The 144,179-nt window shown below is 37.3% G+C and overlaps 5 protein-coding genes and 1 long non-coding RNA gene across 6 annotated transcripts in view; 2 read left to right on the plus strand and 4 right to left on the minus strand.

The window, feature by feature from the left end:
* The window catches only part of aox5 (aldehyde oxidase 5), a 50,978-nt gene extending 34,029 nt beyond the window's left edge, over window positions 1-16,949 (minus strand). Inside the window, exons 1-17 of the mRNA XM_082139657.1 lie at window positions 16,849-16,949; window positions 16,031-16,088; window positions 15,810-15,906; window positions 15,510-15,618; window positions 15,271-15,397; window positions 15,130-15,191; window positions 14,910-14,990; window positions 14,673-14,753; window positions 14,441-14,582; window positions 14,213-14,305; window positions 13,959-14,110; window positions 13,779-13,872; window positions 13,498-13,607; window positions 13,125-13,309; window positions 12,782-12,944; window positions 12,618-12,707; window positions 12,361-12,530 (exon numbers count right to left, since the gene is read on the minus strand). Of these exons, the coding sequence (XP_081995783.1) occupies window positions 12,361-12,530; window positions 12,618-12,707; window positions 12,782-12,944; window positions 13,125-13,309; window positions 13,498-13,607; window positions 13,779-13,872; window positions 13,959-14,110; window positions 14,213-14,305; window positions 14,441-14,582; window positions 14,673-14,753; window positions 14,910-14,990; window positions 15,130-15,191; window positions 15,271-15,397; window positions 15,510-15,618; window positions 15,810-15,906; window positions 16,031-16,088; window positions 16,849-16,902 (1,868 nt within the window). The 5' untranslated portion in view covers window positions 16,903-16,949. The remainder of the gene's footprint in view (window positions 1-12,360; window positions 12,531-12,617; window positions 12,708-12,781; window positions 12,945-13,124; window positions 13,310-13,497; window positions 13,608-13,778; window positions 13,873-13,958; window positions 14,111-14,212; window positions 14,306-14,440; window positions 14,583-14,672; window positions 14,754-14,909; window positions 14,991-15,129; window positions 15,192-15,270; window positions 15,398-15,509; window positions 15,619-15,809; window positions 15,907-16,030; window positions 16,089-16,848) is intronic.
* LOC309476588 (hatching enzyme 1.2-like) lies at window positions 10,816-12,329 on the plus strand. Its single transcript, XM_082139679.1, has 5 exons — window positions 10,816-10,957; window positions 11,049-11,124; window positions 11,251-11,391; window positions 11,473-11,590; window positions 11,709-12,329. Exons 1-5 carry the CDS (start codon window positions 10,889-10,891, stop codon window positions 12,103-12,105), a joined length of 801 nt encoding a protein of 266 aa, XP_081995805.1. The 5' UTR covers window positions 10,816-10,888; the 3' UTR covers window positions 12,106-12,329.
* A 9,635-nt stretch (window positions 16,950-26,584) lies between the features above and the next one.
* On the plus strand, window positions 26,585-34,164 carry bzw1a (basic leucine zipper and W2 domains 1a). Its single transcript, XM_082138001.1, has 12 exons — window positions 26,585-26,712; window positions 27,428-27,500; window positions 29,077-29,253; window positions 29,338-29,432; window positions 29,575-29,640; window positions 29,757-29,892; window positions 29,975-30,084; window positions 32,359-32,529; window positions 32,718-32,864; window positions 32,974-33,112; window positions 33,266-33,388; window positions 33,473-34,164. Exons 2-12 carry the CDS (start codon window positions 27,437-27,439, stop codon window positions 33,502-33,504), a joined length of 1,260 nt encoding a protein of 419 aa, XP_081994127.1. The 5' UTR covers window positions 26,585-26,712; window positions 27,428-27,436; the 3' UTR covers window positions 33,505-34,164.
* Window positions 34,165-35,867: 1,703 nt separating this feature from the next.
* Window positions 35,868-39,422, minus strand: LOC309475283 (transcription factor 15). Its single transcript, XM_082138002.1, has 2 exons — window positions 37,924-39,422; window positions 35,868-37,625 (listed from the first exon to the last, which is right to left on the minus strand). The coding sequence occupies exons 1-2, from the start codon at window positions 38,473-38,475 to the stop codon at window positions 37,593-37,595; spliced, it is 585 nt and encodes a 194-aa protein (XP_081994128.1). The 5' UTR covers window positions 38,476-39,422; the 3' UTR covers window positions 35,868-37,592.
* A 7,551-nt stretch (window positions 39,423-46,973) lies between these two features.
* LOC309475430 (von Willebrand factor D and EGF domain-containing protein) lies at window positions 46,974-115,033 on the minus strand. Its single transcript, XM_082138206.1, has 32 exons — window positions 114,743-115,033; window positions 107,186-107,370; window positions 106,887-107,115; window positions 105,345-105,410; window positions 105,018-105,250; window positions 102,194-102,283; window positions 101,882-102,023; window positions 101,419-101,636; window positions 100,131-100,204; window positions 98,460-98,736; window positions 97,262-97,464; window positions 95,644-96,596; window positions 89,198-89,334; window positions 85,873-86,034; window positions 84,462-84,563; window positions 78,849-78,963; window positions 73,728-73,978; window positions 70,909-71,128; window positions 68,042-68,179; window positions 63,932-64,129; window positions 59,882-60,049; window positions 57,642-58,463; window positions 54,527-54,622; window positions 54,323-54,418; window positions 53,814-53,909; window positions 53,599-53,694; window positions 51,936-52,031; window positions 51,333-51,428; window positions 50,234-50,329; window positions 49,377-49,472; window positions 47,548-47,645; window positions 46,974-47,209 (listed from the first exon to the last, which is right to left on the minus strand). The coding sequence occupies exons 1-32, from the start codon at window positions 114,825-114,827 to the stop codon at window positions 47,189-47,191; spliced, it is 5,955 nt and encodes a 1,984-aa protein (XP_081994332.1). The 5' UTR covers window positions 114,828-115,033; the 3' UTR covers window positions 46,974-47,188.
* Window positions 115,034-131,438: 16,405 nt separating this feature from the next.
* Window positions 131,439-132,043, minus strand: LOC309474857. Its single transcript, XR_014197447.1, has 3 exons — window positions 131,964-132,043; window positions 131,709-131,773; window positions 131,439-131,616 (listed from the first exon to the last, which is right to left on the minus strand). It is a non-coding gene; the product is annotated as an uncharacterized lncRNA (long non-coding RNA).
* Window positions 132,044-144,179: the final 12,136 nt, after the last annotated feature.

The raw sequence follows: 144,179 nt of genomic DNA on the forward strand, positions 1-144,179 counted from the left end.
TGAACAAGCAGCTTAATGATACCATACACGATGTTATTGTTTGCTGGGGGATAACAAGATTATAAGAGCGGGACTTTTGAACATGTACGTTACACGACAGACGGGAACGCTCTGGCATTGTAGATGAACAAAATCACTCAATGTAAGAGCAGTTACCAGAAAACATTTTTCCCCCAGAATCTGTACGTAAATGAGATTCAGAACTTCTTGTCTGTGATGTTAAGATCAAAATAAAATTAGAACAATTTTTCTTCTGTATTGCAAAAACTGATTATAACATCTGGACTACAAAATAAAATACACAACTTCTGTAAAATCGAATTAGAAACTTTTTTGATCAAAACTTTAAATCTCAAAGAGTTGAAATGTGACTTCTCTTTAACTAGAAGTGGTGTACAGTTTAATGTGTAAAATGCAGTAGCATTGTTATGCATAGTTAAATGATTAAACTACTTTACTAATCAGCGAGGTGGTTTTGACACTGTTTGAAATCATTTTGCTTTTCAGTAACAAAACAATTATGTCAATTAAGAAGCGCTGTAGTGCTATGAAATACTACATTTCTCCTGAAAATATTTTAGCAATTCACAGTAACTGTCCTATTTTCCCTGTTAAATCAAAAGCTTTCGGTTTAGCTATAAGCAAATTCTTTTCTATTAAATAACTATTTGTCCATCTTGCTAATATTTTTGGGGTCGTTTACTAATCTCTATAGTAAATTCAGATGTTTTCACATATAAGGATTTATTTGTAATCAACCTACAGAGCACATTTAAGGTATTGTGGACCATCCCTGTACACCACTGTCTTAGGGCACGTGGTAAAGTCCAAAAGCTACAGCGTGTCCATTTTAGTGAATTAGTTAAACAAACTGAAGTATATTTTATGATTATGTCAAGTTTTGGACCAACAGGCGAGGTCAGAGTTTCCTCCCTGTAGGCACACACTTTAGACTCTGGACACTAAGACCCTACGCATAATCCTCCAGTAGACCCACCTACTCGGGTGAATATAAAGTCCAGACAGAACAGCTCACAGGCATCATATCTCAGCACAGGAGCATCCTGAACATCTCCACACACTGAGGCAACATGGACACAAGAGCCTCCCTCTCCATTCTGCTGCTGCTTTTTGGCGTCGCCCAGGCGTCTCCTCTCATGGTAAGGTCCTTTCTAGTCTCTCCCTTAAACGGTTAACAGTCCTCAAATGAGTCGTTTTAAACATCTCTGTTTCTACCACCAGGAGCAGATGTTTGATGGTGTGTTTGTATCAGAGCCTGAACCTGTGGACATCACTACAAGGATTTTAGAAACCAACAATGGTGAAGCATCTTGTAGATAAAGCCAGCAATGGTTCACATTTCTAAAAAGTGATCGGGATTTATGATTATGTTGCATTATGTCATCAATGTATTGCTCTTCAAATACAGGATCTTCTGAGCTCTTGATCGAAGGAGATATGCTGTTTCCCAAAACCAGAAATGCTCTCTACTGCCTCAACAACAACTGTTTCTGGAAGAAAAACTCGAACAACATAGTGGAGATCCCTTACATAGTGAGCGGTGAATTCTGTACGTGAATCTCCTTCATTCATTGAACATATCTATGATTCATTTAGATGCCATTTTAAACCTGTGGACCCTTTTTGCAGCCAATTCGGACAAATCAGTGATTGCGAGCGCCATGTCGGTCTTTCACGCCAAAACCTGCATCCGCTTTGTGGCCAAATCATCTCAGACCGACTACATCAGTATTGAGAACAAAGATGGGTGAGAACAATCATACTGTACCAACAAGAAACATTTAACAGACCTTCAACAGATCAATATTTAACCCCTTTATTTTCTCTCTCCTCTCAGGTGCTACTCTTCTCTAGGTAGAACTGGTGGCAAACAGGTGGTCTCCCTCAATAGGAACGGCTGTATTTACAATGGCATCGTACAACATGAGCTCAATCATGCCATGGGCTTTTACCACGAGCAAACCAGGAGTGATCGTGACAAGTATGTCAGAATCAACTTTAAGAACATCTCTCCTGATATGGCCTACAACTTCGAGAAACAGAACACCAACAACCAAAACACTCCATACGACTACGGCTCCATCATGCACTATGGAAGAACTGCCTTCGCCATTCAGCCCTGGCTGGAAACCATCACTCCCATTCCTGATACGACTGTGGAAATCGGACAGAGGCAGGGATTGTCCAAAATTGACGTTCTGAGGATTCAGAAGCTGTATGGATGCTGATGATGAGGCTTGCACACATAATTTTATATAGTTCATGTGTCTGTAGATGAATAATGTAATGAGATTATGTTTCTGTATTTTAATGGTGTTGGATTTCTGAAATGTGTGATTGTGTTGGGTTGGGAAAAATAAAGCTACACTGCAAGACAAACTCATACTTTATTTGTGATTCAATGTCAAGTTTAAGAAAGTGCTTGATGGTAGCATTAAAGGTGTCATAGTATTAAGCTTCTCCTGCAGTCTAATTCAAGCCACCTGGTTTAACCTTAGGAGAACTGGAGGACTGGGCACAGTGTATGATTTATACATTTCAACTAAATAACTATTTTTTTTTTTTTTTTTTGTGGCAAAATGCTATAATGTAGATTTTGGAAAGATTTTTGAGATTTAGTTCTGGTGTAATCATATGTTCACAGCTGAAAAGGGAGTTTTCCCGTTTGATACCTCAATTTCAAAGACCTTTATTGTGCCGAGACCCTCTTCTGGAGTCAGTCGCTCTTGCATCCTCGAGTAAAATAAATTCAACTTTCAAAGTTGCCAAAGATTGAGAAAGTCCCAAGCCGACATAAATCCGATCAACTGAAGCACAAAGTCAGCCAAAGATGCAGTTCTAGACATGGCGTGAAGTTTTGGTGCAAATAAGGGCTGCGTTCACAATGAACTTTGGTTCCAGAAAATTGTCGGGAGCATTCTATGTGAATACAAGCCAGAGCCAGAATGCTGGAAAATTCGGCACTCATACAAGACTCTAGTAATATTACTGGGATAAATCATGGAAAATATCAGTGTGAAAACAGCCAGAGCCGATGCTGTGTCGGGTGTGTGTTGCAGTGATGATGTTAGTTTTCGTGGAACTATTTGACTGGAGGAAGAACAGTTAAAAAATTGCATATTGACAAAGATACAAGAAAATAACAATCGCTACCAAACAAGAATGTTATCAAGGTCAGGGATCTACTTCCTATCCATGGAGGTGACAAATGAACAAGCAGCTTAATGATACCATACACGATGTTATTGTTTGCTGGGGGATAACAAGATTATAAGAGCGGGACTTTTGAACATGTACGTTACACGACAGACGGGAACGCTCTGGCATTGTAGATGAACAAAATCACTCAATGTAAGAGCAGTTACCAGAAAACATTTTTCCCCCAGAATCTGTACGTAAATGAGATTCAGAACTTCTTGTCTGTGATGTTAAGATCAAAATAAAATTAGAACAATTTTTCTTCTGTATTGCAAAAACTGATTATAACATCTGGACTACAAAATAAAATACACAACTTCTGTAAAATCGAATTAGAAACTTTTTTGATCAAAACTTTAAATCTCAAAGAGTTGAAATGTGACTTCTCTTTAACTAGAAGTGGTGTACAGTTTAATGTGTAAAATGCAGTAGCATTGTTATGCATAGTTAAATGATTAAACTACTTTACTAATCAGCGAGGTGGTTTTGACACTGTTTGAAATCATTTTGCTTTTCAGTAACAAAACAATTATGTCAATTAAGAAGCGCTGTAGTGCTATGAAATACTACATTTCTCCTGAAAATATTTTAGCAATTCACAGTAACTGTCCTATTTTCCCTGTTAAATCAAAAGCTTTCGGTTTAGCTATAAGCAAATTCTTTTCTATTAAATAACTATTTGTCCATCTTGCTAATATTTTTGGGGTCGTTTACTAATCTCTATAGTAAATTCAGATGTTTTCACATATAAGGATTTATTTGTAATCAACCTACAGAGCACATTTAAGGTATTGTGGACCATCCCTGTACACCACTGTCTTAGGGCACGTGGTAAAGTCCAAAAGCTACAGCGTGTCCATTTTAGTGAATTAGTTAAACAAACTGAAGTATATTTTATGATTATGTCAAGTTTTGGACCAACAGGCGAGGTCAGAGTTTCCTCCCTGTAGGCACACACTTTAGACTCTGGACACTAAGACCCTACGCATAATCCTCCAGTAGACCCACCTACTCGGGTGAATATAAAGTCCAGACAGAACAGCTCACAGGCATCATATCTCAGCACAGGAGCATCCTGAACATCTCCACACACTGAGGCAACATGGACACAAGAGCCTCCCTCTCCATTCTGCTGCTGCTTTTTGGCGTCGCCCAGGCGTCTCCTCTCATGGTAAGGTCCTTTCTAGTCTCTCCCTTAAACGGTTAACAGTCCTCAAATGAGTCGTTTTAAACATCTCTGTTTCTACCACCAGGAGCAGATGTTTGATGGTGTGTTTGTATCAGAGCCTGAACCTGTGGACATCACTACAAGGATTTTAGAAACCAACAATGGTGAAGCATCTTGTAGATAAAGCCAGCAATGGGTCACATTTCTAAAAAGTGATCGGGATTTATGATTATGTTGCATTATGTCATCAATGTATTGCTCTTCAAATACAGGATCTTCTGAGCTCTTGATCGAAGGAGATATGCTGTTTCCCAAAACCAGAAATGCTCTCTACTGCCTCAACAACAACTGTTTCTGGAAGAAAAACTCGAACAACATAGTGGAGATCCCTTACATAGTGAGCGGTGAATTCTGTACGTGAATCTCCTTCATTCATTGAACATATCTATGATTCATTTAGATGCCATTTTAAACCTGTGGACCCTTTTTGCAGCCAATTCGGACAAATCAGTGATTGCGAGCGCCATGTCGGTCTTTCACGCCAAAACCTGCATCCGCTTTGTGGCCAAATCATCTCAGACCGACTACATCAGTATTGAGAACAAAGATGGGTGAGAACAATCATACTGTACCAACAAGAAACATTTAACAGACCTTCAACAGATCAATATTTAACCCCTTTATTTTCTCTCTCCTCTCAGGTGCTACTCTTCTCTAGGTAGAACTGGTGGCAAACAGGTGGTCTCCCTCAATAGGAACGGCTGTATTTACAATGGCATCGTACAACATGAGCTCAATCATGCCATGGGCTTTTACCACGAGCAAACCAGGAGTGATCGTGACAAGTATGTCAGAATCAACTTTAAGAACATCTCTCCTGATATGGCCTACAACTTCGAGAAACAGAACACCAACAACCAAAACACTCCATACGACTACGGCTCCATCATGCACTATGGAAGAACTGCCTTCGCCATTCAGCCCTGGCTGGAAACCATCACTCCCATTCCTGATACGACTGTGGAAATCGGACAGAGGCAGGGATTGTCCAAAATTGACGTTCTGAGGATTCAGAAGCTGTATGGATGCTGATGATGAGGCTTGCACACATAATTTTATATAGTTCATGTGTCTGTAGATGAATAATGTAATGAGATTATGTTTCTGTATTTTAATGGTGTTGGATTTCTGAAATGTGTGATTGTGTTGGGTTGGGAAAAATAAAGCTACACTGCAAGACAAACTCATACTTTATTTGTGATTCAATGTCAAGTTTAAGAAAGTGCTTGATGGTAGCATTAAAGGTGTCATAGTATTAAGCTTCTCCTGCAGTCTAATTCAAGCCACCTGGTTTAACCTTAGGAGAACTGGAGGACTGGGCACAGTGTATGATTTATACATTTCAACTAAATAACTATTTTTTTTTTTTTTTTTTGTGGCAAAATGCTATAATGTAGATTTTGGAAAGATTTTTGAGATTTAGTTCTGGTGTAATCATATGTTCACAGCTGAAAAGGGAGTTTTCCCGTTTGATACCTCAATTTCAAAGACCTTTATTGTGCCGAGACCCTCTTCTGGAGTCAGTCGCTCTTGCATCCTCGAGTAAAATAAATTCAACTTTCAAAGTTGCCAAAGATTGAGAAAGTCCCAAGCCGACATAAATCCGATCAACTGAAGCACAAAGTCAGCCAAAGATGCAGTTCTAGACATGGCGTGAAGTTTTGGTGCAAATAAGGGCTGCGTTCACAATGAACTTTGGTTCCAGAAAATTGTCGGGAGCATTCTATGTGAATACAAGCCAGAGCCAGAATGCTGGAAAATTCGGCACTCATACAAGACTCTAGTAATATTACTGGGATAAATCATGGAAAATATCAGTGTGAAAACAGCCAGAGCCGATGCTGTGTCGGGTGTGTGTTGCAGTGATGATGTTAGTTTTCGTGGAACTATTTGACTGGAGGAAGAACAGTTAAAAAATTGCATATTGACAAAGATACAAGAAAATAACAATCGCTACCAAACAAGAATGTTATCAAGGTCAGGGATCTACTTCCTATCCATGGAGGTGACAAATGAACAAGCAGCTTAATGATACCATACACGATGTTATTGTTTGCTGGGGGATAACAAGATTATAAGAGCGGGACTTTTGAACATGTACGTTACACGACAGACGGGAACGCTCTGGCATTGTAGATGAACAAAATCACTCAATGTAAGAGCAGTTACCAGAAAACATTTTTCCCCCAGAATCTGTACGTAAATGAGATTCAGAACTTCTTGTCTGTGATGTTAAGATCAAAATAAAATTAGAACAATTTTTCTTCTGTATTGCAAAAACTGATTATAACATCTGGACTACAAAATAAAATACACAACTTCTGTAAAATCGAATTAGAAACTTTTTTGATCAAAACTTTAAATCTCAAAGAGTTGAAATGTGACTTCTCTTTAACTAGAAGTGGTGTACAGTTTAATGTGTAAAATGCAGTAGCATTGTTATGCATAGTTAAATGATTAAACTACTTTACTAATCAGCGAGGTGGTTTTGACACTGTTTGAAATCATTTTGCTTTTCAGTAACAAAACAATTATGTCAATTAAGAAGCGCTGTAGTGCTATGAAATACTACATTTCTCCTGAAAATATTTTAGCAATTCACAGTAACTGTCCTATTTTCCCTGTTAAATCAAAAGCTTTCGGTTTAGCTATAAGCAAATTCTTTTCTATTAAATAACTATTTGTCCATCTTGCTAATATTTTTGGGGTCGTTTACTAATCTCTATAGTAAATTCAGATGTTTTCACATATAAGGATTTATTTGTAATCAACCTACAGAGCACATTTAAGGTATTGTGGACCATCCCTGTACACCACTGTCTTAGGGCACGTGGTAAAGTCCAAAAGCTACAGCGTGTCCATTTTAGTGAATTAGTTAAACAAACTGAAGTATATTTTATGATTATGTCAAGTTTTGGACCAACAGGCGAGGTCAGAGTTTCCTCCCTGTAGGCACACACTTTAGACTCTGGACACTAAGACCCTACGCATAATCCTCCAGTAGACCCACCTACTCGGGTGAATATAAAGTCCAGACAGAACAGCTCACAGGCATCATATCTCAGCACAGGAGCATCCTGAACATCTCCACACACTGAGGCAACATGGACACAAGAGCCTCCCTCTCCATTCTGCTGCTGCTTTTTGGCGTCGCCCAGGCGTCTCCTCTCATGGTAAGGTCCTTTCTAGTCTCTCCCTTAAACGGTTAACAGTCCTCAAATGAGTCGTTTTAAACATCTCTGTTTCTACCACCAGGAGCAGATGTTTGATGGTGTGTTTGTATCAGAGCCTGAACCTGTGGACATCACTACAAGGATTTTAGAAACCAACAATGGTGAAGCATCTTGTAGATAAAGCCAGCAATGGGTCACATTTCTAAAAAGTGATCGGGATTTATGATTATGTTGCATTATGTCATCAATGTATTGCTCTTCAAATACAGGATCTTCTGAGCTCTTGATCGAAGGAGATATGCTGTTTCCCAAAACCAGAAATGCTCTCTACTGCCTCAACAACAACTGTTTCTGGAAGAAAAACTCGAACAACATAGTGGAGATCCCTTACATAGTGAGCGGTGAATTCTGTACGTGAATCTCCTTCATTCATTGAACATATCTATGATTCATTTAGATGCCATTTTAAACCTGTGGACCCTTTTTGCAGCCAATTCGGACAAATCAGTGATTGCGAGCGCCATGTCGGTCTTTCACGCCAAAACCTGCATCCGCTTTGTGGCCAAATCATCTCAGACCGACTACATCAGTATTGAGAACAAAGATGGGTGAGAACAATCATACTGTACCAACAAGAAACATTTAACAGACCTTCAACAGATCAATATTTAACCCCTTTATTTTCTCTCTCCTCTCAGGTGCTACTCTTCTCTAGGTAGAACTGGTGGCAAACAGGTGGTCTCCCTCAATAGGAACGGCTGTATTTACAATGGCATCGTACAACATGAGCTCAATCATGCCATGGGCTTTTACCACGAGCAAACCAGGAGTGATCGTGACAAGTATGTCAGAATCAACTTTAAGAACATCTCTCCTGATATGGCCTACAACTTCGAGAAACAGAACACCAACAACCAAAACACTCCATACGACTACGGCTCCATCATGCACTATGGAAGAACTGCCTTCGCCATTCAGCCCTGGCTGGAAACCATCACTCCCATTCCTGATACGACTGTGGAAATCGGACAGAGGCAGGGATTGTCCAAAATTGACGTTCTGAGGATTCAGAAGCTGTATGGATGCTGATGATGAGGCTTGCACACATAATTTTATATAGTTCATGTGTCTGTAGATGAATAATGTAATGAGATTATGTTTCTGTATTTTAATGGTGTTGGATTTCTGAAATGTGTGATTGTGTTGGGTTGGGAAAAATAAAGCTACACTGCAAGACAAACTCATACTTTATTTGTGATTCAATGTCAAGTTTAAGAAAGTGCTTGATGGTAGCATTAAAGGTGTCATAGTATTAAGCTTCTCCTGCAGTCTAATTCAAGCCACCTGGTTTAACCTTAGGAGAACTGGGCACAGTATATGATGTACACATTTCAACAAAATATCTTTTTGTTTTTCTTGGCAAAATGCTATAATGTAGATTTTGAAAGATTTTTGAGATTTAGTTCTGGTGTAATCATATGTTCACAGCTGAAAAGAAAGGTTTCTTGTCTGATACCTCAATTTTAAAGACCTTTATTGGGCCAAGACCCTCTTCTGGAGTCAGTCGCTCTTTAGACACCAACAATGGTGAGGCATCTTGTAGATAAAAGCCCTATTCGGATGGGATTCGTTTTATATGGAGAGGTGAGGTAAATAAATTATTACCAGAGTTTCTTAGTGATATTAGTCCCGTCCGAATGTGCCATCTCATCTCAGTAATTATTACAGACAATGTCCGTAAAGATTACGGCAATTTTTACCTTCTGTAAAAAGGTCCAGAAAAATTACCTCAGGTAATTCCAATAGACCAGCTGTAAATATGTGCGTAAATATTTCCGTAGTTTTTCGCGTATGGAGGCTCTTGAAGAAGCAATCAGTTGCATTCTAGGTGGTGAAACAAGTCTGTGGCAAACCTCAAGTGTTTTCCGCATATTCCATTCAGATCAAAAAAGAAGGTCGAAAGCACTTTTTAGAGGCACAGAACTTCTTTTAGCTTTAGCTTAAGTGCCTATTACCAACAGAATCCAATTAGAATTATATATATATATAAATGTTATATATATATATATGTGTGTGTGTGTGTGTGTGTGTGTGTGTGTGTGTGTGTGTGTGTGTGTGTGTGTGTGTGTGTGTGTGTGTGTGTGTGTGTCAGATAATCTAATGTATACGTTCCCGTTAATGAATAATGGGGTGATGCTCTTTTTCTTTTAATTGAGTTGAATTTCTGTAATGTGTGGCTGAGTAGGGGGAAAAATCCAGATAATAAAAATTCTGAACAAACAGTAAAATGTGGATGTTTTTAACTTTAAAATAAAATAATTTCTTAAATTCTCAAAAGATACCATTTTTCTTAGACTTTCCTAAGTCCCATAACATAGTTTGGATGCAATGACACATGTTAGGCTGAAAAAGTGTACGTTGATTGACATAACAAAGGCCAAGCTTATGACAGACGCACATTTAAGCTCCAGGGAAGAGCAAATCCTCGCCTACTCTTGGTCAACACCCAAATGCTGTTATTTTGTCACAAATAACAAGTGCAACTGCATTCCACTAAATCAGATATATCTTCATTTTAACGGTATGCAGTTTTTAAAATATAATTCTTGGAGTGGGCTGACTTTGTCACTCTCTGCATGTACTGATGAGCAAGACACGGTCTCTAGACTTAAAATGCCCATCATACTCATGCATATTTCAGCTTGTAGGTGTTTGTACATAAATAGGAAAGTAGTGATTGTTACTATTTTGCAAAAGTAACTTTGATACTATAGTGGAAATTTACCAAGAATTCAGCTACTGTACTCCTTGCCTGGAAAATACATTAAAGTGGTTAGGACTAAAGGAATATTTGGTACAGTTGGTCCTGTGAAATGAAATGCACTTAAATGAATTATAAAGAAAATTCTAAATCATGATGAGCTTGACTATGACCTCTGCTCCACAATTTATGTTGACACAAATGTTTTCTGTCTTAAGAAACCATTTAAAGTGTTTGGGACACTCCCTGTATAATACAGTTTTGGGGCTCTTAATACAATCCAATAATTAAAATAAATTATTTCAGTGGATTAGCAAAACAATCTGTAAATTATCTGGTTGTGCAAGGTTTTGGATTAACAGATGAGTTAGTTACCTCCCTTTGGGCACTAAGGCTCAACCCCTGGTTGACCCACCTGCACAGGTTAATATAAAGTTAAGGTTCAACAGCTTGCAGACACCAAATTGCAGTCCAGGAGCATCCTAAACATCTCTACACTGAGACAACATGGACCCAAGAGCCTCCCTCTCTATTCTGCTGATTCTCTTTGGCATCTCCCAGATGTCTCCTGTCAGGGTAAGACTTTTTCTAGTCTCTCAATGCACTCAGATGATGAACTTTCCTAACAAGAGTAATATTTAACTTTTCTTTTTTTCATAATCAGAAGCCTGACCATCACAATGGGTTCTCACCCATACCTGGAAATGTGGACATCACAATAAAGATTTTGGAGTCCAACAATGGTCAGGCATCTTGTAGATTCCTGTTAAGCCAGCAATGGGTTTCATAAAATAGGGAAATATATCTAAAATGTGGTTGAATTTACACATTCTGAGTAATGTCATATTTTTTTATTTATTTAAATACAGCATCATCTGAACACCTGATTGAAGGAGATATGGTGTTTCCCAAAACCAAAAATGCTCTCTCCTGCTACAGTAACAACTGTTTCTGGAAGAAAAACTCTAGCAACCTAGTGGAGGTCCCTTACATAGTGAGCAGTGAATACTGTAAGTGAATCATCTTCATTCATTTAGCATATATATGTGTGTAAATCGTATTTAAAAACCTGTGGCACTTTTTCTTTGCAGCCTCTAGTGACATCTCAGTTATTCAGAAGGCCATGTCCACCTTTCACAACAAAACCTGCATCCGCTTTGTGCGCAGATCATCTCAAACCGACTACATCAGTATTGAGAACAAAGATGGGTGAGGATACTCATACAATACAAATGAAAAACATTTAACTGGCCTTAGCAGAAACTCTTTTACAATGAGTACGATTTTTAACACAGATTGATAATATAAAATTCTCTTTTTCTCTCAGTTGTTACTCTTATCTTGGTAGAATTGGTGGCAAACAGGTGGTCTCCCTCAAAAGAACTGGTTGTGTGTATCATGGCATCGTACAACATGAGCTCAATCATGCCCTGGGCTTCTACCACGAGCAAACCAGGAGCGATCGTGATAAGTATGTCCGAATCAATTGGGAGTACATCCCTACCGATAAGGCCTCCAACTTCCAAATACAGAAAACTAACAACCAAAACACCACATATGACTACGGCTCCATCATGCATTATGGAAGAACGGCCTTCACTAACCAGACCGGGAAGGAAACCATCACTCCCATTTCTAATGCGATGGTGGAAATCGGACAGAGGCAGGATATGTCTAACATCGACATCCTGAGGATCAACAAGCTATACGGATGTGTTGTTTGATCATTTAATATGGTTTATCCATACACAGATGAATAATATAATGAGGTGATGGTCTTTGTCTTTTGATGGTTTTAAATTGTCAAAATGTTTGATCTTATGTGGGAAAATAAAGCTAATTACGAGGTGCTATTTTGTCTTGTGGTGGTGTTCAATTTCTGAAATGTGTGATTGTGCCAGAAAAAAATAAATTAATCTAACTGATCAAAATTTCGTTTTTAAATGTATTATTTCATAAATGAATTTCCTTCCACTTACATGATCTTTGCATGAGCCCTGGTGCTGGTTACCATGGAAACGAAGAGTTCTCCTTTAACAGATGGGATGTCATCATAATACACAGCTTCTCCTGTAGCCTGTTGAAGGGCGGCCTGGTGTACATTGGGGCGTCCCACTGGGTCACTAGAAGACTGAGTCTCTGGTACAAGCTGTAATTTAATTGTAATGTAATGAGAACGTTTTTGTTATCAGACAGACTTGATATGACAACTCAAGCTTGACTCGGGTCTGCTCACCTGAAAAGAGTGGTTTCCTTGTGGTACCTCATTTTTGAAGGGTTTTAGAGCACTGAGATACTCCAATGGTAAATCATTCACAGAAACCTCCTTTAGGGAAAAAAAATAAGCATGAATTAAGTAAATTGTCCCACTTTTAAAAGTAATAATTAGCATCATCATACCCTTTGTTGGAGTTCCAGCAGGACTTGCATGTAAAACTTGAAAAAGAAGCTGAGTACTAGAGCCTTGCGATACTCCTCCCGTCCACCAGGGGCAGTAGGGGGCACAGATATTTCTTCTTCTAAGAGCTGTGTTCCCTCTACCAGAAGTTTCTCATCCCATTTTCTGCCAAACAAAAAGCAATGTTCATTGACTGGAATGTATACAATGCAGCTAATATGTCAGATTTTGCAATGTTGGCTTTCTTTCCAGCCTATGTATTTGTCAATACAGACAGTGGATAGTCTGTTCTTACATATACAAGATTTACGGATACAAATTATGTAGGCCTTGCGATAGCTGTACCTTCCCATCAGCTCTTTACAGGTATGTCTGGCTTTTACCAGAGTGGGCCCCACACCTCCATAAAAAATATCCAGATGCTCCACCACATTTGAGTCATGACTGAACGATACCCTCATTCCAGCATTCACTATGGAGAAGGCGAACTCTCTGCGCTGTGCCTGGCGAAATGTTGAAACAAACTCCCACTGAAAAATACAGGGATTAGTATTTAGCTTTTCAAAATGGCAAGTGAATTCGTAGCATATTTGTGGTTTTAAAAAATGAGAATAGATGGAAAATCAAAGACTAATAGTCTTTTAGGGCCAAGTCTATTTGTTGAAACTTGACTTGTAATATTAAGTAGGCTTAGCTTCCTTCATTTTGAAGTATATACCGGTGTCGAGTGGGAAATATCAATAGCCAGCAGAATCTCATCTGGTCGTAGAGCTGTTTTACCAAAGTCTGTGAAAAACTCCTCACTTAGACAAATCTCTCGAGTACCATCTATATTTAAGAACAAAGGAACAAAAATGTAATTCTTATCAAAAATTTTTTTTTACAAAGTTACTCTCCATGTTTAATATATTGCCAACTGAGAAATAATACAAAAAGCCAGTTATACAAAACTATGTAAATGCCACATTTACAAATAAAGTCCAAATACACTGACATTACCTTTGGAAACAATGTGTAGCGTACACTCCGCTGCTGCGAGAATGCTGCTCAGGTCATATTTGGGGTTGGCGCTCAGGATATTTCCTCCGATGGTCTTTGAAATTCCAACATAAACAAAACTGTAACATGTAGACAACTGTTCTTCCTAATTCCTCATGGTGATTTGTTTTTGTTACTCACAGCCATGTTGCGTATTTGTTGGCCGGCCAGGCACTGTAGAGTCTGAACAAGGGCCTGGTAAACCCTGCTCTTTTCTGGGCCGAGTTCCTCAATTCCACGCAGGAGGACGTCCTTCAAAACAGACAAACTGCATCCTGCCCCTACAGTTATGCCTAAAAAAAAATAAAAAATAAAAATTGTTGAATTTACTTTGGGCTTTAATATTCACTAAATAACCATATGTAATGACGATGCTTTGTTTGAATGTGATTTACTATTGTTTTGCCATTTGATAGCACGAAGTTCTGGAATGCTTCCACCATAGATCACCAAAGGATTAACGGTTCCCTTCAGATTCATCTTTGGCCCTGTGAGAGAACAAAATCAGATAGATCGATAGATCGATAGATAGATAGATAGATAGATAGATAGATAGATAGATAGATAGATAGATAGATAGATAGATAGATAGATAGATAGATGAACTTCCTCTTTAAACAAACCTATGGTTGTGTTCCCAACCAACAGAAGTGCGTTGGGGTATTCAGTTTTCAATCTAATTAAATCTTTCAGATCTGCTGGGGAAATCCACCTGACCTTCTCGCCCTGAAAACTAAGTTGTTCCGCTTTTTTCTTTCCCATAATCTGATAGAAAGAAGAGATATAACAACAATTACTGGCCTGAAATATCCATGTTCTTATTAGCTACCACAAGAACACAAACGGCTTGCTTACCAGTAACTCTGGGGGAAAGATCAGATCCTGAGTTGGGTCGAGGGGTAAGACATCATCCATGCTGAAAAGACTTCCAGATATCTACCAAAAATACCAGTAGTAGAAGAGTTACTATAATTTTGTGTACTACTCTACTAAAAAGGTAAAGGGTGTTCTGTTGTGCTGTTCCACTAATAAAAAGTCACATTTAATTTGTATATGCAGTTGTAAGAATTTCTGTTTCTCATATTGTCTTACATCAGATTCACTGTTGTGGGAATTGCTGCTTTCCATGCAACATTTTCCATTTCCGTCACCATTTTGGCAACATATTGGAGTCTGGAAACACATGGATCACATTATGAACACATGTTAGTTTCCTTCAGTCAAAGTCAATAGTTTTACAAATTGTTACATGTACTGATTGTCACTTCTTTGTGGAAAATTTTATGTTGTATTAAAAGTTCAAAGCCATTACATCACAGAATGTTTTGAATCCATCAATTATCGGTCGATATCCAGTGCAACGACACAGGTTCCCTGAGAAGAGAGAAAACGCAATGTTAAATGTGTTTAAATTCGTAGTTTTCAAAATTGTGAGTATACGTATTTTTGTTACCTCCCAGTGCCTCTCGAATGTCCTCCATGTTGGGATGTGGGTTGTTTCTAAGTAATGTGTACATGGACATCACCATCCCAGGAGTACAGAACCCACACTGAGACCCATGAGCCTTTGCTATACGCTCCTGAACAAAAAAATAAAATAAAAATGTCTACATGGTTTGTTCTGGACAACCTATTCAAAGGACCTACTTTGAAAGATGATATGTAGTTTGTCTCTTAGGTAGAATCAGGTACCTGAACAGGATGTAGTTTAGTCTTAGTACTTCCAATGCCCTCGACGGTCACCACCGCCGCACCGTACAGAGCACAAATCGGCTGAAGACACGCGTTTACTGACCAGTGTCTGAAGAACGGATTAAGGATTATGAAACTTTTTCATTTAAAAACCACTTTATGGTGTAAATCAAGTTGTACGTTCTTTCTAATTGAAACATTGATTTAGTCGAAAGCTGCTAATAAACAATCCTTTCATTTGTTTGTTTGTTTCATATAAAGGTTTTATACTGCTAGTTTTGATATATGAGTAAAAGATACAGAACAGTGTCCTGGACAGAGTCATATCTGGACAGCATCACAGTACAGGCTCCACATCCCCCTCCACCACAGCCATACTTTGTGCCCGTCAGACCCACTGGACACAAAAACATCAAACAAGCAAATGCAGCCTTGGTGAGTATACAATCTTTAATAAATATCCTTGGCTAAGTATCTACATCGTTATTTGGAGAATGTTTGTCATATGGCAATTACCATACCTTTCCGTCGCAGGTAAGCCAATAACATCTCTCCTGGATCAGCATTCTTCTCTACTATCTTTACATAAAAATAGCAAAAACATGTAATGACTGCCATTGCTCAAATATCTTCAATTGATAACTATAAGCCAAACTCAGTTTGGTATGTGCCATGTCATGTGACAGGATTTGATTTCTTAGACTATCACACACACCAATGAATTAATATCACCACCAATTGTATGTTACTTGTTTTGAGTTGAATTCTGAGAGAAATGTGGAAACTGGAAACATTAGAATATAGATGAACAACAATAGTTAGAAGGTGTATGCGTGTGAGAAGGGCAAACACATGATGGACTGACTGTGTGTAGCGTAGAAAATCATTTTCATGGCATCATACATAAAGAGGAATAAAGATTTCTTTTTGGGCTGCTGGCTGACTGTCATGTGCCACGATTCAGGCATGCACGTTTAGTCACGCCATTTAGTGCTGGTTATATGTTCAAGCTTGGTTATGTACTTTGAATATGAGAAGACTAAACATAAAATGTTGAATATTCATCACAGTATAAGTAATAATAATACCAGCATCACACCTTTCCTTCTTTTGTGATAGTACTTGCACAACTTGTGACAGTAACTTGAAATTGAAAATACTTTTATTTATGAACTAACACAATATAAAAGCCATATTTTACATATTAACAATATTATGAGCCAAAAACTATAAAAAAAAATATGAAACGTCCACCACATTTTTACACAAGTTAAATGCCTGTGCCTTACATTTTCAGATCTGTAAACATTTCAAATCAGTGCCTGTAATTGAATCATACCTTCTTGCCATTAACGTAGAAGACAAGCTCGCTGTTCACAGATAGAGATGACATGATGAGTTGAGAAGGATCGCAGTGCTCTGTCTCCGGAGATGCTCCTGGTTTACTGACCATCAGTTGAATGAGCGACTGACTGACTGACATCACATGTTAAAGGCTTTGCCCTGCCTCTCATGGTTAAATTCAGGAATGCGTGAAGAAGACGTGCATGCGGGTTTTTCCTCCATTTTTATATCTTTATTTATTGCTTTGGAAATTCTTTGATTCGTTCAAAAAGAAGAAACACTATTAGAGAACAAAAACTATTAGGTGCAAAGAGTTCACAAAAAGGTTTACATTTGTTAAATATGACAGGTTCACACATTTCAGAAATACGACGCCATTAGAAAGTAAAGACCATCACCACATATCTATACAGACACATGAACTGTTTTAAGTAATGTTTATCAGCCTCATCTTCAGTATCCATAAAGCTCAGGATGTTGATGTTGGACAGTCCCGTCTGTCTGATTTCCACAGTCTCATCAGGAATGAGTGATGTAAAAAAAAAAAAAAACTTGCATCACAATAGGAGTAATTGTGAGGGGGACCTTTTGAGGGAGACCACCTGTTTGCCACCAGTTCTACCTAGAGCAGAGAAGCACCTGAGAGGAGAGAGGAAATAAAGGGGTTAAATATTGATCTGTTAAAGGTCTGTTAAATGTTTCTTGTTGGTATAGTATGATTGTTCTCACCCATCTTTGTTGCCAATAACAATGTAGGCCTAGTCGGTTTGAGATGATCTGGTCACAGAGCAGATGCAGGTTTTGGCTGATCTATTGTGGCCTTATTGTTAGAGAGTCAGACTTGTAACCCGAATGTTGTGGGTTCGATTCTCAATACTTGCAGGAAACAACTGAGGTACCATTGAGCAAGGCACCTAACCCCAATCACTCCCTGGGCGCCGCAGTGAATGGCTGCCCACTGCTCTGGGTGTGTGTGTCCAGTCCACCACGGTTTACAGTGTGTGTGTGTGTGTGTGTGTGTGTGTGTGTGTTCACTACTCACTACTCCTAATGTGTGTGCACTAACTGGGTTAAATGCAGAAGACAAATTCTGAGTATGGTTTGCCATACTCTGCCTTCACATCCCTTCACTCCACTTACTCGGCTAATTATCAACGGAATAAATGGACATGAAACTCTTTTTTGATTTAGGTATATAATACACTGTGTAGCCTACTATATATCAAAGTATATGTGTGAAATTCTTTTATATTTAGCTTAAAATATAAATGTCAAGAAAATTACAATAATACAATTAAAGCTGCAAGCAGCATTTAGCGGGGTTCAAGCATTTAGGGTCTTTAAGCACATAAGGCAGTTTAGTGAGTTGTCTGAGTTTTTGTTTAGGATTTACAGGCTTTTGAGTGTTTTTTGCCATACCCATTTTCTAAATGATCCTGTTATGGCTACCCAATGGGTAAAGTTAAAGTTTTTTATATAATTAATAATCTAGAGCTTCCAGAGAATTGTACTGCACTGGTATATTTCCGATCGGGCGAAAAACCTAGGACTAGTTCGCAAAAGTAGGTTTTTAACATAATCGCAAGTATTTAATGAACAAATTGATTGACAGCAGTAGTTCTTGAGGCAAAGTTGTTCTGTATGAGGAGATCTATCAAATGATATGCATCACGTGATTACATAGCCGTAAAACCTGTTAGCGTCAACTAGTGGCTGATTTTTCAAAATTCTTACAGACCTCTAGGGCCACGAGTCGAACATGCCCACCGAGTTTCGTTCTGATCGGCCTCCGTTAAGAGCAAACTAACAGCTTTGAATTAAAATGGTGAGGTATCCTGTTGTAAACATCAACCATGCCTGTTGACAGTTCTCTTTTGTGGGAAAGGAATGAAAAGTTCTCAAATCCGCAGCACAGCCTCAGACATAACATTTATATCCATGATCTGCCATTTTCACTATTGTCCTTGCTTGCTTCTTCACAATACCTGCAGATCTTCTGCTGATTCGGCTGTGCAGGTCTACATTAACACTGCCTGGCCTAGAACATGGACTGGAAAATGCAAATTTGGGGGGTATAAATACTAGCAATTATGTGAAGTGTCAGTGCAAATGAAGTGATAAACACTGACAAAATATGATTGTGTTATAATAGTTATTGTAATATAAGTGTGTTCCATGTTAACTCAATAATGCATGCTTACACACACACACACACACACACACATATACAAATATGTTTTCAATGTCTTTAGGATGTGTTATTGTGAAAAAAATATTTTAATGGTCTAACCATTTCATATATTTCATTGTGATCTATATTATCAGTCAAAAAAAAAATAGCTTTAACCATTTGTTTGTTGACCAAAGCTGAAAGCTGATAAAAAGATTAATACTATGTCTAATACTGCTGCTCCCTCTAGTTGACAACAGTGGAATTACAGCCTCCATCTTACAGTTGAAGTGTTTGAATGAATGAATGGGAATTTGGTTTTTCACTTATATCTCGGGAACCAGAAGGCGAAAAATTCTGAAATTCAGAGCATAGATAGTTCTTGAGGAGCCCTGTTGAATGAGACCATCGCGGTGTTTTTGGGCGATTGGAGCCCGGAAATATGACCGTTCAAAGGCATATCTATTGGGGCTTTTATCTCTGGAATGCCCAGGGCAAATTACACCACATTTGAATCGAAGCTAGCCAAGAACTGGCCCTTTCCAACGAGCTCTCACACAAGGTTCGGGGTGGTCTGGGTCGGGAGTTTCGGCCGTTCAAAATCGGGGGTCCCACGAATTTGCGATTCGTGGGGGGCGCGCTCCCGAGGCCCGCGATGACACGTTTCGATCAAGAGCCCGGAGAGGACCTTACCATCAAAATTTGAGCGCGCAACGACTTTCCGTTTTCGAGTTATGAATGAATTTGTACTGGGGGGGCGTGGCCTAAATGCCGTTTTACTTTCGTTTTCAATTTCCATATCTCAGACAGACAGTGTGACACAATTGTCAATAATAATACTCCAATAGATGAGTTTTGACAAAATGTGATTGTAAATGTTAAAATAATGATTTTATAAAGTCTAAATATGAATGATATAACAATATTAAGAAGTAGTATGATGAAATGGCAGCAGGGGGCAGTAAAATACCACTTATTGGCTTAATATGCCAATGTTATTCATTTTCTTTTTTAACTGTTATTTTTTATACTTTTTCTGATAATTATTGATCTATAGAGTCCAGAGATTTGTACTGCACTGGTTTTTAACATTATTTTATAAACATTATATGATATATATATAGGTTATAGGAAATATATGGTTTTAAAGCTTTTTGACAGTTATAGCGCCACCTATGGTCCGATCTCCATATAAATTTCCATGCTTCTTTAGCTTGTTATGTCACATATGCTCATCAATTTTTGTGAAGTTCTGAGTTTTCATTTAGGATTTATAGGCTTTTTAGTGTATTCTGCCACGCCCATTTTCTAAATGACCCCATTACAGCCATCCAAATGCAAAATTTCAACTTTTTTTCGATAATTATTGATCTAGAGAGTCCAGGGAATTGTCCTAGACTGGTCTGGTTCTGATTGGGCGAAAAACCAGGGACTAGTTCGCAAAAGTAGGTTTTTAACATGTTTGCGAATATTTAATGAACGGTTTGATTGACAGTAGTGGTTCTTGAGGCAAAGTTGTTCAGCATGAGCAGATCTATCAAATGATAGGCATAATGTGACAATAAGTTTAACACCACGTGATTACAGAGCCATAAAACTCGTTAGCGCCAACTAGTGGCCGATTTCTTTCAAAATTCTTACAGACCTCTAGGGCCATGAGTTGAACATGCCCATCGAGTTTTGTTCCGATCGGCCTCCGTTAACCTTGTCTAATAGGTGCTCAACTTCATTGGCCGATGGCGGCCATGTTTTTTTAGATACGCCAATGTCCTCATAGATATACATGGCACCCTGGACCAAGAGACTGCATGCCAATTTTCAAGTCAATTGGACTAACGGTCAGGTGGTTATAGCCCTTTTCATGTATTTTTCATGTTATAACGCCACCTAGTGTTCAATCGTCGCAATTTTTTTACTGTGACCCCAGATTGAACTCATACACATGTGTTCCGAGTTTGGTGAAAATATCTAATTTCGTTCATGAATTATAACCATTTTAGTAAACTGGCTCCGCCTCCTGCGAACGTTTTGACGCCCCTTAGCAACCGTGGATCGAAATTTCAACTTTTTTTCGATAATTATTGATAATCAGACTCCAGAGAACATTTCTGCACTGGTTTGGTTCCGATTGGCCAAAAAAACCCTCTACTAGTTCACAAAAGTAGGTTTTGGACAAAATTCAAAATGGCGGAAAAATTTGCATACCGGAAATGAAATTGAAGATATACATTTTGTCCGTCTTGAGACAAGGATTACAGTGATATAAGACACTTGAGTCTGTGACAAAGGGTTAAGGAGATTTAAGCAAAAACGTGATTTTTTTTTGTTTTTTGCACTATAGCGCCACCTATGGGCCAATCGGGATCATACTCTCTGAACCTCTCCTCGATTTTTGTACTACCTTCTGGCAAAGTTTCAAGTCTCTAGCACTTACGGTTTGGGCTGCACGATGCGTTTTACGGCAGAAGAATAATAATAATAATAATTAAAGCTGCAAGCAGCATTTAGCGGGGTTCAAGCATTTAGGGTCTTTAAGCACATAAGGCAGTTTAGTGAGTTGTCTGAGTTTTTGTTTAGGATTTACAGGCTTTTGAGTGTTTTTTGCCATACACATTTTCTAAATGATCCTGTTATGGCTACCCAATGGGTAAAGTTACAGTTTTTTATATAATTAATAATCTAGAGCTTCCAGAGAATTGTACTGCACTGGTATATTTCCGATCGGGCGAAAAACCTAGGACTAGTTCGCAAAAGTAGTTTTTTTAACATAATCGTAAGTATTTAATGAACAAATTGATTGACAGCAGTAGTTCTTGAGGCAAAGTTGTTCAGTATGAGGAGATCTATCAAATGATATGCATCACGTGATTACATAGCCGTAAAACCTGTTAGCGTCAACTAGTGGCTGATTTTTCAAAATTCTTACAGACCTCTAGGGCCACGAGTCGAACATGCCCACCGAGTTTCGTTCTGATCGGCCTCCGTTAAGAGAAAACTAACAGCTTTGAATTAAAATGGTGAGGTATCCTGTTGTAAACATCAACCATGCCTGTTGACAGTTCTCTTTTGTGGGAAGGGAATGAAAAGTTCTCAAATCCGCAGCACAGCCTCAGACATAGCATTTATATCCATGATCTGCCATTTTCACTATTGTCCTTGCTTGCTTCTTCACAATACCTGCAGATCTTCTGATGATTCGGCTGTGCAGGTCCACATTAACACTGCCTGGCCTAGAACATTGACTGGAAAATGCAAATTTGGGGGGTATAAATATTAATGATCCTGACTCCAACGTCACAGTCGGTGTTATGGTGGGATTCACTCATTTTTCAGCGGTCTTTTGCAAACAGGAGATTTACACATGAAGGAGGAAACAATGGTGTTTGAGGCTCACGGTATGTCAGTTCCATGTCCAGAACTCTTATCATTCAACTATGCCAAGATAAATACAGTTTTCAATTGTATGGCACCTTTAAAATAGATGATTAGTAATATAATGCTTACTTGGAGTCTGAAATGGCTTTAACAAAAGAAGAAAAATATTCTTAGATTTCTGTTCATTCTAATCATGTACAAATAAAGTAGCACAGTAAGATTACATTTATTTGAATGCATTAGTGAGTGTGTGATTGTGCTGTGTGTGCAGCGTGTCAGTACTAAAAGTGAAGGTGTAGTTGATATCTTTGGTGATAATATCTGTAGTAATCATAAAAAAACAATTAAGAAATAAAGAATTAAAATTACAAATAATATTCTATTAAGATATGAGTTACAATAACATGATTTGCAATAGTAATAATATCAATAATATATGCACAATACACACAGATTAGACTATCAGGTCTGTGTTTTACAAAAACATTAGTATTGCAGCCAATGTGAGTCTGTGGGATTTATAAACAGACAAAATATGATTTGAAATGTTATTTTAATGATTTTATTAAGTTTAAACAATATTTCAAATGGAAAAAAAAATGAAAAATAATATTTTAGTGAGCAGAATGAACCAATGAGTGTTCTTCTTCTGGTGGTTAAAATGTAAATGAAAACAATAATACTTAAACAATAATACTTAATACACTAACCATGCTTGAACACACACATGCACACACATTTTTTTGTAGATGTAGATATTTAAAATAAAAGATAGGTAACAAAATGATAATTGCAAATCTCCTCTGTATAACACCATTTTCAGATTTCAAATTAATCACTGAGAGGCAGAATTGTTCAAACTGAGAGCTCAGTAAAAATGAAGTGATAAACTTTGACAAAACATGACTGTGTTATAATAGGTGATTTTCATGCAAGTAATTTTATATAGTCCAAAAACTAATGCAAAAGCACAGATGAAAATATTTTATTAAGTAGAATGTCCTGCAGAGGGCAGTAGAAGACCACTAATTGACTCACTTTCATTTGAAAGACTTTTTTATCCACCAGTAAAACAAAGCAGTTTCTCCATGTTCTTTCCATTAAGCATGCTTACACACACAGACACACACACAAACACAAACACATCCATCCACACACACACACACACACACACACACACACACACACACACACACACACACACACACACACACAAAGACAAATATGTTTTCAATGTTTTTATGATGTGATATTGTGAAAATATCTTCATCTCCTCATCTCGAACAACTTTGCCTCAAGAATCACTAATGTCAATCAAACCGTTCATAATCATAATAAAAAAATTTAATATATACAAATATCATAATAAAACAAAAAACATCGTAATAAAAAAGATTGCTTCTTAAAGCATTTGTTTATTTCCCAATACTGAAAGCGAATTAAAAGATCATGCGTAATCCTGCTGCTCCCTCTAGTGGACAACAGTGGTATTATAGCTTTTTTTACAGTTGAAGTGTTTGAATGAATGAATGGGAATTTGTTTTTTTACTTATATCTCAGGAACCAAAAGGCGAAAAATTCTGAAACTCAGAGCATAGATAGTGCTTGAGGAGCCCTGTTGAATGAGACCATCAAGGTGTTTTTGGGCGATTGGGGCTGGGAGTTATTACTGTTATAATGCATATCTGTTCGGGCTATTATCTCTGGAATGCCCAGGGCAAATAACACCACATTTGAATCGAAGCTAGCCAAGGACGCGCCCTTTCCAACGAGCTCTCACACAAGGTTCGGGGTGGTTTGGGTCGGGAGTTGCGGTCGTTCAAAGTCGGGGGTCCGCGGGCTTGCGATGCGCGGGGGGGCGCGCTCCCGAGGCCCGCGACGACACGTTTCGATCAAGAGCCCCGAGAGGTCCTCACCATCAAAATTTGAGCGCGCAACGACTTTCCGTTTTCGAGTTATGAATGAATTTGTATTTGGGGGCGTGGCTTAAATGCCGTTATACTTTCGTTTCATTTCATTCATTTACTTTCGTCCATTTCCATATCTCAGTGTAACACAATTGTCAATAGTAATACTCAATAGATGAGTTTTGACAAAATGTGATTGTAAATGTTAAAATAATGATTTTATAAAGTCTAAATATGAATTTTATAACAATATTAGGGAGTAGTATGATGAAATGACAGCAGGGGGCAGTAAAATACCACTTATTGGCTTAATATGTCATTATATTCATATAAAATCACCTTTTGAAGAAGTTAAACTTTTTTTCTGATAATTATTGATCTAGAGAGTTCAGAGAATTGTGCTGCACTGGTTTTGAACATTATGATATGAACATTATATGATAGAAGACACCATTTACAGCAAATACAGGCAATTTACCATAGGAAATATATGGTTTTAAAGCGTTTTAACAGTTATAGCGTCAACTATGGTCCGCTCTCCATAAAATTTTCCATGCTTCTTAAGCAGGTTATGACACATATGCTCATCAATTTTCGTGAAGTTCTGAGTTTTCGTTTAGGATTTATAGGCTTTTGAGTGCATTTTACCACGCCCATTTTCTAAATGACCCTGTTAGCCATGCGAAAAATGCAAAAGTTCAACTTTTTTTTGATAATTATTGACCTAGAGAGTCCATAGAATTGTCCTAGACTGGTTTGGTTCCGATCGGGCGAAAAACCTAGGACTAGTTCGCAAAAGTAGGGTTTTAACATAATTATGAATATTTAATGAACGGTTTGATTGACAGCAATGGTTCTTGAGGCAAAGTTGTTCAACAAGAGGAGATCTATCAAATGGTATCCATTTTGTGACAATAAGTGTAACACCACGTGATTACAGAGCCATAAATCTCGTTAGCGCCAACTAGTGGCCGATTTCTTTCAAAATTCTTACAGACCTCTAGGGCCATGAGTAGAACATGCCCACCGAGTTTCGTTCCGATCGCCCTCCGTTAACCTTGTCTAATAGGTGCTCAAACTTCATTGGCCGATGGCGGCCATGTTTTTTTAGATACGCCAATGTCCTCATACACATACATGACACCTTGGACCAAGACACTGCTTACCAATTTTCAAGTCAATCGGACTAACGGTCAGGTGGTTAAAGCCTGTTTTATGTTTTTTTCATATTATAGCGCCACCATGTGGCAAATCGCCGCGATTTTTTTACTGTTACCTCATATTGAGCTCATACATATGTGTACCGAGTTTGGTGAAGATACCTCATTTACTTCTGGAGTTATAGCCATTTTAGTAAAATAGGCCCCTCCCACAACGTACGTTTTGGCGCCCCTTAGCGTCCGTGAATCGAAATTTCGACTTTTTTTCGATAATTATTGATCTTCAGTTTCTAGAGAACATTTCTGCACTGGTTTGGTTCCGATCGGGCGAAAAACCAGGGACTAGTTCGCAAAAGTAGGTTTTTGACAAAATTAAAAATGGCGGAAAATCTATCATGGCGGAAATGAAATCGGAGATATACGTTTTGTTCGTCAGGCGTCCAGCTTTCCAATGATATAAGACACTTGAGTCTACGACATACGGTCTAGGAGTTCTGAGCAGTTTCGCGCTTTTGGTTGCTATAGCGCCACCTATGGGCCAATCGGGGTCATAATTTGATAACCTCTCCTCGATTTTTGTACTACCATCTGGCAAAGTTTCAAGGTTCCAGCTCTTACGGTTTGGGCTGCACGATGCGTTTTACGGCAGAAGAAAAATAATAATAAAAATCAGGACAATTACAATAGGGTTTCAGCACTTCGTGCTTGAACCCCTAAAAATCAGCACAATTACAATAGGGTTTCAGCATTTCATGCTTGAACCCCTAAAAATATGCAAATCAAAGCTTAGCGTGCTGACCCAATTGAACTGAATGCTTTTTATGGTTTACCCTTGGCGATAAAGAAAAAAAAAATCATCACATCCCCTCATTACAATGGTATGACCCGCATTGGGCTTACAAATCACTGTCAGCTGGGAGGGGGTATGTTTTTATGAACTTTCACATATATAGTAAGGCGAGTATATCTTTTACTCTTCGAACATTTTTATGATATTTAAGTTTTATAAGTGACAAAACAATAGTTGTAAACGTCTAACTACCATTATTTTTATCAACAAACCCCCCTCTGACCCCCCGCACTCCCCTGTAACGGACGGGTCCATTGTTTCCCCCCCTCGTTCTTCTTCTGCGCAGGCGCGTCAGGCTCTTGCCATCAGGGAGGGTTTTGTGTGTTGAGTTTGGACCTGCTATTGTCTTGCTTTGTTCTTTGGTTCAAAAAGCCGTTTTTTATCTGAATTCATTTCGGTAAGCCCACCATGTATTTTATATACGTATAATAAGCGTATACAGTTTAAACTTGAGTTGTTGTATATCCGTGTTTTAAAAGGATGGCCGTTTTTGGGCTAACGTTTATGATCAGCTGTTTAAACCATGATGGCGGAGCTCGCGATATGATATCAATTTAACATAAACGATAATACCTTTAATAGTTCCCGTTGTTTAATGTAAATTCAGTCAAATATTGGCATTGCACTCGTTTGGGTCTGAAATACTTGTAAATAGTGATAATAAGTGGCTCTTAAAAAATGTTTAGAGTGGTTAGGCCTCATTTTTGCCGGTTAGCTTTAGCGCGTGTCCGGCGCGTGAGTTGCAGTTCAGACCCAAAATAATAATAATATATAAACGCTATTTAATACATTTATGCAGCAACATATGCAAGTAGTAATTAAACAAGTTTTGGATTTTATCTGAGCAATAATAAACCCTGTATAATTTGCCAACGAGACAACGTGATTGATGCTTAACGTTACACGTTGGATTAATTACTACAGGTTTCACTGGAACTAATTAAACCAGTTTATTATTAAAGGTTTGAATCGCTTAAAGTATTAAGGGTATTGTTTAGCGTATTTTCTGTTGGAATTTTATTTTTGGCTTTGGAAATGTCCTGCCACATCTACATGCGGTTTCTTTGTGCTTTTCAAAGAAATGTTCTTAAATATTGCTATTCTTTTCATAGGTGTCTTTTATGAATAATCAAAAGCAGCAAAAGCCAACGCTTACCGGCCAGCGTTTTAAAACTAGGAAAAGAGGTAAGTAGCCTAACATCAGGGCTTCTCAAACTGGGGTCCAGGGGGCTGTGATGGAGTACTAAGCAGTCCGTAGAAAAATTCAGAGAAAAAACGGTGTGTACATTTTTACTAACAAGATATTTTAATGAGATTTAACTAATTACTGTTCAGTAAAATAATTTTATTAAATTGATTTAGGGTCTGTTCACATGACACCGCTTTCAACTAAAAACTGAATGTAAGCCGTTCTAAGTACATGACAATTTTTAATTGGCTTAAATTTAAAATTTCACAATGCGGGTTTGAGGATGATCATATTTGTGTCTTTGTGGTCTAGATCTAAAGCCTTTTTTTGCACTTCGTACTTCTAGAAACTTAGTTATAGGAATTACCCACCAGGGTGGTTCCCTGAGAACTAAATATTCCCCTAGGGCCATTTTCCTGGTTACATTTGCTCCGCCAGTAGGAGCTCTGAAGTTGTGCTTGTTGTTAATTTTATTTTGATGGTGCGGTAGACATTTATTTTGACGGCTTATTTTGAGCCTGAGCACACAGCACTCCCATTCTCCGTTTAGCAATCCTGTCTAAAACATTATTCGATAAAACTGTTATTCAAAGAAAATAGACAGTAGGTTATATGAAAAAGTATTAGCGTTTGACGTGTGGTTGAAAAGAAATATATTAGGCCTATGTTTCACTTGGTCCCCTTAAAGTTGCGTTGGATTTTCTCCTTATCGTAAAGGTCGAGAGGTCCATCTATTAATGTTTGTAGAGTTCGTTCATGGAGTAAATATAGACTATAATCTGTGTGTTTACACAGCTTTTTTTTTTTTCAAAAATGGCTGGTACTGGTGTTTCATGTGCGTTTGGCCAATCAGCGTACACTTACGCCGCTGGTAGTTCCTATTGTGCAGGGTTAGATCCTACTCTGAAGTAGGAGCTAGGGGTGGGGCAATATACCGTTGTCCTTCTCCGTCCGATACAAGAATAGATATGCTGGCACCAAATATCGATATTTTAATGAATAAAATACCGCTCTAAATAGATTTCTCTGCTCCCAGCATCACTACTTCATGGCTCCTCAATGTGGCTCTTAACAAATTAATGAGGGAATGTGAACATAGTTAAATGGCCTAAGAAAAAGATTTGTAACGGAATGGTGAACAATAGTGTGAGTAAAATAAGTCCAAAGTCTGGAAAACCTGCACTTAACCTTTTCACAGGCATTTTGTTTTCATAGACCAATATCGTGATGTATCATTAAAGGATTGTCTAGCAATAGATTGATTATCGCAGAATTGCTGTATCGTGATATTATCAGTATTGTGAGCCATGTCTCGTGAGGTACCCTGTAATTCCCACCCCTAGTAGGAGCTAATTATGTTCCCCCAAAAGGCATTCCTATAGCTAAAATCATTCCCAGTTCCTGCGGTGTGAATGCGCCAAAAGGTTGGTACTTCCGCCATTAGTTCTAGGAACTATGAAAAGGTTCCTCTGGTGCGAAAGCCCCTCAAGAGATTGAAAACCCTTAGCCTCAGGAACTTCCTTGTAAAAAAAAAAAAGTGCCGCCCTTTTTAAAACACTCATTTCCCAACAGATGAAAAGGAGAGATTTGACCCTACTCAGTTTCAAGAAAGTATTGTTCAAGGCTTGAACCAAACTGGCACTGATTTGGAAGCGGTTGCAAAGTTCCTTGATGCCTCTGGCGCCAAGCTCGATTACCGCCGGTATGCTGAGACTCTCTTCGACATCCTGGTGGCTGGAGGAATGCTGGGTAAGCAACTGTTTATGGCTATTTCAGTGGGCTGGAATTGAAATAAACCATCTTAATTCAATCTTGTATTTGTATTTTTTTCAGCCCCAGGAGGGACTCTGTCTGATGACTTGACCCGTACTGAGTTCTGCCTCTTCACGGCAAGTGAAGACCTGGAGACCATGCAGGCGTACGCTCAGGTATTTACCGCTATAAACTGCTTGGCTGGCAAATAGTCTCACGTTTCAGAGCTTGTTCTGATTTAATGTCACTGTGATGGATATAAATGGTACTTTTCGGCTTCCTCTTTACATGTTTCAACACATTCACCTTGTGCTGTAGGTTTTTAACAAGCTGATCAGGCGTTACAAGTACCTGGAGAAAGGGTTTGAAGAGGAGATTAAGAAGGTTAGCAAAATTGTTGAAATAAGGATTATCACTTATTTGTTAGTCAAACAAAGACCGCATCATTATTCATCTGGAAAGTCCCATAATGTTTTTTTTTTTTTTGTTTTTTTTCACAGCTGCTGCTGTTTTTAAAAGGGTTCACCGAGTCAGAGAGGAATAAATTGGCCATGCTTGCCGGAATCCTGCTGGCCAATGGCAATATATCAGCCTCCATCCTGAGCAGCCTCTTTAATGAGAACTTGGTCAAGGAAGGTAACGACAGTTACTTGTTTAACAGCAGTACTTTCTGAGTGAAGAATGTGTAAACTAACTCATCGTCTGGATTTTATTGTAGGGGTGTCTGCCGCCTTCGCTGTGAAACTCTTCAAGTCCTGGATCAACGAAAAAGACATCAACTCAGTTGCTGCTAGCCTGCGTAAAGTTGGCATGGACAACAGGCTAATGGTAAATATCGTACTGCAGACTCGACTCGGGGACAATCTGATATATATAAATAATTGGAGTTGTATATTATATATAAAAACAACAACGTTTCCTTTGGATTTTAACATTTTCACATTGAAAAACGCAAATATAGTTACTTGTTTAGTTTAATTGATTAGTTGGGCCATAATTGCATTTGGATGATTTTCTGTAATCGATATCTGGCAACAGCACATTGTTTTTCTGCTCGGGCGAGCAATTCCTAGTAGATGAATGGCTCATAAGCTTTGTTGCTCCTCAAATGACAAAGAAATTGATAATTGTTAATATTCAGAAGCAAATTCCCATACTCATTCTCTCATATGGCTGGGGTATTGCAGAGCGCAGTTTGAGGCTTGCGTCGCTGCTGCACCGGTGTTCTGGAGGGTTTGGTAATTTACATAGAAGCATGGATTGACAGAAGGTGGATAATAACACTGTCATAGATTTAATATGTATTTGTTTTAAATAAAATATTGTTGAAGTTGGTATATTTTAAGAGAATATCTGAGGCCTAGGGCTGGGCGATAAAACGATAATTATCGCGATATAATTTTTCTCGATAAAACGATATCAAGAGGTAGATAAATGTTCGATAATGTTTATGAACCAAAAGCGGAACGAAACTCATTTGAATCGCGCGCCACACGGACCATTTATCCGCTCGGCTCAAAGTCCAAACGGCAGCGCAGCGCGAGCTCACTAGAGCAGATGCGTTTACTCTGATCGGTCTCGGTCACGAGATCCAGTGAGAAGCGCTTGAATTCAGCGAGGAACACAAATGTCTCAGTGATTTAAACCAGTTTAAAGGCAGATGAAACAGCGCTGACAAACCGGAGCAACACTGTGCGCAACGATACAGTCTGAAGGCTTTTCCGTCTACAAATTCCCATCATTTACCATGGATTTACTGTAACGTTAGCCTAGTAATATTAACTGCACCATGAAATGTGGGATATACATATTGAATTGTATTATATTATTAATGTAGATAATGTATTAAAGGACTAATGGAATATAATTACAGTATGTAATGTATTTAGGATACTGTTTTTCATACAAATACCATAGAAACCATAGTTACATTTTGCCATGATAGTGAGGTGCTGTAGGCTTTGCCTGGTTTTATCTGTGGTTATCATGATCTAAATGCATGATACTGGATGACCAATGGTTAAGTTTAATAAAACTCAAACAGTCAGAATATTACATTTTACAAAAAAAAAAAAAAATGGCACATGCAGAAACTAAGAAATTGTCCAATAAACATATTTATTTTAAGGAAAAATGACAAATGTTTCAATGTTCTACCTCAGATTTGTGAAATGTTCACCTGTTTGGCAAGTGTTTGTCATGATATGTTATGATAATAAAGAGTAGTTTAAAACCACAGTTAACGCTCTGGTTTCTACAACTTTCACTTAGGAGCAAAAATCTGCCTTTAAACTTGAAAGAAATAAAGATTTGACTTTTATCGTGATAATTATCGATATCGACTGATATAAAAAAAATTATCGTGATATTTTTATTTTTTTTGCCCATATCGCCCAGCCCTACTGAGGCCTGTGGCAAAGTTTTGGACCTGAACTCTCTAAGGCCCCAATTGGACCTGAACTCTCTAAGGCCCCAATCACACCTAACGCGTTTTTCAGGTTCGAAAACGCGAGGTGGACAGCACTGCCCAATCACACAGAATGAGCAGTGCGCTGCGTTTTTTAATATGCTAGGCAACCACTGACAGCTGTCCTATCAGTCAAGTAAACGTTAAATCAGCCTTTTATTAACTTTATTTACTTTCTGTTAACGTTGTGGTAGTTACGGTTCGTGATCTCGTTAAGCTCCTGGTAACCCGCGAGAGCGCCACAAGTTTATTCTCCATCATCGCACTCTCCGGGCGTTCAAGCAACTGTAGCTTTCATCACTTAAACGGAAGGCCCGCCTCTCCATTCATTCGATTGGACAGTGGAAAAAACGCGATGACGTCGGGCGCTTTTTCCGCTTGGAGTTGCTTTTTTTTCAACTTAAAAAACGCGAGGCGCAGCAGGCGGTAAAACGCGAGGCGCAGCAGATGCATAAACAGCGTGCAGAACGCTCGCTGCCATGGGAAACCAATTGAAAATAGGCGCCTCTCACTGCAAAAAACGCGTCAGGTGTGATCGGCCCCTAAGTGGACCTGTGAAGACCTCTAGTTGATACTTATTGGTTTTCCTTTTCTTTTTTTTCTTCTTTTACCTATCATCCTCTTGCCCAAAACAGGAGCTGTTCCCTGCCAACAAGCGTAGCTGCGAACACTTCTCAAAATATTTCACCGATGCCGGGCTGAAGGAGCTCTCAGACTTCGCTCGCAACCAGCAGTCCATTGGAGCACGCAAAGAGCTTCAGAAAGAACTGCAAGAGCTGATGTCCCGCGGCGAGACCCTCAAAGACGTGAGTTTGTTTTGTCAACAGCTGGTCTACTTTCCCACTTTCAATTTATAGATTTAAAAGTTCTTAAAAATAGGCATCCAAATATTATGATTCATTTAAAATATTAAAGATTTTGATTAACATTATCCATATTTTGGCTATGCAGGTTTATTGTCGCTGTATTCAGTTAATGTGTTTTTGTTTCCCAGATCATTGCCTACGTTCGTGAGGAGATGAAGAAAACGAGCATCTCTGAGCAGACAATGATCGGTATCGTGTGGACCAGTGTCATGAGTGCCGTCGAGTGGAATAAAAAGGAGGAGCTCGTCACAGAGCAAGCCATCAAACACTTGAAGGTATCTACATCGCTCATGGAAGTGGCATTACTCATAAGTGGCATTACTTCCAATTCATTACTTGAATTTTACCAGTAGTACCAATATGTTCTGCTAACTTGTTTTGCAGCAATACAGCCCACTGCTGAAGGCCTTCACCTCCCAAGGCCTGTCTGAGCTCACCCTCCTGCTGAAGATCCAGGAGTACTGCTACGACAATATCCACTTCATGAAGGCCTTCCAGAAGATCGTGGTGCTTCTTTACAAAGGTGTGTCTTCTGTACTTGATCCTTTCAAAACTGTGCACTTAAGCCAAAGGCTTGCGACACTATGGTAATTTTGTAGCTTGGTAACTTGGCTAGTGGAATACAGAGGTTATATCTGTGTTTTGAAGCTTTTTTTCTTGTTTTGACTGCCTGTAGCTGATGTTTTGAGCGAGGAGGTTATTCTGAAGTGGTATGCAGAAGCCCATGTGGCCAAAGGAAAGAGTGTCTTCCTGGAGCAGATGAAGAAGTTTGTAGAATGGCTGAAAAATGCTGAGGAGGGTAAGCAGTTTTTTTTTTCTTCTCTGCTTAAAATGGCTCATGATATAATTTTTTTTAATTGTCTTTTTTTTTTTTATATACCAGAATCTGAATCAGAGGAAGAGGAGGCAGACTAAAACACAATGTCAGCAGAATGTTTTGTTACAGAAGTGCTCGTCTTTCTAATTTCTTTTCTTTTTTGGCTTTTTTTTTTTTTTGATTCTACCTCCTGTTTTTCAAACCATAACATTTAGATGTCATTTAAGGGCTTTATAACAAATGGTTAATTTTAACAGTTTTTTCTAATATAAAGGTTTACACTTAAAATAGCACAAAAGTTGTGGTCAACCTTTGTAATTATTTACTCACTCAAGGAACTTTTAAGTGTCAATACACTTTGGACATCTTAAATTATTGTTAAAATGATTCCTTTATGAATTGACATTCCTTTGATTTTGATCAGGCTGCCTTGTTTGCTTTTAAGATGCCCTTTTCTATATGGTATTGATGCCTTCATGCCCCGTCATGATCAGTGTCCACAAAGGGAAGAACAGTCAGCTTGTCTCATTGTGATGTTATTGCCAAAGGGTTAAGTCCTTCTCCCATAACATCCATCAGCGTTCTGTTCCCTGCCTATGAAACTGTACAGCGCTGAAAACAAATTGCTGATCACCCTGTAAAGACCCTTAAATGACTCCCAACCACTTCTATGATGTATCTCCATCTTATTTGTCACCAATTTCTTTAAACTGAATAACTAATTGACTTTTTTTAAGAAATAAAGACCTAGAAGTATATGCTTTGTGTGTGGTTCTTGCCTATTCTTAATATGCTAGTTTTTGAATAATTGCAAAATCAGATTTGAGTCCACCATTTTAAAGGGGTGTGCAATATTGTCTTTCACCAGAGAGCACCGCAAAACCCAGGAAGAACCACATTCAGAACATGTTTTTCAAAAAATAATTTATTGGTTTGAAAGTCACAAGAACAGACTTTTCTTGTACAAAAATATTTGATCATTAAATAGCAGCTTGTTTGATGTTTGGCATGTGCAAAGGACCACTTTTAGGAGAGAAGACAATTCAAGTATTAGAATGACAGGCTAGTTTTTAAACTGTTTTAGAAGTAGGCCATATTGATATAATGCACTTTGACCTTCATTTTTGTGGGGGAAAATACAATTACAAATGACATACAAAAGTCTTGTCACAGTATTTCCAGTACAGTATGTGATACTTTCATTGCACTTTTATTTTTTTGGTTGCACATCTTCAAAAAAAAAAAAAAAAAACTCCTTTTTCACAAAGTGAATGCAAGAAAAAAGTCATGCACAGTCTCCAAAAATACAGGAAAACCTTACAAGCGGAAGTTTTGATTTGTGCAAGATACACGGGTAAACATTTTGGATTAGAAATGGCTATTCTCTACATCTTGATGCTTTTACAAAAGTAAAACTCACCCTTAAATATTAAAATCGCAGGTGCAGAATCTGAAAATAAACTAAATTGTAATCACAGTAAATGTTAGGCTCAAATTTGTGATTCCTCTTCTTTTAATGTAAACTATACAACAGTTTCAGCACATATGAGGATTCAGTGGTGTACTTGAGTCTAGCGCATGCTACAAGCCAGAAGCTTGTTGACCTTTCCCCCAAACCAGGGGTAGGCAATTTCGGTCCTATAGCCGTTGTCCTGCAGGGTTTAGCTCCAACCCTAATCAAACACACCTGAAAAGCTAATCAATGTCTTCAGGATTACTAAGGCTACAGGCAAGTGAGGGTTTTTTTCAGGGTTGGAGCCAAACTGCAGGACAGCAGCTTTCTAGACCCGAACTTGCCTACCCCTGCCCCAAAACCATTGTCAAATTAAACTGCCCCTTAAGTCTTGCACACTTCGACAAGCAAAAGAGCTGCAGTTAACAATAGCCAATGAGAATTGAGGAACCAGAGGAATTACCAGCTTCTCATATCTCATAAACATTTTGGTTCCATTTGGTGCAAATTAATTCTCATATAGCTATTTGCATGTTTGTAGGAGGTACAATTGTGGAGAATGTTTGTGTAATTGACAAGGGCCTCATTAATAAAATGTGTAGAAACTGTCCTTCATTTGATCTTCCTATCATTTCTCCAATGTGCGTACGTGTGATTTAGAGAACTAACCTCTCTTCCAGATGTGAAATCGATAAATCGCAAATGATCTTGAAATTGTGTTAGATTTCCAAATACTTGCAGTGTTCCGACTCCAAAGAACAAGTCTGTACGTCTGCTTAGACCCTGATGTGGCACTAAGCACTATTCAAAGTCAAAGACTGTTTTTATTTAATGAACATTGGCATGGATTTTAGCGTACACACACTCTTAAGATCAAATATGTGCATACGCACATTTTATAAATGAGGCATCAAGTGCACACTATTACATTGACAACAGTCTTGAAGATTTGAAATGCAATTTTGTAACATGCGCAAAGCCCTATTTACACCTGTTTTAAAATGCGTTTTGGCCACAATTCAGAGCTCGGAGCCCTCCCCCAGAGAGCACGCCAAATACACGTAACCCATACTCTACTTAATTATATGTAAGTGTGAACTCATGAAGTGGACAACGCTAAATACAGATGTAAACAAGGTCTGAAACATTTCGAGCTTGTCCACTTTGAACCACTTCAGAGGTAGTCGAAAACGCATTCGACCGGATTGCTTTCATACATCAAGATGCTGATGTTGTCGATTCCATTCGAACATCTACAAAAAAACTCCTGCTCTCCGCCTACTGACCTAATTCGTAAACATTATGGTAAGTGTGCTAGCCAGACGGGATTTAAACTTTGTCGGCTGAAGACCCAAGCTTGGTTTGAAGACAAAAAAACAAACCCAGCACAAAGTTCTCTCACCATTCCTGATTTCTAACACACACAGCGTTCGATGTGGTCTTGCGGCTGTCAGCGCAGAAACGAAAGCTGATGCTCTCCGTGTGTTTTTCCGGCATCTCCGGCGCGTTCATATGTAAATTGCACAAGCTTATTTTGTCCATTAGATCGAAAGATCTGAACAAGCAAATACATTTACCCGCCCATGGACCTTCCTATCGAAGAAAGCAGGACAGAAGTGGTTGAAAGTGGACAAAAAAGAGGTGTAAACAGGTACGTGTCTCCCTCGTCTACTTGTGATAATATCGACCAAGACCAGGTGACCTTAATACCAGGTGTAAACAGGGCCCAACATGTAAATGCTTGTTATTTGGACTTGTGGTAGCATGGCCTTCTCTCACGCAATGTCAATGGAATCCACAAGACCGAATTTGTTGTTATATGATTTATAAGCACAAGCTTCTCTTTTGTGTTTGCAGTGTGACCTTGTTGTACCCATTTCCCTGAGCATGCACTGGTGCGTGCTTCTACACGACTAGTCTATGCGGCGTTATGTCTAGTCAAGTCTATGCGGCGTTACGTCACCAAACTGTGGACTCAAAGAAAGACAGCAAGGACTGCGGGTAGCATTTGAGACAAGACTATATCATATTTGGGGTCAGGGTCATGACCCAAGGCTCGTGTTAGGGATCATGTACCTTGTTCCCAAGACATGGAAGATTATGTTCTCATTATGAAATACTTCCACCTTTAGCATTCAGTCATGCCACTTGAACTTTCGAATAAATATTTAGAATGCTTTGCCGAACCCAAGTTCTCGTGCTGAGGTTAGATTCTTGTGTGCAGTCTCCTGAGAGCCATGTTGGGATTGGGGTCCCAGCTTAGATGTGGAGACAAGAGGGAGGGGATGAGATTTTGCCTGCCGTTGTACTGACAGCGACTACTGCAAACCGCAAGGTTTCAGTTACCATCATGTGACGTGCAAGAGGCAGACACAAGACTGTTTTTTAAGGCAAGGGATGGTGTAGCTTACTATATCTGATACTGAAATAGCCTCCCACCAGGTGCAACATTACACATATTATCCGGTTACATTAACCAATACACAGTTGATAAGGTGGCCACACATGCAGAAGCAACACATTTATAGGAAATGCAGAAAAAGTGCAGATTCTTCAAGAATCTTTTAAAGAAGATCTCTCTTCTTGTCGCTCATTTTGTCTGTCCTCAGAGATAAAAATAAAAAACATACAGCAGAAAGTCTAGTCTCTGTGCAAGGCAATGTCTCTATACATGTAAACATTCAGAAGTTGAGAGCTTGTACATAGCAGCAGTCAGTCAGAGAACTTCTGCTGTCACGCAGTTGTTTGCTTTTCCCCGTCTCTAAGCTGCAGAAGTAGATGATAATTGAAAGGTGTTAGAATTCACACATGCACAATTTTTATCATATCAGTTTACAATTCTATGTGAAAAACACAGGCATGCGTTATTGCTGTTAAACAGCTAAAAGGACAATTCGAGGAAAGGTAGTTGCAATACTACTGGCAAGTAACATGAAATCCAATAAAGTTTGGTATGCAAATATATTCCCAAATACACCACAATTTCTGGACATTTTCAGGCAAGCCCAACCTTTAAAGACTCAACAGGTAGAAGTTGATCATTTCGCCACCTTCAAGAACTCACCATTTTCCTTTGGTTACTCAGGCAAAAGGTGCAGATGGGTCGTACTGGTGGGGTTTTGAGGTTGGTGTTGCTTTGTAAGATGTTTTGATATTTTAGACACGGTTGCCCATCCCTGCAGTCCTCCCCTAGCAGAAGCACGTTGGCCAGGTGTGAAATGTAGCTTGATGCCAATCGCAGAGTCTCGATTTTCGACAACTTCCTGTCGGCTGGCTCCGTGGGGATGAGGGTGCGTAGAGCCGTGAAGGCGGTGTTGACGCTGTGTGTACGGTCTCGCTCCCGAGCATTAGCTGCCTGCCGTTGTTTACTAACCCCTGGGAGTCTACGGCCTCCTCTGTGTCTCCCCACCTCCCTGTGGCCCCGCGTTGGGCTCCCCGTGGATTTCTCCGAACTGTCGCTGCCGCTGTCGAGCTCATCAGGGTCGGAGGGTAAGCTCTGGGTATCGTGTGCAGGATGTTCATGAGTTAGCCCTCGCTCGCCTGCAGTGGACTTCATGGCGTGCAGAGACAGACTGGTTGTTGTGGGTAGTCCATGGCATAGATGCTGGCTGCCCATGGTGCTTTAAGCTGAGTGAAAATAGCAGCCGGGGGGCAGCTGCGTCTGATCCGGTGTCCAGAGATCTTCCGTGGCCCCGTGGCACTTCAGCATGCCATTTCTTGAATGATGATCCCTTTCTGGATTTGTCCGCTACCATGTGGCTGTGGAAAAGGATGGACAGGTGGAGCTGAGGGGCACCTGTCATGGCCCAAAGAAGGAGGACGTTTGAAGATATATAAATAAATGCACGCACTAACACACATACAGGGATTTGGGTGTTTGTTACTCCTTTGGGCTGTAATATTTGGGTACCGGGTCCTCTGGGTGATCTTGTGCAGGTCAACAGTGATTTGCTCTACTTTCTCTGAGAAGACCCACCTCTGTTTTTGTCCCTTCATTCTAGTCCATTCATCTCTCGCTCCTGATATTGTTTGCTTAAAATATCATGTTCTCTATGGCTTAAACATGTATTTGCATGCTATATAATATGTATGCAATAGCTAAGCAACCTTGTTGTTTGACCCAGTGCTAAATTTAGCCCAGAAAAGTTTACAGACAGAGACTGTTGTCGTTGCCTGTAAAATTCGTATCACATGGGCTATGGGTCACTTCAGGTCCAAAAGGAGAGACACAGTTTGGACTTTACTGCACATAGGGGGCAGTGTTTTAAATCTGACAGAATGTAATTCAAAAAACCTGTTTGACATGCTAGCAATGAGAAAGACTGTGAAGAAAGTTATTGGAGAGCTTTTTACTTAAATCAAGTTTTGTGTTTCTATCAATGTAGCTGCAATCATTTGCTTACTTGTAGGTGTAATGAACATTGGTGTTCTGAAAGTTTACAAAAAAACAACAAAAAAACTACTTTGCTAGAAGTTTTAACATCCACACCAACAACACCACAAGAAACATATAAGTGATACTGAAACCAGTTAACTAAGGGGCTGTTTACACAACTTTTCAAATAAAATCTGAAAACTTTGTATGCGCTTTGGCCGTTCATTTACACGACAACTGCGTTTTGGGGGCTTGAAAATGCAAACTTTTGAAAACAGTGCAAGTTTTTGAAAATGATACCATTATCATCTCTGTGTAAACTGCAAAAACGTGAATTTGTGAAAACGGTGACATCATGCGCATGCGTATTACGTCATGTGTTCAGTCTATGGGGGATGTAGTGTTTTTTACAAAGTGACATCGCCAACTACCGGCCTGCCATGCATAATGCTGCGTGTTTAGTAGGGCTGCACAATTAATCGCAATGAAACCGCATGTGATTTGGCAAAGACTGCGATTATTTTATGCGCGGCTTGTCAGTGCAGTGCGGCTGATCGGTAGTAAATGCTGCTCCATCTGAACGCCAGAGGGCGTCCCACCGCATAAGAACAACAACACACATCATTCCAGGAAATCCCTATTGGTCATTATCTCAGAGAAGGATGCTCAACTGTCATTATGAAGTGAGTTGGGAGTAAAAGCATGTTATTAAATGTCTTTAATAACGAGCCATACATCAATGACAAGCAACGCATAACAAATAATCACAGCCTTTGTGATAAGCCAAATCGGTTTAAATGCGATTAATCGTTTACCATTTTAGTACATCAGTCTCGCATAAATGTACACTAAAAGTCTTTTAACCAGTAGCTGCAGTTAGTGTTAGCTTGTAGCTCACAGAATTAACACTGTATAAGTGTGCTCTCTCTTGTATGCTGTCCTCCTATTTCTCTTTAATGCCCTGTCTGACTGAACAGCCCAGGTGTGTCCATGTCTCTTGCAAGCACATACTGTGTTCCATCTAAAAATATCAGTTAGAGTTCACCATATAATGCATTGCTTCTTTTTTGTATGCTAGTTTAGGCAGTGTTTTCATTTTTGGTTTATCTATTAAGTTTATTTACACTCTGTTATGAAAAACATTTACTTGATCATTTTTTATCTTCAGTCATATTCTTTGGTTTAGTTCAATTGTTCCTGTCCTGCAGAGTTTAGCTCTAACTTGCCTCAACACACCTGCCTGGAAGTTTCTGATATGCCCAGTAAGACTATAATTGGTTCAGGTGTGTTTAATTGGGGTTGGAGCTGAACTCTGCAGGACAGTGACCCTCAAAGAGCAGGATTAGACACCCCTGATTTAGTTAGACTCAGTAGTAGGTCACTAGGCTCATATTTTCATGTAACCACCACTAGATGTCAGTAGCACACCACTAGAGATTGTCATTCCACCTTTTAAAGGCAAGAAACACAAACAGTGTGTACATGTTAATGTTTGAAAATTGACAAGAATATAAGTGAACTAATGGGGCATGAAAACAAAAATAAAATCTAGTGTGCTGTTGCCATATTAGAGATTTAAAGTTCTAGAGAGGAAATTGTTTTATGAGCAGTCAAATCATAATGTATCAAACTTGTCGGGCCTTCATTTATATCTAAATTCACGAATGATTTCCCTTTAGCCTTTTGGTAAGTTTGTCCAAATTAGTTAACTGATAAATCTTTTCTCTTATCCATTCACATGACACCTCTTTACTAATTTGTTTAACCCTCTAAGCTCTTCTTGCAGAGCTAACATGCTAACGCAATGCGCGTGCCGCATCCTCAATGAGTCGCCCGTGGCCCAAACATACGCTCCAACTGGTTTGTTGTTTATCCTGACAGCATCGCCTCTAATCTTTAAGAGTGCCTGCTGGGATGCAAAACAAAGATACGCCATTGTAATCCTCTGAGAGTTTGCTTGGCACTTAAATTTGCAGGTGAAAGCTCCTAGTAAGTTGCAGAAACCAGGCATTGGCTTATAGCAGTGGTTTCCTGGATACCCGCCTTCGTGGAAGCAAGTGGAGCATGAAACAATTCATAGTTTTATTGAACAGTTTTGCAGCTCCAAGTTTACATAGACAATATGACATAGTTTACACTCCGGTTCCAGTTGAGCGAAGGTGAGTGCCAATTAGCATTTTAAAGGCCTAACTTCCTGTGGAGCAAGATTATAAAGCTCTGTGCACACATTTTTTTTAAGCACCTGTTTTTAAACTCTGTTGGAAAGAGTGTGATTAGATTGCAAAATTAGAACACTTTCAAAGCCCCAACAAAAACTGCACAGTCTCTGGCATCTTTCTCTCTATGGTTTTGGAGTGATTTTAAATACAGGTCACCATACAAAGGATGCCCCGTCCGCCAACATAAATTCACACACTTTAACTAATCTATTTTGAAACCATGCCATAAAACATAATCCAAGTGCTAAGGGCAATTGCAAATCATATCTGTGAGATGCTGGTCTACTGCACAGAAGCGCCAAGAGACCATTAGCATCTAGTTATGCAGTACATTTTCATGCCCTCATCCTACAGTATGTATATTAAATAAGATAGTCTATATTAGATAAAATGCTAAAATCACATTACACTTGTGTAAAAATGTAAACCATATTACTTCCCAATAAAAGTGAAAAATTGGGTGAATTCTAAATAATTTTACTTCTGTTTGAGTTGATGTTGCCATTTTTGCTGTTTGTGCTAATTGTGCTATGCTAACGTATACAATGTTTAAGCTTTTTCTTATTCCCCATATAACCCCTTCCATCATGTAAGCCTTTTGTAAAATCCAGGTCCTTAAAGTTGATATGTAACAGATTAGATCATATCTTCCATATTGTGATGTACATCTGAGTGAAATGGATCATCGAAAAAGAAAAAATGTGGGACGGGACGATGGAGGTGGAACTGAATTCGAGCTTGCAGTTGAATTTAAGAAAGGGGTATAGTTTAAGCAGACTAAATAATTGGAAAAGTCCGGTATACGTCACCAGCAGTGTTGACAGGTCTACTTTTACACTGTTGCCGCTCTGGGTACCGGTAGTTTTTTTTAATCTGCAGGTTGCAGAGATTTTTACAGGGCAAACCCCCCCGGAATGTAATTATTAAGCTAATTTTGATTAGCAATTGGGAGGGTTTTGTTGTGGAAACCTGGCAACCCTGGTCACCAGAGAGAATTGTGGAATTTCACTGGAAGATTGAGTTATGACATTTTGATTAAAAATGTGTGTACAAAAAAAAACAAAAAAAAAAAACTTATAAATAGATGAATCATTCACAATAAGATTACAATTAGAAAACAGAATAAATATCAGACAAAATTAACAAAGGATTTAGTGAACTCTGTGATGTTTTATGGTTTTAATTCTGATTGAGTCTCTCTAAAGTTATAGAGTTCAAAACTATGAAACAGGAACAAAGCCATTAAACCCAACAAAAGACAGAGAGAGAGTGGAAGAGACAGCGTGAAAGACCATATAATAAGGTAAAGAAACATATGAAAGTCCAGCCCAGATGAGAGACACACTTCATGCTTTTATTTCTTCTGCTCGGCAGGAGAACCTTATGAGGGTCACTCTAGTGCCCTTGCTGACCATTAAAGGCAACTAATTGGAGCCCAGGGACAGACAGCTCTGAGAGCAGCAGAAGAAAAGTGTTCCCAGAGAAGATCTCTTCAAGGATAAAAAGTAAATACTACTGTAGTTTTGGACCACACTCCAGCACCTTCTTGCTACTCAAAAGAAAGAAGGAATAAGGAAGGGGGGAAAGTCTGAGATGATGGGTTTCTGGAAGATATCTGGTTTACTCTTGAGTCATCATGCAAGAGATTTGATCTTGCCAGAAAACTGCTTTTCTTTCTTCTCAGCTTTTCCCTTTTCTCCTCTAATCTCTATGCGTGCTGGTCTTCAGACTGCATGGACTATAGCATTTTTTGGCCTATTTGGAGCCTCTCAAATGTTACTAGTTGGATTCTATAGACTAGCATAGTCACATTTAGCCAGCTAATTAATGCAACAGGGATAATGTACAGTTATTATTGCAAAATATACTCAGACATGGTGATAAAGACCTTGACATAAAGCAGGCGGCTCTTTTGTCACCCTGAATGTTTTTATTTTTGCATTAATGAGCGGCGTGCCGTAGGTTGCTTGCTACAGTACATGAATACTTGCCAAATACATAAATACATCACGTAACTAATTGAACTTGTTAGATAAGCTAATCAAACATAATTTACATTTATTCATTTAGCACTCTTTTATCCTAAGTGACTTGAGGAAACATTGATACAATAACTTGTTTAGATTAGTTTAATGCTTATGCTTATCTGCAATCTAAGATAACATTTAGCTACAAGGTAACATGTCTTCATCCATTTAAGTTCTTTGTCATTTCTTACAATTTTCTTGTTCTTCCAAGCAATGTTGAGGCCGCTTTTACAGCAATCTGTAACCACTTTAAGTTAGAATGTTTGTTACTGCTAATCAGTCAAGTCCATAGAAAACAATCTATTGGTACTCAGTAAAATATCTCACTTCATGGTTCATGTCATGTTCAAACAATAGATCAATAATCCTTCAATATGACCTCTAGACAAGTAAAGTGTGATTGAGAGAGCATATAGCATAAATTGGACAATCCCCAACAGGTTTAATTATAACACATGGCGTGAGAATCACAGCTTGACAAAAAGATGTTAGAAGGCTGTCATCATCCTCCTCACCATAGTTAACACATCTCAACATGCTAAATAACAACACTGAAGGAGGTAAGAACACAAATATATGGCTTAATCTTCCTGCTTATAAGAGACCTTAAAACACATATTATTAAAGAAATAATGAGAGGTAGTGCGTACTGCAATACGAAGTGAAGCTGATTACCTAAAACCCCCTTGACTAATGTTAAATAACTGTAGCCTCTCATGTCAAATTTCCATTAATAAATGGCTGCAATGGAGGAATTATAAAAGACACCAGTGTTTAATAATTTATAATAATAGCAATATTCTATAGTATATTCTAGTATATATATTAGCCAGAACTATTTACTATTCATTTTCTAAGAAGCCTAAGCATAAACAAGAGAACCACAGTTCTATGGCTGCTTTAAAAACATATGTGTACTGAGATTATAATTACGTACATGAATTATGCACATGACTGATTAATCGCAAATTAGATGCATTACCCAGAGGATATTTACACGGTTGAAGACTTCATAGCTATAAATTTCTTTCTCAAGGTCACATTATAATTAGACATTTCCAAGATCTAAAGGACAGACTGAGAGAAATCTGTTGAACGTTAACTGGAAGAGAATTAAATAAATGCCTTTTTTATTAGGTTAAGAAGACTCCATAAAAAAGTTAATTTAGCCCATGGAGCTTAGGCCACTTCAAAATCAAAAGAAAAACAATAACTTTATTCATTATATTTTCATTAGGCTACTGTTATATATATATTTATTTTATTTTATTATTTTGGGGGGGTGGGACATTTGAGTCAAATGACTCAAACATTGTTTTGGTACAACTTAAACTAACAAGACAATTCTTCCCGCGTCTTCATCTGTGTTATGTTTGTGAGACAAACATAAATGCTGAATAAAAAGACATCGACAGAGACTATTTTTCTCCACGGTTGAGCTCAAAAACCACTAAGATTCAGAGCAAAAGAACAGACTTTGTGCATATGTTTGCTTGCTTTGGCAGACATTCAAATGAACATTTAACGCACGCGCGCTTCACTCACTGTCTCTCTATGGAAGTGTCTGCCGCCGTTTGTCAGTAATTGACTGGCCTTGATGGAGTCTAAAGTATTACGATTAAAATCCAGGTTTCCGTTTTCCCCATAATCCTCGTGTTCCTATTCCCACCCTGTAGAAGTTCACACCACCTGTGGCGGTAAGTCTGACAGTGAGATGATGAAATACTTTGTCATGCGGTCTTAACGGGAGGTACGAGACAGGGAGGAACGCCTCTCTGGGGAAACACACACACTCACTCAGCCACACACACATGGGCGGACACATTTGTAAGGTGCTTAAAGTTGTGAACTTGTTGCATTATCTCAACGTGCAGGATTTTTTAATGTCTTTAATTGAAGAGTTAACTGAAAATCCCCTATGACTTTCCGTAATACTTCGCAAAAGTCGAAAGCCCTGTGCAGGACGACAGGCAGATCTTAAAGGGACCATGACCAAAAATGAAAATTCTGTCATCATTTAGCTACTAACAGACCTTAGTCAGGTTGGAGGCCAAAATGAATTTTGCGCGGCTTAAAACGAGTAGTCTTTACAATGGCATGTGCTGTATGTTTTGGTCAGAATCCTGCATCAAGTAATTTTCACAACTTTCAAAACAGTTTTGTGGCGTTTTTGTCTACTGATAGCACACGGACAAATCAGAGATGTTTATTTGATGTCTGCATTTACATCTGCAAGATGTATTTTTTTTTGCGTTTTTGTTCATCTCCTCTCAGATGTCATATAGACATCTAGAAGATGTCTGTAAGATGTTTTTGGTTTAGAATGTATGTAAAACTGCTCTTTCTTAGATGTTTATCAGATGTATTACACAGCAGATGTTTTCCAGATCTTTAGCAGACATCTCACAGACGTACCTGTGCTATCGCTATCCATGCAATTACAATGAATGGGGTCTGAGGCAAAACAAAAAAGACAGAGTAACAACTGGAATACTATGAAATATTATTACGATTTAAAATAGCTGTTTTCTATTTTAAAATATAATATGTGATGACAAAGCTACGGAGCTCCAACAGGGACATGGTGGTGGGGAAAAAAGTGAGATGGGAGTAAAAAAATATATGTCAATGCTTTTGCGTTCCCCTGAGACGTTCCCTTTGCGTTCGTTTGCAAAACCTTTGAGTTCCCTCGCAAAAACGTTGGCGTTCCTTCACAAACAGTAACTTAAACGTTTCTCTGGGGAACGCAAAACTTTTGCGAGAGAATGAAAAAAGCATTGGTGTATTTTTTTTTCCCCCATATGTCCCTTCAGGGTCTCCATAAAGACCCAACGTTTGAATGGTTGTCTGTGCTTTATATAGTTATTCATACTCAATAAATCAAACACTAATCGGCCTCCTTGTAACCCTTTCAAACCACAGTGTGAAAGCGTTAAACAACAGCGAGTTGTTTAATGTTTACCGTCCTTTTCTCTCTTTTTGCGCACCTCAGGTAATCGTATACGAACAGCTGGATTATTAGCTATGCATGAGAGGAACTATCTGCGACTGACTCATTAATGGCCGCCATCAATGGCCGTTAATTAGTTTAGATGCTTGTTTGTGTTGTCACCGAGATGTCTGTTTGTATTTGCGGTAAAACTGCAGCCACGGCACGCTCCGCCAGGCGTGACACAAACAGCATGTTTACGTGTTTTTTTAACATTCCAGTCACATTAAAGGGGACGTCCTCAGAGAAATAGAGTGCAACTGAGTTTCAGGCCACGTAGTCGGGGGAAGGATGGCAGAGGATGCTAAATTGTCTGTGCCTTGGCTTGAATAACAAGAGATCGTTTTTCTGTCAAACTTAACTTTAAACTGCAATGCATTAAAAAAGACCTTCAGAAATCAAAGGTCATTTAGAGGTGAAGCGTGTCATTTCTGCATCACTAAACGGAATGGCACAAATGTGAGTGGATGTTAGAAAGAAGTCAAAAGAGCCAAAAAATTTTAAGTGAAACACACTAATTTATTTCAGGATTCATTTTCACAAATATAGTAACGTTTGAAAAGCGTGAAAAAACATTATATTATACCTTATACATAAATTAATATTTTCAGATATGATATTTACAAATTGAAAACGATATTGTAACCCTGTCAGGTTAATAAGTAGTAAAATATGGGCCCAGTGTCCTCAGTGCAGCAATGACACCTCATGTCATTTCCTCATCCTCTCTGGACAGGAAGCTGTAAAATAATTAGAAACTCTTAAAAATAAATGTTATTTATTGGCATATGGTTCCATGAAAAGCTTTAAACATCCATGGAGCCTTTCCATTGCACAAAAGTTTCTTTATAATTTAATTTAATTTATAAAATTATTAAAATGTCCTTCACACTAAGAAAGGAAAGGTTCTGATGGTTCTTTGGGGAACCAAAATTGGTTCACAAAAAACGCCTTTTGGAAACTTTATTATTAAGAGTGTATATATATATATATATATATATATATATATATATATATATATATATATATATATATATATGTTTTTCTAAAGAAAAAAAAAGTATTTATTTATAATTACCTTTCTAGAGCAAAGAGTTCCCATGTAGCCACTTCTACAAGCACACACATTTGGTCGGACACATCGGCTTCCATACAAACACCTCTGTTCACAGATTGCTGTAAAAAAGTTATATTTTAAGTCGTAGATACATTTTTGATGGTTGATTCAGAACATTACATTGCAAATGTAAATCACATTGTCCATTTTTACGGTTAGTACATGGAAAATTATGGAATATGCACATTTAATGGCAGAAATGAAAAACATACAAATGATACTGGAAAGAAAAAAAACTATATTCAATATTTATTGTAAATATTCCTTGTCTGATTGTAAATAATTCCTTAGTGCATGTTTTTCCTAAAGAAATATATTTTTACATTTTTAATTTATTTATTAACTCTTTCCCCACCAGCGTTTTTGATCATTTTTCACAAAAATGTAATGGCCCCAAGAATAATTTGTTGTATGAATATCTGAACATGCAATAAATCAAAAGAAAGAACAGACCCCCTGCTTTTAAACTAAACAACCCGTTTTATTCACTTGAATGTGGGTAATTTTCATAAAAAAGACAAGATTTTGATTAAAAAAAATCAGACTAGAAGGTCTTTTTTTTTTTCAAAGACTACAATGTGCATAAGCAATGCTTTTATCACTTGTTTCTCCTCCTTTTTTTGCCTGTGATTTCATCCAGAGATTCTTTCTTCTTTAAGAAGATGCGTAATAGCGCCCCCCTACTGTAAAACAGTGAAAATACGGAAAGCTGGCAAATTACGTCAGCGTGGGGAAAATGTTAATAATTAGAACTAAAATCAATTGTTGATAATCAGTGCATGTTTTTCTAAACAAAACAAGTTTTTTGTGAAATTTCATTTATTTAATAATGACAGTAATAATAAAAACATTTATGTGTAACAATTAATCACAACCAAGACTGTATGGGTGGGGAAAACTAATATTAACCATTTATATAATAGTGTACTTTTAAAGATCCAAACAGATGCTGGTGGGGGGAAAAAACATCCTAATTCGATTGTTAGTTGACCTTTTAGTGCCTAATCCTGTTCTGTTCACACACAGTTCGATAATTCACGAGAGTGACAAACGTATTCTACGACCGGATTAACTCCCAAAAAATGCAGGTAATGACAAGGGCATTTACAAAATATCTTTTGTAATATCACTTTAATATCTCCATAAACTTGATCGCTTTCAGAACCAAACAACAAGCCCAAAAGTGGACATGGCAACACTTCAAGAGCGAAGCATCCAAACTACGGTGGTTTAGTTAACATTGCAGAACATAATGAGTCTTTGGTCGCTGTAATATTATTTTTGTCAAAAGTAGTGGATACCAAACACATGAGAACGCCAAAACATACAACACACCTGGAACGCTAATTTAGGGATTCACTCCCGTATTTAAATGCATTTGTCACTCCTGAAACTTTACAATGTGTACGTGGCCAAATACTCCAAAGAGTACCAAAATTAAAGTTATATCTATTTATATAAATTGTTTAATTTTTAATGAACTATCCCTTCAATAACGCAGGTCAAGCTCAAGGAAAAGCCATTTCAAATTGTCTCTGATCTACTACCCTCATGAGAACATCACCCGTCACGCTTTACTTTCAGTAGTAAACGTGAATTCCCAATTCCCTGCGAAACACAGATGATGTCTCTGTTTATCACCAAACGTATCACCAACAACCGCAGAGCACATGCAGGAACAGAAGAGATGCTATTTAGATTATTTTACAGAGAACTCGAGCGACTCTTTTGAAGGTTCATCGCGGTGTGGTTGTGGTGAAACGATTACATTTGGGATGGGAATCACTTACGGATTTGGCAGAGACTCCCCCTCCAGCCGGGACTACAGTGGCAGGTGTTCGGCCCCAAACATTCACCTCCGTTTAAACACTTCTGCAGACAAACAGCTGGCGGAACAGAAACAAATAGAGAAACAAGGCTCAAACCAGCAACACACATTATCAAAAATCAAGCGTAGCGTCAGTTCTGGCAGGTCACGTTAGTCAAGCTCGCATCCGCTGACTCTCAGCTGATCCACGTCTACCTATAGGAATACGACACCTATCACTGTATACATGTATAAGCTCCTTCAGTATTATCAGCAGTTATCGCATTTCTCAGGAGCTATTACCCTCCTCCATCCCCAGCTCCTCCTCTCGTCAGTCAGGATTCGGCATTCTGATTCCCCTTGAATCAGAATAAAATCTCGAATTATGTTGTACTTTAAAATCTTGAATTAAGGATATCTGCAATACATTCATGTTGATTCAGTTTTGTTTATCCTAAGGGGGGTTATCGCTGCTCTCCCTGCTCTTATCCATGCTAGGATGTATTGATGCGCAGGGAGTTCTTACCCAGAACAGAACCCTACCGCCAATACAAACTGTAACTGTCAATCGTATTTGATGATAGTGGTTTCTATGTTGTATAACTACAATTCTTCTAATTCCTGTTAAATATTACATTACAACTGAGAGGTTTATGTTTAAAGACACAGTTAAATCATCTGGGAGAGTGGACCGTGTGCTCAGGATCACTGGGGTCAGAGGACATTGCTGTGACTGATGGGTCTCATGTGTAAACTGGAATTTTTCACACTTTAACATTTGTTAACATGAGGTAAGGAGGTCGCTTCAAGGTCGTTTTCAGGATTAGGTTTGGTACTCACGTTTATCACATCTCTTTCCCCTCCAGCCTGACGCGCAGTCGCACACATCTGGTCCGACGCATCGCCCTCCGTTCATACACACTGGTTCACACACACCTGTATTAAACAATTAAAAAATATATACTTTTTTTTGGATAATATTATTAATAATAGTACTTTTTAATGTTTTATTATTAATAAATTATTCATTAGTTATGATTTTTAAAATGCGTCTTAGTATTATAAATACTTTTAAAGTGATGATTTATTATTAATAAATGAATAATAAATTATGGATTTCTTTTGTATTATTTATTATAAAATATGAGTATAATAATAACAATAATAATAACTGTTATTGTTATAAATAATACTTAAAACAAATATATGTAATGCTTTATTATTCAAGTTATTAACAAGTTATACATTTCTTCAATTCTATATTTTTATTAATAATACCATAACTATAACATCAATACTAATAATATAATTATACACATAAATAATATTTTATGAATCAGTGGCTTAATAAATTAATCATTACTTATTTTTTCTATTTTTTTTTACCTAATAAATTAATTTTTTTACCTTATTATTATTATTATTATTATTATTAAAGTTTTCCTTATTCCCTCTGTATTTAAAAACAAAAATGAATTTGCCGTTTACCGTCTGTTGTGTGAAGTGTATTTGGATTTTCTTTTACACTTGACCTCAACATAAGGACATTGCCAACAGTTCTTCAATGTTATTTTAATCAGAATATTAATATAACGTGACCAAATTAATTAATCCAGTCCTGATCCCATGTTTCATCATTCTCACAGTTAAATAACTCACTATCTTTGCTCAGATTCATCTCTTTTCCTCCTCAATCAGACAGGCCTTATGTAAACTCTTCAAGTGACGTCAGATCTTTGCTCCCAGAGCACAATTTTGATCAACAAAACAACTCTATGCTTTTCTTCCATATGCTTTGATTATGTTATGTGCTTCACATGGGGGAAGTACAAAACTTTAAGCTCATGGTTGGAGCTTGGTTTGTGGTTATACATGTGAAACTGACCCGACACCTGGTCCTAAAAGTCCTTTGTAAACACGTCAGGAAGACAGCACTTACTTTTCTCGCAGCGCATCCCAGAATATCCCTCCACACATGAGCAGATGTTGTTTCGTACACAGTGACCGCCGTTCTTGCAGGGTGGACTGCACACGGCTGAAAGAAAGAGAAGTGCGTAAGACGTCCAACATTTGATGAGTTAATATCAGACCTGTGTTCTTTGAACAGATGATGGATACATCAAACGGCTGTAAAATGAAATAAACGACAGCAAATCTGACATGACCATGAAAACGCACTCTAAAAGCTTCTACATTCCACCCAAACTTGAAGCAACCCAGACATTAGAGTCATTCCCTATTAACAAAAACATCTTTACCAGATGACTGTTTCAAGCCATTAAGCGAATCATTCCTCACCACATGGAGCTGCTATGAAGGAATCGATGTATACACATCAAACATCCTGAATCTAAGGCTATGACATGAGTGAAAGACTTCAATAGAATCCAAATGGTTTTTAGGGCTGGTCCCATTTTATCGTTTTAAAGTGCAGTAGTCATGCTTCACCCCTACGCTGTTAAGAAATTGATTTCTGGCTTCTGTAAGCTCTCAAAAATACGGCAATGCATCAGAAAATTGATTCAAAAAGAAAAGTCGTTACCGTTTTGACAGTGAGCCCCGTAAAAACCAGGTTGACAGGTGCAGGAGTTCGGCCGTACGCAGGTTCCACCGTTGAGACACACGGGGTCACACAGAGCTAAAGACAAACACATTTATTAAATAAAACATAAATGAAACCCAGGCAGTTGTTTTCTGATCAAATCTCACAATTGTGAGTGTTTGTGAGGTCAAAAATCACAGCTCTGCTTTTGAAAAACTATGATTTAGGTCTTCAAAAAGACTAAAACTGACCTACTAATGATTAAAAAAGGCAAGTTATTTACTTTCACTTAAAAAAAAAACGTTTTGAAATTCTTATATTGAAATTGTACATGCCATACTACAATATTGTTTATTCTGTTGCTAGTTCCAGGCTAGGTGTAGAATGTAACAATAAAACAATTATAACCTATAATATTTACCAATATGTCAGTGTTCTACTACTATAAAAAATCCGTTCATTGAAATAAAGCTAAAAGGGATAGTCCACCCAAAAATTTAAATTATCCCATAATTTACTCACCCTCAAGCCATAGGTGTATGTTTCTTCTTCCAGCCAAACACAATTGGTGTTGTATTAAAAAATATCCTGGCTCTTCCAAGCTTTATAATGGGAGTGAATGGTAGTGAAGCAATGCGTTTTTGATAGAAAAAGATCCATATTTATAACATTATAAACTATAATCACTGGCTTCTGGTAATAGTGACCTCTGGAAGAGTGACCTCTGACCTGACGTGTGACGTATTGACGAACGCGGAAGCACAGAGGATTGAGCAAAACAAAACACTGGTCATGAATTAGAAGTCTAAAATGAGAACTTTTAAAGAGAAATGTCGGAGGAAATGTTTAGACGCATCTACTCTTACCTAAGCTTACACTAGTCCGACATCCTACGTCATGCGTCGGGTCAGAGGTCACTCTTCCGCCAGAACTAGACTCCTGTACTAGTTTATAAAGATATAAATATGGATATTTTTCTTACAAAAACGCATCGCTTTGCTTCAGTAGGCCTTCATTAAACCCCTGGAGTCGTATGGATTACTTTTATGATGGATGGATGCACTTTTTTGGGCTTCAAAATCTCATTCTCTATTCCCTCCCATTATAAAGCTTGGAACAGCCAGGATATTTTTTAATATAACTCCGATTGTGTTTGGCAGAATGAATGAGGGTGAGTAAATTATGGGATAATTTTCATTTTTTTATGAACTAACCCTTTAAGTAAAATAAAAATGAAATATGAGATGAAAGTGTAAGTGTAAACTTTTTAAACATTGCCAATTCATTTATACACCAATAACCAACGCTTGTGTTGTTCTAAAAACACTTCTACAACATTACCTTGCTTCACCTTTTTTGCTTTGTTTGGAGAGTCTGAGTTGATGTATATTGTTTTTTGAAAAATGTTATTAATGTGAATAAAAACTTCTTTTTTTTTACTCTGGGCCGGCTAGTAATTGGTCCAGCTCAGGTGGACGAGAGGAAGTTATCATCAGGCTGGAATAATGGCTGGTGTTTTCTCTGAGCCGCCAGAACGGAATGAAAAATGAACAGATAGAGGTTCTACAACAGCTAAATGCCACCAGGAAGCAGCACACACACATATGATGGATTTAGTGAGAAGAGATTGGTCCCTCTGGGAGCCAACCACACACACTCTCACCTGTCTCGCACGATGGTCCCGTCCACCCCGCCAGACATTCGCACTCATCCGGTGATGCACACTTCCCTCCGTTTTGACAGTGACGGTTGCACACCACTGAGTAATTGAAACCAAAACACACGTAATGTCTCCTGTGACCACTAGGGGTGTAAGAGTTTGTGTTTAACATCCACATGTACATGAAATCCAAGCAAACATGATTTATCGGGACTCACTGGTTTCACATCTGGGCCCTACGAAACCATAGGGACATGAGCAGGTGTCTCGACCCACGCAGGTGCCTCCGTACAGGCAGGGCGAACTGCAGAGAGCTGCAGGAATATTCATACGACCAAATGCACACAAAATACAGTCATATTTCACACAAAGCAAACAGCTAACACATAACTCAACAAGGCTGCACAGAATATTTGGCTCAGTTGCCTCTTTATAGAAAGGGAAAACGGCACATATTTGCAGATTCATATGCTACTTCACACTAGTTCACACTATTAACCCACATAAATGTAAAACGTTCAGTCTTTTTCCTGAACACAAAAGGCGTATACAAATAAAGATGTCTCCTACTAAATTTGTAAATACCACCTGACTGCCAACTAGCAATAAAGGTAGCCAATCATGGTTCATAAACAAAAGGTAATCGGCCATAGACGAGCCCTTTGATGTGTCCTGTCCGAACTTTCTGTTTAATAGGAAACACATCAACACAGGAATACCATCTTACCGCTATCACAGGTCTCTCCGTGGTAACCTGACATGCAATCGCATATATCAGGCGCGACACATTTTCCTCCGTTCAGACAGGCTGGATTGCAGATAGCTGTGAGAATCCAAAAATAACATTATTCTACAATTGCCATACAAGTGTTGGTGTGTGTGATTGTACAATATTCACAATATTATAAACAAGTGCGTGTTTGTTTGTGACCTATTTCACAGTTGGGGCCACTGTATCCCTTCTTGCAGCGACACGTGTTGGGGGCCGCACACTCCATGTTTCTACCGCAGGCATGTCTGCACACGGCTGAGGGCACAAATGGCATGCAAACACAAATAACACATGGTCAGATTCACTCCATCAACACGCAAACACATATTTGCCTCCATCTGCGGCCTGAAGCACAGGAAGCAAGAGTATATACAGATTCTTTATGTACTGCACCTATTTTAAATGTGTGCCTTTCACTTTAAATTAAAGTGAGTTGTTGTAAAAGTGAAGGTGACGCCAGTGTTATATTTTTAGATAATTACCATGCTTGCTTTTTAAGATTCACCCAAGTTCTTCCTTCGAGCATTCTGGAAACTACAGGGCTGATTTGAATAGTTGGGTAACTTTCACCGCATGTTTAATGAAAAAGCTAGATCCACTGCCAACTGCTTTGTAGCGCTCAACGCAAGACACCTGCGACTGTTTTGTGCATGTTCACACCATATTCATACCTTGAAAACACTGCCTGAAAATAATCCATGAATGCATAAGTAATCATTGTTGAGTAAATTTCAACAGTAATGCAATATCATGGGGTTACAATAGCAAACATGTTTCTAGTGATTCTTCCACCCTGTGCTCCTAATTTTCTCAGGTTCATGAACCCACGGGATGGAACTCAAGGAATGTATTTATTCCTCATGCCTAGAGCATGCTCGGGGAATGAGCTTATTGTTTACTGCAGTTACTGTCAGTTGTCAGTCTAAAACTCAACATGCTGCATACTTTCTGTAGTTTAGACCTCAGATGGCATGCCTGCAGTTTGTTCACTGACCTATTGCTTATAAAACTGCCAATTACTATATAAATATTGGTAGTTCAGGTGGACTAGCTACCTTATTTACCCCTAGTAGTATCTTGAAGGGTACATACTACTATAAGGTACTAATTAGGGGTGTGCACAAATTTTCTAATATTCGATCTGTAATTATTATTAGAAAAATAAAATACTATTCGAATTTTACAACGTTGCTTTGCTGGGCATAAATGCAGTGAATCCATGATAAACCCCAAGCACTAACTCGCAGTAATAATTAAATGCACTGGGTGGCGCGTGTTAACAAGTTGTGTGCATTTCATAACATAATGTTGTCGTCTGCCTCGCGAAGTTTGGAATTACCTGAAAATGATCTTACTAAATGATCTTACAAAATGGAATTACTTTTGATCAAATTAATGAATTAATCTGAGTTATAATATCATCACCACAATGAGAAATCACATGAAATCCAAACAGCAGTCGAATGAGGAAAGGCAGCTGTCCATCACTGCATTCACAACTGCAGGTAACGTTAAGCGCAGCTGAACCCCGCGTGATCCGAGATGATAACTTATCTAATAACAAAATGATTTTGAGATATATACTTCCTTTAAGTTTCGTTGAGGGAGACAGGTTTAAGAACAGAAAACGCAAAGTGTGCTTTGTGTCTCTGAAACGTCTGTCAGCGCAGCGCGTTTTCTCACTCGAGCATAAACTGCTGGCACCGGGGCCCCTGCATGTGGATATTATTGTTAAAACAATGTAAACACGATAATCATATGCTGACTCGAGTGTATGTGTACGTTCTGTACGATATCTGGCGCAGTCTGCTTTATTAGCCGTTTTTTCCCGTTCGCGCTGCTAGAGCTTAAATGCTTTTGCTCTTTAGATTTTTGTTTACACATAGGCCTACTGTTTTATGTTTTCAACTAAAAGAAAACTTTAACATATATTGTAAGCTTGTTGTGTATATTGCCTAATCGTAAGCTTGTTCAGAAATGGTGTCAAAAACGTTAAAAAAAATTAACTTAAAAAATAACGTCTTTTACATTAAACGTCATTTAAATAACGGAATTTTCGAATATTCGATTTTTATGAGCCCGAATATTCGAATGCAATATTTTTGAAAAATGCCCATCCCTAGTACTAATATGCGCTTTTTAGGGGTGGATAAGGAATACATATCTAGGGTACTGCTAATTGATGTTGTATACTTAAGGCGAGACACTACAGGTGAATAGGGTAAAATTTTAAAATAATAGATATCACCATGAAACTTCCTCAGTTCATTACTTACACAAGTTCATAAAAAAAATGTTTTACAAGTTTTTGAAATTTTTATGTTTAATTATGCAAATTAGGTATTATCTCATTAAATATGTGCAATTTTGCATATTTTTTCAGTAGATATATCTGAAAATATGATAAAGCCAGACGCAAAATTATTTTTTCATTTTGATTACACACAAGATGAAAAAAGATGTTCAGAGGGATTTCAGGATATATGCTTTCATTACCTAGGAAATCAAAATATACTGTCCATAGCCTTAAAATATCGATTTTCGACATTTTTTTTAAAATTAAAATGTCACATAAATCAGGCCAGGAATGATTTATTAACAAATCCCTCTGAACAGATCTTTAGAATAATGCTAAGTGTATAACTGGAAAGTTTGGTGTACATAGGTGCTACATAGGCTGAAATGTTTCTACTGGAGAATGACAAAAAACGCAAAAAAATTATTTTGAGAAAACGGCAGTTAAAGATTTAATAGTTCTAAATGAGATTTCGTCGTTAGCTTTAAATCCCCCTTTGGACATTCACGATTGGTTACTGATAGAAAGGAAATGCCCATATTTGGTTTGCATAGCGTTGTGCATGAGACTCAGAGCTTTACAACGATCCCGGACATGACAGACTTCAGTGAACAGACGGAGCTCGGCATGTCGCGTTGGAATACTAACTTACTGGTAAATTCGGGAGAAACTTACTGCCGCAAGTAAACAAAATGTAATAAAATAAATATCGTAATGTATATTTTCAGCGTATTCTTTATAGCAGCTTGAAAGAATACATATTGAAGGAGTAAACTCGGCCAAAATCTCAAAACTGACCACTGCATGAAAAATCTATGTTTTTGCCTGCCGTGTCTCGCCTTAAAGATGCAATATTTTCATACACTTCTGACAGTGTAAGTAGGTAATTCTTGCCCAGCCATGTATGTGATGGATAAGTCTCTATTTTTGGGCTCACAGGACAAACTCAAAAAAAGTCATCTATACATCTAAAAGTACCTCTGCACATTCGGCCATCTCCAGTGTACCCCAAAGGACACCGACCACATCTAGGTTGCCCGTCACTTGCAAGCTCACAGTGGACACCTGGGAAGCAAGGGACATCTGCACAGGTGAAGCTTCTCTCCTCTAACAGAACCACATTTCGGCTCTTGCTTTGGTGTTTACGGTTCTGAAGAGTTGGTTGGTTATCCAGATATTGTGTGTTGCTTTGTTCACCAAGGTAGGTGAAGCTCCCCTGGGGCAGTGGTTGAGTCTCGTATGGGTCTTGGATTCCAGCCCCAATGCCTCCATCTGCGGAGAACTCAGTCTCCGAGAAGGAGAAGGAGAGGGAGGTTAGGGCTGCTGTTAGGGGTTGCTGGTTGTCTGGAGGTGTCAAAGGTCGAGATCCTGTAATTGTGGCCAAACTGGATTGCTGCCTCAGTGCCTCGACATGCCTTGAAGTGTGAGGTAAAGTGACTTTTCCAGGCGTGACGCCCGCAAATCCATGTGCCGAGACTTTAAATGAAGCATCTCGCTCCTCTGGACTTGGAAGAACTTTCAGTTGATTGTGAGAGCCAGAGAAGAGTCTATCCCTGCTGTTGGTTGAGGCAGGTTTGCGTCCCGCCATCAGCGCCAACTCCCCTTTCCTTGTAACAGGTGGAAAGGTTGGCAGGTGGGGGATGTGAGAGGTGGCCTGATGGTGTGGGGTCTTCACTGGTGAGGATAGGCGTCTCTGAGGTTGCCTGAATGGAAGGACGGGGAGGTGCAGATGGGGAACACTGTGGGAGACATGGGGTAGGTTGTTCTTGGCTTGGGTCAGTTGCGGTGAGTAGCGGGGTGCTAGATGAGAGGACAAGGACTTATTACGCAAGATGGCAAGCAACTTGTCAAGCATATGAACAGTAAATACTTTTAGTTCAGCTTTAAAAAAATATATACTTGTCAGCCACAGCAAGGCACGGTAAGGCTCATTACCAAGCAAAAACAGAACAAGGACACCAAAATGAAAGGAAGAGATTGACTGTATTCTGCAGTTATCATTGACACAAAATCCTCTGGAGATCTTGAACAGCCCTTTGAAGATTTTTCACAATGAGACCACCAGAAAAGTGCAGTTATGATGAAATAGTGCGCAGTACTAGCTTAAAACCTTTGGTGATGCTGGTATATTTACTAATAAACAACATATAGCCGCTTTGGCCGCTCAACAAGATTTATTCTGTCCCCCATCCACAAGCAAGGAACAAAGACCCAATACAACAAAACGCAATGCTAACAATAGAGACACACTGCCGTTTTTGAGTGTGTAGGAATCTGGGCCGCATGTGGCGACAATGAGGGAATTAGCAGAATGAAGCTGTTTCTTTTCTAGTTCCCACTGTGGCTGCTCATGGATTCACTTCTGATAACGGCACTATTAGGAATGATTCCAGCAGTGGCCCATTCACAAGGAAAATGTATTAAAAGTCATTACCCAGCTCTGAAGGCTTTTACCGTCGTGCTGCGATACTGCAACATAGGAAAATGTATTTGAGGGATTTTTCTAGCAAAAGAACAGATTAAGAAGTCTAACAACATTTCCACTGAGTGAAATGTAACATTCTGTACTCCTGGGATAAGAAAGGATAAGATGCAGTCTGGTAGTTTTGCTTTTCAAATATAAAAAGAGAATCAAAGACCAAATAACTAAAACTCTTACTCTGTAAAAAAAAAAAAAAAAAAAAACCTTCTTTACTGTCTTTTCTCTCCTCATCCCCTCTCTAAATGAGTTTATACATTCTTTTCCTAATTCCTTACTGTCTCTTTCTGTTCCCTATTCCCGTCAGCCAAAAACACATTGTGGGTCAGCAACCACCATGCCGCAGCCTGTGCATGACTGAGCATTAGACGTTTCCAGGTCTTAGTTATCAACCGTATCAAAGCACCTGTCGCGTTCTGAGGATTACGACAGCCTTGCTTCCTATTCGTTATGTTTTTCTCTAATTACTGGAGCTCTGCGCTTTTGGGAGATGAAACAAGGAGGATTAAGAATGGATTGAAGAGGAAAACAGTGACAGATGAATTTTTTAAACAAAGCTAAAATGCAATTTAAGACTTCATGATGATGCAACAACTTTGAAAAAGTTATATTGTTTAGTTTTGTGTTGATTAAAGGAGCTATAAATATTATAATTCAACAAAAAAAATTTAACCCAGTGACTCATTTAGGCTTTCCATTGATTTGAAGAACTGACAGCAATGTTTCAAAAAGTACTTACTGCTATGCTTTGATTGTTTCGTGCATGTACGTCCATTGCCGTGATAACCTGGTGGACATCGTCCGCAGACATAGCCAGTGTAGGGTGGCCGTAGGTCAATGCACTGAACACCTGGAAAACACGGCCTACTTGCACACTTGAATGTCATATTTAGTCCGTTGGGAAAACCTGCAGTGGAGAAACATGACATGGTTGCTTTTTAGGTTTGCCATACATTTTGAATGCATGGGCATTAAGTTCTGTCAGCCTTTACTCCTAGTCATTAGCATCTTAGAAGGAGATTGATGTGAATTTAGGTTCTGGATGCTCTGGTGCTTTCACCTTACTTCAACTCCTACCAACAATTTCACAGTCTCACGTGGCCTCCATATCCTACAATGGTTACCCAACCGCAACAGATTGGTTAAGGATTAGCTATGCAGGGAAATTGAGGTCTTGCTCATACACTAGGGAAGATGTGCTGATGTCAGAAGGTGTGAAGCAATAACCTGAAATTTTTACCTCATTTCCTGAGACTAAAAGTTACCCCCTAGTTTTATAAACCACTAAACAAACTGGCATCCTTTTTACTCCACCACACAGAGGCTACAAGACTCATCTGAGCACTTTTGGAGCGCAAGGGAAATGATTTTTGCTGCAGTATTTCACATCACCATATTTTATTGAATAAGTACGCCCTCATCTTGCTCACAATCACCCAGATGCATGCACCTGTTCTGTCGAGCTTCACGTGCCATGTCAAATAAAACAAGAAGCCTGCCCTCTGCCAGCGGAGCAGAGAAAGATGAAAGAGTTAGCAGCTGTCTTCCATTAAAAATAGATTTATCGGCCCTGTGATTACACATATCAAGGGTTATTGCCCGGGATTTTTGTCCCATTTTCGCAAGGTCAGCACAAATCCCTTAGACAACGACGGGATTTATTGGCCGAGGGGGTGACAGCTTGCATCCCCTCTGCTTGCCATCTCATTTTCCTCCATAAGTGTGATGGCAGGCAATTTGCAAGCCGGTAAGACTGTATTAGCAAGAGATGAGGTGCTCCCAAGGATGATAGCGTCTTTCCAGAGTGCGCTATTTGTCCCCGTTCCTCAAACTCTGGCCTTAACTACCTTTCGGAAAAGATGACTCATGGGATTGCAAATCTTTGTGGACTTTACAAATCCCCTGTCCTCAATCTCAATCCTTTTGTTTCCTTCCTCGCATTAATTATGACATGGACAAGAAAGGTAAGTGCAAACGAGGGTTCAACAAGGACACGTATTGTTCAAATTGCTTCGAGTGCTGCCTGGGGACAAACGGCCATTGGGGACACTGTCTAATTTCATTTTCAATTAGTATTATAAAAAAGGACGACCAGGGTACCTGAGAACGACAAGAATTAATTTAACCTTTGGGTTTGTAGCACACAGTAACTCAAATGTAAGAGTCTCTTTTGAGATCCTATTAATGAATGTTTATACATTGGTAATAACCTTTAAAATACAGACAGCAATTCCAAACAATTACACGGGGTCCTTGTCTACATTGACCCTCTGAGTTTGTCAAATTAAAATGGTCTTTGCATAGAGTGAGAGAAACATTGTGCTAAATCAGTCAATTATAGACAATCCACACCTTTCCATAAAAAAGGACAATCCCAAATGAGATCTCTTGAATGTCACTATTGTTTCTTTTAGACTGCAATTGGGATTAAGAAGGTAACAAATTATTAATAAATTCTAGTTCACATATTTTTCTCTTTGAGAATTTCAGTAATATCTCAAATGTTTAGATTCTTAACATTATCAAACTGTTCTCATTTGCAAAGATACCAAAGTCTGCAATCAAAAATCTCAGTATTTCTCATGAAATTCTGAAAATCTTAAAATGATGCTATACATGTTAATTGTATAGCCCTAAAGTCTTACTGTATGCAAATACTGTCTCATCTGTCTCCTTTTCATTGCTCAAAACTATTTTTTGAAGAAAGATGATGGTGTGGTAATAAAATAAAAACAAAAAGCTGCAAAGATGTCTTTGCAAAGCTGGTTAGAGAACAAATATTCCCTTGGGAACCCCGTCCAGTCTCTGTGGTTGATGTCTCATCTTTCTATCTTTCCATTTTACTCCCAGAGGACATAACCCGAGGGAGTGAAAAGGAGAAGAGAGGGAAGATGAGGAGAGCGAACAGAGCCATAAAGCCAATTTACATTCCCCATACTGATGTCCTCCAGGAGCCTGTTGTGCCAGTCCCAGCAAATATCGTAAGGCCCCTGAGCTATTTGCAACAAAGTGCTATAAACATAGGTCTTCTGTGTAACACTTGTGCACTCTATTTCTTGTGTCTTTGTCTTTGACAGGTCTATATGAGGAAAAGACCAAAATTCCAATCGTAAATCTCACTCCCAATCGTGTTCAGGTAAAATATGTCTTATAATGATGCAAAACACCAGGTTTAACATAAATAATTTAACTGTTTTTTGCCAAAGTCAGATGACTTTTGTTTACGTCTGGTTCTTTTGATTTTTCTGCTGAGAAAAAGACCCCAGTAATCTCAGTTTTGTCTCCTTTAGAGTTTATGTAACCAACAAGAATTTGATGAGAAATGTCAGAGTTTATATTTAATTATTACATGGCTTGGTTGAATTCCAATGTAGAATGCGGTCTGTTATTTCTTGATAACAGACCGCTGCGAAGTATAACACACCGTTGCCATGAAAAACAGAGCGTTGCTATGGACGCGGAACAGACTATTTTCTTTAGCGGAAGCAATACAATCGTTTTTAAATCAAGAAACTCCTTTTTAAATCAATGTTTTGTGTCAAATTATTGATTTATTTTGTAGGTAGCCATGTGTATAGCGAGGCGGTTTTTATAGTGAATAACAACCCCTTCAGGCTGATTCAAGTCCCCTCCGCTTCACGTCGGGGTCCAGTTCAGCCTGTCGGGGTTGTTATTCGCTATAACAACCGCCTTGCTAAACATTATCCCTTATTATATCCTTGAGTGCAGACTGCAGTGTCTTGGCAAATGTGATGGAAATTTGAGACATTTTTGAGATCTCTTTCCAAATATTCAAGAAAATAATATTACTAAGGTGTTTTTGCTCAGGAGATCTCTTTAATATCTAAAGTTGTTTATTTCAGACAGCAATGAGGGGTTCAAACAGAGATGTTAGTTTATGTTTGTGTTTTTTTCCCCTCCTCCATGTCTCCTCAAGAGTATTAGATTAAGAAGAATTTGCTGAGAAAAGTTGGAGTTCATACTGAGACCATATTAATTGCAGACTCTGGTACCATGTCAAAATGTGAGCACAATTTGAGACTTTAGATCTTTTCCAAAACTCTCAGGAGATCTCTTCAACATCTCAGTTATGTAAGGTAAAGAACAATGAGATTGGATGGAGAGCAAATGGAGACAACTGTTTACATCTCGTGTTGCAGATTTTCTCCTGAGAAAAAGACACAAGTAATAAGTATCTCCTCTAAAATGTAAAAAAAAATTAGAGATTTAAGACTTAACCGAAAATCTAATTTGCATCTCATTGCAGAAGAAACAAATTATACAGTATATTGAAGAGATCTCATTTGTGATTTCACTTTCCTACAGGATTATGCAACTGATTTGACTACGTGCCTCTTGAATATTACTCTTCGAATAGTGAGTGAGAGACGTCCTTTACCTAACCTTGTTCCGTCGAGTCTCACAGAGAGCGTGAATGCCCGGCATGGCTAATTAGAATCGCTAATTTCAGGCATTATACCAAGACGAGAGGGTAAGAGGTGTGAGCACAAAGGCATGCCAGCAGGGCTTGTCTTGCTTTGTGCTAAGCTGCTGGAGGAAAGTCATTTCCTGGGAACATCACAAACACACACACAAAAAAACCAGCACAGGAAATGACTCTAGGGGGATTGAACGGACATCACGCTGCGTCAGGGAAAGACAAAGAATCGTTTTCTGCAATGTCATGACACCAGCAGTGGGCGATTTGGCTCCAAACGAAACCCTCACGGTTTTGTTTCCTGGCCATCTGTGGACATGTAGAGACAGAACAATGGAAACAACTACTTGCCAGTTCTCCGACTCGCGCTGGTGGCAGCTTTGGTGACCGAGGTCTTGCTTGGAGCTTCGTTGGACTCTGTCGAGAGGTGAGTGGAGGTCGTTTTAGGAAGGGGGGCGGCCATTTTGCTGATGGGCCGCACTGCGGGGGCTGCGGATGAAGATACAGCCTGAGAGGTGATGGGATGAGATGTGACCAATCTTGCTGGTGCTGATGAAAGAGAGAGAGGGAGACTGATTCAAAATTAACTCGACAACTTTTGCTACTGATTCCACAAGCGTATAATATAAAGGACAGAGAGTGGGGTAAGATGTTTCTCCCATTTTAATCTCGCAAACTGTGGACAATTTTGTACAACTGGAACCATGATGTACACTGTAAACGCTTATGCCCGTTTCACACATACTCCGTATGCGGTGCGTATTTTTTTCCATACCCATGTTAACAGGTTAGAGCTTTCACACTGCACGCGGATACAGTCCGTCGATCCGTTCCAGTTGCGGTGCGTATACAGCAGTGCAGCGATCGTTTACGCACCGAGTCTATTTTTGCTGTGCTGCAAACGCTGAATTAAAGTGACAGCGCATGGTTCGTGGTCAAACTGAACACAGATTGACATGAAAATGTAGTAATTTCACCATAGATGCATTTAATTAAATAAAATGTAGTAATCTCACCATAAATGTATTTAATTAAATACTACTATTTTTCACAGTCATCTTTTTACTTTAAGACCGGGGTAAAGCAAGGAAAACTACAATTTACCTCAACAAGGCGACATAATGAACAACACTCGTCTCATTCGTGGAGGTGGAAAAACAAGATCTTTGTGACATGCAAGATTTATTGTATTAAAATTTAAATGCAAAAGAAAAGGCATAAGAGTCGGCTGTTTTTGTCAGTTTTAAGTTTCAATTTAAAATGTTTGCAAAAGTACAAGGTTAAATGTTTGATCACTTGCTTGATCAACTTAATATATATAGAAGTAATGCATGGAATAATAGGCCTACGTTGTTTGAATTGTGTTTAAACGTACATACGTCCATTAAAGAGTGTATATGTGTACAAAGAGAATCGCAATGCTGACAAAACACGTACCGCATACGCACTGCAAACGGAGTATGTGTGAAACGGGCGTAAGGCTCAAAATAATTAATTGGTTTGAGTAGGGCCAACTCAAATTATACAAATTGGTTCCATCAAATGAACTTTTATGAGTATTTAGAACTTTCTTTTTCATTTGAGTTCACAAACTGACACATTTTAAGTAAGTTGAATTGTTTCATTGTTTTGAGTTCTATGAACTTGTTTCTTTTAATTTATACAAACTTAAATTGAACTGGAACCTGGCTGGGATTTCTATTTTCCAGCATGCTTTGCCATGACACTCAAAATGGAGAGTAAATGCGAAAATTAAGTGCAGATTAATGTAAAGTGTATGTTAATGTAAAAATGTTAAAAGTGTATGTTAAATGTTTTATATTGCTGTACTCATTCAGCAAGTGCTATGCTATGCTGATGCTATCAAAGCATTAAGTCACCAATTAGCAAATAAGCATTTATTGAATTAGCTAGTTAAAGCTAGCCAAGTTTCCACTACTAAAAATATATGAATTGAGATTACATGCAAATTTTTAATTGTATGAATTAGCTTACTAAAATATTTCAAGGTAAGAAAAAATAAAAATGTATGATTACACAATAAAAATCTGCAAGTTCTGCTTACTTAAACGTTACATTTCTTAACTTAAAAAAATTGATGTTACTGATTACCTCCAATTATTTGAGTTTTGCCAACTTATTCGGGTTTACAGTGCTGTTTACTACTGCCTGGGATTGCGAAAAGCAAATGAAAAAAAAGAGTAACACATTTTTTACTAGACGAAGAAAAAGTGAGGTATGGAAGCTTGTTTCTGCCCCTGAATAAAAATTAAAAAAGGGTAATTGCAACTTTTTATCTCGCAATTCTGACTTTTTTACTTGCATTTGCTAGTTTACATTTCGCAATTCAGTTTTTTTTTCTCAGAATTGCGAGTTATAAAGTCAAAATTGTGAGATATAAACTCGGAATTCTGAGAAAAAAATTATTTTTTCCCCTCTAAATTGGACTTGAAATCTCGCAATTGTGAGTTTATAACACACAATTCTGACTTTATAACTCGCAATTGTGAGTTTATATCTCGCAATTCTGAGAAAAACAAGCTTCCATTGTGAAGTTATTGTGTATATTGTTATTCAGGAAAATAGAATAATTTTCTTCACCTTTGAAAAGACTGCAAATGTCACCACATGGGTATGAAACATTACAACTAAATTAACAAGTTTTTGTTTTCTAATACAATATGTTCTGCGTAATACAGTATCTGATGGATGACCACAGTCCTTGTGGTTTGAGTTTCACTTCGGTTTCCACTGGAGAATGAAAAAAAAAATGTTTGATTGAAGATCTTTTTGGCTCTATCTTCCCCATTTTCCAAGACTGGTTTTGGCTCTATCTTCCCCATTTTCCAAGACTGATACTTTGTGTAAGTTGAACATATTGTGCTGTATCCGGCTTGTAACAACAACCACCTAGCAATTTCTACCGCTCTGAAGTGTTCTTTAAGGAAGAGTTTCAGTTTTGAGACTGTCATCTCTCTTCTACTTGTCAGAGAAGCCGCACACCTGAGACGTTAGAAATTCACTCCATCTCTCTCTCTCCACATGGAAACTACAGAGGAGATGTTTTACCAATTATCTCTGGACAAGAGCAGAGTCTGGCACAGTGTCCGTGTGTGCACAGGGTGGATAACTATCTTTTGCCATCTGGATTGTATTGCTCTCCCACCCGCAGTTCTGCTGGTGATAATCAAAGCGGGTCGGCAGATCCAGCTCTCTCTGTTCTGTTGTGTTTCTGTATGCTGCAATCACACAGATTGTGTTTGTAATAGTGGCCCGGGCCTGGATGAAGAAGTCATCAAATCGCTGTCCCTCTGATGGGGGAAAACGTGAACACAGGGCTCCTGTGAGCGAGGGTTCATCGCTTGCAGATTACAGTCAAAAGACATTTGCAGAGCATTTTGTCAAAGTGCATGGAGGAAGATGGAAACCAGCTGTGAGAAGCCCCTTGAGCAGCAGCGCAGAGACAAACACAACGTATCTTTTCGTAAAACAGAACCAAACAATCACTGAGATTTAAAGCCCTAGGTTTACAAGAGACTCAATAACAGTAGATGTCCGAGTTGATATGTTCAACACATCACATTTTAAATAAACGTTTTTATTTAATTACTTTAAAAATGTAAAGTGGTATTGTGTTCCTCTTTTCCGCTTCAATACCCTCATGCCAGGCAGTCATTATGAAAAAAACTTTTGTCCTTAAATACAAATCAGATATTGTAGAAGAAAAAAAGCTTAATTAAAAGACAAATTCTTGGTTTTTCAAATGACAGTATGTGTAAAACACATATATAGTATGAAATCATTCACTCTATATATGAAACATCATTTTTATTTTATGTTGCACACATTCTAATCACTATTTAACATATATTCTAATGTTTCAAACATTTTCATTTGAAAAACCAAGAATTTGTCTTTTAATTAAGCCTTTTTCTTCTACAATATCTGATTTGTATTGTGAATGTCTTAATAGCCATTTTAGTGATTACAAATGTTTAGTCTTAACTAAAAATGTTTTAAATAAATTATATTTAAAGATTATATTTTATATGATATTTATAATTAATAATTATATTTAAAAAATTTTTTAATAAAAATATAGAAAAAAATATATACATTTTTGTCAAGACAAAATATGTACCTGTTATTTTATTGCAATACACTATTCTGACTTCTGTTTGGTAATTCTGTGAGCATATTATACAGGGAAGCACTCAAGCTGAGACTTTGATGCTTTGAATTGAAAAGCCCTGTGTTCCCTAAAGTAAACCCTGGGTAGAACTGCAGGATTGTGCTGCTTTGGCCTCTGTGGGTGAACGTTAAACAAGAAAAGAAAACTCTATTTTCCCCTTTTTGTATGTGCAACAAAGCTGGGGTCATATTTTGTTTGGCACTGTTTAACTTGGTTCTTGCTCTTTTTTTCAGAGGCAGACTTAAGAGGCAGAAATTTAGGGTTCTTACCTTTGCAGGAGATCCCATCTCCCTCCAGGCCCCAAGGGCAGGGGCCACACCTGAAAGAGCCGAATCCGTTTATACATCTGACTCCAGGAAAACATGGCCCTCTCACACACTCATTCACATCATCCTGACATGTGACACCTATGGACAGAAAACAAATATTATTATTATTATTAGCAATAAATTCAATAAATTTCCCAAAAGGGAAATTTGGTTCTCTCGCAAATGTTTTGCGTTCCCCCAAGAAACTTTGCGTTCCCTTGCAAAACATTTGCGAGCGAACGCAAGGTTTCTCTGGGGATCTCAAAACATTTGCGAGAGAAAGTAAAGATTTTGAAATATATTTTTCCCTCCTATCTCAAATTTTTTCCGCCACCGTGTCCCTTTAGGGACTCTGTACGTCTGTGTATTAGTGTTGTGGGTTTTGCAGCGACTCTTTCTGCAAGTTACATCTTTACTCCAGTAGGTGGCGACAAGTGACTTTAAGAGTTATTCATCCAACAGATTAGTTCAAAACAATGATTTAATTCACAAACGAAACTTTACGGTGTGGTCACAATCGCGAAATTCCGGGCAAAATCTGCGTGCAGAAATCATTAGCCCTCATGAATAATTTGTGTGGATTCATATTGGAATGATTGCCTGCAAAAATGGTAAATGTGACCGCACCTTTAATGCGGTTATAACTAAATCACTCACAATCTGTTCAAAACACTGACTATGTGTCCGAAATAAAAACCTTCCCTACTATATGCGAAAAACATTATGCCGTCCAAATACATAGTATTCGAAAAACTGTGGGCAAAAAGTACCCTGATGACCTACTAATTCAGGCGAGATTCTGAAGTGAGCATTCGATGGACACTTTACTATCCCATGAGGCCATGGGAGAGGATTTATGAATGGAGGTGAAGCAACACAACTGACGCTGGTAGGTCAAGTGACAATAACAACATGGCGGATTTAGTATGTCCAAATTTCATTCATACAACACACATTCATACTATATAGAGCGTACTCTTTTAACAGTCACAAAGTAAATTCAAATTCAAATGTAGAACCTACTCTAAGTACGCGACTTCGGACGCAACGTGATTCTTTTAAAAAAAACTAAGCAATAAGTAATTGAATCATTCACTCAATCGATTCATACAAACACAATGATTTGCTCAAGAACGAAACACCAATGTGTGTTGCTCAGAAACGTGTCAATTTCAGCTTTGACTTTGGAACTATTTTCATTGGCGGGGCACAAATACATATGTAACTGACCATACTGCATTTAAAATGCAGGTTATTTATTATTATCTTATTTTTCGAACCTGCTATAGTTAATTGTCTTTAAATTATGACATAGTGACCGCATAGCAATTGCCAAGCAACCACCATAATTGTGACGTCAAGTTTGCATCAATCATATTCATCATAAAGTGTAACTAACTTGTTGGCTAATATATCTTGATTCATATGCATGCAGATATGTTTGTTTATTATTGTCACTGTGAAGAACAATAGCATTTAGAGTCAATGGTACACTTCAGACCTCTGAAAAAAATGGCTTTTTATCCGATAACTGTTATTCAAAGTTAAGCTTTGTGTCCAAGCACACTTCTCAGATACAGAAGTTTGGTGCTAACCAAATATAAAGCACATTTGAAACTCAAATGAAAAATTAGTGGTGAAGCATTGTTTCTAGAGAATGACAATCATTTCCTCCTCTTCTATCCTCTGCTAAAACATCAGGAGTCCATACCAAACACTGCTTTCAGCAAAGATAAAACATTTCTGGACCGATTCATCACGGTGTTTTGGCCTGTTTACTACTCCCAGTAGCAGAATAGCATACAGATACTCTTTCCTCTGTGTGGGTTCAGTAGCTGCTGGGCATTCGTCCATTTTTTCATTTGAATTTGTGTTGTTTGTGGCTTCTCTTAGAAGTGTGTTTGAAGGGGATCTTTAATAATGTCCAAACCATCTGCAAAGGCCCAAAGCGTTACGAGCAGCAGCAAAACACAAACTTTCATCCAATCAGCAGTGTCGGTTCATCTCACGCATGCATTGCCATTAGTGGAAATGGACAGACTCTTCTGACATGGTTCGACATACGCTGTGCGTCCTTTAAAAACACACCACGGTAAAAAAGCTTGAGTCCTGACAGGAAAGCTTTTCATTCAACTTCAATCAACAGCAGTCATTGCATTCAGCCAGGAAACACTAATTCACACATCACCAGTGAAGAGATTTCAACCACCAACCTCAGAATAGACAGTGTGCGAAAACATCAACAGTTCAGCGTATGTCTGAAATTCCCTGGCAAGAGCGCTTGTTGCTTTTGAGCCTTTTGTTTTCACCCACATATGTTCGGCTGCTTTCAAGCTTGGAGAAACTAAATGAGCTCGCCGGTCATAACTTGGGATGTTTTTTTGGCAAGATACGATACTGTAATTGGATCACAAATGAAACTGAGCCAAGAGTTTGTGATATTTTGATGACCTGCTTCGTAATCAATACGAAAAAAAGCACACACTAAAAATACAAAGCATTGACCCAAAGATGAGGTATAACTCTTAATTGTTCCATGTGAATTTACAGAGGTAACACAACTGTAAGGTAATGCTATATATATATATATATATATATATATTCTCTGCTGAATAAAGCAAATCAGCGTCTCGCTCGTAAAGTTTTGATGGATGCAGATTGTAATCAAGGTAAAGACACCTTGAAAAAAGCATGCAGAAAATACAGTTTTGTGAGAATTGTTCTTGAATCTGATAGTTTACTTTGCTGGATATGGCAAATGGTTCTGGTCATTTATGTAAAGCTAAGGAAAGAAAATCGAACATAATGGAACATAATTTGTGATATACCTGTGAGTCCAGTAGGACACTGGCATTCGAACCCGTCGACCAGATCTACACAGACTCCGACACCACACGGACTGGAGCCGCATTCGTTCTGCTCATCCTGGCACAGGTCGCCATGGAAACCCGCCTGGCACACGCACAGGTACTTGCCGCTGCCCGCTGGATACTTGATGTTAGTCACACACGTCCCTCCATTCATGCAGCCACATGGCCGTACTATCACCTGTAACCGTGGAAATGTGGACAGGACTGTATAAGGTAACGCAAATAGAAATAAAACTAAGTCAACTTTGTGTTTCAAAAACGTATAATTATCAAATTATATATATATATATATATATATATATATATATATATATATATATATTTGTATAATAATGTATATTATGTTATTTTATTTACTCCAGCTGATGAACACACACAAACACTAATATAATTTTTTTTTAAATATTCAATTTAAATAAATGTTAATATGAATGATTAATATGCTTAATTGTAATATTATAAATTGTATAATTAATATACTGTTTATATTTTTATTAAATTCTCAAAAATGTGTGTATATGTGGAATTATTTAAATAATATATAAATAGACAATATTGATTACAATTAAAGGTATAGCGGAGGATGTTTTACTTCCTGGTGGGTAGTCTAAACTATTGGTCCTCCTAATTGTCAATCATTCTGGTGAATCAATCAAACTTTTCAAAAAGTGGAGAGGGTGGGTCTTATCTAAAATTTGGAAAGATCCTCCGCTATACCTTTAATAATAAATAAACTAAGTTGTTATAAAATAAATAAACTAACATGTTTCTTGTTGTATTTGTATTTGTATATGTGCACTAGAAGCTTCAGTACCAAGAAAAATTCCTTGTGGGTGCAAGCACACTTGGCAATAAAGCTCTTTCTGATTCTGATTCTGATTCTGAAGTTATAGTGTTATATACTGTGTGTGTGTGTGTGTGTGTGTGTGTGTGTGTGTGTGTGTGTGTGTGTGTGTGTGTGTGTGTGTGTGTGTGTGTGTGTGTGTGTGTGTGTGTGTGTGTGTATATATATATATTTTATATACTAAAATAAAATTGTATTATATAAAATATATACACACACACACACACACCCCTTATATATATAAAAATATAAACAGTATATTAATTATACAATTTATAATATTACAATTAAGCATATTAATCATTCATATTAACATTTATTTAAATTAAATCTTTTTTTTATTATATTAGTGTTTGTGTGTGTTCATCAGCTGGAGTAAATAAAATAACATATAATATACATTACTATACAAATTTATATATATATAATTTCATTTATATGTTCACATACAGATAAAAAAAAAAATTTTTAAAGGCTACCCCTATAATATAGTATCTTAATTTTATAACTTATAAAATTACAATTCAGTATATAATATATACACTTAATATTAAATATATAAAGGTATATATATAGCTTGCTGACTTTCAACTTGTTTTTTGCAGCAGTGTTGCTAATTGCATATTCTCTCTCTCTCTCTCTCTCGCTCTCTCTCTCTCTCTCTCTCTCTCTCAAACGACTGCATCTCTCAAACTCAGACAGTATTTAATAAGCGCTAGCAGGCAGGAAGCAGATGCTTGTTAGCCGTCTAGGCCCCTCAAAGGATATGGAGAGGAGGACATTTGTCTTTCGTTGCACCGGCTTGCTGTGACACAGGACTCGGGAGAATCTCGGTAGCTAAATTCTGCTGTCCTTATGCCGTGATAAGATATTTAACATACTGGGAACTCTAAATACCAACTCAAATTAAGGTAGTACGATGATACTGAATGATTACCATATTCATATAGTATAGAATATACATGAGACTCCAAGGATCTTCAGAGAATATTACTGTATTACCTGTAGTACATATGCAAAAATGCAGCATTTTAGTTGTCTAACGTCATCTAAGCAAATCACCCGTCGTTTACACGTCGACTGGACCATAATCCAGTCCTGTTTCAATTATTAGTTTAATCTTTCTATGAATAAATGACCTATCTTTGAATGAGATCATATGCAATACAAGCTTGGCATTTACATTTATTCATTTAGCAGACACCTTTTATCCAAAGCAACGAACAAATTGTTTCACTAAAATGAATCAGATTTCCCAATGCTACACATGAGGGAGGAAACAGTTTAGGAGAGCATATTCCATTATTGCCTCAACTCACACAATAAAATATGACAAAAACACAGTGATGTAACACTTTGTAATTCTACAACATTGCTCATTAGAAAAAGTATCTTGTTCCTGAAAATGCAACACTGGTATACTACTAAAATGTAGTCAGGTTAGTATTGTTGCTGCTTTTATTTATATACTTTTTAATTCACTTTATTTTATAATTATAATTGATATAGAATACATTTTATTTAATTATTTTATTTAATTGTATTTAATTTAATTGTATTTAATTGTATTTTATTTTATTTTATTTTATTTTATTTTATTTTATTTTATTTTATTTTATTTTATTTTATTTTATTTTATTTTATTTTATTTTATTTTATTTTATTTTATTTTATTTTATTTTATTTTTTTATTCAGTTCTCCACTTTAACTTAATGATCTGTTAGAAACAAAATAACAGTTTACAGGTTTGGAACAACATCATTTTTTTTTATGAGAACTGTTCCTTTAAGACATCCCAGAAGAGGTTTGGATCATTATTATAAAACTAACATTATTATTTACAAAACTAAAGTTTTCATCATGTTTCATAGAAATTCATTTCTGTCCTAAACATAAAAATCAGTCAGGCATCAATCTCTCAATGTCTCTCACCTCCGCGGTAAATCTGCTCCGGGCATCACACTCATCAGACACAGTAAATTGAAAACTGTGCATTTCCTCCTCATGCACTTTCCAGATGAGGAGCCCGGCCGGGGAAATTGAGGCCCCTGGGGGCCCCGTCTCCAGCTGGAAGAGTAGGGCCGAGCCCTCTGGGTCAGTGGCTGTGAATTGGTACACAAAATTCTCCCCTAAAAAGGTCTGCAGGCCGTCCCGTGGCTTGTGGAAGGTCGGCGGACGATTAGCTGCGGAAATGAGAGGGGAATTTCAAGAAAGAATACTGTGAAGGAATCGCAGATTCCCAGAGCTGATCTTCAGTTGCCAGAATATAATTTAGATGGGACCAATAATGATAACTATAAAGACAACTGTATAGACTTCGACGCCAACATATGATAAAGTTCTGTTTATTATAAGCATGCTCTGCAGTTTTGTCGACTGCCGCTTTAAAAGCTTGAGCTCTATCAAGCAGGATGGATTCTGATTGGCTGTCAATGTTCTTGTCAAACAAAATGTTCTGAAAGTGATTCCAACGATATCATTTCTTTGTCGTTATCGTTATAGTTGTGGTGATAGTTGCAGATTGTCTAATGCATAAGGATGGAGCAGTCCCAACGATAAAGGTTCACAGTCGTGCGTTGGAACCACAGGCGGTGAGTAAAACTGCTTCAAATGTCTGTGTGTTGTTAGCTATCGGTGCGTAAGCACAGCAAGTAAACAACATGATCACGTATAGTTAATGTATCTATGGAGCATGCAATGTATGGTGTGTGTGTGATTCGCACTCGTGATTCTTTAGCTCCGCCCACACGGCACGCCTCCAGCCGCTCGTTTTCTTTTATACATATAATAAAACTAAAGACTTTTTGGAGATATGAAGGATGCAATACTACTCTATAGGTACTCAAGATTAACATGAGATTGACTGAAACTGAGTGTTTCACCCCCCCCTTTAATATTTGGTACAGTTTGCAATTACAGAGATCATACGTTTCCTGTAGTTCTTGACCAGGTTTGTACACACTGCAGCAGGGATTTTGGCCCACTCCTCCATACAGACCTTCTCCAGATCCTTCAGGTTTCGGGGCTGTCGCTGGGCAATACGGACTTTCAGCTCCCTCCAAAGATTTTCTATTGGGTTCAGGTCTGGAGACTGGCTAGGCCACTTCAGGACCTTGAGATGCTTCTTATGGAGCCACTCTTTAGTTGCCCTGGCTGTATGTTTCAGTCGTTGTCATGCTGGAAGACCCAGCCACGACCCATCTTCAATGCTCTTACTGAGGGAAGGAGGTTGTTGGCCAAGATCTCGCGATACATGGCCCCATCCATCCTCCCCTCAATACGGTGCAGTCGTCCTGTTCCCTTTGCAGAAAAGCATCCCAAAGAATGAAGTTTCCACCTCCATGCTTCACGGTTGGGATGGTGTTCTTGGGGTTGTACTCATCCTTCTTCTTCCTCCAAACACGGCGAGTGGAGTTTAGACCAAAAAGCTCTATTTTTATCTCATCAGACCACATGACCTTCTCACATTCCTCCTCTGGATCATCCAGATGGTCATTGTCAAACTTCAGACGGGCCTGGACATGCGCTGGCTTGAGCAGGGGGACCTTCCGTGCTCTGCAGGATTTTAATCCATGACAGCGTAGTGTGTTACTAATGGTTTTCTTTGAGACTGTGGTCCCAGCTCTCTTCAGGTCAATGACCAGGTCCTGCCGTGTAGTTCTGGGCTGATCCCTCACCTTCCTCATGATCATTGATGCCCCACAAGGTGAGATCTTACATGGTGCCCCAGACTGAGGGAGATTGACCGTCATCTTGAACTTCTTCCATTTTCTAATAATTGCGCCAACAGTTGTTGCCTTCTCACCAATCTGCTTGCCTATGGTCCTGTAGCCCATCCCAGCCTTGTGCAGGTCTACAATTTTATCCCTGATGTCCTTACACAGCTCTCTGGTCTTGGCCATTGTGGAGAGGTTGGAGTCTGTTTGATTGAGTGTGTGGACAGGGCTCTTTTATACAGGTAACGAGTTCAAACAGGTGCAGTTAATACAGGTAATGAGTGGAGAACAGGAGGGCTTCTTAAAGAAAAACTAACAGGTCTGTGAAAGCCGGAATTATTACTGGTTGGTAGGTGATCAAATACTTATGTCATGCAATAAAATGCAAATTAATTATTTAAAAATCACTCAAGGTGATTTTCTGGATTTTTGTTTTAGATTCCGTCTCTCACAGTTGAAGTGTACCTATGATAAAAATTACAGACTTCTACATGCTTTGTAAGTGGGAAAACCTTTAAAATCGGCAGTGTATCAAATACTTTTTATCCCCACTGTATGTTATTTAGACAGCAAAATGAGAAATGTCTCACATGGAACAAACAGGCACAAAATGAAAATCTGTTTTTGTAATATCTGGCAAGATGACATTTGTGGGATAAAATCTGATTTAAAGCATCATGCGTTCGTTTCCGACGGTTATTTCCCACTTCTTGTTTCTTGAGAAACTTGACAAAAATCGCAACGTGGAGCAAAAGTATCCATCTTAAGTGACATGCAATTATCCACAACAGAACCACAGAAAATAAACCAACCCTGATCTTGGAATATGAAAGCATTCTCTGCAACAATATGTCACTCATATTCAAAATCTCATTCTCGAGCAGCATGATGTATATGAGTTTGCGTGTTTCTGGCTGGGAAATGTCAACTAACAACAAAATGGATCCATAAATCTGTTCTGACATCATAAGGTAAACAAACCCAATGCATAAAAACAGATTCAGCTAAATTCAGCTAAATATACCGTTGCCATCTATAAATGCAAACATGCAAACCAAGTAAAAAAACACACAAAAAAACAAAAAACAAAAACACATGCTAATTGTTTCAGAATGGTCTGACGTAAATTTTTCTAATTTCCTCAGTTATGCAACAGTACAAATGCTCATTTGAATCACTTAACATTTAAAATTTCTTGATGATCATCTCGTCTAAATTTAATTTGTCTGCATGAATGAATGGACTCTCAATTTTGCTACAGAATGGTGAAAAAAAGGCATGGCAGAAGCACAAGGGAAATAACTATCAGGAAGATAAGTGGGTGTGAGGTGAATGGGTAATGTTCCTTCAAGCTGAGTGTGTGGTGTGTGTGTGTGAAGTCTTCAGATAGCATCAGTCCGGACCTCATTTGCAGTGCAGGCAAACAGACGGATGTTTACTGGCAGTTCTAGCTGTACACAGGAGTGTGGATAAAGAAGAGGGGAGTTTTTGCTGAAATTAAATGCAACATAATTCCCAAAGAACTTGACATTTGGTGTGTTTGTGTGTCAAATGTTGTTGCTTGTGTGTGTAATTGTTTTGCTATTTTTTCTTCTTCAGTTTTTGTAAAAACCTAATAAAACCTCTAAGGTTTACATTCACTCTTAAATATGACTTGTGTTTATGCTCATCAGATTAATTTTATATTAATACAATTAAAATAATAAACTACATTACAATTGTTTATTACGATTATTAAGAATAATCCTAATTCATAAAAAATATTACCATAATTATTAATCCGAATTTTGATATTTACGTATGTAGTAATTATTGATAATTATATAATAAAAATAATAATAACTAGGATTAGAAGAGACAGTGTGTGCTATATAATAAAATAATACTTATTATTATTAAAATAAAATTATTAAATAATAATAATAATTAATGATAAAATATTTATTGATAATTATAAATTATTTGTAATTAAAGATAATGATTATTAATACAAAATTATTAATATAAATAAATACATCATTTTAATTTATATTTAAAAATTATTATTATTAAAAGAGAGATTGTGCTACATAATAACAATAATAATAACAATTATTATTATTAAAACAAAATTATAAACAATAATTATAATATAAACAAATATTAAAATCTCTAATATTAAAAGTATAATGTAAAATAATTAAATATAACATAAAATAATATAATATAATTTAATACAATATAATTTTACTTTTATGTAATAAATAATAATAATAATTTATTATTATTAATATCAGTAGTAGTAGTAGTAGTATGAGAAGAAGAGCGAGTTTAAGCTATATAATAACAACAATAACCACAATCCTTATTATTACTATAATAAGAATAAAATATATAAATAAAAATACGCAAAACTTTTTATTGAGATTATTGCCTTTTTATAAAATCAATAAGATACGTGAGGATGTGTGTCAGAGTGTTTTTACCACAGTAAAAGCTCACAGCACTTTGCATCATGCTCAACAACATCTCTTAACTGGTAAATCCACTACAGTTCTCTTTGCCATACTAACGTCCAATACTTCATCAATGTCCTATAAACATCCTCCAGTGTTGCAAATGTCAAGTCTACTGAGACGAAAACAGTATTTAAAAGAACCTAATGAAATATTACACAAAGTCTTCTCAGTGTGATAATAAAACCAAAACTAAAGTTTATGACCTAATGCTTTACTTCATTTTTTGCAACGCTGTAAAATCCGGAAATGTAATGTCAGCAAATTGAAATTCACAGCTAGCATATTCCAGCTGACTCGCCACATAACGTCTCTGTTTAGCTGCTGTAATAAAGTCTTTTAGTAAAGCGGTGAGCTTTTAACTTCAAACATACTCAAAGTAATAGCAAGACAGCGCATCCTTTCAGATCTCCCCAACTTCCTTTTATAGTTCGATAATGAATGATACAGTAAATGATACAATATTCAGTTAAATACGTGTTGTCAGTCAGTCTAAACAGCTCTTCTTTATTTTATTGGACTTTTTTAGAGCAGGGGTGCATGGGATTCGAACCTACATCTGCCACATGAACATCATGGCTCAATGTATCTGCAGCATGTTATGAAATGCTAGACCACAGCTCGTATTTGAGATATTTTTGAATGGATTTGTCTTTATTAGCACTAAATTAGATTTCAATTGGACTGTGCCGTAGAAGGTTGTTGGGTCGCGTCCAATGGCTGTGGTAACTTTATTTATAGCGTAATGGTGTGCTGTGTGATTGTAACAAGTACAGATAATGTTCAATAATGTGAGCTATTGCCGTAAGATCTCGGTTTGACTTCAAATCGACTGTGTTTACCTTGATTAATGGACCAGGTGTATTTGGAGGCCGTGGAGTTACACAGGAGACACGGAACAGAAGGGCTGGAGTCTCCCTCGGCAAAACACATCCCATCTATATTACACGTCCTCTCCTGAGAGAGAGAGAAAGAGGGAAGAACTGTTATTATTGTTAATGAAAACTAATTAAAGAAGGTCTATAAGAGATACAAACAAACAAACAACTAAATTAATATACTAAAATAAATACATAACTGGGAAAATAATAAGAAATAAATTACATTAAACTAACCTAAAAAAACTGAATCTAAAATAATAATAAACTGTGAAACTGTAAAAAACTGAAAGTAAACTAAATTACATGAAACTAAACTAAAATACAAATATAATATAATACAAATATAAAAACTGAAGACTAAACTACATTTTCATGGCTCTATCAAAAACGTCCACAAAATAATTTTAGTTTTTAGTTTTTGATACATAGCATATTACAAAACTTGAAACATTTACAACTCTGTTTTTGGTATTATTTCTACACTATTATATTATATTATTTATTAGCTTTAAAAAAAAACGTTTCTTTTTAAGTTAAAGTTTTTTTACAAATAATATCTAATATTTATATTTTATTTTATGTCAGCTTTAATTCAATTAATGAAAACGTTATATAGCATTAAACATGAAAATGTGCTAGACACTAAACTAAACTAAAACACAACTAGAACAGAAAAAATAAAACTAACAATGATAGCGAAAACTAAACTGAATAAAATTCAAAATAAAATAATGAATACATTCTAAAATTCAAAACTATTATTTTAACCCTAAAAATTTAATAAATAAGAAAAATACACTAAAACCTAAATCAAAACTAAATAAAATGAAAAAATTATAGCGTGAAAAAATGTAACAAAATCAAAAATCAATTTGAAAAAATAAATAATACAAAAAATTGTCCAAAGTGACCTTTTTGCCTTCAGTTTGTGCTTTCCCTGGGATCATTGTTGCCAAGTCCATGGTTTTCCAGCGGAATTGGGCTACTTTTAAATTGTTGCCGCAGGTAAAAAAAATTCCCCCGTGGGTTGATTTCCACCACTCTACATAAGATTTTGGTGCTCAAACACCCCCAAAACACCCCAAGACATACAAATTCAATGGATAATTTGGCCTAACGACGCTTTTGACTGGCCATTGGGCTACTTTTGTTGCACAGACCTGGCAACCCTGCTTGGGATTCGAACTTACAACCTTGTTGTTGACAGTGTTCAAATTTAGCCATTTATGGCTCGTTTCCACTGAGCAGTACGGTACGGGACAGTACGGTACGGTTCGGGTCTGTTAACCATGAACTGGCTAGCGTTTCCACTGCCAACAGTACCCTTACTTGATAGGCGTGGTGTTTCGATCGACGTCATTTTTCGCACGAAGAAGAACATAGTAAACTACAATGGATGACATACAGCAGATCTTGTTCTTGCTCCTCGACATGTTTGTCACAAGAAGACAAGCGCCGACATTAGGCTTTTCTCAATATCAAGTACGCAAAGTTTGTACTTGCAAGTTGCCATGTGCGACTCCTACATGCAAATGGTACAATGCGTTCTTAAAAGCGTCACTCAGCTCGCGCTGCAACTCCGGTTATCTCTGTTACTCTGTATATTTTAAGCAACAATAAAACGAAATATGTTTTAAAACACCACTCTGCCTCTTTTCGTTTTCATTTAAAGGTACAATATGTAAGAATTTTGCATTAAAATATCCCAAAATCTCAAGGCCAGTGTTATATATTTTGTTAAGTTGATTACTTACAATATCCCAAATGTTTCCAACTATTTTTAAATAATGAGAAAATTGCGATTTTAACCAAGGAAACGGGGCGTTAGAGCAGGGGAGAGCTGGGAGTCGCCAGTCAATTGCGTCATATCCGCGTTACCCTCGGTTTCCGCTCGTACTGCGTGGAGTCCTGGACAAATGCGGAAGTTGTAGTTGTAGCGTCTATCAAGCAACAAACGTTAGCTTGTTTCGTGCTGTCGTTATGGAACACAATTATTATTACTTTTTAATTATTATTATTACTGATTGCAGCTGGTTCTGTCGACAAAGCATGCTTAATTTTATATTTTCCAAATGTAGCATTCGGTAATAGTTATGTTTATGCAAGGAAAGTATTATTGCTTTAGGTTTGTGTTTAGTTTATTGACATTGTTTATCACGTCTGGTGTTTATGGTCATGTAAATAAATATAGCATGTGTTATACATAAAGATTAATCAGTATTTTGGCAAATGATGTGGGCATGTTTGAATGTACTTTTACAACAATTGTTTAGAACACGTAAAACTGCGCAGCGTTATCACAACAATGAATTCGACAAATACAGTAACATCTATTATAACCAATTTAGTATTAAACCTTACTTTTCTTGCTGTTAATTCATTTTAATGAAATAAAAGTGTGATGAGGTTCAAGAGTCAGGAAGAAGACGGGTACGTCGGCGTGACTGGGACTCGTACTTTATTAAAATAAAACAAAACAAACAAAAGTCGCGCACAACGCGCATTCACCGTGGCGACGGCACAAAACAGTTAAAAAATGAGAGCTCGGATCCACCGGTTTTCTTTCTCTGCGTCCAATTTTATCTCCAGTCTCTGATTCCAGCACGGTCTCTCCACGCCAATAATACTGCAAAAAGACACAGGTGTTCGTCATTTGCACTTGACCTACTTACTTGTAGGTCGTCTTGTTTCTATCTCTCCCGTTACAGACCGCGCTGAACCACGCCCCCCCCTCGCCACAAAAAGCATGTCATTAAACGCAACATCCATGAACATGACTTTTCGATTCCCGTCTGACTGATTTACATCCACGGTGGAGTTGAAAACAACAGTTCCCATCATTCTACGCTCCTTTACATCGTCATCAAGCTCCGCCATTGTTGTTGTTTGGAATGTAGCGCCCTCTAGCATCAGAAAATGTTGCATATTGTACCTTTAAATAAATTAAACATTATAGGGACACAAATGTGGTTCATGCACAACGCATATTGATTATTCACTGCACGTTCTACGTTATTCTATTTATAACAAAACGAAATTTAAAACACAACCGTTACCTCTTTTCGTTTAAATAAAAAAAAGAAACATATTCCAGACAAATGTTGCAATAAACATCAGTGATAATCTTGTAATAAAAAAATGACAAGAAACCATATTTCTTTCTGTAAAATTTCAGTTATATCAATAATAGCCAATATAAAAGTTTAAGTAAAAGGTACAATAAGAAATAAAGCAAACAATTCAGTCAAATATCCAAATGCAGCGCTCTAGTCTAACATTACAACAGTAAAGTTAAATACAAATAGCCTATAATATGAAACTAAACTTAGCCCTCAGCCAAAACGATTGACAGGGAACGAATTATATTCACGAGACCAAAGATCGCCCGTTAGGTCTACACAACACGAATTATATCTCATGTTTAACCACTACCGTCGGAGTCAGCGGCGAACGTCAGAAGAACTAGCCGAGGAAAGGCTCATCCAGCCAGGAAACATGAGCGCCGAGCGCCCGCTGATCCCATGGATCACAACCGGGGAAAAAAATATCATCTTTATAAATAAACCACAGATTTGAGCTTTTAACAACTACATTCTCGCCTGAAAAACTCTTAAAATTACATTTCGTGACACAGTAACAGTAGTATTATATTAAACTCTATATTAAAAAATGGCGCTTCTTATGTTGTCATTCCCCTTGTAGCACGCGCAAGTGACGATTCTCTGTCAACCAATCAATGTCCTGCAGTGAGTCTAGCTCCACCTTTTAGTACCGTACCACTGTGCTAGGTACCCTTCCATTGGAAGGGTACCTAAAAAGTGGTACAGTACGGTTCGGCATTTTGGTACCATTCACAACTTTTGATAGTGGAAACGCAAATAAATGCGTACGGTTCCATACCGTACCGTACCGCTCAGTGGAAACGAGCCGAAAGAAAGAAAGAAAGAAAGAAAGAAAGAAAGAAAGAAAGAAAGAAAGAAAGAAAGAAAGAAAGAAAGAAAGAAAGAAAGAAAGAAAGAAAGAAAGAAAGAAAGAAGATTCCAGCTGTATCCACCATGCGTGGAGATGTTTTGCTACTGCTCACGGTTACTGCGGCTCAAACCAACTTCCCCTGTCAAACCTTTGAGATAAAGCTCAGCCGTCTTTGCTATAAACCACCAAAGCATATAGCCTGGCACCGATAGCATCTCTATATTTCAAGTTTTTAATATCCAGTGGGACGTGTAAGTCGCAACGCCCGGAGGACATGCGCGGCAAATCAGAGAAGATAAACACAGACCAAACGGATCCTCCTAGATAACTGATCTCTCACGGTGAGATTACATGCTATGTGGCAGTCAGAAACCCAGAGAAAGAAAGCAAGAACGAGCGAGTATATCAGGTGCTCAAGGGATAGGTTACTCCGTCAGTCTTTGGTCTCGATGTCGTGAATAATATCTGTTTTCCACATCCACACTCCGGGGGTTTCCAACACACACCCTTGTGGCCTCGCGTAGCGCTGCTGTCCTGTTGCAGTTAAGACAGTAAACGGGCTATGACAGACTTTTTGCCTTTTGAGTTCTTAAACTCGTATCCTCTGCGACTTATTTTCCGGTGGAAAATACAGGCCATTAGTTGAGGAAGTCATTTTGCGCAGAGTGAATATAAAGTTCAGGATGATAGACAGATGGATAAATGAACATAAGGGCCACAAGGGAAGTTGTGCAGGAACAATCATGGATGCTTTTAACACAGTACTATAAACAATCTTCATTCTAAAGCAATTCAGAATCTGTTCAGGGGATTTTAAACCAAACAGGGGCTTCTGAACAATTACAGTATTGAAATATCTCTTCTTTATATTCTTCTCCACACATTTTTGTAATTAACTCAGATCAAACTATACAAACTATATATACTTAAAGATAAATATTATATATATTTTTTTTTTTTACAAACTTTTTGATGCGATTAATCATGATTAATTGTGATTAATCGATTTGAAAGCACTTGGATATATAAAATTCATAATAATAATAGTTAGTAATATTATTTAAAATTATATAACACATCAAATTAATTACAAATTAGTTAATTACGAAGAAGGATTATTAAGAAATGTATTCTTACATTTTATGAACATCTCCTATACATTTGTACCATTTCAATATTAAACAGTCAGCAGTGATGTCACTATTTGTTTGCAAACTGTATTGTGATTTGTCTTCTTTTTTTCCTTTTTTTGTAAAAAATTATTTCCATACTAAATTGTGATTAGTAATCTATTTAAGCTTTTACAATCACCTTTAAATGGTAAAGACGCAGTAAATTTCTCATAAACTGCCAATACATGTTCGAAAACTGCAGAATGGCTCTGATGTTTATGACAAACCTAAGTCTAAAACCTAAACTAACATTTCCTTGAAACAATGCAAATATAGTTAAAAATCTATTTAACCCATAACTTGTTGGAAAAAATGCTATGTACTTGCATGTATTTGTATTTTTTCACATTTTCTATGCTAATTGTTGATGAAAAAAGAGGAATGGGTGACTATTTCCAATCTATTGGCCTATTTAAGACTATATCATTACCTTCAACTTGCAACGTCCAGAGGAAATCCCACACAACTGGCAAATACCGTCATAAAGGGTTAAAAATTTCCCCTTGCTGTACTGATGACCATCATTAGTCACCTGAAGAAGAAAAAAGAGAGATAGAGAGGTTTAAATACATATGATAAATACACAAATACATATATTGTGAGTGGATGTGGTATTAATAATACCACATTCACTCAAGGTCAAAAAATTAAGTAAAACTATTTTATAAAAATAATTTTAAGGTGTGCAGTCAACCAGCCATTATGTATCGCAAAATAAAGAAATTTTGTGATAAAGACAAACTAATTCCACATTATGCTGTTTATTACATGGCTTCTTATCAAATTTGTTACTTGGTGTGACCAAGTTACTTGGTAAATTTGACATGAATATTGATTTGTGTCATTAAAAAAAATATTATAAATATCTTAAAAATCAGGTAAATATGTGTGTTGCCATTGCAAGCAAAATAACTTTTTCATTAAGATAATGCAAAATGCATATTGAGAAATATTTATGATCTGCAAACTTTCTAAGTTCATCCGCCACTGGCAGGTGATGCAAAAAAAGCATGTCTTCTTGTAACACTTCAGCACTAGTTTGAGTAAATCCAAAAGCGAGGTTAATTTTTCAACCCCTCAGTGAGTGTTTAATCCCACAAGCCTTTGAGATTAATGCGGGCAGGAGTTTAGGTGGATTTCGAGATGTATTACCTCACAGATTCGTCTTTGCTCCGACCTTCAGAGACACCCTGTGGCTCTTTGAACATTGCAATTTATGTTAATGATCCTCATCACGGGCTATCCATTTTTTACATCAGTAAACACACTCATTAACACACACACACACAGATCAAGGCCCACTTTGGGACCAAGCGATGAGGTCAATGATCACACAACCTGAATTGAGTTTACAAACTTTTTAATGTTTATGTTCGCCATATACTTAAAGATAAAGTCAGACTGGTTTCCTATATGGGCCGTCAAAGCATAAAAATGATTAAAATGATTGTGTTGCCTTTATGGCTGTCATTCAGAACGGAAGAGCTCTCCTCCATCTCATGGTTTGATGATTTCGACAGATATAATATTTTAAAGCGCCCAGGTACGCATCATTTAGCTTGGCCTCAAACAGCGCGTGCGACCGGCATAAATTCAGGCTGATTTTAAGCGTTAAAAACCCATAACTGTGAAGGAGACTTCGTGTGTAATTACATTTTCGCCAATACAGAGAAGCTAACGCTTCATCTTTCAATCACAATGGAAAGTTTAGAAAAAGATGGTCTGCTTTTATCAGACCGATGACATTTTGATTCATTCAGTCACTGCAAAAAATGGCAGTGGAAAATCAATCACACGAACCCTCGGACATTTCCCTGTCCCTGAGATTGATGGACAGGTACCTTAATCTCCCATCTGGCATAGGGCTGCTCGCTGGCCGTGAAGTCCACCGTGTCGACGGCCATGTTGCCGAGTCGAGGGACGGAGCAGTCCACCGCTTTGGAGCTCAGGAAGGACGCTTTGGTTGTCCCTTCCTCTACAGGGATCCAAACTCCATTTGTGTGCTAAAAAACATCAACAAAAATAATAATTGATTTGTGGCAATAGCACATTTTAGCATACTTTTAAAGCATGAAAATAATGTACTGTAAATAATATACTTAAGTGTGAAGTGGATGTAAGCGTAACTCTCGCCAAAATGCAACCTAGAGTCTTTTTGTTAAACTACCCGAGGCAAACTTTCGTTTAAAAGCATAATTAGGATGGAAACACCACTTTTAAGTTTGACGACCGTATTTTCGTTTTCGGTCAAATTGCCTTTTGAATGGGAGTGCTTGGGGCACTTCTATGATAGCATAAAAAATCGCTATTTTTAAAGAAGGCTCGACACAACATGAAACTTTGCTCGAAGTATCACCAGGGGCTCTACACATGAACTCGAGCATTGAGAACATTGTTTGTAAACACAGAGTTTACTAAAAAGAAAGATATTTAACAACTCACTGTAGCTGTTGTCCGGAATTTTGTCAGTCAAAAATAGTCGATCTCCGACATGATACTTCGAGCAAAGTTTCATGTTGTGTCGAGCCTTCTTTAAAAATAACGATTTTTGATGCTATCATAGAAGTGCCCCTAGCACTCCCATTCAAAAGGCAATTTGACCGGAAACGAAAATACGGTCAAAAGTGGCGTTTAATTATGCTTTTAAACGAAAGTTTGCCTCGGGTAGATTAACAAAAAGACCCTAGGTTGCATTTTGGCGAGAGTTACGCTTTAATGCATGTTATTTAATATTTACAATGAAATTATTCTAGTTTAAACTGATATTAAAATTAGAGTGCTTTTCGACCCATTGGCTTAAGTACACTACTTAAGTAACTACTTCTATTGTCTTAAATTTTAATGCTGAATGTACCGACAAGCATTTATGGTAAACTAAATGACAATTTAATGTCATTTCTATCAAAACTTTGAAGACATTTGTAATGATGTAGTTGCAATTTAGTACATTCAAATATCGCACTACAGTTAAAGGTTATTATGTTATAAAATGTAATAAAACGTATGTTAGTCAACACATCAAATTAAGTGTACTTCTTTAAAGCATGACAAATTATTAAAACATATTGATTTAAAATGTAATTTAAAAGTACAACTTTTAATTTGACATTATGACAAAGTGCACTTTTTAACATAGTCATAGTGAACTCTGTAAGTACACTTAAGTGGCCTTTTATTTCATTAATATTCTGTAAGAAGGCTACAGTTTTTTTATACACTAAACGTTTGAAGTACACTACAAGTGCACATTCAATACGCTTAAGCATGCTTCTTTTTCACAAGGGCAGGTCATCCCCCAAAAATATAATTTTAAGTCAAACAGTCTCAGATATCTGAAGCATTTAATTTACTGGGATATTTCACCTAAAATTAATATTCTTTCATAATGTATTTTCCCAAACTGTATGACTTTGTTTTCTTTCGTGGAACACAAAAAAAAATTTCTGGCCGCTCTTTTCCAGATCATGAAAGTGAATGAAAGTCATACAGGTTTGGAACAACATTACACAAAAAAGTCACTCTGAAATTTGCAAGAAAATGTGACAAATAATTACAAAGAAACAAAGAAAAGAAAGCAACACATTGAATTAAATGTGATTTTTTTTGTTAGAAATACTAAAATAGTGTTTTCTTGTAAAACACACTCCAATAATCTTTCTGTGGTGTTTACAACTTCGAAAAAAATGCCTTTTATTTTACAGTGTACATAAATGCCGAAATGTTAATTTTTAAGTGACTTCTCTTTAAATTTTAACAAACTTTTATCAGAAGATACGCTAAAACTTTAGGACATGCATGTCCTTCAGTTGTTTGAGATAAAACTAAATTAGAGCAATATTCACCTCTGACCCTTCATTGTTTGAGAGAAACAGAAACAGCTAGACTAATGAATGCCAAATCAATTTGCTCAAATGGGATGACCCCACACAGGAGGTGAAATGCCTCCTGGGAAAAGACAGCGAGAAAAGGGGTGGTTCAGAAATATGCGAGCGGTGGACTTTAAATGAGAGAAAAGCATAAAGGGAGCATATTCAGAATTACATGGTGGATACTCCCCCCCCCCCCCCCCCCCCCCATTACATCAAAAATTTTTGAGGTATAAAAATATATGTATATATATTTTTTTAATTAACCTTTGGTTTAACCTCAAATGCGTTTAATATGCTCCTCTGGCTTATTCAAAACCCACTAAGAAGTCGTTATTGAAGTCAAAGTAGACATGGCCTTTTTAGATTCAGAAGTACTAACCTGTTCAAGGTTAAGAATGATTTTGAGTTATTGGGGTCTCAGATTATGAGGGTTAAACCCAGCCCTGCAGGGCAGCGTTTTGACATCATTAAATTAACTTCGAGTGTAAAGCTTTTAAGTAAAACAGACAATTTAATAAAAGGGCAACCAGCCGATAATCACAGCACTTAATGTGTGCTTTTGCATGTTGTTTACCAGTCTTATCGCACGTGTTTTCTTTGTATGTGCTCTGCTGTGTTGACTGATCACTGTTTTTATTGCTTTCTTTATCAGATATCCCCCTATGTCGTTCCCCTCATTCTTCTAATTAAATACACAAACAGATGGCAAGCATGTATTAAAAAAGCCATGCTAAGATTCATAAAAACTCTTTGATGAAATATTAAAGAAGACAGGCTTAGAAGAGTCGAACACGATCTTAGCCATTATAATAAACAAAATAAAATGCAATTAAAGATGCAATGCAACTACCAAGTGCAAATAGCCCGCCTTGTTGGCAGAGGCTATTTACACTAACTCTGCACACTGGCGTCTGGTTGGGCTAGACAAAAGTATGGAAGGATGCTGGTTTGTCAAAAGTAGCAATAGTGAGGCGTGTGTTTTGACGCAAAAAGTTTTGACGCAAATCGACCCGACTTTTGCCAAAATCGCTCTACTCCCTTTTCCCATCACATATGAAACCGAAAAGGCATTTATTTTCAATAAAAATTAAGAAAATATTTGAAAAGTGGAAATAAAGTGTATAACGTGTGTTTAATGTTTGTTTTTTTTCGGTTAGTGGTAGGAAGGACTTTATTGTCCCATATATATATATATATATATATATATATATATATATATATATATATATATATATATATATATACTGTACATATATAATTTGCCTAATAAACACAAGTGAAATCATTCATGTCTCACCTTTAATCTGATCACGAGACACGCAAGGCCAGGTGAGTCGATGAAACCCAGCCCGAAAACCCTCACGCTGTCACAGTCGAACTCACGTACATCACACAAACCGCCGTTCTCAAGATCGGTGACTTCTATTGGCTGACCTGAGGAAACCAAAGAAACAGAGAATTTACAGTAATCTGAACAAATATGAAATTGTTAGGGATTTGTTTAAATAACCTTAAGAAGTGCATTATTAATAGTTCCTTTTGTAATATTTTCTGATTTTAAGTTTTGGGGGGCGTGGCCTGTCTGAGGGGCGTGGCCTGTGGATGGGTATTGACATTGTAGTTTTACCACTCAAGAATGCACGCATAAATACACACTTGCTTGGTACGAATACACACTTGCTTGCTTGCTACAATTTTGGGAGAAAACTGAAGAAGTACACTTTTCTGGGTTGCAAGGTCCCAACCAATGCTCCTTTGTCATTCATCTCAACAACCTCATATAAAACAAGCACAGAAAAGTCTTTCAGTCGAATGAGACTGCAAAAATCACAGTCTGCAGTCTACTCATTGTTGATTCATTGAAAAGGCACTATAGGAGTCTCATTAAACCCAGAAACTCTATTGTAAATTATTGTGAAATCTTTAAAAATGCACTCTGCCGAAAACATCCCATCCTTTGCGAAAACCACCAGTAAATAAAGTTTACGGGACTCAAATGGAAAAATGCAACACCCGCAGTTTGAAAGACGCCAAAACGAAAGTCATTTCCAAGTACATTGCCACTAACAAACACACAAACCAAACAATCCAGGCTTTAAGCTATACAAAATATTCAGCCTGCTGGATTCTGACCTTGCCAGCCTGCATTTGCCATTAAACAGAGAACGGATACATAGCCTACTGAAAATATTACAGTAGCCTATAATTAGAGCTGTGGAGTATAATGTTCTCTATAACTGAGGTTCTTGAATAATGCAAACGAGTAAATACGAGCTTGTTTGGGCGTCTCTCAGGCCTTATAAAACACAACAACATTTAATATAGTTTCAGCGACAGGCTGAAATGACTGTACCGAGGCAGCATTACGCTTGCTTAATGCCATTATCGCTCCCATCTTGGCTCATTTCAAATCAGTGTTTTTATTACCAGAGCATAACCTTACGTTCGGATCTCCGCAGGGTGGAAGTTTATTTAAATCACATATCTGAGACGCAAACGAAAATGGATGTTCTGGGACGGTATGCAAAACTAAGCCATAAGTGGTGAATGTCTAAAAAAAGGAGAGGGAAAACAACAAGAGATATGACAGAAAATGGTCCTCAGAGGAGAACAATTAAGCACAGAAGTGAGTGCTAATGAATTTTAGCCTCATCAAAGAACTTCCTCCAGATGGTCTCATTTTGTGTAATTTTACACTTGGTAAAAAAAACTAAAAAAATGCAATAAAATAATTACAAAAACAAATCGCCCCCTAGCACTGTTTAGGAAAGATATACTACCATCAGAAACATTCAAGTTCATTTTAAATTATTTTTGAAGACAAATTTGTGATTCAAGCAGTGAAAGTACCACATCTGAAGAAGAAAATTTGATATTAAATGTTTTGTTTGCTTAAAAATAATAAAATTATATAAAAATATTATTTCCTTTGATGCATTTTCATAAACATTTTTGCATGCATATTTAGCTTGCATTTAATTTCTATAATATAAATAATAAATCAATAAGTACTATATATATGAAGAGTTCAGATGCAAAAGCCTCTAAGTGCCATCTGAAATTTTCTTCTAGAATGATAATTTTTATAAAGCTTGTATATTTAAGTTAAGTAATTTCACTTAAATGACAATTAATAGGTAATCTGCATTGCCATTTAAAGGGATAGTTCACTTTGAAATACATTTTTGGTATGTTTTAGCTTACCTCAAGGGCATCCAAGATGTAGGTGTCTTTTTTTCCGCAGTAGTTTCAATTTTGATATTTTTAGGTCAAACCGTTCTTGTCTGACAGTCATATAATGCAGGTCTATGGTCATTATCTCAAAACACAAGCACAGAGTCCAAATTAAAACAATTCCCCGTCGTCCAAATTAAACAATTCCCCATCGTAAGTACACATTGATGGCCTAAGACACGAAACGAGCGGTTTGTGTGAGAAAACGAACAGTATTTATATCGTTTTTACCTCTTATACGCAGCCATGTCCGAGTGATCTGATCTGACGTGTACGCAGACTGGTGCATAGATATATACACTAGATGTCGCCTTTAAGACATTCGTTCCAATGAACTGCCGTAGACAAGGCGAAATCTAGTGTGTATATATCTATGCACCAGTCTGCGTACACGTCAGATCAGATCACTTCGACATGGCTGCGTATAAAAGGTAAAAACGATATAAATACTGTTCGTTTTCTCACACAAACCGCTCGTTTCGTGTCTTAGGCCATCAATGTGTACTTACGATGGGGAATTGTTTAATTTGGACGACGGGGAATTGTTTTAATTTGGACTCTGTGCTTGTGTTTTGATTTAATGACCATAGACCTGCATTATATGACTGACAGACAAGAACGGTTTGACCTAAAAATATCAAAATTGAAACTACTGCGGAAAAAAAGACACCTACATCTTGGATGCCCTTGAGGTAAGCTAAAACATACCAAAAATTTATTTCAAAGTGAACTATCCCTTTAAGTGAAATTATTGAACTTAAATATACGAGCTTGATAAAAATGATCATTCTAGAAGAAAATTTCAGATGGCACTTAGAGGCTTTTGCATCTGAACTCTTCATATGTATATATATATATATATAGTGTATACTGTATGAGTGTAATGTTGTTGACTCTTGGATGCTAATGACAAAAAAAGACTTGTTTCAAGAATGCTACTTGTTACATCTGAATTAAACAATTAGCAAGTTATGTAAATTAAAAATCAATTAGTAAGCCATTAAAATGTTATTAGCAATTGAACCAAGGATCATTATGGCTTTACCACAAAAACTAGGACCTTAAAAAAAGCTTAATCCTCACTTCAGGAGTACCACAGATATGCCTTCCTTATTGCCTCGGAGATCAACAATTTCCAGCTCAGCAGGTCAGTGAGGTGATTTTCAGACTTTCCCATGATTCACTCTGTTCCCGAGCTCCTAAAATGCAGTTCTGAACCAGACAAGCCTCGAGCATTGACGCAGTATGCGCACACACATACACACACTCACACACTGTCCCTGACCGGCCAGGAAGGGAGCGTGAGAGATATTCAGGAGTTTTTAATCTCTGCCACAAGGGCGAACACTTGTGCTTTATGTTTGAAGAGAAATGATAAATGAGGAGCGATCGGATGACTCACTAAACCTGCCTGTAAAAAAAATACAAAAATGAGTCGGAGATGAATCCAAGCGGAGTCCTTTCTGCAGAATGTGACCCCTGCCTCACTGCTGAATATCACAACTGAATGAAGGCAAAAGTGAGGTTTTTCAGATTGTTCCACTATTGAATGAAACCCAGATATGCAAAGGTATTGAATCTGGTCTGATTGCCTTTTCTATAGACTTGATTTTCACTCTACCTGGAATTATGGAAAATAAAGAGTAGTAGCGCCTTATTCTGAAATGATTCCTGGACACCTTTCATTGAGGCAGTAATAGCATAAAATGTGCCAGAAGACTAAGGAGAATATGTGTGGAAAACTGAAATCTAACCCTTTATTTCTAGGTGAATCTAATGACCTCAAAGCCTGCAAATGTACCCAGGATGCACCATTCTTACATTACAGGAATCATTCAGGCAAAAATGAAAACTCTGTCATTATTTACTCACCCTCATGTCATCCCAAACCCATATGGTGTTATTTTGTTGTTCTTAAAAGATTCAAGTTCTCATTATACAGAAAGAGCTTCAAAATGCCCCTTATTCTGTTCTACATGCAGAAAACAAAAACAGCATATGGGTTTGGAACATCATGAGTTCATAAATAATGAATGAAATTTCATTTTTGGGCGCACTGTCCCTTTAAAAGGGTCATGGAGTAGCATTAGTCCTGTTATACCATTCACATTTCCAAACATTCCTTTTCCAACAATATTCTATTTTGGGGCTTTTTGATGTTTGTAGTATAGTAGAGAAAAGATACAAAAATGAGAGGGGGAATGGGGTCGGTTAATGTCATTTGCCAAATTTTATGTCAGCATCACGGCTCAATGTATCAGAGCACATGCGCTACTAGACTAACTTAAGAACACTAGAAAAAAAGAATGTTGCACAGTATACACTGTATACTAAAAAATATAGTAAGTGAAACAGTGGCGTGCAGTTATCATCTTAAAATAAACATGTTATTGATTCAACTTTTTGGAAAAACATCTTAAATTTAGGCTTTCCAATCAAATAATGAGAGATGCAAAAATAGCTATAGTTATTACTTTCAGTTCCTTCATCAATCTGGAATTGTGGAATAAAGTGTGCTCTGTTGTACACTTTGATTAATGTAGTATGGAGAGAACTAGCATACAATACACAGTAAACATACACTATATACTACATACAGGAGAAATAATAGCATGCTAACACAACTATTCGCAAATCATGAGGCCAAAAGTTAGTACAAACAAAGTGAAGACATAGAAAAATCCACATTTGACTGGATGAAGTGCAAATAAAGTCAACCAAAAACGCTTAGGCATAAATGTGTCATTGGCTTCAGAAAAAAAAAAAAATGAATGGGGTTCCCAGATGTAGAAGAGGCATCAGCCGATGATCAGTTGGGCAATTAAGCAGATTTATCTAGCCGTCCTCCCTGTGCTACCTTGCACGTTGATCCTAGCGTGGTTGCCATAAATCAGAGTTCGCTCTCGGAGAGGTTGAAAAACGTCAGTCTGTGATAAACAGCCCTCTCTAGCGCTCCTAATCTGCTCGCTAATTTGTGTTAAAACTGCCATTTCGTCACCAAGTCAGCCCCAGGGAGCATGCGAAAAACGTCGAGGAAGATAGCGGCTTAGCGAAGATCCCAATGCTAATCAGCGAGCGGGCATGGGTGTCTGGCACAGTGCCAGGCGTTAGCATACCGGCATAACTATATCTCATTGATATGAAGGTTGGCTGGGAAAGCTAATGGCACTTCTGAGCCTCGTCGCTATTGCCAGAAACAATCAGTCGATAAACACGCTCAACGACTTTGCCGTTCCGAAAGGAGTTCCGTACATCATTTCAAATCATTCATAAAATCAATAAAAAACACACTTGCACAAATGCAAGCCATCTGCAGTTTCTTTGAAGACATGCTTGAGGGAGTAGGACATTTTTCTTCGTAGAGTGTAAAGAAAAGGAATAAAGAACAACAGCATCCAAAGCAAATATAATTAAAAGGAAGTGAAAGTGTACAACAAACAACAAGATACTAAGAATACATACTTGATGAAAAGAGCTGGCACAGAAAAGAAAATGTATCTAATGCCACAGAAATGCTCTGGCACTTTGACCACCATCTGGTAATGGCAGCTGTAGTGAACACTGTACTTGAGCCAAAGTACAGGATTTTAATCACAGACATTTGGACAAAAGAGCTGTACAATTCTGACCCATAAAGATACAACATCACATCACACTGTCATCCACTTACAAAACAATGCCTGTAAATGCAATGATAAATTGCTGAACTTGTCACGTCAACTGCCATTTGTGCAGTATACAACTTTCAAACTCTAGTGTTACCTATAGAGGCAATAAATAAATAAATAAATAAAAATCATAACTTCCTTCGAAATTCAGTGAATTACATTTCACCCGCTTTTCCTTCAGGAACAGGAACTGATGTGACTTTTTAAACAGAAAATGATAATGCAAGGATTTGGAAGTTCTTCTGAGAAAAAGAGTCTCCTCCAGAGTTTCAACAATCTATGCTAAGATCTACCAAGATTCTAAAAGATCTCAATATGAACTCAAACGTTCTCATCAAAAATATTCCTAGGCCAAATTATCTAAGATTTACTACAGTTGACTTTGAATTTATGTCTTTGCACTCTGTTGTCAACAGTTGTCTCATTTGTTTCTCAAATATAAGGAACTTTAGGAAAAACACCTTAAAGTTTATACTTAACAAACATAACCTTAACATTAAGTCACCTGTGAATGAACAACCTTTGATCAATAAAACTCCTCTTGGACCACAATTCCTTTGTAGAAAACAAATGAGATGAGACTCCATCAGGTCCATTGATCGTGAGAACAAATGTAGACTTTCCCCAGGCCGCCTGAACAAAACCTCAACAACTTTTATCTACAAATGTGGTCCCTACTCAAACTCCACAACCCCCTGCAGGTATGTCACACAAAACATTTTGTAATACCCCATATGGCTGCTATATTTTGCATACATTAAACCCAAAGTGTTTCTGATAATCGGGGATCCCTAGGGGACCACATTTGAAGCAACAGACGGATGTCAAAACAATCACTTACTGATGGTGAGACTGCAGTCGTAAAAGCTGTAGCCTGGATAACACTGACATCCCCACTCTTCACATTGCCCGTTCCCATTACAGAAGTTCGGACAACGTAGGGCCTTTGCAATATCCGCCAACGGTCTGGAAACTTCTTGAGAACGATGGGTCCGGTTCTCCAGCCACTTTTTCTCACATTCGTTCTCTAGGAAGGGCACGAGTGCGTCCTCCCAGGCCAAATCATCTTTCAACTGAAGATCCAGGATGCAGAGATCCACAGCTTCTTCCAGGCGTCGACCCAGCAGACTCTTGCATGCCGTGCCCACAGTTGAGTTCGCCAAGGCCAACTGGCAGACCTCCAAAGCTTTGGCAGAAGTGAGGCCACTAGGTGTCGGCCAGGAAGGGTAGGCAGCTGGACGGCTGGAGGAGCGGTGGTCATCTGGAAAGAAGTAGGCGAAACTTTCGAGGTCGGTCTGGCTTAGGGCCTGGACAGTATAAATGGGTAGAAAGTCAAGGGTTTCTCTCTTAGGCCTTTCACCCGAACTTAGTAAGGGCACCTTATATTCATTTAAGTGAGGGGCGTCAACTTTAAATAATAAGTCCAATTCTAACTCCTCTACAGAAGGAGAGTTGCCTGCCTGACCTTGGGACACCTGAGACTCCAGTTTAGCACCTTTCATCTTGGCTAACTCTAACACCTCAGCCAACGTCTCCCGCTTCTGGACGTTATGGGCAGAGATAGGTTTAATGGCGTACTCGGCAGTGGCATCTTTGAAGGGGAAAAGGGACGTATAATCTGTGTCGTCGTGAGATAGGCAGCGAGAGATGGGAGGTTGGTTTAATAGGCCGTTGGAGGTGTGCATTGAATGGAGGGAAAGGCTGTATCCCTTTTGACAAGCACAGAAATTCCACTTTATCTCCTCATCCACGGCAGGTGGCGTGCTGTCAAACAGGCTCTCCCCAGGCGCGATCCTGACACGGAGAAATAAAACAAAAATATGACTGTCTCAAATCAGCCTTTGAATTTAGCCCTCAAGCACTGCGACTAGAGAGGATTTAGAGTTCGAGAAAGGTTAGCCCATTAGATTAGAGACTTTCTTCTACTTTAATTATATTTGACATTAAAACGAGCAAATCAAGGTTAAATGGTGATGCAAACTCTAATCTGCAACCGAACTGCTCTCCACGTCTCCTAAATTCTCCTACTTGAACGGCATCTTTTACGGAAGCTTTGAGCTTGGAAACTTACATATATCTGCATATATTTTTGTATTTTTGTCTTTTAGTTCTTACCAGCATATTTCGGACCATATTTCACCTTAAAGCAGGTCTAGTTCTGGAGGGCCAGTGACCTGCTGAGTTTAGCTCTAAACAAACAAGCTAATTAAGGTGTTCAGAATTACTTGCAGAATTACAGGTGGGTTAAATTGAGATTGGTACTAAAGTCTGCAGGACACCGGCCCTCCAGGACTGGAGTTGAAGAGTCCTGCATTAGAGGACCTTAGTAGCCCAGTTCACGACGGCTCTGGTTCTGAATAGATTTATTACCCGTCTTAAACTCAAGAGATCAATTAAGTACTATATATTGTTTCTTGTGAAAATAGAGACTATACGGTTGTTGTAAAAGCATCACTCACCTCCAGCCCTGAATGAATTCCACTAGGTCTTTGTCACGGTGGCTTGTGCCTGCAGGATGATGGAGGTCGTTGTGGCTGTTCCGGTCAAATAACCCACACAGGCCTCTGGTAGCGTTAAAGTCCTGACTTGGAGCCCTGACGGACAGACTCATTCCCCAATCACTGACGTCTGCTCGCACAAACGCCCCTGAGGCAAAGACGATCTGCAGGGGTCAAACAAAAATCCTTTAAATTCATACATATTTAACCCTAAACATTAAACCGAAATCATCTTCAAAATCAGGCCATGCTGACCATTAAATATGTAAGGCTAGTATTTAGGTTGTGTCAAGTACTGTATTTTATTAAAATATCATGCATTTTTCACACAAAAAAAAAAAAAAAAGAGAAAAAGAAAGCTGGAACCCAAATCTACAAAGAGAAAAAAGTATTATATTTATTATTGATATATTTTGAATGGTCTATTTTTATATTTTATAAAAATTATGATTATGATTGATTCATTTATTGTTAATTTATTTATGCAAATATATATTTATATTTCACTGTCTGTCCATGCATATACTAGATTTAAAATCCAACATCATTACCTAATCTAATCTAGAGTTTACCCCAACTTCAATCATAAACTAAATGCACATGTTAGTAAAAGATCCCATTTCCCTGCCAGCTGGTTGCGAGGAAATTAGTGGTGATTTGTCAAGAGTCTACATCAGAATATTACAAATCTAGATAAATGTAGCCATCACAAAACACTTGCTCATGCAAACTGTGTCACAATGCAGCAATGACAACATCTGCTGCACTGACCAAACTTTAAAATCCTTTTGCAGGGAAAAGGCCTCAATTTCAAAACAGATGAGATCTGTGTTTACTTCTCATACAGTTTCGCCAAGAAATTGAAAATCTGCCTGTCCTGAACATGAACTGTATACATTTCACAGTGAGCATGACTGAGATTTCCTGAGTTTGCATGTCAATGAGGGATCATATGCTCTATCGTGTATTGAGTCAAATCTAAAATATTTAATACTGCGAGTTGCAATAGTTTTGGTTCAGAAGTGAAACACAATCTTTCTTTGATTTGATTGTTTTGTCTGAATTTTCACTGCAGCATGAGTTTACATTTCTTATTTTTAAAACCTATCCACATCAATTCAACATTATTAGCTACCACAGCACTGGAATGTAACCGTACCGTGACTTTCTTTCCTTGATGCGTCTCGTGGATCTTAATCTGATTGGTCACGGATGGTCCCAAGGCCTTGACGGACAAGTGCGGGCGTGTTTCCTGCAGCTGCCCATTGCACATGTCAAAGGTCACAACCTCGTTGCCCTCTCGAGCAGCCATGCCGCAGGTACACGCCATAGCGTAATGCCGGCTCCCACAATCCCACTGCCTTGTGTGGACTTCGAACACACGTTTTGTGCTTTTATAAAGCAAAAACGTGCCAGTTTCCTGGTTCTCATAGCGCCTGGGTGGAACAACAACTGATTAGTACTTACATTCAGTTTCTTACTGTAGCTTGATCGTCAAAGTAAATATTGGGGATGTCAAATGAAACACAGAGAGATACATCCAGCTGCATCCAGTATTGCTCCAAAGTTTGATAGTCATCTTATTTCTTTTCTGTGTTCTGTTTTACTGTGCTAAAAAGTCTTGGTGATTAAAACAGATGACATTCAGAAACCTCAGTGTGCACTTAAAAAAACCTTTAAAGACAAGACAGTAGCTGAAAGCAACATCTCAGAGGACTATTTGAACTTAATGGCAAAGTGGAGGAGAAGCAGGGAGAAAGAGTCTTTTTAAAAAGAACTGTAAGATAAAAAAAGAGAGAAAGAAATTGAGGGAGCGAAACAGAGGCAGTAATTTTCACAGGACAGTTTCAGTATCATTTACTTTAATGGTGACCGTGATACTTTGCGGTTATTGCTCTGTATGTTTGGCATCACTGTAAACACACATTGTTTGCTCAATACATCTAGCTATAGTGTGCGCTTAAATCCATTGTCCAATCGGGCCATATGCGCCTCTCTACTGGAGGAAATTGTGGCACAGGGCCGGTGTCTGTCAAGGACATATTCACTAATGAGGACAGTTCCCGTACACTTTCATAAGGATCCCTCCTTCTGGGCCAAATTCAAAGAGTACAAGTGCTAAATCTGTGCCTCACAAATCTGAAATCCAAAGTGACCTTTCCATTCCTGCCTCATTACCTGAAAATGTAGCATTTGAGCATCTGTCATGTAAAAGTCACACAACTTACTGTATGTTGAAATAATCACAGGCTATCTAGATCAATTTAGAAAGTCCAGTGCAAATGTCAAAGAAAGAAATAAAAAGCCTTGGGTAAATTCAGTGTGTTTCTTGGGAATCGAACCCAAGACCTTGGCATTGTTTGTTGTCTAAAACTCAGACATATTTTACCTGCCATCAAATTTGATAAAGTGAGGGTCGGTCAGGGAGTAACAGGTCGCTATTGGAACATCTTGAACTGTGATACACTTTCATAAAGATCCCTCTTTCCAAGCCAAATTCAAAGAGTGCAAGTGATACATCTGAGCCACACAAATCTGAAATCCTTGTCTGAAAGTGACCTTTACATTCCTGCCCCATTACTTGAAAATGTACCATTTGAGCATCTGTCTTGTAAAAGTCACATGACTTGTGTAAAAATAATCATAGGCAATGTAGAATAATTCAAAACATCCAGCGCAAAAGCCCGTGAAGAAATAAAAAGCCTTCAGTAAATTCATTATGTTTCTTGGGAATCGAACCCACGACCCTGGCGTTGTTAGCGCAATGCTTTACCAGTGAAGCTACAAGAAAAAGGGGAACTCATTGTCTAAAATCTCACAAATATTTTACCTGCCATCAAAAGTAATGATATGAGGGTCAGTAAGGGAGTAACAGGTCGCTGTTGGAACATCTTGAACTGTGATCTGCATGCAGAAAAAAGGAGGAAAATGTTAATGATGCATTCATACTGGCAGCTTTTTGCAGTACAAATTCATCTACTGCTTACATAGAAAAATGACACTTGACTTTTACAAAAAGCAGCACAACCAACTTAGGGAATTAACTTAGTATTGGTATGCTCTCAAAACATTCGCAATTTAGACTATGCCGGCTCTAGCTTAATTATAACGCAGAAGAGTACAGTCTCTTCCCATTATTAAAGGGCACTGAGCGGCTTTCATGTTTACAGACAACACAGATGGTGGTCTGGGTCCGGTGGTGACACATTATTTAAGTAGACTGGCGGTCTATGTGTGTTTACGTTTCTTTCCTTCTGAATTACTGCATTCTTGTCTGTCCTTTCGGTGTCTGTCTGGCTTATTAGAGGCTCTTTCTTTCTTTCAGCAGGGGTCAATTATGAGAGCTGTAAGGCGGCACAGTATACTTCAAATCTGGAGGGTTACAAAAAAACTAACCATGGCTGGACACTACACTACTACTTCTACACTTAAAAAAAATAAAAAAATAAAAATAAAAATTTGCCTCAGTATTTTTGTCTTGTTTCCTAGTACAAATATCTAAACAAATTTTTCACTTTGTGTCTTTTTTTAAATCCTGACAGTAGTTTTTTAACACCAAAAGAGGGTTTGTGCTGGCCCTAAGTCTTGTTTTTGAAAAGGAATTGTTCGAAAATAAGCAAGTTTCTGCTTAAAACAAGACCACAGATAATTGCCAATGGGGTCAAAAAAAAAAAAAATTATAATAATAATTCAAAGGGAAAAGAAGATTATTTTTGATTAATTTGATCAATTTTGGTACAGAAAACAAGACTTAATATCTTCTTCTACAGTAAATGTATCTTGATTTAAGAATGTTTAAATGTTTGTATTGGAGAATGACACAAAACAATGATGAAGGAAGTAATCTTTTTTATTTTTTATTTTTTGGAGGTGAAAAGAAGCATAAAAATACTGGAGGTCATCATGGGTCAAGTTGTAAAAGAGCAAGAAAAGTCTTTGACAAGTCCCCTCGAAAAACATTACCAATGTAAATATATTGTAATCTCAAGCGCTTCATTGTCCTGAAGGGCATCCCAAAGAGAACTTTGTGCTTGTCTTATTAAATTAAAGATATTAAGTACAAAACCACTCAAGCAACTAATATTACATTGTGAGATGCATGTTATGGTTTCGCTAACCTTCAGTGCAGGAGGGTTGTAACCTCTCCAGAGGCGATGGCTGCCTTCGGTGGGCTGAGTGGAAAGGAAGCTGGCCCGGTTCCCGTCCCGGGTGAAATCAGTAACAGCGCTGAGAGTCACGGTACCCTGAGCACAGACGTTGTTTCGACAGGGCTGAGACATCAACTCGACCGAGCAGGATGATAAGGCCACGTTTGAAACCTCTATGACTACATTGTCTGAGACATTCAGACAGATTATCAGTAGATACATCCTCAAATGAAAGGGAAAACTCAAAGATAAAATGTCCTTGGTAGAAAAAAGTATAATTCATGCACATGGAGTCACTTTCAAAGCCTTTTACCTTCATACAGCTTAAACCATGACAAGACATTTTTATGAATACACATACAGTATTTGTATCAATATTCGGAAAAAATAAACAACTACATACTAATAATAATACATGCTAATATACACACACCTGATTCATGTACGCTGAGAGCAAGAGACACTTTGCAAGGGCGGTTGTGCTCGAACCCATGGCAGGGAATAGGGACTGTGCTGTGTACGGTCAAAACGTGCTTTTTAGCATCCTCGCGGATGTGGAGGACATCTGGAACAAACTGCAGAAAAAGTGTTGGACGGTTGGCCGAATCCAGTGTAAATCAAACATGATCATAACATAATATTTGCAATGTTTCAATGAGTATTTAGCCAGTAATTATAGCTTCAGGCGTTGTGCATGATGCATGATCCATCATAATCATAAAGAATTAGATATAACCGGATTTACCTTAATTCCCGCGAAAAACCCAGCGCTTTCTTTAGACGCCGACTGCGAGCTGGAGGAGTTTAACAGGAAGGTGGACACACTGCAGGAGAACTGTCAATCAAACCAGACTGTCATGAAGGTAATGCGCTGTAGCGTTACCAATATGGAAATCAATAATGATTAAATTTTATTGAATTTTTATTATTAAATCATTTTAACAATGAAATTAATAATTAAAATAATCAAAATGAATCAATGTATATATTTGGGAATGTAGCATAGCTGATATGGCATTCAAATATATGCATAAAATAAAAATTAATAATAAAATGTAATGGCATTTATATTTATATTCATAACTTTTAATGCCATGTTAGCAAGGCTATATTTGTAGCAAAAATAAAAAATGTAATTGGTATATGTATACCAGTATATGTATATATATACATCCTAACCCTAACCCTAACCCATATATATTAAACATTTTATAGAAATTAAATATAAATAAAAAATACATTAATTAAATATCATATATAAGTATCTAATATATCAAATTAAGCATTTTCTATATATAAAATACTAAAAATACTAAAAAATATTAATAAAATGTAATGCCATATATATTCTTTTATTTTAATGCCATGTTAGCAAGGCTATATTTGAAGTAAAATAAATAAATAAAAATAAATAAATATATATTTATATATATATATATATATATATAAATTCATTTAAATTTACAAGGAACCATTATTAATTTTTTTTTTTTTCAAATAACAATAACACAGTGGGGCCAAAAATCTAAGATATTTTTTATTCATAATGCATCAATGTATTTGATGCCATAAACATTTACATGCCATTTCACGCCATATATGGCACTGAAACGAACTATGTTTGTTTGAATGTCCTTTTGTGTATGAATGAAGGATTTTCAGGTCTGTTTTGCCTGTATATGGGAATTATGGAGAGCTCAAGGTGTGTGTGTGTGTGTGTTTGACTAAGCCCAGCTGTGACACATGTTTAAGAGAACCTCACAACCCAAACCAGAATGATGGTGTTTCTCGAACGGGGGCCTCTGTGATGTAAAAACACACTTTTTTTTAATGACCACAGGTAGCAAAGCACATTTCAAACTCTGTCTTCAAACCTCCTTCGAACTTCACCTCAGAACAAACAAATCAGAATGAAATCAAAACGAACTTCTAGACAACGTTCCGCCTCAGTGTTATTTATGATTTGTATACACGTGGCCTAAATTTGACCTTTACTCTTTCATGACCCGATCTCACTTCCACTGGAACACTTACTGAACTCATACGAGAGGTCAAAGGGCATTATGACTAAAGACGGCCCTCACAAAAAACCCTTTCCTTTCTTGGTCTGGTGAGAAGCGAGTTTAACGGCTGTCTGGAGCGCATTACGCTACAGGGAAAAAAAATCAAAAGAAGACAATGATGCCGTTTTAAGACTCTGGTGCACCAGACGTGCCCTAAATTCTGAATCTTACACAATTCACACATATTTCTACCACTGCAGAAAAATTTGTACATACAACAACAAAAAAACAAACATTAAAACGTTTGTTTGATTTTAGTTCAGTTTACATATAAAAAACCTTGTTCTAGGTTTTCAGTAGCTATGTTTCCATCCAAAGTTGCGAATTTAATGTATGTGCAAAACTGGAATATCGCATAAAACATTTGCAAATTTCCATCCCATGCGTTTAAGAGAACAAAATCGTCATTTCCTGGGAAATTGGCACAACATATCTGTAATAAAATGAAAGTTGCTGCAATCAAGGAAGCCAGTGTGGCTTTTTCCCTAAATAAATGACTTGAATCTCAAAGCGTGAAGATGAAACAAAACCAATGCTGTCATGTTATCTTGCATTTGGATGCTGGTGTTTGGGAACTCAATCATGCGAGACGCTTCTGGGAGGGAATTAAACCAAATCATTCTGATGACTTTGGCTCAGGCGTTTCAGAATGATTAAACCAACATTTGATATGCTGTGAAATACTATTGGTCCGCTGGTTAGTCCAGTTATCCAATCACATGCACTGTTGAGGCAAAGTCACGTGAGATTTTAGTTGTGAAACAAGGCATTTGCTCTGTGTTTCCATCTAGTTTATACGCATGTCTTCTTATTAGATAAAAAAATGTATTTGCCTCATTCGAAATGCATATTTTTAGAATTAATATGCATCTTGGCGTTTCCATACCTCTGGTATTTTGTATGCGATATTCCCAAATGCTCATAAAAATAGGATGAAAACATAGCTAATGTCTAATGAATTTTTACTAATTGTAAAATAAATAAATAAATAAATACGTTTTTATACGAATTTTTATATATCACAGATTCTGAGAGATGCGAATAACATTACAAAAATGTGCATTAAAAATGTATACGCTTGCATTTACTATATGTACGTCAAAAATGTCATGTGACTGAATAATTCACCGATTGTTAGCAAACATGACGTTTATTAGAGCAATTCGTTTGTGGCTGTAATGCTGTCTAGGGAACACGAGATATTATTTCAGTTTTTCGTTAACAGGAAACATAACTATTGTCGAAACTTAAAATGAAAAGGCACTTTGAAGCAACAAAACCACAGCCAATCAGAACATATATTACGTTTATTATGCAGACATGGATTTTGGACCAATGAGATTTGAATGTGGGCGGAGCTAACCAGCCTACAATATCTTTGTGTAACACTGGATTATTTTAGAGCACTTTACACTGAACACTGTTGCCCTTTTTATCTTTCTAAATATATACTAAGCAAATTTGACTTTCCAAACTAAATGATACATTAAAAATAGTTTATTTTACCGTTTCTCCCAGTCTAAAGTGAACTCCGTCCATCTCAACCAGTGAGTACAGTCGAGTCGTTGTGTCTCGTCTGATCTCCACCTTCATGGTGTTGGAGGAGTATCTCGCCCACACCACCTGATACCCCACCGGCCACATGGACGTCACCCCAGTGAAGGAGCATCGGAGGTGGACGCTGCTGCCGACCAGCTCTGGGGCCACCAGGGGTTTTGAAGGTAGCGAGGGGACGTTTGCTTCACAGAGGAAAACAACAAGGTCATGAGAGGAAATATAAATACAGAGATGTAATAAATCAAAATAAAATTGCTAACATTGGAAATAACTTACCCTTACATAGACCGTTAACTTCGGTTTCACCAGGTGGACAGGATTTCGGTGTGTATTGTGAAGCAACTAAAAAAAAAAAGAAGCATTGTTTAGTTATAACACTTCCTGTTTGTACTTTCAAAATATAATTGCCTTGTCTTGTATTTTGACATATAGGAGGTCTTTGTACCATCAAAACATCCTGCAAGTTTCATTGCTTATAACACCCTCCTCATTATAAACAAAGCATTTCTTTAACCCAAACAATTTCCTTCTTCTTGTAGCCATCATGGAACTGTCATAAATACGTGAAATATTGCTACATAAATCCAGTAATCTGATTTTCTGATTCGTCAGTCACCAGAAATCGATCCCAAACTAAAAATGACCTGAATACTCTTGCACACGGTTGATGATACAGTCATTTATTTGGATCTAAGAGATGTTTGAGAAAGTGAGAAAGGACACATGGCCTGAGAAAGAGAAATATTGATCATCCATACTAGAAATGAGATGGTAGTTTCTCTCTGGGCTGTTGCACAAGGAAACATCTTGTACTCTTCTACTGGTGCAAGTATCACTGTATGTTTTAAAGTCTGTTACAGGTAAATGATGTCACTAAGACCGATTCAAATCAATCTACATAAGCAAACTACATTTAATTCTACCATTTAATTTCAAACATTAAATACGTGGTTTCACCTTGAAATCTGAAGAAGAAGAAAAAAAAATGTAAATTATATTTTGCACAATGACCATGAATGCATTTTTAGGATCATTACTATTTTTTCAATTTTGACATTGTTTTCATGACTATATAACATATTTTCACCCCACATGTTCATTGCAAAATGTTTTATTCTCATTGAAATGAGAGAAAAATAACATCATGATTGTATTTGTTGTAATGCCATAGTACTTTTAATTTATGCTGATTTAGATTAAAAAATAAATAAAAGTGAAAAGAAATAATCAATATTAATTCAAATATTATTGGAAAAAAAAAACTGAAAAATAACCATTGGAAATAATGTTAATTGAAAAAGTAAACGTAAAAAGTAAAGAAAATTTCCTGGGAAATTTGTCATGAAAATAATTTATTGATATTAAAATAATATTTAGTCTTAACACTTCCTATTTATTTTTTACTTCCATTAGTATAAAAAAACAACAACATTATTTAATACATAAATAAAATAAAATAAACTACAAAATATAAAATATAAATTGTTTTTATTAAATAAATTACATTTTCTTTTTCATTAAATAAAATCTTTATTTATTTATTTATGTATTTATTTATTTATGATCCATTACAATTCCTGTTTATACTTTTAAATTTTATAAAAAAATTAAAAATTAGAAAAAGATAATAAAACAATTATTTATTTGTTGTTTGTTTGTTTGCTTAAAAAGACATACATCAAATTGATTTTCTCTTTAGATTTTGGGATGAAATGTGACCTGGACATGATTTCACAATAGTCACCATAGGTAAAATAAAGTTATTCATTTTAGGTAGTGTTAGTAAAGTATTGAAAAACGAGTCACATAACTGTGTACCTTCTGCACAGTATCCCATGCAACCTTGTGTCGGCTGCAGGAAGTACAGCAGGAACTTGCCACAGTTCCGGACCGAGATTGGGATGCGGAAAAGGCAGCAGTCTTTGGTGCTTCCGTGAAAGAACTGCCATGTGGCACAGGCCGAGAGCTGCTTGACCTCTCCGGGCCTCGGAAGAGAGCTGTCCTTCAGAGACAACCACACCGGAGCCTGCGTACCACAGCGGTTCATCTACAAAAAGAGATGGAGATCAAGAAACTGCAGATTGGAAACTGGTCAGAACTTCTCTTAGACTCCTCACCTCAACGCAGCGGGTCGGCATTTCCGCAGGTTTGTTGTTTATAGAAAATCGGTACCATCCGGGCGGCAGAGAATGGTCACAGACCAGATCCTGTATCGCTGTGTTCTGAAGTTCAGTAGAGTCGAAGTCAACGCTTCGATATGCGTTCCTCAAGGTCCTGTATCCGCCGGGATAGCATTCTGGAGCTGGGAGAACCAAGGACACCATCAAACAAAGGCCCGTTTCCCTGAATTACAACCTTTTATATTCATAAAAGAGTTTAAAACAACCTTTCGGCAAAGACAAAGGTCAGCGCTCAGAAGACAGCGAAGGAGAAGGTCGAAAACTGTGTCATTCCAGTGGCTTGAAAACGTCACTCAGGTTCATTAAAACCCAAATGGGGGTTAACGTGACCTCCTCAGCGGCAGACGTTTAACCAGGGTAAAAATAACACACCTTTATCTGACCCCCTTTCCCTTGCTCATAACTTTACGCTGCAAAGGTCGGAGAAATCGGCGACGTGTGTCCGGGACTCACGGCAAAACGGAAGGGCAAAAATAGACGTGTGACTTTCAGGCTAAAACCTTTTTTAATCCCTTGCCATTTCTTCAGACAGCACATCTGTAACACCTTAACCCTTCTTCTTCCGGTATCTCAGAGCCGAAGTGGATCGGATGTCACCATCTCTGCTAATTACGCAAGGGAGGGAGAGCGACAACCACTGTCTCACTTTTTGTATAAGGATGCCTGAGGTCACCATAACACTGGTAATCCTCTAATGCTCCTCCTGAACATGCTAATAGAAAGTTTGGACTGGGTGTCCTGTCATCTCTGCTATTGTGTATAATGGAAGTTGAGACAGGGGAGATAGCAGCTGTTATAGACAAAACAGACTAGTGGGAAAATGTAGACTTTAGACAGTACAAAGGCTTGGTACACTTGGTAATAATGTCAGCAAAGTAACAAAACAAAGTTGTCAGAAAAGCACAACAAAACAAATGAAAGAAAAGGAACAAAAAAATTTAAGTAAAGCGAAACAAAAAACAAAGCAACAAAACAAAAAGATAAAAGCAAAGCAAAAAAAAAAAAAAAAAAAAAGCAAAGCAACATCAAAACAAATTATATATGTATATATATATATATATATATGTTTGGACAAAATATACCATCAGGAAATGTTTTACTTAGGAATAAAAAAACTAACTAAAATAAAATAAAATAAATACAATAAAATAAACACCAAATTATTACACCTAAAATTAAAACACCTAAAGCACCATTACACCTTAAGAATAGGTAACTAGCAATTACTATTAAACATAAAGTATCATATTCATACCATATAATATAAAAGGAGAAACTATTGTAGAATCATTTGCTGTGATTCCTGAGTTTACAATGGTTTTTTGTGGTCTTAAAAATTTTATTTATATATAAGAAAATAATAAACATACACTGTTGAAGGGGAGCAATAAAAAATAAAAAACTATTTTCATTTTAAAATATGAAGATCTAGTTTAACTTAACTCTCAGTGGCGCCTCAAAGACAGACTTTGTTCAAAGGAACACATTTCCACCAACCATTTGAAAGTCTTCATAAAGAATAAGGGCAGATCACCTTTGACCGGCGTGGAAAAGAGCAGAAAATCTCTCCTCTAATCCTGTCTGCTTTACTGAGGGAAGACGAGGCCCGGTCTAGAGGGCTTTCTGCCCCACTGGAGCGCTGATGAGATCATGTCTCGGCTGGTTTAGAGTCCATAATGCCCTGCTCTTTCCAGCCTAATTCAAGGATCATTACTCTGCAATTACGTCCTAAGCTTTACTCTTAGAGGTGTAATGGGGCAGGAAGAAGATAAATATATTTTAGTGTTCATTTTATAAATTGTTAATAATGGTTTGGTGGGGAGATACTGGGATGATTTGAGAGGACGTTTCTTAAGGGGAGGTAATGGAAGTTCAAGGTGGCCGACTTAAAGATACAGATACAGATGAAAGTAAAAGCAGCCACTGGGTGCTCACTTTACTTTCCAAGCAAAAATACATCCTTCACCGATTCAGAAAGACATATGCTGGAAATCTTCACTGTACTAAAAATATGTAGAAAATAGAAAAATAAAAATCCATCACAAACGTGAAATAAAATAAAAGTATTATACAACAGCAAATTGACAACACATCCTTAAAATAAAGTAAAATAACTAAAAGTGACCACAGCAAAGCGACATCACAACTGTAAAAAAATAAAAAAATAAAAAAATATATATATATTGACCGCAGCAATGACATCACAAACATGTAATAAAAAAATAAAAAAATCATGCAACAGAAAATTGACAACACATTCGTAAAATAAAATAAAACTATTTAATTGCGACAAAAGCAAAATGACATCATAACTGTAAAATAAAACAAAAAATAAGATTAAATAAAAAAGAATGACCACAGCATTGAACACAAACATGAAATAAAATGAAAAATAATTAGATTCATATAAATAAAATTAGAATAAAAACTACAATGCAAGGAAAAAAAAAAGAATTTTATTCTATCCTTTATTCAACCTTAAATATATCACACCGAAAACTCAGAGAAGAGGTTCTGTGTATGTTTGAACAGAAAAGGTTATGTCAGTAGCTCATAATTAACCTATTTAAGACAGCAAGCCACATTTGGTATCTGTCTGGTCTTGCGAGGGTGACAACCACAGTCAGATCTTGCTACGTAAGGTCAAAGGTTCCACAAACACTCGTGTTTTCAGCCCTCAAAGAAAAGCTGGGACAAGCGCTGCTGGGTAAACACCTCAGAGGCCCAGTTAATTTGTTGACTTAAGGACTGGGTGGATTTCAGACAGTTACACAACTTTTGTGACAAAAACTGTTTTTCCTCCCATTTCAAATTATTTCCATCAAAGTTTTGTGTTCACTCGAAAAGTTTTGAGAGATTGTATAATTTTTGTGAGTTTCTCGGGGAAAACAAAACTTTTGAGAGCGAAATATCAGTTTCTCGGAGGGAACGCAAAATTTGTGTGACCAAAATACAGTTTTCCCTCCCATTTTATATTATTTCCATCACAGTTTTGCGTTCAGTCGAAAAGTTTTGAAAAGTTTTGAGAGATTGTAAAAGTTTTGTGAGCAAACTAAAAAAAATGCAAAACTTTTGCGAGCGAAATATCAGTTTTACGCTCGCTGTATACGTTTCGAGAGAACGCAAACGTTTTGCCAGCAAACGTAACGTTTCTTTAGGGAATGCAAAACTTTTGCGAACGAAATTTAGTTTTTTTTTGCCCATATCATATTATTTACATCACCAGTTTTGCGCTTGCTAGCATACATTTCGAGAGAACACAAAAGTTTTGAGCGCAAACGTAAAGTTTCTCGGAGGGAACGCAAAATTTGTGACCAAAATACGTTTTCCCTCCCATTTCATATTATTTCCATCACAGTTTTGCGTTCAGTCGAAAAGTTTCGAAACGTTTTGAGAGATTGTAAAAGTTTTGTGAGCAAACACAAAGAATGCAAAACTTTTGCGAGTGAAATATCAGTTTTACGCTCGCTATATACGTTTCGAGAGAACGCAAACGTTTTGAGGGCAAACGTAAAGTTTCACGGAGGGAACGCAAAATTTGTGACCAAAATACAGTTTTCCCTCCCATTTCATATTATTTCCATCACAGTTTTGCGTTCAGTCGAAAAGTTTCGAAACGTTTTGAGAGATTGTAAAAGTTTTGTGAGCAAACACAAAGAATGCAAAACTTTTGCGAGCGAAATATCAGTTTTACGCTCGCTATATACGTTTCGAGAGAACGCAAACGTTTTGCCAGCAAACGTAACGTTTCTTTAGGGAACGCAAAACTTTTGCTAGCGAAATATCGTTTTTCTCCCCATCTCATATTATTTCCATCACCGGCTTTGCACTTACTAAGCACACGTTTCGAGAGAACGCAAAAGTTTTGAGAGCAAACGTAAAGTTTCTTTGGGGAATGCAAAACTTTTGTGAGCGAAATATCAGTTTTACACTCGCTATATACGTTTCGAGAGAACGCAAACGTTTTGCCAGCAAACGTAACCTTTCTTTAGGGAACGGAAAACTTTTGCTAGCGAAATATAGTTTTTTTTCCCATCTCATATTATTTCCATAACCGGTTTTCCACTTACTAAGCACACGTTTCGAGAGAACGCAAAAGTTTTGAGAGCAAACGTAATGTTACTTTGGGGAATGCAAAACTTTTATGAACAAATGCAAAAGCTTTTAAGTATAATTTTCCCTTTCCGATCTCATATTTTTTACATCAACAGGTCACCTTAGGGACTCCGTACAAAGTTATAAAGTTACATAAAGATATAAAGTCATGATTTAATCTGCCAAACACTATATAGCCAACTCAAGACTCAACTCAACTCCTATAGAGCAAAAAATTCAATAAGAAGGGTCCTGCTGAACCTAACAAGCCGCAAATAATCTTTATTTTAAGCATGTAGTTAAACCTGGAGAACTTTCACACAAGTTCAGTCAGTGTGTGTGTGTGTGAAAGGGGTGCAGGGCTGGTAAATGTGAGTTATCTGTTGTGACAGTCTGCCTCTCGGCTGAATGAAGAGCTGATTACACAGCAGGAGAGGAACAGCTCCAGATATTCACACTCTCCAGCCCCAGAGAGAGAATTTCTCATTCAAAAAATGGTTTGGCAAGTCTGGGTCTGTTCCGTTTATGAAATACCAGTGACCACAGCAAACTGTCCTTGATATCAAAGCGAAAGTCTTTCACAGTTGCGCACGAACTCTTCCATTTCCTCCTCTCGCTCAGCCAGGACTTCACCCAAACCCTGAGGATTCAGAAACTTCTCTTTTTCACTCCATTGTGTTGATTGAGGCTTATGAGGGATGAGATCACATGACCCAAACGCACAGCTGTCAGACATTTAATAAAGACTGAAAAGTCAACGCTGATGATTCACAGGAAAAATATCATTGAGAAGGACTCGTTCACGGTCTGACGAGTGGACACCGCTGGGAGGACATTGTGTAAGAGATGATACTACAAATTGAGACATTTAATCAAATGTCTTGTGTACAGCTTTGTTTATCCTCAAAACTCCAGACAAAATGAAGATTATGAAATAAGTACTGTAGTTCAGCACAAAATAATTAACATACAATCCTGTCAAAACCTTATAATGACATTTCTTACAATAATGTTGGTTCCAGTGACGTGCAATTAAAAACCGAACCATTCTTGCTATAGATGAACTGCTGAAATGTTTTGCAATTTTGGCAAAAAAAAAAAAAAAAAATGGCACAAAATTTGAATCCTTATCTTCCCTCAAAAATATTTACCTCAACAGGCAAGGCTGATATACAGTACTTCAAGCGAAACAAATGAACTGGTGTGACGTCATTTAGAACAAAATCAGACCGAAACGAATTTCGTCTGGAGTTTATTTCGGGAGTTTGAAACTGTGGAAGCTTGTTTCCGCCCACAGAATAAAAAATAAAAAAGGTAATTGTGACTTTTTATCTTACAATTATTACTTTTTTTCTCACAATTGCGGGTTTACATCTCGCAATTCTGACTTTTTATCAGAATTGCGTGATATAAAGTCGCAATTATGTGTTATAAAGTCAGAATTGTGAGAAATAAACTCGCAATTCTGACTTTTTTTCTCAGAATTACATGTTCATATCTTGCAATTGTGAGTTTTTATCTCGCAATTCTGACTTTATAACACACAATTGCGACTTTATATCTCGCAATTCTGAATTTATTTCTCAGAATTGCGAGATATAAAGTCGCAATTGCGTGTTATAAAGTCAGAATTACGTGATATCAAGTAAATGTAAACTCTCAACTGTGAGGCTCTGCATTCTTTGACATGGAAAAGTTCTCTGGTTCATTTCTTCTGTTCAGCATGAACACACTGGAGAGCTGCTTTATAGTAGAAACTGAAGTTGTGATTTTAATTGAAAGCGATACTTTTCATGTTTTACATTGTAAAGCTGCTTGACTTAAAGAAATATGTATAAAGTGCTATACATAAACGTGACATGACTTGACTGGAGTGCCGCGCTGCAGATGTTGTGCAAACATCCACATCGCTATGATCTGATGCTTTCTTTACCTCTGTTTTCTCACCTCTATCATATTTTCTGTGTGTTCATTTTGTTATTGAGAAGAAAGGGCATATTTATATATTTTCATCTAAACCAATTCTAACAGACAGTGTGTGGGCAGCGTCGGGATGTTCGCTAAAAAGGTATTTTTATACTTCTTTTAACCCCAAGCGAAGAACAAAAAAGAACTTCGCTGCGATCATATCAGTGCCCCTAGTGGTCTGAGAAGGTATGGGATCTGGACAGAGATTTATTAGCAATGTTATTATAAAGTGTTAATTAGAAAATATGGCTTTATGAGACTGAGGGTCTCTTGGTCTCTAGATCTATAAATAAAAATGAAATACTTGTAATAACAATTTCAGTAATTACAAATTAACTTGATATGCACATGATATGCAGGCCAGTTGTGAAAGACTGTGTGAATGACTGCATTTACATAGTTCTATAACCTGTAATGGAGAAAAGGACAGTAAAGATATCACAACCTCACTAATCAGTTTGACCCCACAATCTTGAAGCTCACATTCCCACAATTACTGCATCCCTGAGGCTTAATACTCACCTACTGACTGCTCTAATGACTGCTTAAAACATCTGCACAGAGAGAGAGAGAGAGAGAGAGAGAGAGAGAGAGAGAGAGAGAGAGAGAGAGAGAGAGAGAGAGAGAGCCCGTCGCTTTCTCCACAGAGCACGTTCATTCTATTTAAACTGCGCAGACAGACTCTCCATTTGGTGCGCAAATGGATGTCAGTGCGCAGAGTTAAAGCAAAGTTTCGCTCAGATTTCAAACAGATGCTCAATCCCTCTGGGGAACCGGGATATTGCGCACTAATGAAAACAATGTCTTTGGATTGAAAGCACGTTTATCTCAACACCATGTTCCTGACGCAGCCAGACAAAAATCTTGTGCACAAAGTTAACAATGTTTTAAACATGTTAGGAAGTAAAATTTAAATAGCCTGCATATTAACATCAAACTAAACAACAACAACTATAATAATATCATATAAATGAACAAATTGACAAATGCAGTTACAAATAAATAAAAAAGCTTTGAGGTTAGTCGAATAAAATTAGAATAAAAAATATAAAAATAAATACAGTATATATAAACAAATCAATGCAATAATACAAAAATAAGCCCATAAAACAGTTAAATAATAAATATAGTAACATCATAAATATTGGCATAACATAATTGAAATTATAATAACAATACAAACACATTTGGAGTTACATTTTTGTGCACAATGTTTGGGAATCTTTTGAAATGGGAATATGGTAAGTTCTTGAATAAACGAGCAAGCATTGCATTTCAACATTCAAAGCTTAAAAGTTGCACGTGCAACCTCTAAAACTCTAAATACAGTCAAGTTATTTCCATCGAGCGCAATCTGCTGCGCCACACAGAAACAATCATCTTAAACTTGAGCACATGCAAGTATTGAATCAAAGCGTGTTTTTGACTTACCCAGCTGCGCAAGTAACCTCAGAGGAAGTAAACACAAGCACCAGATGCAGATGGATGACTTTAAAAATCCTTTTAAAACTTCCATGTCTGAGTCTTACAGTTGCGCGTTTTTCCACGGGATTCCCATCGGAAAGTTTTGTCCAGTTTGAACTGCTCCTGATGTTGGCATGTATTCCTCCCAAGACTAAGGAAGTTTCCTTGCGCAAAACATATTGTCCTTAATTTATGGGCAGTGAGAGGAGTCTTGGACCATTTTTCCCTTGTGTGTGTGCGTGTAAACAGTCAGCTGTCTTGAAGGAGTGAAGGGGGCACTTCTAGTCAAAAGCCCTCAATTAACCGAGAGTAGGAGGACACTTACAGGGTCTCTCGAGTGAAACAATCTCACAAAAAGCAATGAAAACCTCAGAGAAAGGTAATTTAATGAAGTTAAAATGGAGAAAAGATGATTATTTCCACATTAAATTGGGCGAAATAGCTTTTCCATGGGGCATGTTCTGCACAAGGATTCACACTGTTTAATACGCTTCCCATTAGAAGAGAAAAAGGGTTTTTACAGAAGAACTTTTTAAAGGTCTACAAAGAATTCGCTAATATCTAGTTCAATGCTTTTGACCTGATGGGTTACATACAGAAAAAACAACAATGCTGAATGCAAATAATATACCACAATAGGCTACGCTGAAAAAATGGTGCAAACACAATTTTCACTTAGAAATTGCTGGTAAACTTCACAAATAATTACAAAGAAACAGCAAGTAATTTTATTTTATTTTATTAAAGGCAGAACTTTTGAATTGAAAGTCTTAAATAGTATTTTCTTATCTTACAGTGTAAATCTGCATAGTTATAGCAAAATGAATAATGTTTATTTCAGTAATACTATAAAATAACTTTTATTTATTGTTTTAAAAGTTAATGTTTATTGTATTGTATACAATATATGCTATCCTACACATACTTCTGCTGCTGATTCAACAATAAAATAGCATTTTATATTCAGCAAGTAATCTTAGCATATTGTTGTGCCTATGGTTGAATATGAATATTAAAACTTCATTGAATAGAAGTTAATATTGTATAATATAACTTAAAATAATATTTTGCTCAAAAAAGTGCTCACAAAGTCCAAATCAATCCTTCATCATGAGCCCATTCCTCTCCTCTTTACACATGTAAAGTATAGTTAGTCAGTCTCAAACAAACCACAATACAAATGTCCTGAATACAAAAAACAAGTGTAACCAAACACCAGCATGAAACCACATAAATCCATAGAAAATAATGGGATTACAAAACAACACCAGAAAAAACAAAACAAAAAAAAACAAAAAAAAAACAAGAGCAAGCACAGGCCCATTTGTTCTACAGCTAAAAAGCTACATGACAACCAATTAGGGTAGAAAACAGCAAACAGAAATTATAAATAAATTATATATGACAGCCTTCATAATAAGAGTCCTCAAACCATAAAACATTAATCTGCTGCTAAGTAGGCCTGTCTTTCTCCCACTGTCCTGTTACCCCAATGTAGCAAGAACAAAGTTATAGAAATCATTCAAATGGGTAAATTTAGTACTTGAGAAAGTATTTTTATCATTAGCACAGCTGAAAATGTGCTGCTTAAAGAGGTGTAAAAAAAAAAAAAAGAAAAAAAAGATAAATCTATATTTGATGTGTCAAACTGTTGTGGGAATTATTTTTTTTTATTTTTATTTTTTTATTTTTTTTAATGCTAACATGTACAAATGCTTCAAAGACCCCAGGTGGGTTTAATTTGACCTCTTTTAATGTTTGATACCTAAAACCAACGCACTGAACCACAGAAGAACTAAAAGACGATCTGAATATACAAATAAATCATTTTTACAGTTAAAGGGTTCCTGAACCTTACATGCGGCAAAGAACCAGTGAGAAACCTTTATTTAAAATATGTTGTAGATGTTAGTCCTTGACATTTTACCACACTTTCAGTGTGAGTTAGTATCTGAGAATATCTGGCACTTTTCAATATCAGCTGATTATCTTGGAAGAATCCAGCTTTTGGTCTCTAAGCTTCATGCCACCACCTTGCCTCTCTGGGATTGTTATTCCCCAAACAAATTCCTGACTGGCCAAATGTGTATATCCATCTCAATCCCTTGGCACAGAGCGACTCGGATGCCACCTGGAAGAGGGTAAGATGGTTGCGCGCCCTGAGGCTGAAGTTTTAGCCCTTATATCCGCTTCTAATGCCTACATTGTGGCTGAGAGCAGAAGTCGAGGTCCCTGTCATGAACTGGCTTTGGTGAAGGTCTTTGGGTCTCATTCCCCCTCAAGCTGTTGGATTAAAGTTCAAACCACATGCCAAGGAGGAGCCTTTATACTTGAAAAAAAAACAAAAAAAAACTTCACAATTGATGTGCATCTCTGAGAAGGGATTTTCCTTTGAGCTGCAGCTTTCGATAGAAGATCCCCAGAAGTTGTGATCAAGGACAAGTGGTATGTTCTGAAATCTTTTACCATCATGAGAGAAATAGAAATGTTTTCACAGATCATCTGCCTGGGACGGAAAAAGCTTCTAAACTTTACTTGAGAGGAGCCTTTGGCGATCAATTTTTTTTCTCAGCAACTGAGTCACTACCAGACCCTTTGACGCTTCAAAAAGTCCATAAAGAGATCGCAAAACTAATACGAATTGAGTGATTAAGTCCAAATTTTCTTAGGAGACATGATCGCTTTATATGATGAACAGATTTAATTTAGGCTTTTACTTACATATAAACATTCCTCAGCACACACACACACACACACACACACACACACACACACACACACACACACACACACACACACACACACACACACACTGTAAACCCTAACGCTCAAAATAATTAATTGGTTTGAGTAGGACAAACTTAAAGTAAACTAAGTAGTTCAGTCAAATTAACTTTTATGAGTATTTAGCACTGTCCTTTCCTTTCCTTTCTAGTTCACCTAACTGGTATATTTTTAAGTAAACTGAACTGTTTCATTGTTGAGTTTTATGAAATTATTTATTTTAATTTAGATGAACTTAAATGTAACTGAAATGGCTGGGATGTCTATTTCCCAGCATGCTTTGCCGATGGCACTCGAAAGGGAGAGTAAATGCTAACGTTAAAGGTATAGCAGAGGATGTTTTACTTCCTGGTGGGTAGTCTAAACTATTGGTCCTCCTAATTGTCAATCATTCTAGTGAATCAATCAAACTTTTCAAAAAGTGGAGAGGGCGGGTCTTATCTAAAATTTGGAAAGATCCTCCGCTATACCTTTAAGTGTAATATATATATATATGAAGAGTTCAGATGCAAAAGCCTCTAAGTGCCATCTGAAATTTTCTTCTAGAATGATCATTTTTATCAAGCTCGTATATTTAAGTTCAGTAATTTCACTTAAATGGCAATGAAAATTACCTATTAGTTGTCATTTAAGTGAAATGACTGAACTTAAATATACGAGCTTGATAAAAATGATCATTCTAGAAGAAAATTTCAGATGGCACTTAGAGGCTTTTGCATCTGAACTCTTCATATATATATATACATACATATATATATATATATATATATATATATATATATATATATATATATACATACATAGAATAATTTTAGAATAATTTCTGTTAATGTTGGTTTTAGGATAGTTACCATCATGGTGACAAGTGGTGCATGCAGCTTGATTTGAGAGCAAATAAAACCTTTATATTGCTGTACTCATACAGCAAGTGCTATTGTATAACATACACACTATTGTTAACATGTTAACAAATTAGTTTGTTATCAAATTAGCTTGTTAAAGCTAGCTAAGTTTATGCTAATAAAAGTGTTCACATTGAGATTACATGAAAGTTTTAAGTTAAATGTATGAATTAGTGTACTCAAACATTTCAAGTTAAGAACAATTAAAATGTATAAGTAAAAATAAAAGTCTGCCAGTTCTGCTTACTTAAACTTTGAATTTCTTAACTTAAAAAATTTGAGGGAACTGATTGCATTACATTTTTTGAGTTTTGCCAACTTATTCGGTTTACACATCAGTTATCGTAAACGGAGACTCATTCATGTTCACTTGACGTGTGAGAACCAATGAGATTCATTCTCGTGTTCCGCAGCACATTTGAGCTAATGAGGCTTGTTCTTGCGCATCAAGCAAATACGGTTGAGCTTCTATGTTCGCTGATCATGTGAATAAAAGCCAAAATGCAATCTGTTCATCATTTAAAGTGATCGAATCTCTTCAGATAATTCAGACTTAACTGCTTGATTCATATGGATTAGACTTATTTATTTCAGTAAATTTTTCATCTCTAATGCACTGCTTAATAGCACTCTTGTGTATCTGTTTTTTAATGATGATGATATTTTCTAAATATGTGACAATGAAGACCCTACTCACCTTATAATATTAATTATCTAAAGGCATTCAATCAGAACATGAACTACAAACTTCTTCAGCTTAAATGTGAAAAACATAAGTAGGACTTTTCAACAACAAGGTACTTTATTATAAAAAATGACAAACCCTTCTGGAATTATGCATGTCTTGAGATGCTAAATCAGGAACTTTCATGTTTTAAAAGATCATGCTGTCGCATAAAGGTGGCAGTTTAGGAAACCTGTCACTCTGAAAGCCCTCTTAGACCTTGAAATACAACTTCAAAGGTCTCTTATTAAAATGTTCATCTCTCCCATGCACCGTTTTTCCTTGGGAAGCAACTGACTGTCTGTGATAGCAGCACGGATTTCAGGTTTCTTTATTCTCAAAGCATAAAGGTATTGAAATTTGATTTAAAAAAGATGAAATTGAAATGACATTGACATACAATTAATTATTCTCTCAGTGCTATGAGAGACACTTTTCTGTCAGTTTAAGTTCAGATCTACAGAGGCCTAATGCTAACTTCTCAAAAGCTATTTTAGGCAAAAACTATTCTTATCAATGTCTTTCATGCTGAGCTTTTGACTGAGATTGTCTCGCTATCACAAACACACACACGTGTTTTCCCCCCCATCTGAAACTGGCTTTTGTCAGTATGTTGTGTTGACAAGGCTCCAGTCTTGCTTTCTTTGCTCTAGCGCTCATAAACAAACTTCACAGGGGGTTGAGTGTCAAATCAGCAGGTAACAAGCCAAGCCGTCTCAATTCTCTACGACACATTGCCTCGTTTAAGCGATTGTTGGTCATTTATGAAATGTTGATGCGTACATTCAAGCCCAAATCCATCAAAGCGTTTATAGGGTCCCATTTCAATCGACACGCCGTTAACTTCAACAAAACTGAGAGGAAAATTATAAACTTAAACTCTTGCTGTGCTGATATAGCACACATAGGTTATAGTGAAATCTAATTTGGACTGAGCTTTCTTTACCTTTTGTACCATTTGAAAATTTTAGGATTTTCTTTTCAAGTTTCATTTAATTAATTCTGATTGTTAACCAAGTCATACCACTTCAGGCCTAAAGTACCAGGGTCTTCAGTGGCATTTAAACGACACTGTTTTCAACGAAAAACTGAAAACTTTTTATGCGTTTGGCCATGACAACAGTGTTTTGTGGGCCTGAAAACACAAACCTTTGTTTATCACGACGATTATCATCTCAGTGTAAACTACAAAAAAAATTTGTGAAAACTGTGACGTCATGCGCATGCATATTACATGTTCAGTCCATAGGCGTGATAAATACTGCACTATATGTGTCAGTAATAATAATAACAACAACAATATGTGTACCTCGCATCTAACCATCCCCCCAAAAATTCCCATCTGAGGCTGGATTTTACCACCAGCTCTCCAAACAGTGGGGTAAACAAGGAAAAACCTTTACGACCGTCTGTTAAAAAGCTCTTTAAAGCTGTGACTGTAAATGTTTTCAGGCCAAACCCGCAAAGACATCAGTGTCTGAGTATTATCAAGCTCAGGAAGGACTCTGATAGCTCGTCCTCTCCTAGAGCTTTCCCCTGACCGCTTCAAGCTACTTCACAAGAGAGAAAACATCATCCGGATGCTTTGATCCTAACCCTCTCCCAGGGAATCACAGACTACGGGGCTGAAACCTGTTCCAGATGTCACCCGTGATGTTTACGATGAGAAAACGCAAACTAAAACCACGTCAAAGGAGGAGCTGACTTCTCGCTACTGATTGTCAGTCATTCGATGACTTGCTGCTAATCCACTATTTAAATGGACAATTAAAGTTTTTTTTTTTTTTTTTTTTTGCATACAAAAAAGCCTCCATTTACTTTATTAATAAATATATATTTCTGTCATGACTCAACTGAGTGTTTGGCATGGTAATGGATATGATAATGTTGATATGTTTGGTCTTGGCAGAATAGATCTGTTATGCTGCTGTTGTTATTTCTGCTATATCAAAATCAAATACCTTTCTCTACCTTTCTCAAAATTATTATTGTTTGTAGTTACCAAGGCTGCATGAAAAATAACATTAACCAATAATATCACAAGCCACTTTTGATGAACCAATCAAATCGGAAGCATAAAATCAAATTCTGCCCTGCATTATTTTTTCACTTAACACTGTTTCTGAGTATCACATTAAAAAAGTTGAAGTTGATGTGTTCAATTTATTTGCTTAAAATTTTCGATTTAATATGCAGAGAGAACTGAAAGTGAATTCATTTCCATTGACCCCCTCTGCAGTATCAAAACATTGCTTTGTTCTTAACCAATAGCGTGCGTTTGGGGCGGGGCTATCGGTTTGGCCAACCAATGACAGATAAGGGGGTGCAGAAATTACACATTTAATTTGTCTTCAAATCTTTTTAGTGCAAAACATTCTTACAATTATTTAACACATTTTCTTCAGGTGTCCTATTTCAAAGCCAAATCAATTTTGAACAGGTAACACAGCTATGTACCCTAGCCTAGAGCAATAGGCGTAGAACTCACAGAGCCAGCCTCTAATGTTGCTGTACTGATGTCCTCAATCTCAGAGGTGTCTGAGAAACACTATAATGAGGTTATAAAGGGGTTTTACGGGCCCACATCATTCACAGAGCGAACAGCAGGACGTTTGAGGTTCGTTACTATAAACCGCAGGAGTTTTTCTCCACACTGGTGTCCACCATATGTGATTTATTGTTAATTAAACATCATTACAGATCAGGCTGGACCCGTTTTATGAAACCATGTGCTCAAAAGTTAATTAATCATCCTCCTCTATCAAAAGGTTAAATGTATACTCATTAATGTTAAATAGCGTTTATATGATTTAAGATCCCTTACAAAAATGTGGTACCATGGTACAGCGATTTCATCAGAGAACCAAAGACACCCTGCGTCTCAATGCCCATACTATCCATCCTAAACAGTATGTGAGATTAAAATAAGTGTGTCCCAAAGCATATGTTGAAAAGAGTATGCCAGAAGTCCCCGGATGGTCTACTATTTCTGATGGATTTTCGAAGTGTGGATCCGTGCTCACTCTAACAGCTAATATTCCCCACAACCCTCTGCGCTTTGGAGAAAGAACTACAAACATGAGTAAAAAGTGTTAAAAAACTACAAAACATGGCAGATATGCGTGACCAACGGTGAGAGGTTTAGATAAAGGTTTAAGTGACTAATCAAAGTTTAACCTGATACAAAAATATTTATTTAATGTTATCCGTGTTATATTTAATCTGCAATAACAATGTGGACTTTTATAAAGATCCGTTTGGCCATTCACTTTTAAAAGCATCATTATGCATGAATATGAGGAGAGTTCTTTGCATGAAAGACCCGCGACTGCAGATCAACGTGCTTCTGCATTTCTCTCTGATACAGTAGGAAATGAAATGTGGAGGATTTTATCTTTGACAAGATGATTGACAGGCCCGTTTACTGTGACAGGATGCGTGTAACTAAGCGACAGAGAGCAACTGTTAAAGACGCTTGTATGACGTGATATAGACTATGTCCCAAAGCTTATCTACTCTACTGCTACACACTCAAAAGTACGAGTTTCTCTTTTCACAAAAAGAGTACACACTTTTAGGGCGTGGTATAAGTAAGCGAATTGAGACGCAGCATTGGTTTGAAATCGCTGGTGTTTCTAACGTCAAAAACGACCTTGTAACCAGAGTCATATGTAACCAATCATGTCAACGTGTGATCGTCAAGGAGTATGGCCGTTTTAATTTTTATTCATTTCCAGGATATGAATTCTTGATATCAACAATTACATTTTCACTAGTTAAAATGCTAATTCTTGATATCAACAATTGAATTTCAACTAGAAAAAAACTATATCTCTTGATATCTGTAACTGTATTTCACTATTGAAATTCAATGGTCAATCCGTGGTTGATGTCCATGGTGTCCATGCCGGAGACGGTGGTGTCCGTGGCGGTATCCATGCCGGAGACGGTGGTGTCCGTGCCGGTGGCCATGCCGGAGACGGTGGTGTCTGTGCCGGTGTCCATGCCGGATATGGTGGTATCCGTGCCAGAGTCGTTGGTGTCCGTCCCAGAGAGGTTGGTGTCCTTGCCGGAGCCGGAGACTTTGGTGTCCGTGCTGGAGTCGTTGGTGTCTGTGCCGGAGACGTTAGTGTCCGTGCACTTGTCCGTGCCGGAGACGTTGGTGTCCATTCCGGAGACGGTGGTGTTTGTGCCGGAGACGGCGGTGTCCGTGCACTTGTCCGTGCTAGAGACGGTAGTGTCCGTGCCGGTGTCCATGCCGGAGACGTTGGTTTCGGTTCCGGAGATGGTGGTGTCCGTGCCGTGCCGGAAACATTTGTGTCCGTGAAAATGTAAATGTTGTTACTAGTGGAAATGTAATTCCTGATCTCAAAAATTGCCATCGTTCCTAGTAGAAATCTAATTCCTGATATCAAGAATTATCATTTCAACTAGTGAAGATTGAATTGTTGATATCAAGAATAAACCGGCTTGCCATACTAGGAGTGCATCTCTGAGCTGCTGTGAGTGTGGGGGCGGGGCTCATTTGCATATTCATAGAACCATGTATACTAAATGAGGCAAGGGTGTAGAGTTACATTCAAGCGATTTTAAGGCATGAAGAAAAAAAAATTCAAGGAAAAAACGTTTAAATATGTCCTTTTGATGATCAAAGATGAGTTTTAAGGGATGAAGTTATTGACCACAGGGGGACTTTAAGTAACTTCTGATCTTAGAGCTGTTTTGGTCACTGTAGTGGGTGAATCAGCATCATCAGAAATATCCTGTCGCTTCACTAAGAAAACAGATCAAACAGACGTGGAGGTGGACGGTTTGAAGGCAAGTTCAGACGTGACACTGCATGTAAGATATGGACTGGTGCAGAGAAACAGAATGAGAAAGAGGGAAGCTGATGCAGGGGTCAGCGGGGGTCTGTCTGGTTGTTGGTTTGTTGAAAGTCAATAAAATTTTCGCTGCGGGGGTTACAGCATCTTGATAAGGAGAGCTTCAGACTGTTGTTTACTGATACAATGTAGCAAATAGGCCTGGTAATTAAAACTAATTCAGAAGCCTGAATGCACAAGCACTTATTTATCTTGCTGCTGATAGGGGTGGATAATTTGTAATTATGTCATTTTTCAAAGCAGTTAAAAGTAAAAAAAAGAATTGCAAGCAAAAATAGAACAAGTTAGTCTGCCAAAAGAAAGTAAAAAATCAATACAGTTTTCCGGTAAAACATATCTAAAAATGCTTAGAACAAGATTTATTTGCTTAATAAGAAAAAAAAAATGCATTAAGAGTAAGTTATGAGAAAATTTACGAAAATTGTATTCATTTAACAGTTAGGAACAACTTGAGGGCGAGTAAATGATGACAGAATTTTCATTTTTGGATGAACTCTCCCTTTAATTGTGAGCAAACAACCTTATAAATACCCTAATACAAATACTACTTCTCGTAAAACCACTACACAGAATAATAAAACACGTGATGTCACAAGCTCAAGGTTGAGAACCTTTGCTTTAACCAGACTAAATGAAATATCTTTTTTTGCTAGGCTATTTTTAAATCGATTTGGTCTGAACTGACCTGTGCAGATTTAGTTTATTGATTTGTGTCATGCTGTCAAAGTCTGGCAGACTCATAAAATGCCATATCTGTGCGCACCTATGAACACAGACACACACAATATTCCCTTCAAAACTGTAAAAACAAATGAATGACAGAACTGCACAACACTGTTCATCTCTGGACCAGGTGCTTTCGCAGATAAGACCTGAGTAGGTGTGAGAACATGAAAGCATAGGCCTAGATGAAAAAATTCTAAACTATGATTTCTCAATCAAAGGTTCTGCAATGAGATTCCTTATTAAAATAAAATCAGGACATGTCAGTATTGATAATCTTAGATATTCTAACAGTTATAGCCTAAAAATAGAGAGATGATGAAAATGGCATCATGCACATTATATTGAAAATACAAAGGAAATGTAACGAGATGTACATTATGAGAAATAGTCACAATGTTTGATTCATTTTTTTTAATTTTAGAGTACCAGAAACATTCCTCCCCCAAGTAACTACGTCCTAATTAGTAATGTCCTCAAACAGAAGGTGAAGTATCCCTGTTCTAATTTAATCAAAGCCTGTTTCTAAACAGTAATTACAGCGATTAAGAAAATTAACTGTGTTTGAGGGGAAAAGGAAGAGGTTTTCTTCACCGCTTCTACTCTCGGCTGATTACAAGCCACTTTGAGAGCTGACTGGCAGCCAAATGTTTCACAGTTATTCCTGCACTGTAATTACTCAGAGTTAGCGCTCAGCTTCAAACCCACTGCTTTTGAACTGTAGCCTCAAAATGGTGGGAATAATCACAGAGGTGAGCGTAATGACTTCTAATGGTCATAAAAATTGTTAAATAATAGATTAAGGATCAGTATTGCCACCCCTGCTGGCTGCAGTCGTACCTACGCCATTTGACTGCAAATAACATATTTCTCAATTGAAGGCCATTCAAAACTACACACATTTCACGAGTTCACATGTTAATGAAATCTGATGTAATATTATAATGCGTATTTGGCTTGCTGTCTGGGGGGAGGGCTCCGAGCTCGGAATTCGGCCCGACCCCAGAGTACTCCCCCCTATGAATGTATAGATCATAGGTATCTATGAGCAGACCCAGCCGAGTGTGAGGTGATGGGGTGGTGGCGGGATGCTGAGAAATTAGTCATGAGACAGGAGGTAAGGGAAGGCTTTATTTATACTGTCTTCTTCTTGTGCTGATTGGATGATTACCTGAACATGCTCCTCCCGAACTTTGTTACATAAAACTTCATTTTGGTGTCAGATTAGAATAATGGTCCGTCATTAAAGTTGTCATGAAATCAAAACTGACCCTATTTATTTTGTTAGAGCACATTACTAGAGCACTACCATTAGTACTAAATTGTTGTGGTAATCTTTAATCAAAATCTTAAAATTTGCTTAATAGATAACTATGCAAGAAGCAAAGTAGGAACATTTTTTGTTATGCTGGTCGAAAGTCTCTTCACATCCTGATAGCAATCACTTAAGTTAAGTGTATCTAAATGTATTTATATGTGTATATATCACCAGTGGAAGGCGTAGGACCATAAAACGTTCATCAAATCATTGCATTCGGTTCAGAAATTTGGTTTCAAATCTAGCTTGCTATTGCTAGCTGCTCCAAAAACTCAAAAGAACCAACGGCAAATTAGTCTTTTGGATTCTGATGTCATACTTACACCATTTCATCCGCTTGTTAAGTTGTGACATAGGGAATACTGTTTCTTCCATTTGTTTCAATTGAGAATACTATCTCAATGAGCCATTTATGCAAGAAGTCCTATAGCTGCAGCCTGTAGCTCGATGACGTCATTGATATCAAATACGCAGTTGACGTTTTATGTGCTGTAGTAGGTTTCGATTACGTCATAAAAGTTTAAACACGCACGTGCGCGATTACCAATTACAATTATCCACAAATTATATTATATTTATAAAATCTGTATGACATATGCCATAATGGCTGTAGTGGATGAATAGCCACTTACATTGAAGACATTAAACATTAAAGACATAAACATATAAAAAACATTAAAGCTTTTACATTATTGCCCATAACAAGTTTCTTTCCTGGCAGCTTAAAAGATTTGCAATAGCCTATTTTATCTCCAAACAATGACAATGCCCAAATTAGTGCTATTATCATCCATTGATAATTGTCTAAAACACTCAAAACAACATCGGAGATCATAAGTTTAACTGTAGGCTATACACTCAATTTCAAAATATTAAGAAGGAAAAAGTCTGCCTATAGGGATTGAGCGCTCTCTGGATAACGGCGCTATTTTTCATGCAAAGTAATGTAGGCTAATTAATAAGCTATCGTTTGTTATTAATTTATCATTATTATTTGTACAGCATTCAATGCTTTATGAATAGGCCTATGTAAAATGTCTTTATTCATTAGAACATTGATCGATCTCTCAGGATTTCATTTGCAAAAAAATATAATTTTCATTATATTAATATTATTACCTGCAGAGTCCCCAACAGTTTGTGAATTTGTTGGATATTGGGATGTTTTAACAGATCGAATACCAGACACAAGATCGTTTTTCTTCTTTTTCTTCTTGTCATCTTCATTTATTAAATCTCTTATGGTATTAAAAAGATGTCCCACATATTTTAGTATAACTCTTATAATCAATAGCACAGCGAGTGAGAGAGAAAAATAATATATTTCATTCATTCATGAACGAATAAATGCTACATTACAGAAACATGAAACAAATGACACAGAAGACAGTCAGACTATAAGTGTAAAAAATAAAGACAATAGTTATAGATATTTTCAGTCTATTTGTATTCATAAAGGACAAATAATAATAATATAGGCTAGGTTATTAAAAAACACAATATGCCCTCGTTGCTTAAAAAAAATTTGAATACTCTATAGCTAATAGTGTCTAATGAAACAACCATTTGTATCTATTTATTCGATCTTTAACTCAGCGTTACAGTTTAAATGACATTAAATACGAGATTAATACATGCGTGTTAAAAACATCCTATTCCGCGCATGCGCGTCGAACATCAACTACGTTTTTTATTAATCAAGTACTTAATTGCGCTACAGGCTGCAGCGAGGAGTCTCCATTTAATGAGCACTATTTTTTTCATATCACACTTTTAAGCTAATCTTTTAAAACGTTACATTGTACACTACAGTCTCTAAACACATGACGTCCCGGACACTAATATTTTAAAGATTTATAAAAGATTAATCACTCTCTGGCCAACTTAGATTTCGCTATGGCGATAAAAGTTAGGATCAGGATTTTTTCGGTAGTATTACAGCACACATATTAGCACCATTTTTTGTTTGCTTCCGGAAACAGTGACACGTGACATGAGACTTAAAAAGCGGATTGGTTGCGTTAGCATGGAGGAAACATGGCACCTGATCTGATCTGATATATAGGCCTATGACGAAACGGCAAGTGTTCCCCAAATTTTTTTAAATGACTATGATCACAGTCTGACTAATAAATTCATCATTGTAGTTCATCTCTTGAAAACTAATGAGGGAGCATGATGGTAACTTTATCTCTGCTGTGTGTTTACAAGGAAAGAAACCAATTCCATGCATATGGAATTTCTTAAAAAAAAACTAAAAAACTTTAGGTCTTTAGGTTACTAATTAATGCACCTTATTTTTAAACAGTAAAAACTCACTTGTGCAGCAGACGGGTCTCTGCATATCATAATTTTTAAGGACCTTTGGTGAATAAATTGTGCTTCTAATCTCCTGCGTTCTAAGTAGCCTATGGTTTTTGTGTTCCCATGTACACCGGCTGGTGTGTAACTGGGATTTAGTTTGACAGGAACTTTCAGTGCCCCCTGCTGCCTTTAAATACTCACAAAAGTTTTTGAAGAACTCCTGGGGACTTGAGTCGGACAACTCTTTCACTGGATTACCGGCTAGATTCATGCAGGTGACACAACGCGTAGATAAAACATACAAGACGTCTGGATTAGTGGATTCATATCATCATTTTGTTATCAAAGTACTTGAAATCTGCAGCGAAGAACTTTGAAACCCTACTGAAATGAATATGAGTAGCTATAACCTACCTGCAGATATTAGCCGCTAATAAAATAATCTTCTTTGACTGTTTGACACTAAAAAGTTCACAAAAGCAGAAATATGAAACTTCAGTTCAAATTAAAGATAAACACTAGGAAAATTTTGAATTTGTCATTTTAGCAATGGTTATGCTAGATTTAAAAATAAAATAAAATAATTGCCATTAAAGGTGCTGTATGTAACTTTTTTACTTTACTAAAGCATAAAAATACCATAATATGTTTGCAGATATTTAGGAAACATGCTAAGATCACATACTCGTTTCTCTGCAAATCACTTTACAGCCAGTTATTTTACTTAATATTTTATAACAATTTCATTCATATAAAAAATGTAGGACAAGCTGCAGTTTATAACACATACATTTGACACCACTATAAAAATCAAGAGTCTTATCTCATAGTTGAGTCTCTCTGTTCGCGTCCTCTCCAGTAGGTTTACACCATTTTGTTTGCAGCTCATCAACATAAATGTACACTCCATTTCATTCTGTTACGCTACAGGAAAAGTTGCGATAGTAGCTATTGCATTTCATGGAATTTTACATGTACATGAAAATTGTATATCAATCCATGCATCTAATCCAAAAAACAAAAGGCTCAATGGAAAAGTGGTGAAAACAACAGATGAAGTCAGTTGGGGCTTAAAGTACTTTGAAAGGTTTTGTAGCAAAGACATTTCAAGTGCCAGACAACAAATCAACTCTGTTTGAATTTTGTTTCGTTTTCCCTCACTGCATTTATATATAGTCATTGAATAGGTAGTGAAGCACATGACCAAGGAATCAATGAAATAGTCTTAACTATAACTTAAAACTAAAAAATCAGGAGAAACACAACCACACATACATCGAAGATACAGGACTGTTACGTCTCCCTTTTAAAAAGGTCTAGGGTTAATAGGGTAGGTAACATATAAGTGTTAAATTTAGATAAATAAATAAAAAGAAAATAAATCAGGTTCAGTTACTGATAACTTGTTGAGATGAATCAGACAGACACAGATATGTTTAAATACTTTTTAGTAAGCCAAAATAATACACCCGATTGTTTTACAGTGTCAAAGTGAATAAAGAAATATTTACAGAATATGTACAAATAATAATACAAAACACAGAACACAGGAGAGAGGGACAATGAGCGGTGCTAAAGCAAAGAACACTGTTAGACTTTTCAAGGGTTTTTTACAGTAACTTACTGGCAACACTGTTGCCAGTAAGTTACTGTAATTAAGAGTTACAGTACCAAACCGTATTTCAGTTTTGTGTAATACAGTGCATTACTGTAAAAACGAAGCTAATCAGTACAGTGCATTACTGTAAAAACTAAGCTAATCAGTACACTACTGTAATTATTTTTATTTGTACTAAATATAAATTAGATTTGATAATTTTGATATATGATTAATTTTATTTTTATCCTACATAAGTACTACTTTCATACAAACCAATTAGACAAAGTTATCACAAAATACCATTTTTTTATTTAAAACATTTCATATATATCACAAAATAAACATGCCAATGCTGGAAATGATGTGTGAAATTTTTACACATTAATGGGTAAGTTTAGAGACAACATTTTTTGTGTTAATTTTAACTCATTCATTGTGTTAATGATTTTAACAAAGTAAATATGTCAGAGAGGTTAGCACAAAGATGTGTAAACATGTTAAATTAACACATTTTGTGCTGTCCTTCACTGCAAACATTTTTGAAAACATACATAAAATCATAAACAAAACATTAGCATTTGACTAAATGAATGTAGAGTCATTGGTTGTTTAGCTTATACAAGTATTATAATGAAATATCAACCATTACATTCATAAAACTGCAGAATATAAATACATTTTTAAGCATTCAAAAAGGAAATGTCCAAAACAGGACAAAACACAGTTCTTTTCACAATACAAGACACATAACCCCACCTTAAAAATAATTTCACTTATTTCCAAAAATGTGTTGGATTCATGTACACTGGTGGCCAAAAGAAGTATTTAAGTGGCGTAATGTCTTTGAAAGAAGTCTCTTTGATGCTCAAGAAACATTTATTATTATTATCAATGTCTGACTGTCTACTCCATCTTTTCTACAGCATAGGAGTAAAAGTCATCATCAAAATAATCTTTAAAAAGCCAACACAATGTTTTTGTCCACCTTTGTGAATAAATGAACTTCTCCAAAGATTGGTTCCTGTTCAGAACTTGATTGACAACATCAGAGTGTTCCCTGGTCTGCATGCGTGCCCACAAACACAAATGTACTCAGTCCTTCAGAGGAGATCCCGGTTCCAAAACTATATGAGAGAGAGAGAGAGAGAGAGAGAGAGAGAGAGAGAGAGAGAGAGAGAGAGAGAGAGAGAGAGAGAGAGAGAGAATATTAGTGTCACATTATTTTTAACCTCCTTTTTTGTTAATTTTTATTATTATTTTCACAAAAACTTTATATATATTTGTAAACAGCTTTTGTCAATAAATAGCATACAAAAGAACTAAATTAAATTATGCCAGATTAAATTTTAATACTTACAAATCCTAAATTCTGTCCAAAAATGCTGAGATGCATAGAAAGAAGTTGAACGACTGAAATAGATGATTTTAGCCCATTTCAGCTTGTCTGCAGTGAAGGAGTACCTGTTTGAGACAAATACACAGTAAGATACATGCAAGAAATCACTGTGTGATGATCGTTCTCCTTCCTACAGTAGTTAACCCACCTGTGCGCTGATATTAGGACCTTCCTAGTCAGGTGGAACTGCAATGGTAGAGTCGCTGGCTAATAAAATATAAAAATAATGCAAAAATATAAACTTAAGTTGTTTAGAATGCTAGATTTGGTCTTAGTGAGAGTTTTACTGCAGTGCTTACCTGGATACATTTAATCTGGTGAGACTGAACAAAGACAATGGTCCATCTTCTGATTGGTTCATTTGCTGTGTAATAAAGTTAGACATAATGCAAAGGTCACTTATTTGATATAAAGTTAGCCAATTTTATAGAGATTTTATAAGATATTGTAAGCTACCTAGTCTGCACCAGTGGCTCAAAAGCAATTTTCACATAGTGTATGCTAATCATTTCAGCAAACTTATCTCAAAATATATCACAAATGGGCTGGCCTACCTCTGGAATCTTGCTAAGTCACTGGCGCGAATTGGCGCTTTGTTGCAGTTGCCTTTAAACACAAAAATGGAAGTAAATATTAAATTCCATAAAAAAAATAAAAAAAAAATATAATATGGTATAGTTTGCAAACTAATGCTAAATCTATAAAGGTTCTCATCAGTAGGCCAACATTAGGATATAAACAGAATTTCACATTAGTTTATTCACATTTATTGTTAATGTAAACGCGTTGCTCGTTGGCATATTTTAACTCGACAATTCAATAATCTAACAAACAGTGGCGTATCCAGGACATTTTTACTGGGGTGGCCAAGATGGGACACAAAACTAGAGTGGGGTGGCCATATATACTATAAAGTAATGTTATGTAAACCTTTAAACTCTTATGAACAATAGAGGATTTTAATAATAGTAACAAAGTGCAAACTTTATTTTTAAATAATGGTACTATTTCATAAAATGTAAGATACAGTCACAGGCCTATTTAGGAAATGTGTTTACTATAGTCTGTTATTAATTGCCATAGTGGGGGATATGATTTACTCAATTAACTTGGCCATTAACTTGTCCGAAAATGCATTTGTGTTTATCTGCAAAAAGGTTTACATACACTAGATTGCAGCCTAGGCTACTGTTAATGTAAATATAATGTTAGTGGTTTGTTTTTAAAGTCTACATTAGAGACCTGCGCAGGACGGATTTCTCACTTAATAATTCCTAAAAAGCTGACATCTCAGTTCATCGCCATCTCACAAATCTCTGTTATTATCAATGAAACTGGCTGCATAATTAATCTTTCATATTATCTACACTTTGTTTGATATAATAGATGGTTTGCCAGTATGCAGAATTCAGCACTGAACAAAAAGTCCATTTTGAGTGGTGAGGGGATTCTATCTTAAATGGATCTGATTGGCCATTGCGTTCAAGAAATCAACACATATGTCTGTGATTGGCTACATTGTTCAACGCTGCAAATAGAGACTCTGGCCTGTAAATCGTTTCTATTTTGTTTTAGTTGTTCTTGTTGCTTTTGTGCAACAGATGAATGACAATTTATTCGTTTTTATTTGTTCAATTTATAGATAATTCTATTTTGCGGGAGTCCCGACTCCCGCGAATCGACACACGAGTGCATTACCGCCCGCGCCCGCACTCGGCCATCAGATCTATATTCCTGTGCAGCACTCTGTTGCGTTGGGTCCCGACCATACCTCTCAATCGACTGATTCCAGCGTTTTTATCGTTGTTGTATTGTTGCAACTGTGTGACCGTCCTCTTGTTTCACGGACCAGCAGCAGCAGGTGCACCGTGCAGCGCGCGTGCTCTTATCTCATGGGTCATCTGACCTGCATGGCCAAACGTCCGCTGAGCAGAAATCAGCTCTCACAGTCTCAGTACGACCGTTACTGTGTTAGTTAAAAATGTGAAACTGGCCCTAAATCAGTTGATCAGCTGTCATCACTGATTGACAACATTTCTCGTTTCTTGTGTTGACGAACTTGACCTACCTATCAGATCTGGGGTGGCCACAGGGGTGGCCAATGAGCTTTCAGGGGTGGCCCCGGCCACCCCAGGCCACCCCCTAGAATCGCCATTGCTAACAAAGTGTGTAAAATGAAACGTTAGCTCAGTTTACCATGGTAAAGTTCGTTACCGCCATGTTGACGACGAGTAACGTTAGGCTAACGTTAACGTTATAACATACGTTAAACTGGGCACAATCCTGTCAACATACACAGAATGTTTTTTTTTGTTTTTGTTTTTTTTACCTTGCTTGCTGATCTCTCTCTCGGTGAAGTGAATTCCGTCTCTTCCCCGGGCCAGACACGAACGTCGCGATCCAACAAAAGACAGACCCCATTACCTACACTGGATGTCTGTCTGACGCGACACGACAAATCCCAGACAGTGTAGTGATGCGCCGCGGCCGTTATATTTCAGACGTAGTCCGATACGAGTCCAAGCACTCGCACTAGTTCTTACAAGGGATAAACAGGTTTGCATTTAAAGGTCCGGTCGCTTCAATGTGTCCAATATAGACAGCCTCTGGCTATTATAGCGTTGTAGACACGTGGTGTAAGGCAAAAATTAGGAAATAAAAAGCACGGTGGAATGGTGCCAGCCAGAGAGGCAGTTACGTCAAATACAGTAGTATACAGCAAATTTAAAAAATACAGTAAGTCTCTGTATGTGGTGTTAGACGTCACAGAAAATTCCCATGATGCAATTGGAATCACAGTTATTTACTGTAAAGAGAAATAGCAGTATAATACTGGGGGATTTAAAGTAAATAACTGTAGAAATTACAGAAAAGTCTAACAGTGAAATAAACATAACAAAACACACTAACTTAACCTCTTTAATATTACTAAACTAACAAAGAAATAAAAATGAAATGAAAATAAACAATTATTCGGCAACAGATCGCCAACTAAACTACTCTAAATAACAAACATAAATACATGAGGTTGCATCCGCTCCTTACCTGATGTGTATAAACAAACTCAAACTCTAACGTGTTGCATCGTGTAGGTCACGTGACAGACTAACTATCCCTTCTCTCTGAGTCTTGGAAGATTGATGAATGACCAACAAAGTCACGTAGCAAAATAATCAAACAATACAAACTTAGAGAAATAAAATAAGAAAAACAATTGAGGCTGGTAACAAACAACAAGACACCAGTCAAACGAAAGAAAAAACGCCCCTCTTTTCCTCTTGTCACTTCCAGGTCTTTATACGGAGAAGGTGAGTTTGGATTGGTTCTTTAGGGGGATGTTGTCACGTTGACTAATAATGATTGAGGCGAGGACCAACCAATCGTGAGACCTAAGAATAAGGTCAGCCCAGAACAAAAAAATGGGGGGAAAAGAAAACACAACCAAAATACGACACAGACGTAACAAGGACCAAGGACTAACTCAAACCGAGGGCTTAAATACACAGAGCAAAAAAAAGGAGCTAATGAGATAATTAACAGGACTACAGATGAACAGGATTAGTCAATGAAACACACTGGAAAACTGGGTCAAACAGAAACTGAACACAATGAAAACTGAAACAAAACAGAACATACTCATGACATTACTCCCCTGTCCCGGAAGGTGCCTCCTCGCTGCAAAAAGTAAGCTAACGGGCAGGTGACCAGGGTGGTACCGGCAAGCTAGGAAGCCTCCAGGGTGACATCAGGAGCCAGGTAGGAGCCGGTAGTTCAGGGAGCCAGTGTTCTGTATTCTGTGTTCTGGGGCTGGAGCCAACACTGGACTGTGCTCAGGGGCTGGACATGCAGAGGACTGTTTCTTCTTCCTCAGCCTCTTCCTTTGAGCTGGGGTTAATGTGGATCTTTGACTGAGCTCAGAGGCTTGAACTGATTTTTGACTGGTATCACTAATTGGAGCGGGCTCTCTGCTTTCTCTGGATCGGGCTCAGGAACTTCACTCACTGGAACGGACTCAGGAATTTCACTCCTTGGAGAGGACTCAGGAATTTCACTCTCTGAAGAGTACTCAGGGATTTCACTCACAGGAACGGACTCAGGAATTTCACTCTCTGGAACGGACTCTTCACCCAGAGAACATAGTTAATATATTCCAACAATGATGAACTGCATCTACCATCTTTGTAGCATGTAGCTTTCCTGTAGCTCAGTGGTAAGAGCATTGCGTTAACAACGCAAGGTTGTGGGTTCGATCCCAGGGGATTGCACATACCTATGTATAAATGTATAGGATAACGCAATGTAAGTCGCTTTGGATAAAAGCGTCTGCCAAATGCATAAATGTAAATGTAAATCTACCAGGATACAGAACTGATACAGTTCATCATCCAGTCCTCCGGTCCTGTATTGTCACGGACAGGTTGGCTGTAGTGAAGCACATGACAAAGGAATCAACGAAATAAGTTTTTAATTATGACTTCAAACTCAATAAACAGGATAATAACAAAGAAAAACATAACCACACATACATCAATAATATAGGACCAAAGACTGAGGGCTTAAATACACAGAGCAATCAAAAGAGCTAATGAGATAATTAACAGGACAACAGGATCAGTCAATGAAACTCACTGAAAAACAGGGTCAAACAGGCAAACAGAAACTGAACACAATGAAAACTAAATCAAAACAGAACATACTCGTGACATATTGTCACTGGTTGTGACGGATAGACTAAACAAACAAAACACAAAGATGATGAAGAAGGATTATCAGGCTTTAATATATTTAATATCAGATATTTCCACAACGAAAATCCAGACACAACTACTACACATAGATGAAACCCACACCAACTGAACTGAACTTAGGTGGGGAAATAATGACATGTATGCACCTTAACACAATGACGAAATCAAATCAGTGACCATGATGAAAGAAAAAACAAGGCAGGGAGACACGGTGAATGAAAACAAACAAACCGGGCAGGGAGTAACAGTGAACGAAAACAAACAGTCTTTGGTGGTGTGATATACATATATTGCCTTCATTTTACTTCTTGCTTCAGGCATATGGTAAAAATAGCTCTTTAGTTTCAGGTTTTTTACACCTAGTAAACGAATTGAATTTTTCAGTGTGAGTAACATAACATATATATATGAAGACTTAAGATGCAAAAGCCTCTAAGTGCCATCTGAAATTTTCTTCTAAAATGAGCATTTTTTATCAAGCTCATATATTTAGGTTCAGTAATTTCACTTTAATGACAATTAATAGGTAATTTTCATTGCCATTAAAGGGAAATAACTGAATTTAAACATACAAGCTTGTTAAATGATGAAATAAAATGATAAAAATTATAATTCTAGAAGAAAATTCCAGATGGCACTTAGAGGCTTTTGCATCTTAAGTCTTCATATATATATATATATATATATATATATATATATATAAGTCCATTTTAATTGAACATGTAAAGTTATTTCGGTAACACTTTACAATAAGGTTCATTAGTTAATATTACTTAACTACATACTGTAAGTTAGCATGAACTAATAATAAACTGCACTTATACAGCATTTATTAATCTTTGTAAATGTTAATTTCAACATTTACTAATACTTTATTAAAATATTGTAAACATTAGTTAATGCACTGTGAACTAACATGAACAAACAATGAACAGCTTTATTTTTATAAACTAATGTTAATAAAGATTAACAAATACAGAAACAAATGTATTGCTCATGGTTAGTTCATGTTAGTAAATACATTAACTGAAGTTAACTAAGGAACATTATTGTAATGTAAAGTGTTACCGTTATATCAAGACAGTACAGCAAATGAAAAATAAAACACGAGATACATTCGCAAACAATTTTATCAAGTACAAATACACAGTGAATCCAGACAATATTGTCAAAAGAGCAGACTTCACCCTAGAAATGACCCACCAAGTTGTTCCCTGTAACAGAATTAATCTATGTGTATTTGTATGTAGATCACCCTGATGAGTTCAGACAGGCCGCTGCAGTTCAACCTCTGAACCGTAGACGACGGATAACTCTGATAGTTGTTTTGGTTTATCCCGCTTTTCCTGATACTCCAGACATCTTGCTCTACAATCCCAACAGCTTACAGCAGCAATGACAACAACGCTGAGGGATGCGAGCAGAACTAAAGCTGAAAACTAATAAAACACAAAAATGTATATAAATTATTTGTATATGTAAATAAATATTAAGACTATAAAGCTTTATAAAAACATTATATAATTCTTATTTATATAAAACCAGTACACTCACCCTTGAGTAGAAAATGAGTTTTTCGGTCAGTTCTAGCAGGTTTGTTGCGTTCACTCCATTGGGTTTGCACCATTTTATCTGGAGTTCTTCATCCAAGACGTAATCTCCTTCCCAGTGTACCATGCCACAAGCGACATATTCCCCCTCAAACAACAACAGAAACATCCACAATGAAGGTGGAATCAGACAAAGTAAAAAGAGCCCAGCACAATGAGAAGATGACCGTCTGCAAGGCCTTTGAATGAACATCATCACAGCCAGAGCCAGAAGAGCAGGTGCAAGAAAGATGACACTGATCAGTATCATGTTAAACCCAGGAGAACATGGGCAGGAAAATTCCCGATCCATCAACTTCTGCAGTCCAATTAACGCAAAGCAAAAATGCAATGCACTGAAAGAAGATGTGCTTCTTTCTAGTTTTTCTGGATTGTTCGAAAACCACCCGAGAAACACCATTTTTCATGAACAACGTGAAACAAAGATCACTGGCTTACTTTAGACGCACTGAAGAACTGAGACCTTTTAAACAGAACAGATCATTAATTTTTGTTCACCAAACACTGTGTGACAGCAGAACTCATATCCTACAGCAATTTAGGATCTTTATTATTAACTGTTTGCAAGGTCATTTATCATACTATGAGACAAAGGACAATGAAAAAGGACAGTAGAAACTAATTATGTGAATAGGACTCAACTCCTTTCTTTTATTAATTCAGATATGCTCCATTGAACCAAATTCTATCAAATTCATCAGAATTAAATGAAATCTTGTTTGGCCAACAAAATGAAAACAAACAGCAAGCATTGTCCCATATCATGGCACATGACAATGCCATACAGCAAATATTTACACTAAATCTAGAGGACATTAGATGAAGTGTTCCTGGCTTCTCACAGTGAACAACTGCAAAGGTTGAATAAACATAAGATATAAAACTGAATAAATGTCATGTATTACAAAACAAAACAAAACAAAACAAAACAAAACAAAACAAAACAAAACATAGTTTTACTATTAAAAAAGAACCAGTGCAATCCAAGCTGTATTTTGACAATGCTAGCACAGTCTCAGTATTCAAAAATAAATTAATAAATTAATATCTGAAAACGCTCCAGCAATTGGTTGTTTCCTCAGGTAAGCACAACTGTTTCATGTTTACCTCAGTGTGAAATACTATTCTCTGGTTTACTTGAAAAGATTTGCAGTTACTAAAATGCTGTTTGAAAAAGCTGTGTAAATAGGTACTAAATCACATTATGCATTATAACTTTAATGAAATAATAAATGAACTACAAGGCAAACAAAATATTAATTTGTACAGGTTGTGGGTCAGGGGAAACATTTTATGGTCCACTAGTTAAAAATAAAAGCATCTCATTCAGGAAGGACACACAGCACCCCCAGTGGTGACCAGGGGAAGTTTAACAATAGCATACAATATTTGGTTACTTTACATAGCTGGCCTACTGTATTTAAGTAAAACGTGTTTTAAGTGAATATTTTGTATTTAAAGCAGAAATATAATATTTCTTGTCTGCCAGCAGATATATTCTCAGACAAAACTTACTGAAAAGAAACAAGACCAACAACAGAAATCAGTCTACTTTCTTTGTGAACTTGTGTCTTACACAACATATTCACACATGCCATATATATTTATATATCATGTGGTTGACAGAAAAGACAAGTGCTTGTTGTAACACTGGGCTTTTGTCACGATGTCAATAAGGTTTTGACTCAAAAGACCAATTACACAGGACAAGAGTTTTCAAGGTTTTTTTCAAGATTTACAAGTATTTTTCATAATCACCAGGTCCGGGCAAGTTTTCACCTGGCATTTGTTTTACATTTATATATATATATAAAGAAAATAGATTCAGTATGCAGTATGTGAGAGTAGACAGTGTTAGTGGTCGTTCACAGAGAACAGAGTTTCTGTAGTGTGAAAAGAAAAAAAAATCAATAAAGTACATAAGTTGGTGAATAATTTAGTAATAGCAAAGAGTATAGAAGCCCAAGAGGCGAAACTCTGTTGTGTTATGGGTAACAGTCTGTAGATGGCGCTGCGGAGGCGCGTCCGCCATTATGGACTGAAAGCTGCTGAAATCGTTAGTGCCAGTCAATGGCAAAATCAATGCCTCTTCTCTCACAAAAAGAAAAAAATACAAAAAACCGTCTCATACACAAATGCACACACAATAGATGGTGGTGTCTGATTAATTACTGAGATCTTGGCACCACTTCCATTTAGTACTGTTTATAGTTCATGTGTGCACTTGCTAGTTTGCACATCTTTTTTGTAGCCTACCGTTCCGCCTGTAATAGGACATTCATAGATTGTTTTTATTCTTGCCATTGAAACGTTCACTGTGTGCACTTTCACTGAAGATGTTGAAAAAACAAGTTGTTAATATTTTTGTGATATTCTATGTAAAAGATTAACTGTCTTTAGAAATGTTCATTTATAATTTTATTTATTTATTTATTTATTTATTTATTTTTCCAAATCATATGGTGATGTTCACTAATTTCAAAATCAACATTTGAATAAATATCTTATTACTGTGTGTCTGCATATATATTATTTCATGAATTTCTGTTATTCATATAACAAGGAAAATGCATAATAGAACATAAATATTGATAGATTAAAGGTTTGCAGTAATTTTATAATTGTATCTTTGCAAACCGTAAGTGGTAGGCTAATGAAGCCGATTCGGTGGGGGACATACCTTACGAAAAAGTACTATAGGAATCTTATAGTATTTTGGGACAAAATATTATAGTAATCTTATAGGAATACGAGCCGCTATAGTATTTCTATAGTAGTCTTATAGTCCTTCTATAGTAATATTTTGTCCCAAAATACTATTTTCCTAAGGGTAATTAGGCCATGCATAACCAACACATAAACGTAACATTTTCTGTCATTTAACGTCGGTCATCCTCATTAATGTATTTTAAATTGTTTTCATATTTAGATATGACGGCCAGAAAAAAATAAGTTATGTTAAGTTTTTGTTATGTTAAGTTGGTTCAGTGCCATTGACTCCCATTATTTTTCGGCGTTTTCCTTCAGTTTTCAGTCCATAATGGCGGCCGCGCCGTCACGTCATGGGGGCAACTGTTGCTATGGAGCGTTCTATTGAGTTTTGCCTCTTGGGCTTCTATACTCTTTGGTAATAGTTCACTTCAGAATTAAAATTTCCTGATAATTTACTCCCACGTCATCTTCAGAAGAAAATAAATTCTAGAGAAACGATCTACCATTTAAAAAAAATGTTTTAATCACAAATGCTTGTCCTGCACGTCCACGATTTCACGCATTACGTAATCACATTGGAAAGGTCAGGCCGTAACCTAACGTAGGTGGAAAATATAGGGTAGGGCGAAAAACTCCATCTCATTTTCTCCTCCAACTTCAAAATTGCCCGACATCGTTCATTTTACCTTTTATTTACTTTTTTTTTTTTTTTTGTAAAAGGCGTTTGACTTAGTCTTTGTGTTCGCTTTTTAAACACTATTTTGGTACCTATGTCACGCGTTAACTTTCATCGTGATTAGAAAAGTTCACTGGTTTGGCTATAAAAGACCCTTATTCCTCAACTGGGATCGTGTAGAGCCCCTCTGAAGCTGCATTAAAACTGCAATTTGGACCTTCAATCCATCGATAACCGTTGAAGTTCACTATATGGAGAAAAATCCTGGAATGTTTTCCTCAAAAACCTTAATTTCTTTTCGACTGAAGAAAGAAAGACATGAATATCTTTGATGACGTGGGGGTGAGAAATTTATCAGGAAATTTTAATTCTGAAGATAATTAATTCTTTAAGAGACAGTTCATTTATATAATTTGCAGGCCAGCTGACAGTCTTGCCGGGGCCCGGGACGAGATAATCTTAGATGGGCCCCCCCGCGCCCAGATCTCTCCTTTTCCCTGGCTCCTCCTCTCCTCTGCATTAACTATGTTAACAAATGAGAGTGCGCAGACGCCAGGGCTGGACTGGCCATCGGGCATACCAGGCCGATTTTTGGGCCGATACATCTCATACTCATACATCTTTTTTTTTTTTTTTACGGCCCATAAAATGTGTACATCGGCGGCCCATTCGTTTTGTTTTGTTTTGCTTAATTGGCGGCGCTGGGTTTGTGCCGGTGTAATGCAGTGGTCAAAAAAAGTCAGTGTTAGTTTTTTTTTTCTGACAGACCAGCCCATGAAAAACGTAGATCAGCGGCCCATTGGTTCTTTTCTTGATTGACACTGGGCTGGCCCAATCACAACTTTAAACGAGTGAGCGAGCGTGCAGCAGTGTCACGCCGCCTTCACACTGGCAGTTGAAATCAGCCAAAGAGTATAGAAGCCCAAGAGGCGAAACTCTGTTGTGTTATGGGTAACAGTCTGTAGATGGCGCTGCGGAGGCGCGTCCGCCATTATGGACTGAAAGCTGCTGAAATCGTTAGTGCCAGTCAATGGCAAAATCAATGCCTCTTCTCTCACAAAAAGAAAAAAATACAAAAAACCGTCTCATACACAAATGCACACACAATAGATGGTGGTGTCTGATTAATTACTGAGATCTTGGCACCACTTCCATTTAGTACTGTTTATAGTTCATGTGTGCACTTGCTAGTTTGCACATCTTTTTTGTAGCCTACCGTTCCGCCTGTAATAGGACATTCATAGATTGTTTTTATTCTTGCCATTGAAACGTTCACTGTGTGCACTTTCACTGAAGATGTTGAAAAAACAAGTTGTTAATATTTTTGTGATATTCTATGTAAAAGATTAACTGTCTTTAGAAATGTTCATTTATAATTTTATTTATTTATTTATTTATTTATTTTTCCAAATCATATGGTGATGTTCACTAATTTCAAAATCAACATTTGAATAAATATCTTATTACTGTGTGTCTGCATATATATTATTTCATGAATTTCTGTTATTCATATAACAAGGAAAATGCATAATAGAACATAAATATTGATAGATTAAAGGTTTGCAGTAATTTTATAATTGTATCTTTGCAAACCGTAAGTGGTAGGCTAATGAAGCCGATTCGATGGGGGACATTCCCTTACGAAAAAGTACTATAGGAATCTTATAGTATTTTGGGACAAAATATTATAGTAATCTTATAGGAATACGAGCCGCTATAGTATTTCTATAGTAGTCTTATAGTCCTTCTATAGTAATATTTTGTCCCAAAATACTATTTTCCTAAGGGTAATTAGGCCATGCATAACCAACACATAAACGTAACATTTTATGAAGTTTCATGTAACAAAGTTCGGGAGGAGCATGTTCAGGTAATCATCCAATCAGGACAAGAAGAAGCCAGTATAAATAAAGCCTTCCCTTACCTCCTGTCTCATGACAAATTTCTCAGCATCCCGCCACCACCCCATCACCTCACACTCAGCTGGGTCTGCTCATAGATACCTATGATCTATACATTCATAGGGGGGAGTACTCTGGGGTCGGGCCGAATTCCGAGCTCGGAGCCCTCCCCCCGGACAGCAAGCCAAATACGCATTATAATATTACATCAGATTTCATTAACATGTGAACTCGTGAACTGTCATTTAACGTCGGTCATCCTCATTAATGTATTTTAAATTGTTTTCATATTTAGATATGACGGCCAGAAAAAATTAAGTTATGTTAAGTTTTTGTTATGTTAAGTTGGTTCAGTGCCATTGACTCCCATTATTTTTCGGCGTTTTCCTTCAGTTTTCAGTCCATAATGGCGGCCGCGCCGTCACGTCATGGGGGCAACTGTTGCTATGGAGCGTTCTATTGAGTTTCGCCTCTTGGGCTTCTAGAAGCCGCCTTTCCACTGCAAACGACAAACGACAGCCGTCGGACCGGAAGTCATTAATTTCCTATGGAGAGACGTACGGGAGCTGCGGGGAGTTCCGATCATATGCGTATGCGGAAATTTCGGATCCGATTTGAGCTTCGGATGCGTTGAAATATCTGAACTTCTGCGGCTAGACCGTATGCGACCGGTCGACCGGATGTGATGTATTCTAATCAAAACTATGAGCGCGAAGCTTGAATTACCAATATTTTAATACTTTAATGTAAACGCTATTCCTGCAAAATGACGGTTATTAATAATTATGGCTGAAAAAAATATTTGTATCATATTAAATCAATATTTATATTGATTAGCTCTATAAAATCGACTGTTTTTTATATATAAGATGTATTGAGGGTCATTTGTTTTGTGTGGATATATTCATGCATGCATTACATTCATTAAAATCATTAATTTGACCATTGTGAATAGCCGAGGGTAACGGTTGCATCACGACCAATTTCAAAGTTCCGTGCGACTGACACCAGGGGGCGAAATGCGACAATCGAATGCGAATGTCGTGCGCAGTGGAAAGGCGGCTTCTGAATCAGCTCCGATACGGCTACGAAACAACCGGAAGTCATTCATATCCTATGGAGA

This window comes from Leuciscus leuciscus (assembly GCF_965113295.1).
Source record: "Leuciscus leuciscus genome assembly, chromosome: 15".
Lineage (NCBI taxonomy): Eukaryota > Metazoa > Chordata > Actinopteri > Cypriniformes > Leuciscidae > Leuciscus > Leuciscus leuciscus.

Coding starts and splice junctions, on each gene's coding strand:
- LOC309476588 (XM_082139679.1), top strand. CDS start 10,889: ATGGACCCAAGAGCCTCCCTCTCTATTCTGCTGATTCTCTTTGGCATC. Junction 11,125..11,250: donor GATTTTGGAGTCCAACAATG/GTCAGGCATCTT, acceptor ATTTAAATACAG/CATCATCTGAACACCTGATT. Junction 11,591..11,708: donor AGTATTGAGAACAAAGATGG/GTGAGGATACTC, acceptor TTTTTCTCTCAG/TTGTTACTCTTATCTTGGTA.
- bzw1a (XM_082138001.1), top strand. CDS start 27,437: ATGAATAATCAAAAGCAGCAAAAGCCAACGCTTACCGGCCAGCGTTTT. Junction 29,433..29,574: donor CCATGCAGGCGTACGCTCAG/GTATTTACCGCT, acceptor CTTGTGCTGTAG/GTTTTTAACAAGCTGATCAG. Junction 29,641..29,756: donor TTGAAGAGGAGATTAAGAAG/GTTAGCAAAATT, acceptor TTTTTTTCACAG/CTGCTGCTGTTTTTAAAAGG.
- LOC309475283 (XM_082138002.1), bottom strand. CDS start 38,475: ATGGGCAGCCAGCATCTATGCCATGGACTACCCACAACAACCAGTCTG. Junction 37,626..37,923: donor TGAGTAACCAAAGGAAAATG/GTGAGTTCTTGA, acceptor CTACTTCTGCAG/CTTAGAGACGGGGAAAAGCA.
- LOC309475430 (XM_082138206.1), bottom strand. CDS start 114,827: ATGGAAGTTTTAAAAGGATTTTTAAAGTCATCCATCTGCATCTGGTGC. Junction 107,116..107,185: donor TGCCGACCCGCTGCGTTGAG/GTGAGGAGTCTA, acceptor CTCTTTTTGTAG/ATGAACCGCTGTGGTACGCA. Junction 102,024..102,193: donor GGTTTTTCGCGGGAATTAAG/GTAAATCCGGTT, acceptor CTTTTTCTGCAG/TTTGTTCCAGATGTCCTCCA.